The sequence below is a fragment of the Mauremys reevesii genome, linkage group 24 (genome assembly GCF_016161935.1).
Source record: "Mauremys reevesii isolate NIE-2019 linkage group 24, ASM1616193v1, whole genome shotgun sequence".
NCBI classification, from domain to species: Eukaryota; Metazoa; Chordata; order Testudines; family Geoemydidae; genus Mauremys; species Mauremys reevesii.
In genome coordinates this window covers 21,069,967-21,184,668 of record NC_052646.1, presented here as the reverse complement: position 1 = coordinate 21,184,668, position 114,702 = coordinate 21,069,967, and the positions used below count along the sequence as shown (strand labels likewise).

The following is a 114,702-nucleotide window of genomic DNA, read 5'->3' as shown; positions in this document are numbered from 1 at the left end:
ACACTTACAACCAGGCTCCCATAAGCAGAAAATTGGTCACTAGCTGGGGCACTGTTGGGGGGAAGCTCGCAGCATCGGGGTCCCTGGCTGGGGGCACTGCTGAGGGGAAGCTCACAGCACTGGGTGTCCTTCTTGGTCTGCAGAGAGAGGAGAGGTCTGGGTCAGTGATGGAAGGGCGGCTGGGGGGACTGGAGCCAGTGAAGGGGCAGGAGAGGGGAGGCGGGGGAAGGAGACCCAGAGAGGTTGGGGTTAGGGTTCCCCGTGGCACTCCTGGAAGTGGCCGCCATGTCCAGCTCCTAGGCGCAGGGGTGGTCAGGGAAGCTGCCCCCACCCCCAGCACCAGCTCTGCAATGCCATTGGCCAGGAACCGCGGTCAATGGGAGCTGTGGAGGTGGCACCTGCGGGCATGGTCAGCACACACCACGCAGAGCTGCCTGGCCACCCCTGCGCCTAGGAGCCGGACATGGCAGCCACTTCTGGGAGCAGCGCGGACCCAGGGCAGGCAGGGAGCCTGGCTTAGCCCGGCTGCGCCATCAGCTGGGAACTGCCTGGGGTAAGTTCCACCCGGAGCCTGCACCCTAAACTCCTTCCCCAGAGTCCGCACCCCCCACTTGCACCCCGAACTCCTGCCCCAGATTGGAACCCACACCCACACCCTAACTCCCTCCCAGAGCCTGCACCCCCCACTTGCACCCCAAACTCCTGCCCCAGATTGGAACCCCCTCCCGCACCCTAACTCCCTCCCAGAGCCCGCACCCCCCACTTGCACCCCGAACTCCTGCCCCAGATTGGAACCCCCTCCCGCACCCTAACTCCCTCCCAGAGCCCGCACCCCTCACCCCTTCCCACACCCCACCCTCCTGCCCCAGCCCCTTGCTCACCCCCCAGCCTGGAGCCTCCTCCTGCACCCTGAACCCCTAATTTCTGGCTCCACCCCAGAGCCACACCCCAACCCCTGCCCCAGCCCACTGAAAGTGAGTGAGGGTGGAGGAGAGCGAGCCATGAAGGGAGGGGGATGGAGTGAGCGGGGGCGGGGCTTCAGAGAAGAGGTGGTGTAGGGGCGGGGCCTCAGAGAAGGGGCGGGGTATGGGCGGAGCAAGGGTGTTCGGTTTTGTGTCATTAGAAAGTTGGCAACCCTAGTTGGGGTGGGGCGTGGGACCCCTCCCCTTGGAATGCGCTAGCCCCAGTGACAACTCACCCTCCCTCACCTGCGCTGAGAAGAGAGAGGAGAGGACAGGTTCTTAAAGGGCCAGCACAGTCGTGGCGCCCAGACCCCCATGGTAGCCGCCCCAGGGGGCAGAATGTGCGTTGCATGGCTTCCACTAACGGGGCCTGGGCGTGTGTGCAGAGCCAGGGTGTGAGGGGAGTAAGCTGCATTGCACACACGCGGCAGTGAGTTACCGTGGCTGTGGAATTGCCTTCACTCTGGGGTGGAGAGTGGCCTCACGCTCCTTGGTATCTGTGTGTGTGTGGGGGGGGGGCAGTGGTGAAATGTCTTGCAGCCCCCAATCAGATTACCCTGATGGTATGGAGCATCGCATTGCATGCAGCGTGTGTGGATTCAATTTCCTGCGGTGTCTGGGGCTGTACTGCATGCACCACTGCCTCTGTGAGGGGGCGGCTGCATTGCATGCAGTGTGTGTGGATTCAATTTCCTGCGGTGTGCGGGGCTGCACTGCATGCACCATTGCCTCTGTGAGGGGCGGTGCATTGCATGCAGTGTGTGTGGATTCAATTTCCTGCGGTGTGTGGGGGCTGCACTGCATGCACCACTGCCTCTGTGAGGGGGGCGGTGCATTGCATGCACTGCTGGGCTTTGCATTACATTCAGTGTGTGTGTGAGTAGGTGTGCACAGGATATAGAACAGTTTCTCTGTGGGTGGATGGGGAGTTTCATTGCACTGGAGCAGGAGGGAGTTGTACTCCATGCGCTGGTTTATCTGCATACGTGGAGTTGCATTTTGTGCACTGGTGTCTGTGTGTAGGAGACTTGCATTACATGTGCTGGTGGTCAAAGTTTTGTTGCATGTATAGACGCTGGTGGGGGCAGTTGCATTCCCAGCACTGGGCCCGGGCAGGCAGGGCCGGCTTTAACAAGCGCGGGGCCCCATTCGTACTCACCCGGTGGCGCTCCAGGTCTTCGGCGGCACTTCGGCAGTGGGTCCCTCACTTGCAGTTTCTGTGGCACTCAAGGACTCACTGCTGAAGACCCCTGGAGCGCCGCCGGGTGAGTAAAAATTAAAAAGGCGCCGGCACGGGACCCAATTCGGGGGAATCAGGCGAATCGGCCTAAAGCTGGCCCTGCAGGCAGGGGATATGTTGCAGGCATCTGTATCTGTGTAGTAGGGGGATGCATTCCATGCATCAGTGTTTCTGTATAGAGGGGGTTGCAGTGTATGAACAAGCGTACACTGCCACTAGTACCTGTGCGTGCAGGTTACATGCCATGGACTGATGAAAGGAGTTGTAGTCCATGAACCATTTCTGTGGAGTGGGGGAGGGTGGAGCAGCACTGCATGTGCGGATGTCTGTCCATGATGATAGGGGAATTACATTGCATTGCATGCGCCCGTCTGTGTGGGCGAGTCTCTGCAGTCCAGGCCGAGGGGAAGGGAGGGAGATTGCATTACCTACACCAGTTTCTGTGCACAGGAAGTTGAATTACATGCACCCGTGTCTGTGAGTGGGTAGGTTGTATTGCATCCCCAGGTATCTGTGTAAGGAAGGGGTTGCATTGCATGCAACAGTGTCTGCACAGTGTGATGGTGTTGCATTCCATGCAACGGTGTGTGCGGGGGTTGCATTGAGTGTGCCCATGCATGCAAGGGAGGGGGTATTGCATAGCATGCAGCAGTCTCTGTGTGGGAGAGTTTGCATTGCGTGCAGCAAATGTGCGCAGGAGACGCATTAAATGCAACCCCATACACACCATTGCATGCAATACATGGACCGGTGTGTGGGTTGCACAGCATGCACTAGTGTGTGCATGGGTGCTTTTAAAATGCAACCCTGTGTGTGCCCCAGTCCACGTGTGTGGGCTTGCAGTGGATGCATTGCTGCGCGCAGGGCGGTTGCACTGTATACGAAGGGGTGTGTGAAAGGCGCTGCATTGCATGCACTGGTGTGTGGGTGGGCTGCGTTGCATGCATCGGTGCGCGCGGGGCATGTATGTTGTATTGACTGCTCCGGTGCGCGGGGCGGTTGCATTGCATGCACTGCGGGCGCGCGCCGGGGGGATACCAGGCTCCAGCGTGTCACACACTCCACCCCGCCTTCCTCCCCGGCCTGCCGGAGGCGGCTCCTGATTGGACGAGCGCTCTGCCGCCCCTAGCCAATGGGAGCAGAGTGCGATGACTTCATCTCTCGGTCGCCCCGGGCGCGGATTGGCTGTGGCCAGCCCCGCCTCCGGCCCCCACGTGGGGCGTGTGTGTGTGTGCTGGGGGCGGGGGGGGGTTCCCGGTCCGGGCGCTGATTGGCCGCGGCGCGGGCCGCGGCGGCTCCGCTGTTGCTGAGAGGAAGCGCGAGGAGCCCGGACGAGGCGCGACGGGGCCGGGCCGGGAGAGACTGCCGGGTGAGCTCATGAATATGCCAATGAGATGCAAATGACATGCAAATAACCCGTCCCCAGGAGGGCGTCCGGAGGGGGCTCCTGCCCTTTCCCCTTGGAGTTTCGCTCCTAGGCCCTGCGGGGGGGTGTGGCGGAGCCGCCGCGGGGGGTGATGGGAGTTGCAGTCTTTCCTCGGGGGGAGAGCCCAGGTGCCTCCCTGGGGCGGGCCACGGCGAGGACTACATCTCCCAGCATGCACCATGCGGCACCAGGCCTGGCTTGGAGCGGGGTCGGTCGCGGGGGCTGCTGGGAGATGTAGTCTGGGGAGCCCGCCGGCGGGGACTACATCTCCCGGCAGGTCCCGCGCGGAGCGGGAAGCGGCCGCTCTGCATGCCGGGAGCCGTAGTGGTTCCGCGGGGAGGGGGCGCCGGGGCTCGTGCCGGGATGCGGACTACAACTCCCCTGACGCGCGGCGCAACCTCGCGCTTCCTCCTCTCCCAGCGCCAGGTAAACAAGTCTGGGCCTGGCCCCGCCCCGCCCCTTCTCTGCTATTGGCTACTGTACCTCCTGCCCCGGCCTCCTGTGCCCGCTATCGGCCTCTCATTGACTACTGTAAGTGTCACTCGAAGGGAAGGGGCGGGAGGAGCCTGGGATAGTACTCGCCTCTCCTCGCCTCTGATTGGCCACTGCCACTGCCATTTTTCGGGGGCGGGCCGTGTGCAGGTCATGCCTCGTGTCCGTTGGACCTCGCGGCTGCCAGTCAGAGGTTTGTGTGCGTTGATTGGCCGGCGGCTCCAGCTGGTCCGGATTCATTCACCATTTTGTCTGTTGGAGTAAAAGGGGCTCGGAGGGGCCGAGAGGGGCTCGGGCTGGACCATCCTGTGGTGCAGGGGGGACCGGGCTGTACCAACCCCCTGGATAGGGGTAGGGCTCTACTCGGCTCCCCCTCGGACGGGGGGGCAAACAGGTAAGGGGGCCCCGGGTCGATACCACCCCCCCCATCAGAAAATGGGGGGAGTCCCCCGGGCGGTACCAACCACCCCCCTCAAAATGGGGGGAGTCCCCCGGGCGGTACCAACCACCCCCCTCAAAATGGGGGGAGCCCCCCCGGCGGTACCAACCACCCCCCCCATCAGAAAATGGGGGGAGTCCCCCGGGCGGTACCAACCACCCCCCCGTCAGAAAATGGGGGGAGCCCCCCCGGCGGTACCAACCACCCCTCCTCAAAACGGGGGGTCCTGGGCGGTACCAACCCCCCCTCAAAATGGGGGAGCCCCCGCGGGCGGTACCAACCAACCCCCCCTGAGAATGTGGGAGCCCCGGGTGGTACCAACCAGCCCCGAGAATGTGGGAGCCCCGGGTGGTACCAACCAGCCCCGAGAATGTGGGAGCCCCAGGCGGTACCAACCAACCCCCGAGAATGTGGGGCCCCGGGCGGTACCAACCAACCCCCCCTGAGAATGTGGGGAGCCCCCGCGGGCGGTACCAACCAGCCCCCCCCGAGAATGTGGGGAGCCCCCGGGTGGTACCAACCAGCCCCCCCCGAGAATGTGGGGAGCCCCCGGGCGGTACCAACCAACCCCCTGCCCCCGAGAATGTGGGGAGCCCCCCGGGCGGTACCACCCCCCCATGAGAATGTGGGGAGCCCCCCGGTGGTACCAACCAGCCCCCCCCATGAGAATGTGGGGAGCCCCCCGGGCGGTACCAACCAACCCCCCCCATGATAATGTGGGGCCCCGGTGGTACCAACCAACCCCAGAACATGGGAGTCCCGGTGGTACCAACCAACCCCCGAGCGTGGGAGTCCCCGGCGGTACCAACCCCCCCTCTGAGAATGGGGGGAGCCCCCTGGGGTGGTACTGACTCCCGGGCAGTACTGACCCCCCCCCTGAAAATGAGAGGAGCCCCCCCCCCCCTCCCAGCGGTACCAACCTTCAGTAGTGTGGCAGGAAAGGGCTACACCATTTTTTGTGGGGTGGGCAAGGGGGTTGCGTTGCTATTATGAGATGGGGTTTCCCAGGTCAGAGGGACCCCCTGGGATCATATTATGGGGTGGAGAGTGGTGAGCCACTCAGGAGACCCCAGCGTGTGTGTCTGGGGGGAGATGGGGGTTCTCTGGGCCTGACAGACTCGGGGCCATGGGGCATGGGGGATATCAGGATGTCTTAGGGGGCGGGGGAGGCTGGAGCTGGGGGAGGTGAGTAGGCGAGGGGTTGTGGGGGCTGGCCCTGGAATTGGGGTTCCCTGGTACTGGGGGGGTTTGTGGTTCTGGCCCCGTTTCCTTCCAGAGGGGCCCTGCTAGGCCAGGCGGCCCAGGACTCCAGGGGAGCCAGGCAGGGCCCAGCCGATGTCCCTCCCTCCCTCCCTCCGTCTAAGGGGGAGGGGGTGACATTCCAGCCACTCTTGGGGCTCTGCCTGAGATTGGGGGGCAGGGATGGACGTCCCACCCACATTTACACACTCTGGGGGGGCTTTAAGATCTGCACATGGGCAGAGAGATTCCCCCCCCACCTCTACAACCTTGGTTAAGCTCTCCCTGCCGGGGGTAGGCTGGGCCGGGCCAGGATTTGGAGCAAACAGGTAAGTGGGAGGGCAGACTTAGCCCCATGCCATGAACAGGGTGTATAAGGGGATGTTCCTCTCCCACACAGGGGCTTACCGCCCCCCCTCCCCCCCCCCCATTCCCCATGTGTGGGTGGACACAAGGTCCCAGCACTGACTATACACACAAACTCCCTCCTGCCAGTCGGGATGTGGGGCGGGCCGGGGCTGGGCTAGCAGGGCTGTGCGTTGGGGTTCAGGGGCCCCAGGGTTGGGTTGTCCAGACCTCACCCCTTGACATGGTCTCCCCCTCCTGTCCTCCCAGGTGCTGTGTGTCCACCCGGCCTGGAGGCTGGAAGATGAAACCTGCGAGGAAGGCTGCCAGCTCCTCCTCTTCCTCCTCGTGCAGCAGCAGCAGCAGCAGCCGCTCTCCCCCGTCCACCCGGGCCAAGACCCAGAAGCGCAGGACGGCTGAGGGGGGGCCCAAGCCGGCAGGGGAGGAGGAGGGGGGCGGGGGAGGCGGAGAGGAAAGCCCTGCCCAGCCCCTGCCCTTGCCAGGCCCCCATCTCATGCCAGTGAAGATGGACCCCGGCTCGCGGGAGCTGCCTGGGCGGCAGAGTGACCCCTACGAGCCGCCCGACAGGGAGCCGGGCTGCGATGACCCCCCAGGGGAGCCCCCTCTGAGCCGCAAGACGGCCACCTTCAAATCCCGAGCCCCCCGCAAGAACCCGGCGGCCGGGGAGGAGTGGAGCGGGTCCGAGGGCTCCGGGGCGCCGGGCGAGGAGGGCGCTGGGCACTGCCCCTCCTCCAGCACCGACACGGCCAGCGAGCACTCGGCCGACGAGGATGCCAAGGGAGCCGGGGGGGAGTTGTGGGGCACGGCCCCTGGCCCCAGCGACTACGACCTGCGGCTGCTGCGCTCGCAGCGGGTCCTGGCCCGGCGCCAGGGCATCTTCCAGCCGGCCGTGGTCAAGCACGTCCGGCGTGGCCAGGACCTGGGAGTTCAGTTTGCCGGCGACCGGGCCGTCACCTACTACGAGGGGGCGCTGGGCTCGGGGGCCCTGGACGTGGTCCTGGACACCACACCCTCTGCGGGGGCTGTGGCAGTGGGGGCCCGCGTCTGCGTCTGCGTGGCCCCCGAGGAGACGGCCTACTACGAGGGCACCGTGCTGGAGGTGAGCCTGAAGCCGGCCTCCTACAAGGTGCGTTTCGCCGGCCCCGGCCCGGCCCCCCGCAAGGACACGGTGTGGGTGCCACGCTCTGGCCTGCGGCTGCTGCGCTCGCCCTGGGGCCCGGCTGTCGCCGCGCCCCCCAAGCCAGAGGAGGAGGAGGAGCCCCCCTGCCCTGAGCCCAAGCAGCCGGAGGACGCCGAGGTCTCGAAGATCAGCGCCGGCGTGCGGGGGGCTGGGGAGGAGAAGCCCCCGGCCGCCGCCCCGCAGCTGTTGTCACCCCCCAAGTCCCCGGCCTTTGCCCGCCGGCAGGAGCAGGCCTCCCCGCTGCTGAGCCCCGAGGCGGGCGGCAGCCGCAGCAGCAGCGTGGTGTCGGTGGAGAAGTGCAGCACGCCGGGCTCGGCGCGCTCCCGCACGCCCCTCACGGCCGCCCAGCAGAAGTACAAGAAGGGGGACGTGGTCTGCACCCCCAACGGCATCCGCAAGAAGTTCAACGGCAAACAGTGGCGCCGGCTCTGCTCCCGCGAGGGCTGCATGAAGGAGTCCCAGCGGCGCGGCTACTGCTCCCGCCACCTCTCCATGCGCACCAAGGAGCTGGAGAGCCTGTCGGAGGGCCGGGCCAGCGGGCTGCGGGAGGGCAGCGCTGAGTTCGACTGGGATGAGACGTCCCGCGACAGCGAGGCCAGCAGCGCCCGCGGCGACTCCCGCCCCCGCCTGGTGGCGCCGGCCGACCTGTCCCGCTTCGAGTTCGACGAGTGCGAGGCGGCCGTCATGCTGGTGTCGCTGGGCAGCTCGCGCTCGGGCACCCCGTCCTTCTCGCCCGTCTCCACCCAGTCGCCCTTCTCGCCCGCCCCCTCGCCGTCCCCCTCGCCCCTCTTCGGCTTCCGGCCCGCCAACTTCAGCCCCATCAACGCCTCGCCCGTCATCCAGCGGGCGGCTGCCCGCAGCCGCCACGTCAGCGCCAGCACGCCCAAGGGGGCGGGGGGCGGGGTGCTGAGCCCCGAGATGCTGCACCACGCCCCTCACCGGGAGCGGCACTCCTCGGGCATCGTGCCCACCTTCCAGACCAACCTGACCTTCACCGTACCCATGAGCCCCAGCAAGCGCAAGGCGGAGGCGCCCCATGGCGGGCCGGGCGGGGGCGCCGACTTCCAGAAGAGCGACAGCCTGGACTCGGGGGTGGAGTCGGTCTCCCACACCCCCACCCCCTCCACACCGGCCGGCTTCCGGGCCGTCTCGCCCCCTGGCCCCGGGCCCTTCTCCTCCCGCTCCCAGCAGGCCTCGCCGCTGCTGCTGCTCTCCCCGCCGGCAGGGCTGACCTCCGACCCCAGCCCCACGGTGCGCCGTGTGCCGGCCGTGCAGCGGGACTCGCCCGTCATTGTCCGCAACCCCGACGTGCCGCTGCCCTCCAAGTTCACCGAGAAGCCGCGGGAGGGGCGGGCCGGCAGCCCCCGGCTGGGCAAGGTGGGCACCAAAGAACAGCTGCAGGTGCCGGTGCCCATCAATATGGGGCGGGCGCTGCCCTGCAGCCAGCCTAGCGCCGTCCCGGCCCCGGATCAGGCGCCCCCCGTCTTCAGCGTCTCCTCCCCCTTCCAGCCGGTCGCCTTCCACCCCTCCCCGGCCGCCCTGCTGCCTGTCATTGTGCCCAACGACTACTCCGGCCCGCCGGCCCCCAAGAAAGAGATCATCATGGGCCGGCCTGGCACAGGTAAGGGACCTCCGGGGGGGCCTCAGGCTGCAGGGAGTGGGGTGGGGGCTCAGGAGGGGGCACTCTCCCCTCTCGTATACATTGCTCTTGAACCTGCTTATCTGTGCCGGGTGAAGGGTCCCTGTATGAACAGCCCCTGCGCCCCACCCCAGAGGTGGCTGCATCCCAGCGCTGGGTGAAGGGTCCCTGTATAACCAGCCCCTGCGCCCCACCCCAGAGGTGGCTGCATCCCAGCGCTGGGTGAAGGGTCCCTGTATAACCAGCCCCTGCGCCCCACCCCAGAGGTGGCTGCATCCCAGCGCTGGGTGAAGGGTCCCTGTATAACCAGCCCCTGCGCCCCACCCCAGAGGTGGCCACATCCCAGCGCCGGGAGAGGGGTGCTGGGTATGGAGTTGTGCCTTTGTTTGAATGCTAGTATGTGGGCTCAGCTCAGCTCTCGACATCGATCTCTAGCCTAGTTCAGCCTAAAAGTTAACTCCCCCCCTGCCACCCCATGCCCTCTGGCTGGGGAGGAGCCCTGGGGTCAGCGGGTGGGACGGGAGGAACATGGTTGTGTGTGATGCTGAGCGTGCACAGCCCTGGGTGTGTGTGCAAGAGACACCAGTGCCCTGCAGGGGATGGGGTGTGTGTGTGTGAGACGCTGCCTGGCCTGGGGGCCTGGCTCCCCACGTGGCTGTCACCACACCCTGCTGGCGCCCGCCCCACTGTCCGGTGCTAGCCACGCTTGCTCACCTAGGCTGGTGGGGGCGCCTCGGCGATTCTCCATCGGGCTTGTTCTTACCCAGGCCTGGATCTCTGGTGCAGGGCTTGCACGTGGGACTCGTGTGCTCAGTTTTGCACAGCCTGGGGCTCTTGGGGCAGCATTCGCACACTAGCCCTTTCATACACTCATTCTTGCACAGGTCTGGGGTTCCCAGTGCAGAGTTCACACACTCGCTGTCGCACTGAGCCGGGGCTCTGGTCAGAGGCCTCCATCCCGGGCCGGGTCTTGTGGAAGTGGGGGGGGGAATCCCTGGGGGGGTGGGGCCCAGCTCCCTGCCCCCGGGGTGTGAACGGGCAGCTCCCTTGCTCCCCTCCCATCACCATCCCTGCAGTAGTGGGGATGTAGTTTGCCGTCTCCTGGCAACTGGTAACCAGAGCGACCATCTCCCTGTGCTCCTAGCCCTGTCTCTATTTATATTGGAGCGAGAGGGGTGGGTGTGCAAGTGGGCGTGCGATGGGGTCGCACGAGTTCAGGGGACATGACGGAGCCGGCCTCTCCACCCCCCCGTGATGATGCGTGTACACAAGCCCTCCCCAGCACACGTGTGGCTGGCACAGATGTGCACAAAAGCAGTTGCACACAAGACATACTTACACGGAGCACAGTCATGAACACAAGTGTGTTACGCCCAGTTCACGTGTCATTTGCCTGGACAGCATGTTTCACAGACCCCCTCACCTTAGTCACAGCCCTGTGGGACACACGTGGCTCTGGCACACCTAACACACCCCAGACTCGGCACAACACTGTGCTCACACCTCGCCCGCTGCTCCTGCACACTTGTGCACACCTGTCCTGGCAGCTCCAGGCTGTCAAACGTGCACAGCATGTAAACCGATGCCTGCCCATTCCCACCGACACGAATGTGTTATCCAGACCGATGCTGGGTATGGGCACACCGCCCCCATGCTCCAGGGTCTCACAGCAGTGGGGCTGGGGTGGAGGGGGCGCAGGCTACACCAGCCCTAGCCACAGCGTCACGCTCGCAGGGCCGGAGCACCTGCTCACATGCACGGGGCCCAGTGGCGCTGGGTGTCTCTGGCGCAGCCGTGCTCGGGCAGCTTCACACGCATCGCACGTTCACTGGCCATCTCGCACTCTCTTGCACCCCTTTGCACTCCCTCCGTCCCTCCCCCATGTGCTGTCGTCTGCTTCTGCATGTTCGCCTGCCCACACTGGCATTGCTGGGGGGGTACTTGGGCTCTGGGTCGCCCTGGAGACCCATGGAGTCCTTGGCAACAGCTGCTGCTTTCTGGGGGTGGGTGTCTGGGGTTGCCAGGGAGACCACATCCTTCCTGTGTGGGGCAGGGTTGCCCCAGGGTGGGGGAGGGCGGACAGGTTGCCCCTTAGTTCCTTTTGTGCCCTCATGGTCGCCCCCCCCCAGTCCCCTGGCTGTGAGATGCGTCCCTGGTGGCCACTGGAATGTCCCACGGGCCATCCCCCCTCGCTGCCCCCCAGAACTGCATGGGGGGACGGGGACCCCAAGCCTCTGTGTCCCTGCCGCCCCCTGCTGGAGGGGCTGAGTCCTGCTGTGTGTGTGTGTGTGTGTCCCTTCTGCTGGAGGGGATGGGCCCTGTGCGCTCTGCGTGTGTGTGTGTGCGTGCGCAGTGCATCTCACTTGCTGTGTGTTACACTCTGTACATTGTGGGCGGTTGTGTGTGTGTTGTGGGCTGTCTCTTGCTGGCTGTGCGGTGTGTGGGGTTTTTTTCTGTACAGGGGGTGCATGTTCTTATTCTTCAGGTGTGCGGCCGCGTTGGTAACTGTCTTGCTCTCGTTGTGTCTCTGCTCTATGTGTCCGAGTGTGTTAAACTGCAGCTGTGCGTCGTGTGGTGTTCCAGTGCATTGGCGTGTGTGTGTCCCTCTCAGTGTATCTTGTCTCTTTTGTGGGGTGAAGGTGCATGTGTCGCCTACTGCACATTCGTGTCTCTCTCTGCGTGGGTGTGTCTCCGGTGTGTGTCTGTGGGTGCTTTGGGGGGGGCTGTGTGTCTCTTGCTTGCAGCGTGGGTGTATTTTGGGGTGGTGTGTTTGTGCCCGCCCCAGGAGCTCTCAGCCTAGGGCTGGGGGGCGGTGGCTGGGCTCTCTCTGCCCCCTACCCCATTGACCCAGGCTGGGGGAAACAGCCTGCCCGGGGTGTGGGCAGAGGCCGTGTTGACTCACACCGGGCCCAGCAGCCTATGTGGGGAGCGCGCACGGGCCCTGGGTTGGCAGGTCCCCAGGACGTGGGGGCCAGGGCCTCCCTGGCAGGGCCAGCTCCTCCCCCTGCCCCTGGGTGTGGGGGGAGGTTATCCCAAGAATGCAGCTGGGCCCCCAGCGAGCGGCCGGCGGGAAGCCAGCACGGAGCCAGCGCCCCTGGGAGCGTGTGTGTGTGTTAGCAGCTATGTGTGGGTCAGCCTGTGTGTGTCAGCAGAGCCAGATGCGTCAGTGTCTGGGTGTGAGTGTGCAGGGTGTGTGTGTCTCCAAGTCGGTGGGTGAGTGGGTCAGCATGTCCAGCTGTGTGGGTGAGAGAGAAAGCACATGTGTGTTAGTGTCAACATGTCCACGTGTGTGTGTGAGGAGTGTGCACAGGAGATGTGCATAGCTCTGTGAGAGTGAACATGCACAGCTGGGTGTGAAAACATGCTAGTGCACACTGCTCTGTATCCGTGCCTGTGTGTGCATGTAAACGCAGGTATTGGTGTGAGAACATGTGAGCATTTCATGCCCACCAGGGCATCAGTGGGAGGCCTGGGTGGGAGTGTGGCTGGAGAGCACACACTGCTACAAGCATGTCAGCTGCAGGAGTTTGGGGGGGTGTGAATGTTAGAAGTGCACATGAGTGTCTGTGTGGAGCGTGAGTGAGCATGTCAGACGTGCACACAAGCATGAGCGAGCGCATGAGTGGGGGGTGGAGCGTGAGTGAGTGTGTTAACTGTGCACAGGAGTGTGTGTGATGAGTGTCAGGCGTGCGCACGAGGGTGTGTGTGGAGTGTGAGTGTCAGGCGTGCGCACGAGGGTGTGTGTGGAGTGTGAGTGTCAGGCGTGCGCACGAGGGTGTGTGTGGAGTGTGAGTGTCAGGCGTGCGCACGAGGGTGTGTGTGGAGTGTGAGTGTCAGGCGTGCGCACGAGGGTGTGTGTGGAGTGTGAGTGGGTCAGGCGTGCGCATGAGGGTGTGTGTGTGTCAGGCGTGCACCCGAGGGTGTGTGGAGTGTGAGTGAGTCAGGCGTGCGCATGAGGGTGTGTGGAGTGTGTGTGTGTCAGGCGTGTGCCCGAGGGTGTGTGTGGAGTGTGCGTGTGTTAGACATGTGCACGAGTGGGGTGTGGAGCGTGAGTGAGCGTGTTAACTGGGCACAGGAGTGTGTGGTGAGTGTCAGGCGTGCGCACGAGGGTGTGTGTGGCGTGAGTGTGTCAGGCGTGCGCACGAGGGTGTGTGTGGCATGTGTGTGTGTCAGGCGTGCACTCGAGGGTGTGTGTGGCGTGTGAGTGTGTCAGGCGTGCGCACGAGGGTGTGTGTGGCGTGTGAGTGTGTCAGGCGTGCGCTCGAGGGTGTGTGTGGCGTGCGAGTGTGTCAGGCGTGCGCTCGAGGGTGTGTGTGGCGTGTGTGTGTGTCAGGCGTGTGCATGAGGGTGTGTGTGGTGTGTGAGTGTGTCAGGCGTGCGCTCGAGGGTGTGTGTGGCGTGCGAGTGTGTCAGGCGTGCGCTCGAGGGTGTGTGTGGCGTGCGAGTGTGTCAGGCGTGCGCTCGAGGGTGTGTGTGGCGTGTGAGTGTGTCAGGCGTGTGCACCAGGGTGTGTGGCGTGTGAGTGTGTCAGGCGTGTGCATGAGGGTGTGTGTGGCGTGTGAGTGTGTCAGGCGTGCGCTCGAGGGTGTGTGTGGCGTGCGAGTGTGTCAGGCGTGCGCTCGAGGGTGTGTGTGGCGTGTGTGTGTGTCAGGCGTGTGCATGAGGGTGTGTGTGGTGTGTGTGTGTGTCAGGCGTGCGCTCGAGGGTGTGTGTGGCGTGTGAGTGTGTCAGGCGTGCGCTCGAGGGTGTGTGTGGCGTGTGAGTGTGTCAGGCGTGTGCACCAGGGTGTGTGTGGCGTGTGAGTGTGTCAGGCGTGTGCACGAGCGGGTGTGGAGCGTGAGTGAGCGTGTTAAATGTGCACAGGAGTGTGAGTGTGTCAGGCGTGCGCACGAGGGTGTGTGTGGAGTGTGAGTGTCAGGCGTGCGCACGAGGGTGTGTGTGGAGTGTGAGTGGGTCAGGCGTGCGTCCGAGGGTGTGTGTGTGTCAGGCGTGCGCCCGAGGGTGTGTGGAGTGTGTGTGTGTCAGGCGTGTGCCCGACGGTGTGTGTGGAGTGTGCGTGTGTTAGACGTGCACGAGTGGGGTGTGGAGCGTGAGTGAGCGTGTTAAATGGGCACAGGAGTGTGTGGTGAGTGTCAGGCGTGCGCTCGAGGGTGTGTGTGGCGTGTGAGTGTGTCAGGCGTGCGCACGAGGGTGTGTGTGGTGTGTGAGTGTGTCAGGCGTGCGCACGAGGGTGTGTGTGGTGTGTCAGGCGTGCGCTCGAGGGTGTGTGTGGCGTGTGTGTGTGTCAGGCGTGCGCACGAGGGTGTGTGTGGAGTGTGAGTGTGTCAGGCGTGCGCACGAGGGTGTGTGTGGTGTGTGAGTGTGTCAGGCGTGCGCACGAGGGTGTGTGTGGAGTGTGAGTGTGTCAGGCGTGCGCACGAGCGGGTGTGGAGCGTGAGTGAGCGTGTTAAATGTGCACAGGAGTGTGAGTGTGTCAGGCGTGCGCATGAGTGCGTGCGCTGCCTGTGCAGGCGCGTGCCGGGCCGGCCCACGTGACCCCGTGTCCTGCCGTGCCCCGAGGCCCGGGTGAGGGGCGCGGCGCAGCAGGGCCCGGGCTGAGCGGGCTGCCGGGGAGCAGCCAATGGCTGGCGGCGCCGCCCCGCCAATGGGAGCCGAGCCTCTCATTTGCATAGCGGTGACGTCGGCGCGGCGGCCAATGGGCGGGCGGCGTGTGTGAGCGCCGCTCATTTGCATGTGAATGACCCGGGGCGGCGCAGCCAATGGGGCGGCGGGGGGCGATGGGCCTGCGTGACGCGGGGTGCGTGGGGGCCGCCCTTGTCCCCCGGCGGGGCCGGGCCGGGACACGCGGCGACAGGCGGCGGGTGCCCGGCAACGGCGACAGGCGGAGACCCCCCCCGCGCGCGCGCCCCCCGCTCGCGCCCGTCCGCGCCGCGCGCCCTCGCCGGGGTGAGGCGCCCCGGCCGGCAGGGGCGTGGGGCATGCGCGCCCCGCCCCGCGATGTTCTCCACCGAGCGGCCCCGGCAGCGCTGCCCCCGCCGCGGCGGGGCCTCGGCATGTTCGGTCAGTGGCGCGGGGGCCCCGGGGTCCTGCGTGGGGGGGGCAGGAGCGGGGCCCCTCCCCTCTGGGGTCCTGCGTGGGGGGCACTGGCCGGGGGGCAGGAGCAGGGCGCGGGGCCCCTCCCCTCTGGGGTCCTGCGTGGGGGGCACTGGCTGGGGGGCAGGAGCAGGTCACCGGGCGTGGGGCCCCTCCCCTTTGGGGGGCACCAGGTCCTGCATGGGAGGGGGACTGGCTGGGGGTCAGGAGTGGGGTGTGGGGCGCCAGGTCCCATCCAGATCCATGTTTGGGGGCTGGCTTGTGGGGGCCAGGAATGGGATGCGAGGCTCCTCCCCTCCCCTCCCCTCCCCTCCCCTCCCCTCTGGGGCACTGGCCCCGATCTGGCTCTAGGGTAGTGACCGAATGTTTGGGTCACAGCCCCAGCACAATGGCTGAGGACTGGACGGGCCACCGGGGCCCCCTGCTCCCCCCGTCGAGGCCGGGGCTCCCCCGGGGCAGTCGGGCTCTGGGGCCGGCTGAGCTGGTGCCATCCCCAGAGTCTGAATTAACTTCCCAGCACAGATCTGCCCCTCGCCTGCCAGGTGCAGCGCGCAGGACTCCTGGGTTCTCTCCCGCCCTCTGGAGAGGGGTCTGGTGGTTAAAGTGCGGGGAAGGGGGGCTGGGAGCCAGGACTCCTGGGTTCTCTCCTGGCTGTGGGGGGGGGAGTGGGAGTGGGGAGGGGGGCTGGGAGCCAGGACTCCTGGGTTCTCTCCTGCCTGTGGGGGGGAGTGGGTGGAGTGGGAGTGGGGAGGGCTGGGAGCCAGGACTCCTGGGTTCTCTCCTGCCTGTGGGAGTGGGAGTGGGAAGGGGGCTGGGAGCCGGGACTCCTGGGTTCTCTCCTGCCTGTGGGAGGGGAGTGGGTGTAGTGGGAGTGGGGAGGGGGACTGGGAGCCAGGACTCCTGGGTTCTCTCCCACCCTCTGGAGAGGGTCTGGTGGTTAAAGTGCGGGGATGGGGGGCTGGGAGCCAGGACTCCTGGGTTCTCCCCTGCCTGTGGGGGGGGAGTGGGAGTGGGGAGGGGCTGGGAGCCAGGACTCCTGGGTTCTTTCCGCCCTCTGGAGAGGGTCTGGTGGTTAGAGTTGGGGAAGGGGGCTGGGAGCCAGGACTCCTGGGTTCTCTCCTGGCTGTGGGAGGAGTGGGTGTAGTGGGAGTGGGGAGGGGGACTGGGAGCCAGGACTCCTGGGTTCTCTCCTGCCTGTGGGGGTGGGAGTGGGAAGGGGGGCTGGGAGCCAGGACTCCTGGGTTCTCTCCTGCCTGTGGGAGGGGAGTGGGTGTAGTGGGAGTGGGGAGGGGGGCTGGGAGCCAGGACTCCTGGGTTCTTTCCCGCCCTCTGGAGAGGGGTCTGGTGGTTAGAGTGCGGGGAAGGGGGGCTGGGAGCCAGGACTCCTGGGTTCTCTCCCGCCCTCTGGGGAGGGGTCTGGTGGTTATTGTTGGGGGACGGGGGGCTGGGAGCCAGGACTCCTGGGTTCTCTCCTGGCTGTGGGAGGGGAGTGGGTGTAGTGGGAGTGGGGAGGGGGGCTGGGAGCCAGGACTCCTGGGTTCTCTCCTGCCTGTGGGAGGGGAGTGGGTGTAGTGGGAGTGGGGAGGGGGGCTGGGAGCCAGGACTCCTGGGTTCTCTCCCGCCCTCTGGAGAGGGGTCTGGTGGTTAGAGTTGGGGGAAGGGGGGCTGGGAGCCAGGACTCCTGGGTTCTCTCCGGGCTGTGGGAGGGGAGTGGGTGTAGTGGGAGTGGGGAGGGGGGCTGGAAGCCAGGACTCCTGGGTTCTCTCCCTGGCTGTCTGTGTGACCTTGGCCAGTGCCCCAGGTTTCCTGCCTGACCCTGCTGCAGGGCGTTGTGCTCGTGTGGCCGTGACGCCTTTTGGGGTGGGTGGGTCTGTGCCCCCCCTCAGCCCTTCAAACCCATCCTTGGTTGGAATTTGGCACTATCGGGGGGGGCGGGGAGCAGTGATGTGAGCCCCCCAGGCTGGGGGGTGCAGCGACACCCCCCCCGCTGAAATCCTCTCCCATCCTGTCCCCACCCCCCCCCCGGGGGATGTGGTCACCGGCCGGAGAACAGGAAGGCAGCGCCGGCTTCCCGGCAGCGCCCCACCACCAGCCACTTAAGGGCTTTAATAATTGAGTTAGCCGCGCACGCGCCCTGCTCCTGGGCCGGGGCAGCGCCCGGGCGCCCTGCAGGCCAGGGGGCTGGGCAGGATCCACGGGCCGGGCAGCGGGGCTGGGGTGGGAGGTGGGTTGGTGCCCTGGCAGGTGCTGTGTTGTGGGGGGTGGCTGTGGGGAGCTCCCCACCGTGGCACAGGCAGCTGGGGGGTGGGCACCACGTAGCTGGGGCTGCAGCCGGGCGTGTCCGGCCTGCCCATGTGGGTGCTGGGGCCTAAGGGGGCTGTGCCCAGGCGGGGGTCAGGCTGAGGCCTGAACAGGCAGGTGTGGGGGGCAGCCTGGGGTCTCACTGGTGGGGCACGGAGGTTGTTGCGTTCGGGTGTCTGGCGGCGCTTTGTGTGATGCAGGTTGGGCAGGACTCGGGTTGCCGTGGGGTGTTAGAGGATGTCCTGGTGTATTTGTGTTTGCGGAGCTGCGTTGCGCTGCAGGATGGGGTGTGTTGTGTTATGTTGCATGGCTGAGTAGCGTTGCAGTGTGTGCGTGTTGCAGGATGTGGTACAGCTGTGTGTGTGTTGGATGGCCCAGCTGCATTGTGTTGGGGCATCTGTGTGTGTAAGGGCTGTGATGGGTTGTAGGACATTGTGTTGTGCTGCTGTGTGCGTGTGTGTGTGTTGCTGTGCGTGTTGCACTGTGCTGGGGTGTGTGGCAGGGCCGCAGGTGCTGTGTGTGGTTGTGTGCCCCCCCCCCCCCCCCGCCGGAAGTGCTGCTCAGCCTGAGAGGCCCCACGGGGAGGGAATCTGCTGGGGGGGACACGGTGCTGCGTATTTTCCCTGTCCTGCGCTCTGAGCTACCCCCTCCAGGGAGTGGCGTGGGGTGATGCCCTACTCTGGGGGGCTGCTGGCTCAGTGCTGGGCAGATCAGTGCTGGGGGGCTCCCCTCGCCACATACATCCCTGGGCTTGGCAGCCGTTGTGGGTCAAAGCAGAGTCCCCACGCCTGCCCTCCCCTCCTACAGCCTGCACCTCTGGGGCTCCTCCCCCCATTCACCCCCAGGTAGGGGGCAGGGTGCAAAGGAAAACTCCCGAGTCCTTCTCCATTGCTGGGAGTATGGGGGGCCACCTGAGCATGGGGGAAGGCCAGGGAGCCCCAATACTGGGGGTACGGTCCAAGGCAGAGTGACCCGGGGGGAGAGAACCCAGGCGTCCTAGCTCCCAGCCCCTCCTGCTCTAACCCACCAGACCCTACTCCCCTCCCAGAACTGGGGAGAGAACCCAGGCATCCTGGCTGTGTGTTTAACCCTTTGCCTGCTCTCTCCCTTCCAGTCTGGACCAACGTGGAGCCGCGCTCTGTGGCCGTGTTCCCGTGGCACTCCCTTGTGCCCTTCCTGGCCCCCAGCCAGCCGGACTCCTCCGTCCAGCCCAGCGAGGGGCAGCAGCCTGTCAATCACCCCCCGGTGTGCAATCAGAACAAAGGTGAGGGTGGGGCAGCCCCATGTGGGCCACTTGGGGAGGGCCGGGGGGGTTTTAAGCCAGACCAGCTCCTTGCCAGCACAGGGGAGCTGCTGGCTTTTGTGTGTGACCCACCAAAATGGTGCCCGTGCAGCAAGCAAGGAGTGAAGCCAGCAGGGGAGCGCGCGCTGTTGCATTTCAGTGTGACCCACAAAAACGGCCCCTCTCGGCCTGGTGCGTTCTCATGGGCTGTTGCTCTTGATCTTTGCCCCTACCAGAGCCTCCAGAATCAGCGGCCATTGCCCATGACCTCCCGGGGGCGGTGGCGGGGGCTGAGCTGGGGGCTTCCCGCCCCAACAGTCCAGCCTCAGCCCCTCAGGCCACGGCAGCGGCTGGAGGGGGAGAGGGCCCCTCCCAGCTCGAGGACGAGGCCCCGGGGCCCCCAAGGCTGGACAGCGAGACAGAGAGCGACCACGATGACCCGTGAGTGGGGGAGGGGTTGAGGGACATGGGGCTAGTGTGAGGGGATGGGGAAAGGGGCTGGCAGGGGCTGGGGCTGGTGTGGGGATTTGGGGATGGGGCTGGCGGGGGGTACGAGAGGGATGAGGGGACATGGGGCTGGTGCAAGGAGGATGGGGGACAGGGAGCTGGCACAGGGGACATGGGGCTGGTGCAGAGGTTTGAGGAGAATAGGGGCACATGGGGCTGGTGGGGGAGTGAGGAGGGTTGTTTGTGGGGGATTGGGGCTTGTGGGGTGGAGGCAGGGGTAGGGTTGGGGGTGCGATGTGGGGGGATCTGGGTCAGGGACCAGGCTGGGCGGAGGTTGGGGAGGGGTCAGGGACGTGGCGGGATCGAGGGGCAGCAGGGTTACGAGAGTGACGCCCACCCCGCACAGGTTCCTGTCGATCGTGTCCCCCGAGATCCAGCTCCCTCTGCAGCCTGGGAAGCGCCGGACGCAGTCGCTGAGCGCTCTGCCCAAGGACCGAGACTCCTCCTCCGAGAAGGATGGGCGCAGCCCCAACAAGGTGAGCGAGACTGTCCCCCCTCCCCGGCCGTGTGCATGGAACAGCCCAGAGAGACCCGTTCCCCCCCCATCCCTGTGCATGGAATGGTACAGAGACAAGTGTTCCCCCCCCTCCCCCCCGCAATACTGTGTGCATGGAACAGCCCAGAGAGACCCATTCCCCCCCCAGCCCTGTGCATGGAATGGTACAGAGACAAGTGTTCCCCCCCCCCGCAATACTGTGTGCATGGAACAGCCCAGAGAGACCCGTTCCCCCCCAGCCCTGTGCATGGAATGGTACAGAGACAAGTGTTCCCCCCCCCGCAATACTGTGTGCATGGAACAGCCCAGAGAGACCCGTTCCCCCCCCAGCCCTGTGCATGGAATGGTACAGAGACAAGTGCTCCTGCCCCCTCCCCCCTCCACAGTGTTGTGTGCATGGAACAGTCCAGAGAGACTTGCACCTCCCCAAGGCCAAGTGCATTTTCCCCTATGTGGAATGCAGCACAAGAATTCACCCCCCCTTTAATTCCCACATGGAACGCGCCACAAGACCTCATGCGCCCCTCCACCTGGAATGTTCCATTTTAATTCCCCCACCATCCCCCAAATGGAATGCTCCACAAGAACTCACCAGCCCCCTTCATCCCCCACATGGAATGTGCCATGGGAACTCACCGCTCCCTTTATTTAATACATGGAACACTCCATGAGGACCCCCCATAGCCCCCCTCCCTGCGGGAGGAATGTGATTGGCTGCGAGTGTGTTGCTTGTTTGCATACTGACCCCTCCTCTAGACCCCCCCAGCCTCCCAGGAGGAGGGATGTGATTGGCTGTGGGTGCTTTGCTCGTTTGCATACTGACCCCTCCCTGTCCTGCAGCGGGAGAAGGACCATATCCGGCGGCCCATGAACGCCTTCATGATCTTCAGCAAGCGGCACCGGGCGCTGGTGCACCAGCGGCACCCGAACCAGGACAACCGCACCGTCAGCAAGATCCTGGGCGAGTGGTGGTACGCGCTGGGGCCCAAGGAGAAGCAGAAGTACCATGACCTGGCCTTCCAGGTGCGGGCACCGGGCGGGGGTCAGCGGGAGGCGGGAGGCGGGATGGGGCGGTGCTGTGGGGACAGCAAGGCGGGTCGGGGCCCAGCATTGGGGTCAGCAGGGGCGGGAGGCGGGGATGGGGCGGTGCTGTGGGGAACAGCAAGGCGGGTTGGGGGCCCAGCATTGGGGTCAGCAGGGGCGGGGAGGTGGGGATGGGGACGGTGCTGCAGAGGGGACAGCGAGGGGTCGGGGCCCAGCTTTGGGGTCAGCAGGGGCGGGGAGGCGGGGATGGGGACACGGTGCTGTGGGGACAGCAAGGCGGGTCGGGGCCCAGCATTGGGGTCAGCAGGGGCGGGAGGCGGGGATGGGGACGGTGCTGCAGAGGGTACAGCAAGGTGGGTCAGGGCCCAGCTTTGGGGTCAGCAGGGGGACGGGGAGGCGGGGATGGGGGCGGTGCTGCTGCGGGGGTCGGGGCCCAGCATTGGGGTCAGCGGTGGGGAGGTGGGTATGGGGACGGTGCTGCAGAGGGGACAGCAAGGTGGGTCGGGGCCCAGCTTTGGGGTCAGCAGGGGGCCGGGGAGGTGGGGATGGGGACGGTGCTGCGGGGGGACACCGGGGGGGGTCGGGGGCCCAGCGTTGGGGTCAGCAGGGGGACGGGGAGGCGGGTATGGGGGCGGTGCTGCAGAGGGGACAGCAAGGTGGGTCGGGGGCCCAGCTTTGGGGTCAGCAGGGGGACGGGGAGGCGGGTATGGGGACGCTGCTGCAGAGGGTACAGCAAGGTGGGTCGGAGGCCCAGCTTTGGGGTCAGCGGTGGGGCGAGGCGGGCATGGCGACACCTTGCTGCAGGTGGGGGGCCAGTGACTCGGGGAGCGGGGGAGTCGGGGATCCGGCGGGCGCCCCCTAACCTGGTCCATGCGCAGGTGAAGGAGGCGCACTTCAAGGCGCACCCCGACTGGAAGTGGTGTAACAAGGACCGGAAGAAGTCGAGCTCGGACGCGAAGCCCTCGGCGCCGGGGCCGGGCGGGGGCCCGAAGGAGGCGCGGGAGCGCAGCATGTCGGAGACGGGCACGGCTGCTGTGCTGGGAGGTGAGACCCCCCCTCCCCCTCCCTCTCCCCCCCATGGGGCTCCCCCCACAGCCAGCTCAGCCCCTCTCTTCTCCCCCTGTAGCCTCCTCGGAGATGCCAGCGCTGGCGGGGCCAGAGGGCAAGGCAGGGGCCACAGGGCACGTGCCCGGGGAGCGGCTGATCCATGTGCCGGGGGCTGGGGCGCAGCGGCCCCGGGCCTTCTCCCACAGCGGGGTGCACGGGCTGGATGCTGGGGAGCGGGACAGCCAGGCGCTGCAGGAGCTCACGCAGGTACCGGGGGGCTGGGAGTTTGCGGGAGTGGGCGGGGGGCTCATGGTGGATTGGGGTCTGGGCGGGTGTGCGGAGACTGTGTCTGGGGTGGGGGGCCGTGCTGGGTGGGGGAATGGGATCCCTCATGGGGCAGAGGGTTGGGGGGCCCTGCTGGGAGGAGGTGCAGAGGTCCCAGTCCTCAATCGCTCCCCGCTCCATTGCAGATGTGTTCCGGCCCGTCGCCCTACCCCGGTGGGAAGGGGCAGTATGGGGGGCCGGGCCCCTCGGGGTCCCCATTCGCAGCACCAGGTGAGGGTCCCCGGCCCCCCCTGCTGCCGCCGGCCCCCCGCACCGCCCGCTCCCAGCGCGTGGCCAGCGAGGACATGACAAGCGACGAGGAGCGCATGGTCATCTGCGAGGAGGAGGGGGACGATGATGTCATCGGTGAGCCTCCCCGAAACCCCCAGACGTCCCGGCCCCCTCGGAGCCTGCCCCGAGCCCCTGGACTCCCCACTGCCCCCAGAACACCCCTTAGCCCCCGCCGTGGCCCCGCTGTATGGCCGCACACCCCACACCCGTGTCCTCCCTGGCACAGCTCTGCAGGGAGGGGGTGGATCCGGGCAGTGAGGGGGGCCTTGGGGCGTCACTGACTCTGCCCCCTCCTGCCCCCCAGCGGACGACGGGTTCAACCCACCCGACATCGACCTGAAGTGCAAAGAGCGGGTGACAGACAGTGAGAGCGAGACCTCCTCGGGCGAGGAGCCCGACGGCAAGGTGGGGGCTGGGGAGCAGAGGAAGCTGGGGGGATTGATGGGGGGGCAGGGAGAGGCAGTGGGGCTGTGTGGGGGTTGATGGGGGGCAGGGAGTGGCTGTGTGGGGGCAGTGGGGCTGTGGGGGGGTTGATGGGGGCAGTGGGGCTGTGGGGTTGATGGGGCAGTGGGGCTGTGCGGGTCAGTACCGAACCTCCCCCCGTGTCTCTCTCTGCCCCCAGGGCTTCGGGCGGAAGCTCTTCTCCCCGGTGATCCGCTCCCCGCCGCTGCCCCCCTCCTCGGGCGCCTTCGTTCCCTGCCGCCCACCAGCCCCCCCTGAGCTAGACCTGCCCCACGGCGCCGACCAGCCCCCCCTGGCCCAGCCCTACAGCCCCTTCCCGCTGGCGCTCGGCCCTTTCAAGGCCCAGGACTCACGGGGGCCCGGCCCCTGCCCCCACCCCTGCCAAGCTGGCCCCCGCCTACCGCCGGAAGCAGGCGGACAGTGCCGGGGGGGCCGAGCCGGGCGCTGCCGGGCCCTCGGTCATCTCCTCCCGGTGCTGCAGGCGCTGGTGCTGCCGGAGCCGGGGCGCCTGTCCGCCGGCACCGTGCTGGTGCCCGCCCCCTCGCTCAGCGGCTGCGGGGGGGTGCCGGGCCTGGCGCGCGCCGCCTCCACCGTGGTCACCAACGTGGTGAAGCCGGTCAGCAGCACCCCCGTGCTCATCGCCAGCAAGCCCTTCCCCCGGGGCGTGGGCGAGGGCGGGCCCCTGCTCAGCCCCCTGGCCCCGGAGCCGGCCCCGCCGCCCCTGGCCGTGCTGGGGGGGGCCAAGCCGGAGGCCGTGCCCGTGGGTCGCATCGGCCTGCTCTCCGCCGACAAGAAGCCCCCGCCCCCCGCCAGCCAGGCCCCCTCCCCCCACCTGGTGCTCGGGCCGATGGGCAAGGCCCCGGCGGCCCCCGGAAACGTGGTGACCAACCTGCTGGTGGGGCAGGCGGGGGGCGCGGCGGCCGGGCCGGCCCCCGTGACCGTGCTGCCGCCACAGCCCTCGGTGCAGTTCATTACCCAGAACCCCCCGGGGGCTGGCCCCAACGGGCCGGTGCCCCTGGGCATCCTGCAGCCCCAGGGCCTCCTGTCGGGGGCGCCAGGCAAGGCAGGGGGCATCACCCAGGTGCAGTACATCCTGCCCACCCTACCCCAGCAGCTGCAGGTGGCCGGGGGCAAGGGGGCAGGGGCCGGAGCCGCCAGCATCCACTTCACCCTGCCCCCCACCAGCAGCAAGGTCCTCGCCGCCGCGCCCCACGGCCTGCCCATCCTCCAGCCCGGGCCCGGCAGCGCCAGCACCGCCGTCACCGTCGTCTCCACCGCACCCAAAGGTGAGGGGGGCGCCCGGGGCAGGGGCCTGGCTGGCTCGGGGGTTGGGGATGGCTGGTGCGTGGGGTGGGGCAGGGACTCCCCCCCCCGCCCTGATGCGCCCGTTTCCCCCCAGCCCAGTCGGTGTCTCCGGTGCAGGCTCCGGGCCCCGGAGGCTCGGCCCACCTGGTGCAGGGGAAGGTGCTGGTGCCCGTGGCAGCCCCCCAGGTGACGGTGCGGCCCGGGGGTGGGGCCGGCCCGATGGCCCAGGTGGCGCCGCCCTTCCCGGTGCCCCTGCAGAACGGATCCCAGCCCGCCAGCAAGGTGAGTGTGTGTCTGTGCTGGGGGCGGCTGGGGGCGGCTGGGGGCTGGGGCGGCAGGGTCCCTCTAACCCCCCTGCTCTGCCCCCAGATCATCCAGCTGACGCCGCTGCCCTCCACTCCGAACAGCGCTGCCCTGGCGCCCCCCCTGAGCCCGGCCACGGCCCTCGTGGGACCCCCCAGCCAGGCCCAGAAGGTGCTGCTGCCCTCCTCCACCACCAGGTAGGGACCGGGGCAGTGGGGGGGCAGGGCTCCGTGTCCCCCCGCCTGCCAGTAACGCTCCCCCCTCTCTGCCCAGGATCACCTATGTGCAGTCCACAGGCGGGCACCAGCTGACCCTGGGCACCTCAGCCGCCCCCTCGCAGCCTGGCGCCGCCCCCGCCGCCACCTATGTGCAGGCCCCTGTGGGGCCGGCCCCCATGGCCCTGGGCTTCACGGCCATCGGGCCCAGCGGGCCGGCCATTGTGCAGCCGCTGCTCTCGGGTAAGGGTGGGGCTGTGAACGGGGGTGATACACTCAATCCAGACCCCTGCTCCCCCGGGTTTGGCGGGGCTGGCGCTGGTGTGTCGGTACCGGGGAGGGGCAGATAGTTGTGTGGGGTAAATGGTGGGGGGGTGGACAGGGGCTGGGACTGGGTTGGGTAACCTGTGTGGGGCTGGTGCCAGGTGGGGGGCTGGTTTGGGGGTACCAGGGGGCACAGGGGCTGGCAGCAGATGGTGGCAGGGGGCTGGGTCAGGGCTGCAGCCGGGGGGCTGGGGCCAGACGGGAGCAGGGTTTGGGGTGTGGGGCGGGGATGGTGCTGGATGGGGCGGGGGCTGGGTTTGGGGTGTGGGGAGATGGTGCTGGATGGGGCGGGGCTGGGTTGGGGTGTGGGGCGGGGATGGTGCTGGATGGGGCGGGGCTGGGTTGGGGCGGGATGGCGCTGGGCGGGGGCTGGGTTGGGGCGGGGATGGTGCTGGATGGGGCTGGGGCTGGGTTGGGGTGTGGGGCGGGGATGGTGCTGGATGGGGCGGGGTGGGTTGGGGGTGGGGCGGGGATGGCGCTGGACGGGGCGGGGCTGGGTTGGGGATGGCGCTGGGCGGGGGGCTGGGTTGGGGGGGATGGCGCTGGACGGGGTCCAGGGCGGGTCCGTCCCTCCATCTCACCCTTGGCGTTTCTCTCCCCAGGGCAGAGCCCCCTGCTGGCCCCGGGGCAGGTGGGGGTTTCCCCGCTGCCCAGCCCCCAGCTGCCCCCCTCCTGCAGCGGCCCGGTGATCACGGCCATCTACCCCGGCCCCCCGAGCGCCGGCCCCATCCCATCACCCGCCCACGGTGTCGTCTACAGCGTGGCCAGCCCCGTCCCTGCCCCCATCCTGCCCAAGGGGAGCAGTGCCGGCAGCCAGGGCACAATGGGGGCTGGACCCATGGGTATGAATGGGGCGGGGCTGGGCAGGGCCCCACTGCCACCACATGGCCACAGAATGGGGGTGGGACCATAGAACAGGGGGTGGGGTGGGGCTGGGCAGGGCCCCACCCACAGGGCCACTGAATGGGGGCGGGGCTATGGAACGGGGGGCGGGGCTGGGCAGGGCCCCACCCACGTGGCCACTGAATGGGGGTGGGGCTATGGAACGGGGGGCGGGGCTGGGCAGGGCCCCACCCACGTGGCCACTGAATGGGGGCAGGGCTGAGCAGGGCCAGATTCTTATGGGTATGGGCTGGGGGCAGAGTTATGGGGTGGGAGTGGGGTAGGCTCCACCTCATGGGTATGGAACTGGAGCTGGAGCTTTGGGGAGCGGGGGGTGAATGGGAGGTCCCCGGTCCCTGGTCCCCCATCACTCTCTCTCTCTCTCTCTCTCTCTCTCCCCCACCCCCCACCCCACAGGGCCCCTCGCCTTCCCAGCGCCTGCCCGGTCCCTGCGCCCCACCGGCCCCCAGAAGGTGAAGGCCGCCATCGCCAGCATCCCTGTGGGCTCCTACGAGTCGGCCCCGTCTCCTGGCCCCACCCGGCCTCTGGGGGGGCAGCAGATGGAGCCCGGGGGGCCCCCCCGCGTCCCCCGGGAGCTGGAGAGCCCCAGGGAGCCTCCCGAGCCGCCTGCCCCCGCCTCCCCGCCCCAGCCCCCCCAGCCCGGGCCAGCTCCAGAGCCGGAGAGCTGGGATGGGCGCCCCCCCTCGCCCGTGCCCCCCCAGCACCCAGCGCCTGAGGCTGAGAGCGGTGAGGGCTGGAGCCAGCGGGAGGCAGCGCCAGGGCCCAGTGAGGAACGAACACCCAGAGAGCCGGCGAGCGCCCCCGGAGCTGCCCTGGGGGACAAGGGGCCTGAGACGGTGAGCGACCCCCCCATCATCCCCCTGCCCCCACCCCCACCCACTGCCCCCTGGGGGGCAAGGGGCCCGAGACGGTGAGCGAACCCCCATCATCCCCCTGCCCCCACCCCCACCCCCACCCACTGCCCCCTGGGGGGCAAGGGCGTGAGACAGTGGCGACCCGCCCCCATCCCCTGCCCCCACCCCACCCACTGCCCCTGGGGGAAGGGCCCCGAGTTAGTGAGTGACCCGCCCCCCCACCCCACCAGTCCCCCATTACTCCCTGATCTCCCCCGAACCACCCCTCCCTCAAGGCCTTTCCTGCCCCTGGTGCTAACGCTTCTCTCCCCCGCAGACCCACCGGGGGCCCGTCTCTCCCGACTGGAGGGTCCCGGGTCCTGAGAGCCGCCCTGAAGCCCCAGCCCCTGCTGCCGGCCCCTCGTCGTCCTCTGCGCTCAGCCCCGCTCCCGCTGGCTCTGGGGAGGGGTCCCGGGGGGCAGGCCCCACCCCCGGTGCGGCCGAGGGCCCCGAGCGCAAGGAGGGGGCGGGCGGCAAGAAGGTGAAAGTCCGGCCTCCACCGCTGAAGAAAACCTTCGACTCGGTGGACAAGTGAGTGACGTGGGGTTCGGGGGTCACTTGGGGTCAGGGGTCACATGGCCTAGGAGTCAAGGCCGGGGTCAGGGGACTCTTGCTCCTGGGGTCAGGCTGGGGGGAGAGGAGGGAACCCCGGCGTCCGGGAGAGCCGGTGCATGACGCGCCCCGCCCCTCCCCCAGCAGGGTTCTGTCCGAGGTGGATTTCGAGGAGCGATTCGCCGAGCTGCCCGAGTTCAAGCCCGAGGAGGTTCTGCCCTCGCCCACGCTGCAGTCCCTGGCCACGTCGCCCCGCGCCATCCTGGGCAGCTACCGCAAGAAACGCAAGAACTCCACCGGTGCGGGGGGCTGGGGGCGGGAGTGAGGGGCCCCGGCGCGCGGGGGGCTGGGGCGGGTGTGAGGGCACTGGCGCGTGGGGGCAGGAGTGAGGGCACCGGTGCGGGGGCTGGGGCGGGTGTGAGGGCACCGGCGCGCGGGGCGGGAGTGAGGGGCACCGGCGCGGGGCTGGGGCGGGTGTGAGGGGCACCGGCGCGAGGGCAGCGGGGTGGGAGTGAGGCACCAGGGGCGGGGCGGGAGTGAGGCACCGGCGCGTGGGGGCAGCGGGCGGGAGTGAGGCGGCGGGGCGGAGTGAGGCCCAGCGCGCGGCGGGCGGGAGTGAGGCGGCGGGGCGGAGTGAGGGGCCCAGCGCGGGGCGGCGGGCGGGAGTGAGGCGGCGGGGCGGGAGTGAGGCCCGGCGCGTGGGGCGGCGGGGCGGGAGTGAGGGCACCGGCGCGCGGTGGGCTGGGGGTCGGGAGTGAGGGGCCCGGCGCGGGGCTGGGGTTGGGAGTGAGGGCCCGGGGATCGGGAGTGAGGGGCCCCAGCAGGCTCGGGGGGGCAGAGGCCCCAAGCAGGAGGGGCTGGGGGACTCGTTAACCCTTCGGCCTCCCCCAGACCTGGACTCCTCCACCGAGGACCCCATCTCGCCCAAGCGGAAGATGCGGCGCCGCTCGAGCTGCAGCTCGGAGCCCAACACGCCCAAGAGCGCCAAGTGCGAGGGCGACATCTTCACCTTCGACAAGACAGGTGAGGCCTGGGGGCGGGGCCCAGCCAGGGGGGCAGAGCTGGAATGATGGGGCGGGATGGGGTGTGGCCTGGAGGAAGGGGCAGGGCAGCAGGAAGGGGCGGGGCTCCCTGGGGTGGGGCTGGCGGGAAGGGGCGGGGCGTTGCCAGCAGGAAGGGGTGGGGGTGCCAGGAAGGGGCGGGGACAGTGGAAAGAGGCGGGGCTCCCTGGGGCAGGGCTAGTGGGAAGGGGCGGGGCAGCAGGAAGGGGGGGCTGGTGGGTAGGGGCGGGGCTCACCCTGGGGTGGGGCTGCCGGGAAGGGGCGGGGCGTTGCCAGCAGGAAGGGGCGGGGCAGAGGCTCATGGCCCCTCCCCCCCAGGCGCGGAGGCGGAGGATGTGCTGGGGGAGCTGGAGTACGAGAAGGTCCCGTATTCGTCGCTGCGCCGGACCCTGGACCAGAGGCGGGCGCTGGTCATGCAGCTCTTCCAGGACCACGGCTTCTTCCCCTCAGGTCAGTGCTGCCGGGGCCACTGCCAGGGGGCGCTGTGCTGTGGGAGTGGGGCGACGGGGCTCCGTAGGGGGCCCCGTGGGGCAGGGAGTGGGGTCAGGGGCTCCCTAGGGGGCACTGTGGGGCAGGGAGCGGGGCCGGGGGCTCCGTAGGGGGCACTGTGGGGCAGGGAGCGGGGCCCGGGGCTCCGTAGGGGGCACTGTGGGGCAGGGAGCGGGGCCAGGGGCTCCGTAGGGGGCCCCGTGGGGCAGGGAGTGGGGTCGGGGGCTCCCTAGGGGGCACTGTGGGGCAGGGAGCAGGGCCGGGGGCTCCCTAGGGGGCACTGTGGGGCAGGGAGCGGGGCCGGGGGCTCCGTAGGGGGCACTGTGGGGCAGGGAGCGGGGCCTGGGGCTCTGTAGGGGGCACCGTGGGGCAGGGAGCGGGGCGAGGGGCTCCGTAGGGAGTGCCATAGTGTATCTCCTGGTGTAATGTAGGGACAATTGTGGGCTCCAGGAGTGGGGCAGGACCCCGTGTCCTGGCTACTTCCAGCCCCGGCAATTCTGTAGCCCAGAGTTGTGGGATGCAGGCATCTCCTTCGTGTCCTGTACCAAACTGCTGTGTGGCCCCACCTTGGCCACCCCCCCAGCGCTGGCGAGGGGTCCCCGCAGAACTGGCCCCCGCCCCACAGGGGCCACATCTCTGCGCCGGCGAGGGGTCCCCCTGGAACCGGCCTCCGCCCCACAGGGGCTGCATCCCGGCGCCGGCGAGGGGTCCCCCTGGAACCGGCCTCTGCCCTACAGGGGCCATGTCCCAGTGCTGGCGAGGGGTCCCCCTGGAACCTGGCCCCACGTCACTGACGTGATGTCTTGTCTCCCGCAGCCCAGGCCACGGCCGCGTTCCAGGCCCGCTACTCCGACATCTTCCCCACCAAGGTCTGCCTGCAGCTGAAGATCCGTGAGGTGCGGCAGAAAATCATGCAGGCGGCCACCCCCACAGAGCAGGCGCCCAGCACACCCGAGCCGGGGGGCCCGGGCAGTGGAGGTGCCGCGGAGGGGCAGCCCCCGGAGCCTGCGCCCCCCCAGGACTCGGACCCAGGGGCGGAGGCTGGTGGCAGCACCAGCTGGGACAATAGCCAGACGTCTCCCCCGGGGGGCGCCACAGGCAGCAGCAGATGAAGGGCCTTGAGCGGCACGGCTGGAAGCAAAGCATTCTGGGAGCTTCGCCCGCCTTCCTGCTACACCCCGGCCTGACTGGCTCCCCCGGGATGGTCCACTCCGCCATGGACTGCAGCGCCCCCCTGCAAGGATGGTCTGCTCCGCCACGGGCACCAGCGCCTGCCCCCCGCAGCCAGGATGGTCTGCTCCGCCATGGGCACCAGCGCCTGCCCCCCGCAGCCAGGATGGTCTGCTCCGCCACGGGCACCAGCGCTGCCCGCCCCTCAGCTGGGATGGTCTGCTCCGCCATGGGCACCAGCGCCTGCCCCCCCCGCCAGGATGGTCTGCTCCGCCATGGGCACCAGCGCCTGTCCCCCCCCCCCACCAGGATGGTTTGCTCTGCCACGGGCACCAGCGCCTCCGCCCCCCGCCAGGGTGGTCTGCTCTGCCACGGGCACCAGCGCCTCCCCGCCCGCCAGGATGGTCTGCTCCGCCATGGGCATCAGCGTCTGCCTCCCCCAGCCAGGATGGTCTGCTCCGCCACGGGTACCAGCACCTGCACCCCACCACCCCCTCAGCCAGGATGGTCTGCTCCACCATGGGCACCAGCGCCTGCCCCCCACAGGCGGGATGGTCTGCTCCACCACGGATGCCAGCGCCTCCCCCCCCAAGCCGGGATGGTCTGCTCCACCACAGGTGCTCCTGCCTCCCCCCCTGCCCCCAGCTAGGATGGTCTGCTCTGCTCTGCCAGTGGCTCCTCCCATCCCCATGGTGGCACCCAGACCCACCCATTGCAGGCTACTGGCCCCGCCTCTGTAACCATGGGAACTGCGGGGGGGACATGGACACCTGGAAAGTGACGACTTTTAATAATGTTAAATATTTTGAGACCTGATGTGCTCCTGGCTTGTGTCAGCCTCTGCCTGCCAGGCTCCGCCCCCTGCCATGCTGGGGGTGGGGACTGTCCCGGGCTCCGCCCCCTGCCATGCTGGGGGCGGGGACAGGGCTGGGCTCCGCCCCCTGCCATGCTGGGGGCGGGGACTGTGCCGGGCTCCGCCCCCTGCCATGCTGGGGGTGGGCACAGGGCTGGGCTCCGCCCCCTGCTGTGCTGAGGGTGGGGACTGTGCTGGGCTCCGCCCCCTGACCTCCAGCTGCCTAGGGGACCAGCCATAAATTCAGGCTCTGTCCCCCACCCGCTGGCAGGGCTGCCCGGTGGGGGGGGGGGGGGGCAAGCGGGGCAATAGCCCCACGAGAGTTTTTGGCGGGTCCTTCAGTGCCGGCGAACGCACCCGGAGCAACCGCTGAAGAGCCCAGGCCCCCCGAATCCTCTGGGCGGCCCTGCCCACAGGCCCCCTTGGGGGCTCTGGCTTGGCCCAGCTGGTTGTCCCGCCCCACACCCCCAAGGCTCTGTCCCCCACCAGCAAACCTGTGTCTGTCACCCCCTCCCGGGGGCCCTGATAACGGGAGCCTGCCCCCCCCAGCCCTGCGTGTGGGACCTCTTGACCCCACATCTCGGGTCCATGTCACCCCCCCCCCCCCCCAGCCTCACCCCATCCCACGGGGCACAAACCTCCCCCGGACCCGGGGGCCAGGCAAAGAATCGGCCTCCAGCCGGCAGATGGCAAATCAGTGTTTAATGCCCACGCGGGTGCAAGGGGCCCTGGGCAGGCGCTGGGGTGGTGGGGGGAGGTGTGGTGGGGGGGGTGGGGGATGGCGGCTCAGGGCTCGGCCCCCTGGCGCTCCCCGGCGGCGGCTCAGGGCCCGGCCCCCTGGCGCTCCCCAGCAGCGGCAGCGGCTCAGGGCCCGGCCCCCTGGCGCTCCCCGGCGGCGGCGGCGGCGGCTCAGGGCCCGGCCCCCTGGCGCTCCCCCAGCAGGCGCAGCAGCAGCGCGTGCAGCCGCGGGCACAGGCGGGCGTAGCCGTGCCGGCTCAGGTGCAGGTAGTCGTACATGTCGTGGTGGCTGATGGCGCCGTCCGAGTGCACGAAGCCGGGGTCAGCGTCCAGGAAGCAGGCGTTGGGCAGCTGAGGCAGCCGGGCCTGCAGCAGCTCGTTCACCCGCCGGTTCCTCTCCCGCAGTGGGTTGGGGCCCTGGCCGCGGGGCAGCAGGCCCTGGGGGGAGACGTGGCGCCGTCAGGCCCGGTGGAGCGGCCCCATCCCCCCCACACACACACACTGTGCCCCCTACTCACCAGCACCACCACGCGCGCCTGCGGCTGCTGCTGCTGCAGGAGCCGGACAATGGCCTCGATGCCGCCCGCCACCTGCTCGGCCGTGTGCCCGTGGTTATTGGTGCCCACCCAGACGACCACGATCTGCAGGGGGGCCAGGCGTGAGTGGGGACGGTGCCTGCCCCCCAGGGAGGCCCCAGGACCAGCCCCCTATGCCCGGGGCCTCATCCCCTCAGCTCCCCCCCGCCATCCCATTCCCCGGCCCACTGTCAGTGCCCCCGCCCCCCACCTCCCATTCGCCTGCCGCCGGCCCCCCGGCAGCGCCCCCACCCCCACATCCCATTCGCCTGCCAACTGCCCCTGTCAGCACCCCACCCCCACATCGCATTCACCTGCCCCTGTCAGCGCCCCGCCCCACATCCCAGTCGCCTGCCACCTGCCCCTGTCAGCGTCCTGCCCCACATCCCATTGACCTGCCACCTGCCCCTGTCAGCGTCCCTGCCCCCACATCCCATTGACCTGCCACCTGCCCCTATCAGCGCCCCGCCCCACATCCCATTCACCTGCCCCTGTCAGCGCCCCTGCCCCACATCCCATTCACCTGCCAACTGCCCCGTCAGCACCCCGCCCCACATCGCATTTACCTGCCCCTGTCAGCGCCCCACCCCACATCCCAGTCGCCTGCCACCTGCCCTGTCAGCGCCCCGCCCCACATCCCATTCGCCTGCCGCCTGCCCCTGTCAGCGCCCCCGCCCCACATCCCATTCACCTGCCCCTATCAGCGCCCCTGCCCCCACATCCCATTCACCTACCCCTGTCAGCGCCCCTGCCCCCACATCCCATTCACCTGCCAACTGCCCCTGTCAGCACCCCGCCCCACATCGCATTCACCTGCCACCTGCCCGTCAGCGCCCCACCCCCATCCCATTCACCTGCCCCTGTCAGCGCCCCGCCCCACATCCCATTTGCCTGCCACCTGCCCCTGTCAGCATCCCCCCACATCCCATTGACCTGCCACCTGCCCCTATCAGTGCCCTGCCCCATCCCATTCGCCTGCCACCTGCCCCTATCAGCGCCCCCGCCCCCCACATCCCATTCACCTGCCCCCTGTCAGGGCCCCTGCCCCCCACATCCCATTCACCTGCCACCTGCCCCCTATCAGCGCCCCCTGCCCCCCACATCCCATTCACCTGCCACCTGCCCCTGTCAGCCCCTGCCCCCACATCCCATTGACCTGCCACCTGCCCCTATCAGTGCCCTGCCCCCATCCCATTCACCTGCCACCTGCCCCTATCAGCGCCCCACCCCCATCCCATTCACCTGCCACCTGCCCCCTGTCAGCGCCCCCGCCCCCCACATCCCATTCACCTGCCCCATCAGTGCCCCATTCCCCTGACACCTTGTCAGCGCCCCCTACCCCCCGATTCACCTCGGCCCCAGTGCCCGGCCCCCCCCGGCACCGGTCCCGCACCTTGGGCCGGATGTGCTGCATCTCGCCCTGCTGCAGCCGCCAGAGCACGTGCTGGGTCCCGTCGCCCCCCAGGCCGAAGTTGAGTGCGTGCAGCGGGGAGAAGAGCTCGCGCCAGATCTGGGGGGAGAGAGAGTCAGAGCTGGGGCCCTGGGGGGGCCGTGGTCCCTGTGTGGCCCCCCCAGCCTGCAGGGCCAGGGCGAGTGGGGGGCTCACCTCAAACTGCTGGAGCAGCTGCACCAGGGCGTCCCCGATGAACACGACCTCGGGCTCCTTGTCCTTGCTGTCCGCGATGAAGCGATGGTGCTGGGGGGGGCAGATGGGGTCAGGCAGGGCTGGGGGGCAGAGGGGCCCCAGAGCCTGTGTTAGGCAGAGACTCTCCCTCACAGGCTGACAGGCCCAGTGCTGGGATGTGGCCCCTGTGGGGTGGGGCGTGGGGCCAGCTGCACGGGGACCCCTCACCCGCCACCAATGCAGCCCCTGTGGGGTGGGGCAGGGCATGGCCGTGTGGCGCTCCCCATGGGGCGGGGCGGGGGTGTCTGTGCAGGGTCCCCATGGGGCAGGGTGGGGGTGTCCGTGTGGCACTCCCTGTGGGGTGGGGTAGGGGGGGTCTGTGCAGGGTCCCTGTGGGGCAGGGCGGGGGTGTCTGTTCAGGGTCCCCATGGGGCAGAGCAGGGGTGTCCGTGTGGCACTCCCTGTGGGGCAGGGCCGGGGGTGTCTGGGCAGGGTCACGGGGGGGTGGGGTGGGGCTGGGGGTGTCTGTGCAGGGTCCCTGTGGGGCAGGGCAGGGGGTGTCTGTGCAGGGTCCCCATGGGGTGGGGCAGGGGGTGTCTGTGCAGGGTCATAGAATCACAGAATCTCAGGGTTGGAAGGGACCTCAGGAGGTATCTAGTCCAACCCCCTGCTCAAAGCAGGACCAAACCCAACTAAATCATCCCAGCCAGGGCTTTGTCAAGCCTGACCTTAAAAACCTCTAAGGAAGGAGGTTCCACCACCTCCCTAGGGAACCCATTCCAGTGCTTCACCACCCTCCTAGTGAAATAGTGTTTCCTAATATCCAACCTAGACCTCCCCCTCTGCAACTTGAGACCATTACTCCTTGTTCTGTCATCTGGTACCACTGAGAACAGCCGAGCTCCATCCTCCTTGGAACCCCCTTTCAGGTAGCTGAAAGCAGCTATCAAATCCCCCCTCATTCTTCTCTTCTGCAGGCTAAACAATCCCAGTTCCCTCAGCCTCTCCTCAGAAGTCATGTGCTCCAGCCCCCTAAGCATTTTTGTTGCCCTCTGCTGGACTCTCTCCAATTTCTCCACATCCTTCTTGTAGTGTGGGGCCCAAAACTGGACCCAGGACTCCAGATGAGGCCTCACCAGTGCTCAATAGAGGGGAATGATCACATCCCTCGATCTGCTGGAAATGCCCCTACTTATACAACCCAAAATGCCATTAGCCTTCTTGGCAACAAGGGCAACTGCTGACTCATATTCAGCTTTTCGTCCACCATAACCCCTAGGTCCTTTTCTGCAGAATTGCTGCCCAGCCATTCGGTCCCTAGTCTGTAGCAGTGCATGGGATTCTTCCATCCTAAGTGCAGGACTCTGCACTTGTCCTTGTTGAACCTCATCAGATTTCTTTTGGCCCAATCCTCTGATTTGTCTAGGTCCCTCTGTATCCTGTCCCTACCCTCCAGCGTATCTACCACTCCTCCCAGTTTAGTGTCATCTGCAAACTTGCTGAGGGTGCAGCCCACGCCCTCCTCCAGATCATTAATGTCGCCGTGGGGTGGGGCAAGGGGTGTCCGTGCAGCACCCCCCATGGGGCACGGGGTCCCCGTAGGGCAGGAGGGCTCTGTGCAGGGTCCTTGTGGAGCAGGGCGGGAGTGTCCATGTGGCGGGGCAGGGGGTCCCCGTGGGGCAGAGGGGTCTGTGCAACACCCACTGTGGGGCAGGGCAGGGGAGTTCCTGGGGGGATGTCTGAGCAGGGTCCCCATGGGGCAGGGTGGGGGGTGTCTGTGCAGCACCCCCCGCGGGGCAGGGCAGCGGGGTTCCTGGGGGCAGGGGATGTCCGTACAGGGTCCCCGTGGGGTGGGGCAGGAGGGTTCCTGAGGGGCAGGGGGTGTCCGTGCAGGGTCCCTGTGGGGCGAGGCGGAGCAGGGGTGTCTGTGCAGCACCTTCCGTGGGGCAGGGGTCCTCATGGGGGCAGGGAATGTCTGGGCAGGGTCCCGTGGGTGGGACGGGGCAGGGGTCCCCATGGGGAGGCAGGGGTGTCTGTGGGGTGGGGTGGGGTGGGGCAGGGGTCCCCGTGGGGCAGGACAGAGGGTCCCCGTGGGGGCAGGGGATGTCTGTGCAGGGTCCCCTTGGGGGCAGGACAGAGGGTCCCCATGGGGAGGCAGGGGTGTCGGTGGGGTGGGGCAGGGGTCCTTGTGGGCGGGCAGGACAGAGGGTCCCTGTGGGCGGGACGGGGCAGGGGTCCCCATAGGGAGGCAGGGGTGTCTGTAGGGTGGGGTGGGGCAGGGGTCCCCGTGGGGGCAGGACAGAGGGTCCCCGTGGGGGCAGGGGTGTCGATGGGGTGGGGCAGGGGTTCCCCATGGGGGCAGGACAGAGGGTCCCCATGGGGGGCAGGACAGGGGTCCCCGTGGGGGCAGGGGTGTCGGTGGGGTGGGGTGGGGTGGGGCAGGGGTCCCCGTGGGGGCAGGACAGGGGTCCCCGTGGGGGCAGGGGATGTTGGTGGGGTGGGGTGGGGCAGGGGTCCCCATGGGGAGGCAGGGGGTGTCTGTGGGGTGGGGTGGGGCAGGGGTCCCGTGGGGGCAGGACAGGGGTCCCCGTGGGGGGCAGGACAGGGGTCCCCGTGGGGGGGCAGGGGGGGTCGGTGGGGTGGGGTGGGGCAGGGGGGTCCCCGTGGGGGGGGGGCAGGGGGTCCGCGCGGCGCCGACCCACCAGCGCCAGCCAGCGCCCGTCCCCCTGCACGTCGGCCAGCGGCGTGGGGGTGCTGGCCGGGTTCTTGTCCCCGTCACTCATGGTTCTGGAAGCTCCTAGGAGGCAAAGCCAGCAGGTCAGGGCAGCAAACCCCCCCCCCACTCTGATAATGGTTCTGCCCAGACCCCCATGGACCTCGGGGGACGCAGTACCATTGCCAGAGGATCGGGGGGGGGGGGTTGGTCCCCTTATAGCCTCCCGCCATGTGGGACAATGGTAGAGTCTACACCCTCAAGTCCTATGCAGGGTGGACAATACCATTCCCTGGGATAGGGGGATGGGTCCATTCTACCCATGCCCGAGGATAATGGTTGAATCCACTCAGCCCGCCCACGGACGGTACCATTTTCAAGGAGGCTGTAAGTTTCTCAGCTAGACCATACCCCCTTACATGGGATAATGGTTGGGTCCATCCCCCCCAGATCCCATGCAGCGTGGGAGATACCATTCCTTTTAGAGGGGAGCTGATCCTTCCCCCCCCCGTGTATATTGACTGATCCGTATTCCTCAGGTTCATGCGGGGCGGCGTCAAACTCAGTTCCCAGGCTAGCGTATGGGGAAGGGGGCTGAGCCCCCCCCATAAAGGATAATGGTTTGGTCCGCCCCGGAGGGTCCCCCCCCGCAGGTAGAATGGGTAAGACCATGGGGGGGGAGAAAGGGGGCTGGTTCCCCTTCTCCTACCCTCCTGTGGGTATAATGGTTAGATCCACGCTGAGCCCCCCATTGCATGCGGGCGGTACCATTCCCCTGGGCCGGGGGGAGGCTCACCTAAGAGGCTGGCGGGGGAGGGGAGCGAATGGTTCCGGAGCCGCCGCAGCCGCCCGCACGTTCACTCTGCGTCGGGGAGCAGCGGGCAGCCTGGGCGGAACCATGTGACAGGGGAGGGCTGGGAGGACATGCACCCCCCCACCGCCGCGCGGAGATGGTATGAGCCAGTCCGGCTGTTCCCAGCATCCCCCTCCCCTGCTTCCGGCTCTTCCCTTTACCCTCCCCACCAGAGCCCGGCTGTTCCCAGCACCCCCCTACCCCTGAATGCAGCCTTGGTGTGACTCTGGCTGTTCTCATCACCCCCCCCCCAGCTGCACTGCGCGCCCCGCTCGGGACTCGGCCCGGACTGGGTGTGCTCGGGGGGCTGTTACTCGACGCTCCCAGTCGCCCTTAGACCGGCTGCAGGGGAGCGGCCAGGCCCGGACCGACCCCTACGGGCGGGGAGCTGCCGAAAAGCGGGTACAGCTCAGGGGACACAGTGGCCTGTGCAGAAAGCGCTGGGATCTGCCGGCTCCTCCCCCCGGCGCTGTCAGGCCCACGTATCTCTGCGATGGGTTCCCTGGGCAGAGCCACAGCAGCAGACGTACAAGGTCCGTCCGTCACTGCAGCGCTGGGCCCCGTAGAAATACATCGGCAGTGGCACGTGCAGCAATAGGAGCCACGCCGGGGCTCCTAAATGCTGGCAGATGAACCGACGCCGACGCCGCAGGAGCGAGTGGCAAGGAGACTTTCTGATGGGGACTGGTTCGGGGAGATGCCGTCTCTTTAACTTGCAGCCCAGATGAGCCCCAGGAGGGGCTTAAGCCTCACAAACCTGCTGCAGAGAAAAGCGCCTTCAGCAGCCGCCCTGGGCCATGCTCGTTCTCATCCCAAAGCAGCTCAGCTCAGGGCCTCTGCCACGTGTGGAAAGCAGATGCGGGGAATGGCCAGTCTGCACTGCCAGGCTGGCTTAGGATTTCTCACTCCTGGAGCCCGCAGGTTGCATGCGCAGCCTGGAGTGGGGGATTCACTCAGGGTAACCCCTGCAGGCAGTTATGCAGCAGCACGGATGGGATTTTAGGAGGGGAAGTGCTGGCAAGCGATGGGGGTCCTCAGAGCTCTGCGAGGCTCATAGAAAACACAGGAGCTGTGAGGCTCGACAACAGTGATAAACAGGCAGTGCAATTCCCGTCGGGTGTGAAAGGAGCCCTGCAGCGCCGAGCGTAGTACCACAGTAACCCCAGAGGCAGGGACGCTGGGCCTGGGCCCTCACTAGCTGGAAGGTGCTGCAGACACTCCGGGGTCTCCGGGAGAGGAGCAGCAGCAGGGACGGACCTACCCGCCTCACCAGTTTCTCAGAGTCACTCAGATTGCAGGGACCTCCGTGTTTGGTGATGGTGGTGCAGCCCAGTGGCCGGGCCGGCACTGCTCCCTGTCTGCCGTGGGAATCACTGACCTCCCCGGACTGCTGTGTCGACTGCAACAAAACGTTGCCACTTCAGCCTGTTCAAATTCAAAAGCACTTTTTAGAGCCGGGGCTGCAGCTCAGGGACGGCCAGGTGAGCGCAAGGGGCTTAGGGCAGAGGCATTTACAGGCTCCCAGATCATATTGAATCAAGCACCAGGCCAAGACAGGAAATACTTGGGTGGGAGGGAAGAGGGTCCCTTACACCCTTGGCCTCTATTGAAACCCTTCACCTCAGGTCCTCAGCACAAGCTGGTCCCTGGAGGTGGGTGTCCCTGCGTCCCAAGGGCTGCAAATCTCCCTCACTCTCACAGTGGCCTGGCCTCGCAGAGGGCAGGCTGGGTTAGACGCCTCGCCCAGCTGATGTTACTGTCACGGTGCCGCAGGCAGCAATGCAAAACCTGGGCCTCCCTGATCCCCGCTGCAGCTGCGACTGGCGACGGAGCACCAAGAAACCGCCACACCCCAGCAGCAGGTGCTGGCGATGAGAACAGCCTGCTGAGATCTCGCTCTGGCAGCCAGGAGGAGACGGCTGAGCGGCTCGCCCGCCCTCCCACGTCACACAGGCCAGGACTGCCCTGCATGGATCCCTGGTGGGGTAGCGCCAGGCCTGTCAAAACCACCCATGCAAAGTGTAAAATCGCCCCATTGTCTCCATTCTGCCCCCCGAGGAGCCAGCTGCCCTGGCCCTGCTGCTGTGGTCCCCGAGCCCTGCCCTGCTCCTGCCCCCTAGGTTCAGCTTGGCCTGGCGGGGGGGGGGGGGTCTTGCCCTCCCCTGCCCACGGGGCTCACTCCTGCCCCTAGTGCAGAAGGCTGGAGTCTCCTGCACACCCTGTGCCCGGGGCTCAGCCTGGCACAGGGCTCTTGCTTGGGACGCTCGCGCTGCAGGGCTGGCCCCGCTCAGGGGTCATGCGCCCCCGAGGGTCAGCCCTGCTTTGGGGGGGTCACGTTCCCCTCTGTGGGTCTGTCGTGTTCTCCCCACGCGGGTCAGTCCTGCGCAGCGGGGTCACAGTGCCCATGGGGTGAGTCATGCTTGGGGGTTGTGCTGCCCCATGGGGTGGGCGGGGCTTGCTCGGGGGGGTCACACTGCCCCATGGGGTGAGTCATGCTTGGGGGTCGTGCTGCCCCATGGGGTGGGTGGGGCTTGCTCAGGGGGTCACAGTGCCCCATGGGGTGAGTAATGCTTGGGGGTCGTGCTGCCCCATGGGGTGGGCGGGCTTGCTCGGGGTCACACTGCCCCATGGGGTGAGTCATGCTTGGGGGTCGCGCTGCCCCATGGGGTGGGCGGGGCTTGCTTGGGGGGGTCACACTGCCCCATGGGGTGGGCGGGGCTTGCTCGGGGGGGGGGTCACGCTGCCCCATGGGGTGGGCGGGGCATGCATCGGTGTCACACTCTGCCCAGTCCAGACCAGCCTAATCTGGATCCAACCTGTCCAGCCCACCCCTTCCCTAAGGGCTCGCCCCAGCAACTGGACAGCCAATCAGGGTGTGGCTTCCAGAGCCGCGTGACCAATCACCGCGCGGCGCGGGGGTGGGGCCAGAGCGAGCCTGGAGCGGCCGTTTCCCCTTCAGTAGGGGAGTGGGAGGGGGCGGGAGCAGCGCGAGGCACCGTTGGCGGTTGTTACGCTGCACGTGCGGCCGGCTCTATGCGCGGCCCCGCCCCCGCCACACACGGAGGGACTGGCCGCTTCTAGAATCTTCCAATGGGCCCCGCTGTGGGGGAGGGGCAGACAATGTCCCCCCAACCACTGCTGCCCCCCATGTCACATGGCACAGAGACTCCCCAGTGTAACCCCCCTTCCATGTACCCTGCTCCCCCCTTGCACAGAGACTCCCCAGTGTAACCCCCCGGCACAGAGACCTGCCCCCCACCCCGGCTGCCCCCCAGTGGTAACCCCCCTCCATGTATCCTGCTCCCCCCTTGCACAGAGATGGCCCCCATTACCTCCCAGTGTACCCTGCTCCCTTGGCACAGAGACGTCCCCCAGCCACCCCTGACTTCCCCCAGTGTAACCTCCCCATGTACCCCGCTACCCCGGCACAGAGACATCCCTCCTGACTGCCCCTAGTGTAACCCCCAACATACCCTGCTCCCCAGCACAGAGACGTTCCTCCCATCCTCCCCTGACTGCTCCCCCAGTGTAACCCCGCTCACCCACCCCTGACTGCCCCCAGTGTAACCCCCAACATACCCTGCTCCCCCCAGCACAGAGACGTTCCTCCCATCTTCCCCTGACTGCTCCCCCCCCCAGTGTAACTTCCCCTGCACAGAGACATCTCCCCTCACAGCCCCCATCCTAATGTCCCCCTGGGCTGTTCCCTCTTCCTATAAAGCAGGCTGCAAATCCACAATGTCTGCAGTCACAATGCCTCCCACTGCCCCCCAAATCACCGTGGGGCATGGAGAGGCCAAGTCACCCCACGGGCAGCACTCCTTGCTTCCTAAGCCTAAACGACCGTTCATAGGTACAGGAGCCCTCCGAAAGGAAGCACCTGGGATTAAGGCTGGCACCCAGTATCCCCCACTCCTGGCAGCATGATGCCTCCCAGCACCACGCTGGGGCAGTGGGGTTGGTGGCGGGGGTGCACCTCCCACGGTCCAGCTGTCCCTTGGCAGTTAGCGATCAAATCCGGCTTAGCCGCTGACGTCACGGCCAGGCAGCCGTGGCTGGGCTTCGGTCAGACAGAACACCCAGAGAGGAACCCAAACCCTGCACCCACCCAGTGATGCCGAAATATCCAACCCTGCCCTATCCCGGTGGGGGGAAGGAAGGCCAGAGGCAGCCACCTAAGGCCAGATATTTACAGGTATTTCAGTGCCTAAAGATACTGGTAGGAGCCTGATGGGATTTTCAAAAGCGCCATATGTGTTTAAAAATCTGGCCTAATCCCTCCATCTGTGGACAGTAACGCTCACGACTAGTGACGTTTCAGACTGGCTCACAATGTTTTATTGGCAACAAATAGCGGGACCCACTCATGGTGTGATACTCACGTCCGCTCATTCCCAAAAGAATAAACCCCACAAATTCCCTGGCAACTTGGACATGCCAGAAGGGGGATAAATCCTTCAATGCAGCTCGAAAGTGGCTTTTAAATAAACACGCCGGTCTTTAAAACCAGCAGGAATTCATTTCAATGCCTGTTAATTTCAGGAGGAACTCAAACTACTCAATACGATACTGTTAAAAACCCATGGCCCTAACGCCATTAAAAACGCACTGCTTTAACATTCCCCTGACAAACACAGCTGTGTGCCGTGTCTTCACTAGGACCAAGCTTTGTTCCTGACTCACGTTAGCTACCACACGGTAATGAACATGAGGTGAAATCCTAGGCAAGACAAGAGAGACCCTAGGTTCCCCCATCTTCTTACCTCAACCCACCACAGTGTGAAAACTCCAAGCTGCAGTGCCTTGTCTTGACTGGGATTTTACCTTGTGCTAGCTGACCTCTCCTCCCAGGGAAGATGCACACGGAGAGTCCCCGCACACCACACTGCAGCATGGTGCTGGCCTGGCTTTTTACACTTCTACAAGGAAAGCAGGACAGGCAGTGTAAAACCAACAAGTGGCCCTTCCTCCACTTAAAAAGAAACACCAGTGGGGAGGTGGGGTGAAATTCCCTCCCGCTCCCCATGATTATCCATCTTGGTCCCCATGGCCTTCCTCCCAGTGCCGTTCTCCTAAAGGCAGGGCCTGCTCCAGCTCCGGTCCCCAAGGAGCCGGGAGCCAGATGGAGCTCAGCTGGCCGATGCTCAGTGTGGCGGATGGAGAGGCGCTGGGCTGGAGGAGCAGGTGAGGCTGGGCGAGGCCCCCTGGATGGAGACGCTGCGTGTCTGCTTGGGGACGAGGAAGCCAGTCCTTGCTGTGGCGGGATCTAAACAAAACACACGAGTCAGCGTTACGTTCCAGGACCCGATCCCTGCACTCCCTCCCCCTTCCACCCTTCAAATCCCAGGCTGGCCAAGCTCTCCCCCAAGACAGGCCGATGACTCTCCTCTGGTGCTGCCCAGAGACGAGGTATGGCCTATGCTGTTGGCATTTCAGTGGCTGCAGCTCCCAGCACAGGAGACAAGCTGATACTGAGCAGGCCACAGAGCGTCCCCCTGACTTGGGGCATGAATATGGCCACTCACTCCCTGGCCCGTCACATGGGCAGGTCTGTTTGGTACCGCAGGACTGAGGGTGTGTCTACACTGCGCACTAAGCTGATTTGGGTTTGAGCCCAAGCCCCCATTCCGTCCACACACATCAGTCTGACCTGGGTCAGTGGGTACTCAGGACGCAGGTCCTAGGACCCTGCTGGGGGGTGTATCAGAGCCTGAGTCCCACTGGGACTCAGCTCATTTTGTAATATGGGCAGCTCAAGCCGCAGGCCCGCGTCAGAAGGCCTGTGTAGCGTAGTATAGACGCATTAGCATGGCTGTGAGGGAACCCAGCTCCAGCCAGTGCAATGTGGTGGCTAGAACGTGGCTTGGAAACACCAATTCCACTAGCCGGGGTCCCACAGACTCAGGTTTACAGTGCAGGGTGGTCGCTAGAGCACAACTTCGAATCACCGAGTCCACTAGCCGGGGTCCCACTGACCCAGGGTGACACTCCACACTCCGCATTCATCACAGTGGTATGATTATATGATTATGACATAGTTATGCTGCATCTTGGACAAAATATGGCCTGTGAGGTCTCTATGGAAAAGTGATGGTTTGCTGACTGGATTATCCTCGTTGTATAAATGTATCATTTTTGTATCTGGGGTTATGAATATTGACTTTGTAGGTGCTTGCACCTGCGTAACACCCGAACGCTCGTTGCATTCAGGCTAGCCAGCACACCAGGCATGGTCATGGAAAAGGCTTATCCTCACCTGGGGAGGCTTCAGTCAGCCCATGGATAATGGCTGCCATGACTCAGCGAAGTATGCAAGGCCATGTGACTAGATCACATGATACTGAACTCCATTTTGGTACCTGTATTTTTCCACAAACGAGGCTGGGACTTGGCTTGGAACAAAGGGGTTCCTGCCATATGGAAGAAGCTATGAAAGAGGGACGTGACATCACCAATCGGCCTCATTCCCCACGCAAGAGAATGCCTGGAAACACCTGAGGACGGGTTGCCAACTTTCTAGTCACACAAAACCGAACACCTTAGCCCTGCCCCTTCCCTGAGGCCCCTCCCTCTGCTCACGACATTCCCCCGCCCTCGGTGGCTTGCTCTCCCCCACCCTCACTCACTGTCACTCGGCTGAGGCAGGGAGTCGGGGTTCAGGAGGGGGTGAGGGCTCCGGCTGGGGGTGCAGGCTATGGGATGGGGCTGGGGATGAGGGGGGTTGGGGTGCAGGAAGGTGCTCTGGATTTGGGGGGGGGCTCAGGGCTGGGGCAGGGGGTTGGGGCTTGGGATTGGGGCATGGGCTTTCCTTGGGCGGCTGTGGGGAGGCTAAGGCAGGCTGCCTGTCTGTCCTGGCACCACGCTGTGCGCGCCCCGGAAGCAGCCAGCAGGTCCAGGTCCTAGGTGGTGGGGGGGCCAGGAGGCTCCATGCACCACTCTCGCCCACAGGCAGTGCTCCCCTGAGCTCCCATAGGCTGGGAACCGGCCAATGGGAGTGCGGAGCCGGTGCTTGGGGCAGGGACAGCGTGTGAAGCCCTGTGGCCCCCCTGCCTAGGAGCCAGACCTGGTGGCCAATTCCAGGGTGCAGCGCAGTGCCAGCCAGGGACTAGCCTGCCTTAGCACCACGGTACCACCCACTGGACTTTCAATTTAACAGCCTGGTTGGCGGTGCTGACCGGAGCCGCCAGGGTCCCTTCTCAACTGGGTGTTCGGTCGAAAACCAGACACCTGGTCACCCTACCCGAGGACAAAGACTGAACTGGGGAAGTGCTGGTCCCAGGCAGGAAAGAAGGAAGCCTGGCTGTGTAGGAAACCTTGGTGGACTTTTATCCTATTTGACAGGGTGAGATGCTGCTTAATTCAAATCCTATCTAGTACATTAGGCTTATATTGCGTTTTTGTTCATTTGCTCGGTAATCGACTTTGATCTGTTTGCTATCACCTCTAATCACTTAAAATCTACCTTTCTGAAGTTACTCAAGCTGTTTTATATTTTACCTAAAACAGTGGTTCGAGTGAAGTGCTTGGGGTGAAATCTCAGCTCAGGAACAAGAGCGGGTGCACGTCCACTTGCCTTTGTAGAAGTGGCGGACGGGGTAATAAGTTCACACTGGTCAGGCTTTGGACTGGGGCAGGACAGGACAGCTCCGGGATCTAGGCTGGGGAGCTGGGGGTGTTTTGGCTGGAGCAGTGGCTGGCCAGAGCGTTGATGATCACGGCTGGGGGAGGCCCCGCCTGTGGATGTCTGGGTGAGGGTCAGCTTGGAGGGCTTTGCTGCTTGTCACAAGGTCAGTGTGAGAGGGAACCCAGCCTGGTAAAACAGAGAGCTCAGCAATCCCCCACTTCCAGGTTGCACCCTGGGGGGGGGTGTGTCACACTGGGTTTACAGTGCAGTGTGGTGGCTAGAACATGGCTTGGAAACACCAAGTCCACTAGCCGGGGTCCCACAGACCCGGGTTTACGAGGCCGTGTGGACATACCCTGAGTGGTTCATGGAAATGGGATACAGGCACCGGTCCCCACCAGTCCCAGGGGAGAAGGCTGGCTGGTTGCAGGGGGCAGGAAATGGGGTGTGCAGCTTGTCCCTTCCAGGGGCTGCTGGCTCTAATCCAGACTCCGGTCTAGGGTTGCCAACTTTCTAATCGCACAAAACCAAACAATTTAGCCCCACCCCTTCCCCAAGGCCACTCCCCCTGTCCCACCCCTTTCCCGAGGCCCTGCCCCCCACTCACTACATTCCCCCTCCCTCAGTGGCTCGCTCTCCCCCACCCTCACTCACTTTCACTGGGCTGGGGCAGGGGTTGGGGTGTGGGAGGGGGTGAGGGGCGTGGGGCTGGGGATGAGGGGTTTGTGGTGCAGGAGGGGGCTCCAGGCTGGTGGGTGGGGCAGAGGAGTTCAGGCTGTGGGAGGGGGCTCTGGGCTGGGGCAGTGGGTTGGGGGGGTGAGGGCTCCAGCTGGGGGGAGAGGCTCTGGGGTGGGACCAAGGATGAGGGATTTGGGGTGCAGAAGGGGGCTCCAGGCTTGGGGGTAGGGCAGAGGTGTTCAGGGAGGGGGCTCTGGGCTGGGGCAGGGGGTTGGGGTGCAGGGGGTGAGGGCTCTATCTGGGGGTGCAGGATCTGGTGTGGGGCCAGGGATGAGGAGCTTGGGGTGCAGGAGGGGGCTCTGGGTTTGAGGGGGGCTCAAGGCTGGGGCAGGGGGTTGGGGCACAGGCTTACCCCTGGCAGCTTCTGATCAGCGGCGCAGGGCGGGTAAGGCAGGCTTCCTGCCTGTGCTGATTCTGCACTGCGCCCCAGAAGCGTCCAGCAGGTCCGAATCCTAGGCAGAGGCATGGCAGGTGGCTCTGTGCGCTGCTCTCATCTGCAGGCACCGCCCCCACAGCTCCCATTGGCCGCGGTTCCTAGCCAATGGGAGTGCGGAGCCGGTGCTTGGGATGGGGGCAGTGCATGGAGCCCCGTGGGCCCTCCGCCTAGGAGCCGGACCTGCTGGCCTCTTCCAGGGTGCAGCGCAGAGTCAGGACTGGTAGGGACTAGCCTGCCTCGGCTCCGCAGCGCCGCTGACCGGACTTTTAACGGCCCGGTTGGCGGTGCTGACTGGAGCCACCAGGGTCCCTTTTTTAAGTGGGTGTTCCCGTTGAAAACTGGACGCTCCAGGCAGGGGGACTGGCTAGCTCAGGGGGTGGGCAATGGGACAGCACCAGTTTCAGTGCTGTCCTGATCGTACAGCCGTTCAGTGGCCTGAGTGGGAGCTGCGTGTGCTGGGTCTCTGTGCCTGAGCAGGAAGGGTCAGGAATCGGACATGTGCCCTCAGTGATGGGAGCAGCCGAGTGGCTCACACTGTACCTGCCAGGCCCCAGGTCCCAGGTGCCCTGCTTCTGCTGCTCTCCTCTGCCACCTGCCCCTTGCTGCCACGGCCGCTCCCCTGGCTCGCAGGGCCCTGCTGGGCCTTGAACCCTGGGGCAAGCACAGTGTCTGGGAGGGGCTGGTGGGTAATGAGGCATGGGCTGGGAGTCAGTAAGGACAGGCTGGGGAGCGTGTGCACTTCCACCATGACAGGGGGGCTTTGCGTGGGCAGCGGGGAGATGGGCATTTCTGTGGGAGGGGCGCACAAGGGCAGGGACCGAGGGCTGCTGAGAGCAGAGGCAGCGCGAGCTGGATCCGGGGCGGACGCAGCTGTCTCTGGAATCCCACCGGGATCCGCAGCCTGTGCCATGCAGAGGGTCTGTGCAGTGGAGCCCAGGGAGTCAGAAGGGGCGGGATGGGGGGCATCCTGGTTGGGAACCCCCCGGGGGCTGGAACCAGGTTTGAAGACCTGGATGTTGGAAACCATCAGGGTTGTGGCTGCCTGGGGCCCCCAGGGTGGCGCTGTCGAGACCAGGCGGAAGTTCTTGCGTGACTGAGGAAGAGTCCTGCAGCGCAGCAAACCGGGGAGCACACGTCCCGAGCCCTGCTGCCCACCAGCGCCAGCCAGCTCAGCTGGCAAAGCCTTGTCCCCAGGGGCCTTCAGGGCCTGCTGCTGGGTGGGATCAGACGCCCCCATGTTCCCGGGGTCTCCAGGAGGAGGGGTGAAAGCAGGAAAGGCCGGCATGGGGGGTGCAGTGCCAGTGAGGGGCAGGAAGTCTGGCATGGCAGCAGAGGGGGCCAGCTGGGGGGAATTTCTCAGCACCATCAAGGCCTCGGCAGCCTCCTTCTGCAGCTGCTCTTCGGAGACGGGAGAGAAGACAAGCCCCCTGGTACACCTGAGCGGGAGGTGAGCCGCGGAGAAAGGAGGCTGAAAGAGAGCGAAGAGACGATTCCCAACTCAGGGGAAGGCCAGACCCGCGGATCCAGCTGAGATCAGCACAGAACCACAGGCTGAGGCCAGGACATACGCACCCCAGCCCAATATAGCCCCCCATTACACAGCTGCTGAGGCTGGTTCTTGGGAAAGGAGCCACGGGGCCTTTCCCCAGAGGAGGCTGCAGTTCCAATCCAGCCCCAGGTTGGCGCTGAATGAAAGATGCCCAGTCGTCTCTCTCTGTTCTGATCACTGGGCTGGGGCTGGCGCACACAAGCCGTTCCTGTGCAGCGCACTCCCGCTCCCCAGGGACCGGCTGGGGAGCCCGGGACACATACTGGAAAGGAAGCAGAGAGACAGCCGAGGCCGGGATGGATGCCTGAGCTTTACAACCATCCCCGACACCTGGAGCAGCACGGGAGCATGTGTCAGCATCACGGGGGACACAAAGGGGAGTCTCTCGGCTGCCATATCTCAGCCCTCTGAGGAGGACAGGTCTCAGCGCTACGCACCTGGGCTCCTGGCAGTGTCGACTCCAGGTGGCTGCTCAAATCCATGTTCCCATCCAAGGGACTCAGCGCCAGGCGGCTGGAACAGGCAAGAGACAGTGCATCAGAAAACGCTGTGCTTGGCAGCTCCTCTCTCACTCTGAGTCTGCTGAACCCAAAGCCACTGGCTGGGGAGAGTCATTTCAGTGTCTGTTTATGGCCCATCTCCCATGCCGGGTCCCTGGCTTTCCCATGACATTTACAAATAAACTGTCATGGTGGGAGACACCAGACGGCTCGGGCTGGGAAGCGTATACACAGAGTCTTACAGGTTATTTTTTTCTTAACGTGTGAGCAAGTTTTCAGCCTTTGGAGAAATACTGTGGGGTTAGTTTTGTCTGGGCAGATGTCAGTGACACGCTCTGTTCCAGGACTGGGTGCACACCATGCAAATAAAAGATGCTACCCATAGAGAATACCCAGACTCCATGTCACTAATTTCTCCTCCACGAGGAAGGTGACCTGCGAAGCCCCAGGATTTCGCTCCTGCTAGTCCGAGGGGTAATGCTGATGTTGGCAATGAGACACTAGTGCTGAAAGAAGGGGCAACAGCACTCTCTGGAAATCTTTCCAGACAGAGCCACATCACCCTCTGGCCCTTTAAGAGATGGTTCCAGGCAGGGTGACCAGATGTCCCGATTTTATAGGGACAGTCCCGATTTTTGGGTCTTTTTCTTATATAGTCTCCTACTACCGCCCACCCCCGTCCTGATTTTTCACTCTTGCTGTCTGGTCACCCTAGTTCCAGGCATGTGTGACACCCTTAGCTCACCTCCCCAGGTGGAGAAAATTAGCAAAGTCACATGATGATGGGCAGGTCATGTGGCTAGATCAGGCCTCTGGCAGAAGCCTGTGGAGAAAGAGAAGGGAGGCTCCAGAGCAGCAGTTTTCAAACTTTTTTTCTGGTGACCCAGTTGAAGAAAATTGTTGATGCCTGTGACCCAACGGAGCTGCTCTCGGTCAATGGGAGTGCCGAGCCGGTGCTCGGGGCGAGGGCAGCGTGCAGAGCCTGTGGCCCCCCTGCCTAGGAGCAGGACCCGTTGCTGGCCGCTTGGGGGGCACAGCACAGTGTTAGAACAAGTAGGGACTAGCCTGCCTTGGCCGGGCAGCACCGCCGATGGGACTTTTAACGGCCCGGTCGGCAGTGCTGACCAGAGCTGCCGCGACTCAGTGCCTGACATTCCGCGACCCAGTACTGGGCCGCGACCCACCATTTGAACCCCACTGCTGTGGAGAGCCTTGGGGTGGGAGCCCAGGGGAGAGAGGACAGACGCTCAGGAAGGAGTGCTGTGCCCAGCTTGAGACTGGGCGGGGACGACTTTTAGAGTTTGTCTACACTGGCAAGTTTTGTCGCCAAAAATGGCCTTTTGGCGACAAAACAGCGATAGTGTATACACTGCAATGGGACTTTTGTAAAAAAAACAGCCCAGTTTTGGCGACAAAAAACTTCCATCCCTGCAAGAGACTTTTGTCTTTTCCCCTCCCTTTATTGTCGACAAACAGCCAGTGTAGACACCACGCCTCTTTTTTCTGATTTTATTGGCCTCCGGAAAGTGTCCCACAATTCCCACGCTGCCGCTCTGGTCAGCAGTGTGAACTCCACTGCCCTGCAGCCAACCTGCTCCTCCCCCTTGCAAGCCCCAGGAATTTTAGATCTCATTTCCTGCTTGCTGGCTTCCCAGGTGAGCATGGCTGGCTACCGCACCAAACGGGCGCCTGCTTGGGCCAATGCTGAGCTGTTGGATCTGATCAGTATATAGGGAGAGGAGTCTGTTCAGTCGCAGCTGTGAGTGACCCGTAGGAATCGGGACACATATGGGCAAATGTCTCGAGGCTTGTGTGAAAAGGGCTCTGATCGGGACACGCAGCAGTGCAGGATGAAGATAAAGGAGTTGAGGCAGGCGTACCATAAGGCGTGGGAGGCAAACCATCGACCTGCAGCTTCTATAAGGAGCTGGATGCTATCCTCGGTGGTGACCCCACCTCCATCGCCGATTGCCCCGTGGATACTTCGGAGGCAGCAGAAAGAGGGGGTAACCCGGAGGCTGAAATTCTGGATGAAGAAGTCGAGCTAGAAAAGGATGTGGAGCTCCCAGCAGGGTCGCCGACTGGGGCAGGCAGCCAGGAACTTTTCTCCATTCCAGAAGTGCTCCATGGGGAGCAGGAAGCAGATGAGAAGCCGGGTAAGTTGCTGTGGCTTGTGTAGGGAATCGAAAAGTGGGAGGCAGGTAGTGTTTTCTGTGAGCTGAACATCGCCCTGTGTAGCTAATCTGCATGGCTAAGCAGGGTGTCGATGGACATCGAGAGCTGCAGGGAATCCTCCAGAGAGAGGCTCTGGAAAGTTTCCAAGAGGAACTTGTTAATCCTCTGCCGCAGACTCCCAGGGACTGCAGCCTTGTTAGTTCCCCCACTGTAGGAAACTGTACCATGACATTTAACCATCACTGGAGCTGGGACCAAAGCGGCACATAGCTGAGCTGCACAGCCAAAAGCATTCAGCAGCTGTGCCCTGGTTTCTCTGGTCACCCGCAGCAGCGCGATGTCAGCCAGCAGGTTGGCCGCATGTGAAAGAGTGTGGGATAATTTTAGAATGAGTTCCCTGCAAAGCTGCCCTGCAAGCCATGACCGTTTTGTCCATACACACAACTGCCTTCCCCCAACTCCCAACACTCACCATGATTGGGGTGCTCGCGGAGCTGCGTGCCTGCCTAGAGTCAGTGAGAAGGTGATAACTACTAGTTGCAAAAGGCCCTTGTTACTGAAAGGCTTAAATCGTTTGCTGGAATGTAACAGTCCCTCTTCTGTGAATTGTCCACAGCAGCCGAGGCCTTGAGGAACGCACCACGCACTGCTGCCGACTGGCTTCGGCAGATAAGGAAGAAGCCGAGACGCAGCAAAGAAGACATGTTCAGGGAGGTGCTGCAGCGCCATGAGAGACAGACCAGGGACAGAATAAAGAATGCAGTATTTGCTAGGCACATGGCAGAGCGGATGATAAAAGTTATGGTGGATCAGACCGAGATTCTCAAGTCTTTGATACAGCTGCAGACTGAGCAGATCCATGGTCAACCTCCAGTGCAGCACATGCACGTGTACAATTCTTTGCCAACCACACCCACCTCTATGCTCACACATTCCTTTTCACTTCACAGCACTCCACCCCCTCTCACAGCTTGGACAATGATAGCTGGAGCTACACATAGTTGTGAGGTTTTACCCTTCTTAACAATCAATAAAGGCCAAGGCATTTAATGGTACAGCGTTTTTATTCTGTGTTCTACAAAAGCGTATAGCAATCAATTCACTCTCGGGAACAGGATTCGAAATCATTGTGTTGCATAGATCTTGGGCCCCAAAATTGTCCATGGATGCACCAGGGAAGCAACTTCAAAGCAGACGTGTTAGCGCCCCTCGTTGTCCAAGTGGTTCCTCAAAGCCGCTCTGATGTTATTAGCAGCCCTCTGGGCTCCTCTGACAGCCCTAGCATCTGGCTGTTCAAACTGTGCAGCCAAGCGCTCGGCCTCAGTACTCCACACCTGAGCAAACATTTCACCCTTAGATTCACACAGACTATGCAAAGTGCAGCACGCCGCTATGACCACGGGAATATTATGCTTGGTAAGGTCTAGCCTGCCATTGAGACACCTCCAGTGAACTTTCAAATGGCCAAAGGCACATTCCACTACCATGCGGCACCTGCTCAGCCTGTTATTAAAACGCTCCTTGCTGCTGTCCAGGTGCCCTGTGTAAGGTTTCATGAGCCAGGGCTGTAAGGGGTAAGCCGGGTCTCCCAGGATTACTATGGGCATTTCCACATCCCGCACTGTGATCTTGTGGTCTGGAAAGAAATTCCCCGCCTGCAGCTTTCTGTACAGGCCACTGTTCCTGAAGATGCGTGCGTCATGCACCTTTCCAGACCAGCCTGCACTGATGTCCGGGAAACACCCCCGGTGATCCACAAGTGCCTGCAACACCATGGAGAAGTATCCCTTCCTATTGATGTACTCAGAGGCAAGGTGGTCTGTGCTTCTCCGCCACAGTTAGGGAAACCCATCTCTGCAAAGCCAGCCACTACTTCATGCACATTTTCCAGAGTCACGGTCCTCCTCAGCAGGATGCGATTTATTGCCCTGCACACTTGGAGTAATACAGCCCCAACAGTGGACTTCCCCACTCCAAATTGATTTGCAGCTGACCGGTAGCAGTCTGGGTTCGCCAGCTTCCACACAGTGATTGCAACACGCTTCTCTACCAAAAGGGCAGCTCTCAATCTGGTGTCCTTGTGCCGCAGGTCAGGGGCCAGATCAGCACATAGCTCCAGGAAGGTTATTTTACGTATTTGAAAGTTCTGTACCCACTGGTCTTCATCCCACGCCTGCATGACAGTGCGATCCCACCAATCAGTGCTTGTTTTCCTAGCCCAAAAGCGACCGTCTACCATATGCAGCTGCTCTGTGAATGCCAAAAGCATTGATAAGTTGTTGCCGTCCATATCACACTCGGGTGCCTAGGATTCAGCCTCTGTCAGTAACTTTGCGAGTAACTCTACTGCCACGCACAGTGTCTTCACGACAGTTAATAGCACATAGGAAAGAAGTGCGGGATCCATCCTCTCTCACTGCAGATGCTGGCGCGCACTACAAAGACTGACAGTTGGAAAAACGGTGCAAAAGGAAGCCAGAAGCCACTGGAGGGCTGGGACACAAAGCAGTGCATGACGGGACATTTTGCACGTCCCAGGATGTGCCGTGCTCCGTTTCCGCCTTCCCACAACACCTAGTGACAGATGGTGTTGCCAGGCACTGTGGGATACATACCCACAGTGCATTGCTCACACTGTCAGTAATGGTGCCTCTAATGTGGACATGATCTGTCGACAGAGGGAGCAAATGTAGACTTGCTTTGGCGACTTTGCTTTTGTCGATTTTTTCATGTCGATATTAATTTCATCGACAAAACTTGCCAGTGTAGACAAGTCCTTATTTTGAATCCCCGGAAGGGGTGGACTTGTTTCTTTTATGTCTTAGCTGCAGAATGAAGAGGCCGCAGCAGCAGCCAAAGCAGGCTGGATGGTTGGGAGATCCAACCTGCATGAGGGGAAACTGAGGCAGCAGCTAGCCTGAAACTAGATCAGGCTGGTGGCACTGCTACACCTACACTGAGGGTTTAAAGTTGATGGAGGCCCCCTGTCTTCACCATGGGGACCAATAGGTTGATTGCCTTAGCCTCTGGCTAGCCCCCAAGCCCTCCCCATGGGTGATTAACCAGACGTGTGGCTATTGGTATGTGTAAACATGGCAGCTCTCTCACCACACAGCTCTGTTCCAGGGGCCAGGTGTTGGGTTTGCTGCTTACAGAGTAGGACTGGTCTAGGCTGGCGTTTAGTGGGACCAGGCGGGAAAGGGGATGGCTCTGGAGTATCTTAGGCTGCCTCCAGCCCACAGATATTGAAATACTCCAGTGCAGAAGTTGCTTCCCATGCGATTTCAGGTTGCTTCTTTTACACGCTGTGAGCGTGCTCCAGCCAGGGTGCTGGCCCTGCAGAAATACACACCCAAGCAGTTCAGTGGATGCAGAGGCTGCTGGTGGGAACCAGGGGGGGCTTGGTGCCTGCTGGAACAGCCGTCCTGGGACTGCCACGAGACCCCCTGGGGCATGTGTCACCTTGCCGCCATCACAACCTGCCAGACAAATACGAGTTGATGTCAGTCAGAGCCGAGCAGTGGAGGCAACTGGGGCTACGGGGCGCTGTTGACAAGGTGATGCATTCTCCTCCCGGCTAAGGGAGACTTGCACAGCCGCAGCCTCGCTGTGCCCAGCTTTAAAGGGGAGCTGTCGCACTGATGGAACCCACTAGGGTGACCAGATGAGAGGAAGAAAATATTGGGACACATGTGGGGGTCATCGCTGGTGGAGAAAAAAAAAAAAAAAGCCGAGTGCTGCCAGCGGAGCAAAAAAAGCCGCTAAAAAAGGAGTACCGCGAAATAGCGGGACAAATTGCGTCCTGACCGGGATGCAGGACAAACGCCTAAATATCAGGACGGGCACGATTTTATCGGGACATCTGGTCACCCTAGAGCCCGCAGGGTCATCTAGTGCGGTAGCCCTGCGCCAGAGCAGGCCAGTGGCCTCGGCTAGCCAGGTATCACTCCCTTTTCTTGCTGCGACTGGTCAGACCCACGGCCTGGTATCCTCCCACCGTCCCTGCCACCTCAGTATCCGTGCCCCCCAGATCAGACCAGTGAGCCCCTCTGAGTCCAGCCCCATCCTCCCTGCCCTGTCTGTAACCTTTCATCCTGCATCGTAAAGAGAGAAGGAAACACCAGAGGGCACTTAGGCCCTGGGGCTTATATTCGTGTCATCCTGGAGAGGGGGCTACCCACCTGGGTGAGCTGTGAAGCAAAGGGGAGGCTCCTGGGGCAACACCTGGCAGAGGACGGGTGGGGGCAGGGGAAGAGCTGGCAGGAACCAAGGTGCGTAGGGTGGCTGGCATTCTCCAAGGGGCCAGGGCAGCTGAGTCACCTCAGGCTGGTGGGGAAGAGGCAGCCAAGGGCTTTCCTAGAAAGCAATGCAGAGGACACGTGCATATGACTCAGGGAACAGGCAGCTGCTTGGAAACAGCAAACACTGGGATGCAGCAGCCTGATCACACGGAGGAGCTCAAACCCCTCGCTAAGGGGATTCCCCACGTCGGGGGACTGGCAGCGTCAAGGGGAATTGAGAAATGGGATATGGGCTCTTTCCCTTCCTGGAGGCACCTCGGTTAGCAGGACTAGATGGTTCTGGGGGCATGTGGAATGGATTAAGGGGCCTTTCGCCTCTAGGGGGTGCAGGTTCCAATCCAGGCCAAGGTTAGTGGGACTGGATGGGCTTGGAGGATGATGGAATGGGTTATGGGGCCTTCCCCTCTCTCCAATCCGTACTGGGGTTAGAAGGACTGGGTGAGTGGGCGGGGCTGGGTTATGGGGCCTTCCCCTCTCTCCAATCCGTACTGGGGTTAGAAGGACTGGGTGAGTGGGCGGGGCTGGGTTATGGGGCCTTCCCCTCTCTCCAATCCATACTGGGGTTAGAAGGACTGGGTGAGTGGGCGGGGTTGGGTTATGGGGCCTTCCCCTCTCTCCAATCCGTACTGGGGTTAGAAGGACTGGGTGGGTGGGCGGGGTTGGGTTATGGGGCCTTCCCCTCTCTCCAATCCATACTGGGGTTAGAAGGACTGGGTGAGTGGGCGGGGCTGGGTTATGGGGCCTTCCCCTCTCTCCAATCCATACTGGGGTTAGAAGGACTGGGTGAGTGGGCGGGGTTGGGTTATGGGGCCTTCCCCTCTCTCCAATCCATACTGGGGTTCGAAGGACTGGGTGAGTGGGCGGGGTTGGGTTATGGGGCCTTCCCCTCTCAGAGACGCCAGTTCCAATCCTATCGGGCCCAGCACCTCAGGGCCACATGCAATACTCTTCCCCATCATCACCCTTCTGGCAGGTTGGTGACTCCGGTGGCCGGTGGGCCCTGCAGTCCCCTGATGGGTAGGTCCAGCCGTGGAGCCCGGCTCTGCATTTTCCTTTGCGGCTGTGGAAGGAGGAGAGCGTGTGAAGAGAAGCTGGATGTGAGCTCTGATGTCGCCCTGAAGTGAGCAGGGGGCCATTAGCCAGTCTGAGGTGGTGGGGGTAGATACACACCTGCGGCTGCTCGCTCCTTTGGCTTGGCCCCTTCGTGGGGATTGGCCAAGCCCAGAGAGGCCACGGCAGAGCCATCCCTGAGCCGCAGCAAACCTCTGGCCAGCTGCTTCCTCAGCTCCGTCTCCTGCTGCCTGCGCAGGGCCACCTGGGCAGCCATGACACGCCGGCGCTGCCTGTGGGGAGCAGAGAGAGACGGCAGTGCAAACCCAGACCTCCCCCGACGGGTGTCCCCTACAATTGGGCATTGGGGCCAGACTGAGTGCTGCGAAGAGCCCCCCCACCCCACTCCCTGCAGCACCTGCCCCCCAGCCCTATGCTGGGGCATTGGGGCCACCCTGACTGCCAGGGGAGAGCCCCCAACCCGCTCCCTGCAGCACCTGCCCCCCAGCCCTATGCTGGGGCATTGGGCCAGCCCTGACTGCCAGGGGAGAGCCCCCCAACCTGCTCCCTGCAGCACCTGCCCCCCAGCCCTATGCTGGGGCATTGGGGCCAGCCCTGACTGCCAGGGGAGAGCCCCCCAACCTGCAGCACCTGCCCCCCAGCCCTATGCTGGAGCATTGGGGCCAGCCCTGACTGCCAGGGGAGAGCCCCCCAACCCGCTCCCTGCAGCACCTGCCCCCCAGCCCTATGCTGGAGCATTGGGCCAACCCTGACTGCCAGGAGAGCCTGCAGCACCTGCCCCCAGCCCTATGCTGGGGCATTGGGCCAGCCCTGACTGCCGGGGCATTCCTGACTGCCAGGGGAGAGCCCCCAACCCGCTCCCTGCAGCACCTGCCCCCCAGCATCATGCTGGGGCATTGGGCCAGCCCTGACTGCCAGGGGAGAGCCCCCCAACCCGCTCCCTGCAGCACCTGCCCCCCAGCCCTATGCTGGGGCATTGGGCCAGCCCTGACTGCCAGGGGAGAGCCCCCCAACCCGCTCCCTGCAGCACCTGCCCCCCCCCCCCAGCATCATGCTGGGGCATTGGGGCTAGGGGCGGCTCCAGACCCCAGCACGCCGAGCGTGTGCTTGGGGCGGCATGCCTCGGGGGGCGCTCTGCCGGTCGCCGGGAGGGCGGCTGGCAGCTCCGGTGGACCTCCCGCAGGCGTACCTGCGGAGGGTCCGATGGAGCCGCGGGATCAGCGGACCCTCCGCAGGCACGCCTGCGGGAGGACCACCGGAGCCACGGGACTGGCGACTGGCAGAGCGCCTCCCGCGGCATGCCGCCCTGCTTGGGGCGGCGAAATGTCTAGAGACGCCCCTGATTGGGGCCAACCCTGACTGCCAGGGGAGAGCCCCCCAACCTGCTCCCTGCAGCACCGCCCCCCCCCCAGCATCACGCTGGGGCATTGGGCCAGCCCTGACTGCCAGGGTAGGGTGCCCCCTACTGAGCCCCCACCCTGCTCGCTGCAACACAGTGGTATTGGGCTCAGCACTGACTCCGTGGGGAGAACGCCCCGGCACGTACAGAATGAGGATGCACTTGTCACACTGGCAGCCCTGGAACTGGCAGCCCTTCTTGTGGCCCTTGAGCAGGACCCGGATGCCGTGGTTGCGGCAGCGGGCACAGGTCGGGGAGCGGGCAGGGGCAGGCGGGGCACAGTTGTCCTGGGCACTGCCGTCATCTGTGGTGGAGTCCGAGGGGCAGCACTGAATGCGCGGCCTTGCCGTGCTGGAGGGGTCGCCGCTCTCCTCCATGGTCCGTGAGCCTGAGGGGGGAGCAGTGAGTGAACACAAGGGCCATTCCTGACCCCAGGGACAGAGCCCAGGCCCTAGGCATGTCCATAGCTGCTCAGCTCAGACAAAGCAGGGGGCTGGGGCCCTGCCTCAGGATCTGCCCCCGACCCTCCTCATCTTGTGCACCAAGGTTATGGCTTGCGTCAGGGTCAAGGTCACATATGGGCCATGCATCCTGCACCCCTAGCCACCCCGCTGTCACTCTGGCTCCGAACACGCTACCCCCCATCTCCCACACAATTCTGCGGCAAAGGGGTGGGACTGTCAGGAGAGTGGGGGGCATGGGGTGATAATTGTTACAGGCTGGCACTGTTGGCTGCGCGGGAGCTGACGTCCCCGTGTGGTGGCCAGGGTTGCCTTGACGTCACAGCGGGGCATCTGTTGAGGAGGCACACGTGGGGCTGGGGAAGGTGCCACTTATGGCTAGGTGGGTGAGGGTTCTTCTGTGGGGCGGCAGACAGGGTAAGTCACCATAGAGTGGATGTGTAGGAGGGGTTGCAGTCGCCATGAGGCCTAGCATGGCCCGGCATCACTATGAGGGAAGAATCTTTTGTAAGGCAGCTGTTGAGGAGTTGATGTCAGGATGGGGTGACTGCTGGGGTGGGGGTCTTCTGTGGGGTGGCTGTAATGGGGTTGGTGTCAGGAAGGGGTGACTGTTGGGGTAGGGGGCTCCTGTGGAGTAGCCGTGGGGTTGGTGTCAGGAAGGGGTGACTGTTGGGGTAGGGGGCTCCTGTGGAGTAGCCGTGGGGGGCTGTTGTCAGAATGGGGCAACTGTTGGGGCGGGGGTCTCCTGTGGAGTAGCTGTGGGTGAGTTGATGTCAGGATGGGATGACTGTTGGGGCAGGGGTCTCTGATGGAGTAGCTGTGGGTGAGTTGATGTCAGGATGGGATGACTGTTGGGGCAGGGGTCTCCTGTGGAGTAGCCGTGGGGGGTTATTGTCAGGATGGGGCAACTGTTGGGGCGGGGGGTCTCCTGTGGAGTAGCTGTGGGGGGTTGTTGTCAGGATGGGGTGACTGTTGGGGCGGGGGTCTCCTGTGGAGTAGCTGTGGGTGAGTTGATGTCAGGATGGGATGACTGTTGGGGCAGGGGTCTCCTGTGGAGTAGCTGTGGGTGAATTGATGTCAGGATGGGATGACTGTTGGGGCAGGGGTCTCCTGTGGAGTAGCTGTGGGGGGTTGTTGTCAGGATGGGGTGACTGTTGGGGTGACAGTCTCCTGTGGAGTAGCTGTGAGGGGGCGGGTTGACATCACCACAGGGCGGATCTTGGAGGGCTGTTTCTTGTGAGGGCTGACATCCCCTCCGTGTGAGGCGGCTGTGGAAGGTTTAGCACCACTGGCACTGGGTGGGTGTCAGGGGGGGTGTCTTCTGTGGGATAGCGGTGGGGGTTTGACATCCCCTTGGGATAAGGCAGCTGTGGCAGAGTTCATGTCACTACAGGAGGTTGCTGGGGGGCATCTTCTGTAGGATAGTGGTTTGTAGGTGGAGGGGGAGTTAAGGTCACCATGAGGAAGGTGTTTGGGTGTCTTCTGTGGCCAGGTTGACATGCTGAGGTGGGTGACGTTGGATGTGTTGGCGTCACCCCAGGGAGGTTGTCAGTGGGGGCATGTCTCCTGTAGCCGTGTCCCCATGTCCCCATAGGGAGGCTTTTGGAGAGGGTAGACATCTCCTGTAAGGTGACTCGGGGGGTGGGGGATTGACATCACTTCTCCCAGGGACATCGCCATGGGAGGTTGATATCCTCTCAGGGGGGATGGCTGTGGAGGGGTTGATGTCACAATCAGAGGTTGATATCCCTGGTGGTGGTGGTTGTGGAGGGGTTGACATTGTGCGTGCCGTTGTGTGTGCGGATGTCTCCCAGGGACATCGCCATTGGAGGTTGACGGAGGGGTTGACATTGCCGGGGGTGGCTGTGTGGGGATGTCTCCCAGGGAACGGCGTTGCCGTTGCCGTGGGGGGTTGGTATCCCTGGAGCGATGGCTATTGCCAGCCAAGTGCTGGCTGTGCGCTGGGATTGATGTGACCGCAGGGAGAACGGCCTGTCTCTATGGGGGACAGCCCTTGGTACCTCAGGGCTCATTACTTTGCAGAGGGCTCTATATGCCAGTCTCTTCCCCCTACACTGACTGAACCTAACCAACCCTGCCTTCCCCGAGAGCCAAGGAGCCAATCACAGCGCCTCTTTCAACCGCCTTTCACCAGTGGACCAATCGCCCTTCTCCTTTCGTCTCATTTTCTAGCGGATGTCCAATCAGAGGCGATGACCCTTTTCCCGCCTTTGGGCAGCTAATCAGGCTCGTGCTCCCCTCAGAGTCAAGAGTAGTTCGAGCGGCCTCTCTGTTCCCGCGCTCCCTGGGAGCCAGCCAATCAGCGGCGGATGTGCCTCAGATGGGATAACAGGGGAGGAGGGCCCCTCCTGCGGTCGGGACCGAACCATTTGGGAGAAGGAAAGGGGGAGCCACTGAGCTGAACCATTGTAAACGTAGGAAGAAGAGCTGCTTCCTTGTGTACATGGGAGTTAATGAGGAATGAACCATTGTGCAAATAGGGACAGAACCATTTTTTTTGGGGGGGGGGATAAAAGGGTAGAGATGGGGACTGAAACACTGGGTAAATAGGGGGCTGAAACACTGCCCCATAGAGGTGCCATCCCCCAGGATGCACATGTCTCTGGAGGGGCCCCACCAAGATAATAATTCCCAGCATGCAATGCACCAGTGCAGCCAATGGAGGCGGAGTAGTTCCCAGCATGCAGTTCACCAGTGCAGCCAATGGAGGCGGAGTAGTTCCCAGCATGCAGTGCACCAGTGCAGCCCATGGAGGTGAGGGCCGCCAGCAATCACTGCTCCCAGAGCCAATAGCTCCCATCATGCAATGCTGCAATGTAGCCTGTGGGGATGGCAGCTCCCAGAATGCACTGCTTCATCTGAGGTTTGGCCTTTGAAAGGGTCATACTCTGCTGGAACCCATGGAGGTAAAGCGTTCCCAGAATGCACTGCTCCCACATGACCTAGGGAGGGGACAGTTCCCAGCAGGCATTGCTTGTGTGGGGCCCATGGAGGCAACTGCTCCCAGCATGCACCACCGCAGAGCAGCCCATGGAGGCGGCAGCTCCCAGCATGCACCACCGCAGAGCAGCCCATGGAGGCGGCAGCTCCCAGCATGCACCACCGCAGAGCAGCCCATGGAGGCGGCAGCTCCCAGCATGCACCACTGCAGAGCAGCCCATGGAGGTGGCAGCTCCCAGCATGCACCACCGCAGAGCAGCCCATGGAGGCGGCAGCTCCCAGCATGCACCACCGCAGAGCAGCCCATGGAGGCGGCAGCTCCCAGCATGCAGTGGTGCATGCTGGGGGCTGCAGCCTGGCCCAGCAGAAATGGCAGAGTGGTCTTAGCCCTAAGGCCAGGACTGTTTTCCCCAGGTTGGGGCGCTGGTCTCAGTTCTCCACTAAATCCCCGCTGAGGGACTCAGCTCGGCCTTTGCACAGTCAGCGGGTAAGACATTGCCCTTAACTTCCTGTCCCAAAGTGCTACTGGTCATGGTGGTAAGTTGCTGCCGTGCCCTATTGCAGAGGGGCCATGTCCCAATGCCGGGCGAGGGGTCCCCTATAACCACCCCCCACCCGGTCCCCCTATAACCAGCCCCTGCCCCACCCCAGAGGGGCCGCGTCCTGCGCCGGGTGAGGGGTCCTCATATAACCAGTCCCCACCCCGTCCCCGTATAACCAGCCCCTACCCCACCCCAGCGGGGCCGCGTCCTGCGCCGGGCGAGGGGTCCCCGTATAACCAACCCTGCCCCACCCCAGCGGGGCCGCGTCCTGCGCCGGGCGAGGGGGTGTCTGCACGGGGGGCTGCCAGTCTAGCGTTTGTTCAGCAGCGGGGGCGGGGGAATCGTTTCTCGTTCTCATTTAGTTCCTGATGGTGGCAGCAGCGACATGAGCAATAACAGATCAGTGCTGAACAGAGCTTCAAACTCCCCTCCCCGAGCCAGGGAGAGAACCCAGGAGTCCTGGACCCCACCCCTGTCCCCGAGCCAGGGAGAGAACCCAGGAGTCCTGGCCCCACCCCCGCCCCCGAGCCAGGGAGAGAACCCAGGAGTCCTGGACCCCGCCCCCGAGCTGGGGAGAGAACCCAGGAGTCCTGGACCCCACCCCTGCCCCCGAGCCAGGAGAGAACCCAGGAGTCCTGGACCCCACCCCTGCCCCCGAACCAGGAGAGAACCCAGGAGTCCTGGACCAGGCTAGAACCCAGGGGTCCTGGACCCCGCCCCCGAGCCGGGGAGAGAACCCAGGAGTCCAGGACCCCACCCCTGCCCCCGAGCCAGGAGAGAACAGGGTCCTGGACCCCGCCCCGCCAGGCTAGAACCCAGGGTCCTGGACCCGCCCCGAGCCAGGGAGAGAACCCAGGAGTCCTGGACCCCACCCCTGTCCCCGAGCCAGGGAGAACCCAGGGGTCCTGGACCCCGCCCCCGCGCCAGGCTAGAACCCAGGGGTCCGGGACCCCGCCCCCGAGCCAGGGAGAGAACCCAGGAGTCCTGGGCCCCACCCCGCCCCGAGCCAGGAGAGAACCCAGGAGTCCTGGACCCCACCCCCGCCCCCGAGCCAGGGAGAGAACCCAGGAGTCCCGGCTCCCCGGTAGGGTCACTGATGTAACGCCCAGTCTCGGGGTAGCCGTGTTAGTCTGTATGCACAGAACCGCCGAGGAGGCCGCTGGCACCGTACAGACGAGCCCAGTGATTTGCAGCCGCTTCCTAGCCAAATCCATCGGTTAGTCTCTAAGGTGCCGCCGGAGCCCGCACTGACTTAACGCAGCTTCACTGCGGCGGGGCGGGGGGGGGAAGTGTCGTCGGCCACGAAAGAGAAAGTGAAAGTCCCGCTGCCCACAGCCCGGGGCACTTCACAGCTTGCGGCAGCTCGGCTCCAGCCTGGGGTTCCTCGCACGGCCCCAGCCAGGTTTGAGCCAGGACGCCTGGGTTCTCTCCCCGGCTCTGGGAGGGGGCTGGTGGTTAGAGCGGGGGGGGGGCTGGGAGCTAGGACTCCTGGGTTCTCTCCCCGGCTCGGGGAGGGGGGGCTGGTGGTTAGAGCAGGGGGGGCTGGGAGCCAGGACTCCTGGGTTCTCTCCCCGGCTCTGGGAGGGGAGAGGGGGCTGGTGGTTAGAGCAGGGGGGTCTGGAGCCAGGACTCCTGGGTTCTCTCCCTGGCTCTGGGAGGGGAGGCTGGTGGTTAGAGCAAGGGGGTCTCCTGGGTTCTCTCCCCGGCTCTGGGAGGGGAATGGGGGCTGGTGGTTAGAGCAGGGGGGGCTGGGAGCCAGGACTCCTGGGTTCTCCCTGCGGTTCTGGGAGGGGAGCGGGAGCTGGTGGTTAGAGCAGGGGGGGCTGGGAGCCAGGACTCCTGAGTTCTCTCCCCGGCTCTGGGAGGGGAGCAGGGTCTAGTGGGTTAGAGCAGCGGGGGCTGGGATCTGTCATCAGCCTTGCCCCTACTCCGTGCCTCAGTTTCCCCTTCTTTGAAACAGGGTCAGTCAGCTTCCTGCGGAGGGGCCGTGTGGCTGGAGAGCGGGTCCCTTCTGCCCCCTCCCTGTGCAGAGGGGGTGCCCTGGGGTGGGCCTGGAACTGGTGGTACTAGCTGGCCGAACACCCACAAATCCCTCCTTCCGCAGCACAGGTCTGGGGCCGGGGCCCTGGGTTGGTCCTGCTCCCAGAGAGCAGAGGGGCCCGAGCGATTGGCCAGACCCCTGGCGCTGTGGCTCCCAGATATGGGCCAGGCTCTGTGGGCGACGGGCATCCCCGCTGCACAGCCTGTGGTGTAACACTGTCCCTCTCCCCCAGCCCCTGCGCCCGGCCCCCCCATGGACGCCATGGAGCCCGTCTGCCTGGTAGAGCCGGTGCCCAGCTCTGGAGCCCTGCGGGTGAACCCGGCTGCCCTGGGCCTGCTCCGGGTCCTCGCCCGGCCCCTCCACGTCCTCGCCGTCTTCGGGCCCCGCAGCACCGGGAAATCCTTCCTCCTGGACCGGCTGGTGGGGCAGGGCGAAGGTGAAGGGTCCCCATTGCTCCCCCTTCCCTCTGCCTGCGCCTCCATCACCTCACCCCACCCCTCTGCCTGCGCCTCCCCCATCTCACCCCTTCCCTCTGCCTGCGCCTCCCGCATCTCACCCCTTCCCCCTGCCTGCGCCTCCCCCATCTCACCCCTTCCCTCTGCCTGGGCGTCCATCACCTCACCTCACCCCTCTGCCTGCGCCTCCATCACCTCACCCCACCCCTCTGCCTGGGCCTCCCCCATCTCACCCCTTCCCTCTGCCTGCGCCTCCATCACCTCACCCCCTCTGCCTCGCCTCCCCATCCCCTGGGCCCCCTCCCGGCCCCCGGGCCTCCCGATCCCCTGCCGGGGCCTCCACCAACCCTCTGCCTGCGCCTCCATCACCTCACCCCACCCCGCGGCCTGCGCCTCCCCATCTCACCCCTTCCCTCTGCCTGCGCCTCCATCACCTCACCCCTTCCCTCTGCCTGGGCCTCCCCCATCTCACCCCACCCCTCTGCCTGGGCCTCCCCCATCTCACCCCACCCCTCAGCCTGGGCCTCCATCACCTCACCCCACCCCACTGCCGGGGCCTCCCCATCTCACCCCGTCCCTCTGCCTGCGCCTCCATCACCTCACCCCACCCCTCTGCCTGGGCCTCCCGCCTCTCACCCCTACCCTCTGCCTGCGCCTCCCGCATCTCACCCCTTCCCTCTGCCTGCGCCTCCATCACCTCACCCCACCCCTCTGCCTGCGCCGCCCCCATCCCCCTGGGCCCCCCTCCCGGCCCCCCCCGGGCCTCCCCCGATCCCCCTGCCGGGGCCTCCACCAACCCTCTGCCTGCGCCTCCATCACCTCACCCCACCCCTCTGCCTGCGCCTCCATCACCTCACCCCACCCCTCTGCCTGCGCCTCCCCCATCCCCCTGGGCCCCCCTCCCGGCCCCCAGGCCTCCCGATCCCCTGCCGGGGCCTCCACCAACCCTCTGCCTGCGCCTCCCCCATCTCACCCCTTCCCTCTGCCTGCGCCTCCATCACCTCACCCCACCCCTCTGCCTGCGCCTCCCCATCCCCTGGGCCCCCTCCCGGCCCCCGGACCTCCCCGATCCCCTGCCGGGCCTCCACCAACCCTCTGCCTGCGCCTCCCTCACCTCACCCCAACCCCCTGCCAGGGCCTCCCCATCTCACCTTCCCTCTGCCTGCGCCTCCATCACCTCACCCCTTCCCCCTGCCTGGGCCTCCCCATCTCACCCCTTCCCCCTGCCTGGGCCTCCCACATCTCACCCCTTCCCTCTGCCTGGGCCTCCCCCATCTCACCCCTTCCCCCTGCCTGGGCCTCCATCACCTCACCCCACCCCGCTGCCTGGGCCTGCCCCCTCTCACCCCTTCTCCTGCCTGGGCCTCCATCACCTCACCCCACCCCTCTGCCTGGGCCTCCCCCATCTCACCCCTTCCCTCTGCCTGCGCCTCCATCACCTCACCCCACCCCGCTGCCTGCGCCTCCCCCATCTCACCCCACCCCACAGCCTGGGCCTCCCTCACCTCACCCCACCCCTCTGCCTGGGCCTCCCCATCTCACCCCACCCCTCTGCCTCGCCTCCCCATCTCACCCCACCCCTCTGCCTGGGCCTCCCCATCTCACCCCACCCCTCTGCCTGGGCCTCCCTCATCTCACCCCACCCCTCTGCCTGGGCCTCCCCCATCTCACCCCATCCCTCAGCCTGGGCCTCCCCATCTCACCCCACCCCTCTGCCTGCGCCTCCCCATCTCACCTTCCCCTGCCTGCGCCTCCCGCATCTCACCCCTTCCCCTGCCTGTGCCTCCATCACCTCACCCCACCCCTCTGCCTGCGCCTCCCCATCCCCTGGGCCCCCTCCCGGCCCCCGGGCCTCCCGATCCCCCTGCCGGGGCCTCCACCAACCCTCTGCCTGCGCCTCCCTCACCTCACCCCACCCCTCTGCCTGGGCCTCCCCCATCTCACCCCTTCCCGCTGCCTGCGCCTCCCCGACCCCCTCCTGGGCTTCCCCGATCCCCTGGGCCTCCCCGACCCCCAGATCCCCCGCCGGGCCTCCTCCACCCTCTGCCTGCGCCTCCCCATCTCACCCCACCCCTCTGCCTCGCCTCCCCATCCCCTGGACCTCCCCCGACCCCCTCCTGGGCCTCCCCCGATCCCCCTGCCGGGGCCTCCACCAACCCTCTGCCTCCCCCCACGCCCTGCCTGCGCTTCCCCCAGCCCTGGACAGAGCTGAAGCTGCACTTGGGGGGGACCAGTCCACCCAGTGTCTCCGATGTCTGAGCCCTGGAGCGAGGAGCGTGGGGAACACGGAGTGGGGAGTCCTGGCTGCACTGGCTGCCCGGAGCCGCGGCAGGATCCCTGGCACAGCTGGGGCGTCGGCCAGAGGGGGCCGGGCTGCTCCGGAGGGCCAGGCCGGGGAAGCGAGTGAGGGGCAGCGCGCAGCGTGTCGCTGGGTGGGGAGAAAAAGGGGGATATTGCGCAGCGCCAGGGCGGGCGCCTACATTGGCCCTCCCAGCTCCGCAGAGGCCCGAGGATGAGACCTCGGAAGTGGGGGATGTGACCCATGGCAGGACGGGGGGGAGGGGAGCCCCGGCGGGACGGGGGGCCGTGACCCATGGGGGACGGGGGGAGGGGAGCCCCGGCGGGACGGGGAGGAGCCCAGCGGAAGCGGGAGGAGCCCCAGCGGGAAGGGGAGGGGAGCCCCGGCGGGACGCGGGGAGAGGAGCCCCAGCAGGAAGGGGGGCCGTGACCCATGGGGGGACGGGGGAGGGAGCCCAGCGGACGGGGAGGAGCCCGGCAGGAAGCGGGGAGGGGAGCCCCGGCGGGAAGGGTTGTCTGGATACGCTCAGGCTGGAATAAGGCGTCAGCTGGGGCCGGTGAGGGGAATTGACCAGGAGAGCCGCGTGCTGAGCATCTCCGTCGCAGACGGGGCAGGTCTCCCGGCGACCGGCTCTGGGCTGGTTTGGGGGCCGGTCCCTGGGCTGGGCTGTCAGGGATCAGGCCGGATGGTCACAGGGAATCGCAGCGTCGGGGCTCAGACAGACCCTGTCGGGGCTGGTCTCACTTTGCTGGTCCTGCCCCAGCGCCGGGGGCTGCTGGCGTCGCGTCGGCCTCGCCGGGCCCTGCCAGGCTGTATTGCCGCGTTTCTATCCCACCGCTGGCCTCGCTGAGCCTCCATTGGCGCCTGGGCGACCCCCCTCCCTGACCCCTCTGCCTGGGCCTCCCCTATCCCTCCGCCTGCCTGGGGCCTCCCCCGTCCCCCTCTGCCTGGGCCTCCCCATCCCTCCACGTGCGCCTCCGTGACCCCTCTGCCTGGGCCTCCCCTGACCCCCTCTCCCCCGTGCCCCTCTCTCTCCCCACAGGTTTCCCCCGCTCCCCGGGGATCTGGGTGTGGTGCCTGCCCCACCCGACTCAGCCCGACCAGGCCCTGGTGCTGCTGGACACGGAAGGATTCTCCGAGCAAGAGGTAGTGGTGTCTAGTGGTTAGAGTGTGTGTGCGGCAGGGGGCTGGGAGCCAGGACTCCTGGGTTCTTTCCCCAGCTCTGGGAGGGGAGTGGGGTGCCATGGTTAGAGGAAGGGGGCTGGGAGCCAGGACTCCTGGGTTCTGTCCCGGCTCTGGGAGGGCAATGGGGTGCCATGGTCAGAGGAGGGGGGCTGGGAGCCAGGACTCCTGGGTTCTCTCCCGGCTCTGGGAGGGCAGTGGGGTGCCGTGGTCAGAGGAGGGGGGCTGGGAGGTAGGGTTCCTGGGTTCTGTCCCGGCTCTGGGAGGGCAGTGGGGTGCCGTGGTCAGAGGAGGGGGGCTGGGAGGCAGGGCTCCTGGGTTCTGTCCCGGCTCTGGGAGGGCAGTGGGGTGCCGTGGTCAGAGGAGGGGGGCTGGGAGGCAGGGCTCCTGGGTTCTCTCCCGGCTCTGGGAGGGCAGTGGGGTGCCGTGCTCAGAGGAGGGGGGCTGGGAGGCAGGACTCCTGGGTTCTCTCCCGGCTCTGGGAGGGCAGTGGGGTGCCGTGGTCAGAGGAGGGGGGCAGGGAGGCAGGACTCCTGGGTTCTCTGCCGTCTCTGGGAGGGCAGTGGGGTGCTCTGGGAGGGCAGTGGGGTGCCGTGGTCAGAGGAGGGGGGCTGGGAGGCAGGTTTCCTGGGTTCTCTCCCGGCTCTGGGAGGGCAGTGGGGTGCCATGGGTAGTGGAGGGGGGAGGGGAGGCCGGACTCCTGGGTTCTCTCCCGGCGCTGGGAGGGCAGTGGGGTGCCATGGTTAGAGGAGGGGGGCTGGGAGGCAGGGTTCCTGGGTTCTCTCCTGGCTCTGGGAGGGCAGTGGGGTGCCATGGTTAGAGGAGGGGGGCTGGGAGGCAGGATTCCTGGGTTCTCTCCCGGCTCTGGGAGGGCAGTGGGGTGCCATGGTCAGAGGGTGGGGGCTGGGCGCCAGGACTCCTGGGTTCTCTCCCGGCCCTGGGAGGGCAGTGGGGTGCCATGGTTAGAGGCGGGGGGATGGGAGGCAGGACTCCTGGGTTCTCTCCCGGCTCTGGGAGGGCAGTGGGGTGCCATGGTCAGAGGGTGGGGGCTGGGCACCAGGACTCCTGGGTTCTCTCCCGGCTCTGGGAGGGCAGTGGGGGTGCCATGGTCAGAGGGTGGGGGCTGGGCGCCAGGACTCCTGGGTTCTGTCCCGGCTCTGGGAGGGCAGTGGGTGCCGTGCTCAGAGGAGGGGGGCTGGGAGGCAGGACTCCTGGGTTCTCTGCCGGCTCTGGGAGGGCAGTGGGGTGCTCTGGGAGGGCAGTGGGGTGCCATGGTGTGACGGAGCGATTCTGGCGGGACCCAACTGAGAGTGCCAAATCAGGACCAACTGCTTAAACAGGGCAGTCACAGCCCTAGGCTGGGGTTTTTCCACCTCTAAGGCAAACCAAACCAGCCAGACAAAAAGGACTTTGGTCTCACCCCACTGGCTAACCACAAGTCACACAAGCAATTTCCTTAGACACTCCAGTCTCCCAGTATCACCACCAGTGCACTCGTCCTGGGGATAAATGGTTATGAAAACCAACACCCCAATAAAAGAAAAAGGTTCCCTCGATCCCAAAGGACCAAGCCCCAGACCCAGGTCAATATACACATCAGATCTTACCCACAAATCACGCTGTTGCCAATCCTTTAGAATCTAAAATCTAAAGGTTTATTTACAAAGGGAAAAAGGTAGAGAAGAGAGGTAGAATTGGTTAAATGGAATCAATTACATACAGTGATGGCAAAGTTCTTAGTTCAGGCTTGCAGCAGTGATGGCATAAACTGCAGGTTCAAATTGAGTCTCTGGAAAACATCCCCCACTGGGATGGGTCCTTCAGTCCTTTGTGCAGAGCTTCAGTTTGTAGCAAAGTCCCTCCAGAGGTCAGAAGCAGGATTGAAGACAAGATGGAGACGAAGCATCAGGCTTATATAGACTTTTCCAGGTGTAAGAATCCCTTTGTCTTCACTGTGGAATTTTACAGCAAAATGGAGCCTTGAGTCACATGAGCCAGTCCCTGCATACTTTGCTGAGTCACAAGGCGGGTCTGCCTTCTCTCCATGGGTCCATTGTGTCCTTAATGGTCCTTAATGGGCCATCAAACAGGCTAGGCAGAGCTAACACCAGCTTGTCTGGGAGGCTTCCCCCAGAAGCACAGCACAAACTTGAAATATTGACAGCATAGAGCCAACATTCATAACTTCAACTAAAAATGATAGAGACATACAGACAGCATAATTATAACCAGCAACCCGGAACCTGGTCTTAGACACCTTATATGACCCCCTTTACTTAGGATTTGGTGCCACTACAGGACCTTGGTTGCAACCCATGTTCTATATGGTCCCCATTTATATCAATAACGTCACACATGGTCAGAGGAGGGGGGCTGGGAGGCAGGACTCCTGGGTTCTCTCCCGGCTCTGGGAGGGCAGTGGGTGCCGTGCTCAGGCCCCGCTGCTCATGGCCTCTCGATGCCGTTGCAGGGCGAGGAGACGAAGCTCTCCCGACTCTTCCTCCTGAACGTGCTGCTCAGCAGCGTCTTTGTCTATAACAGCAGGAGTGAGGGCGACCCCCAGAGGCAGCTCGACCGCCTGACGTATCCTTCCCAGCACGACCCCCCCCCGCTCTGGGGCCGGCGCCCCTGGAGGGGAAAGGCCTCGTGTCCCGTTCCCTGCCCCCCTGTGCCAGCTGGTCCCCCCAGCTTGGGGCTGGAGCAGGACCGGCGCCCCTGGAGGGGAAAGGCCCCTTCTCCCGTTCCCTACCCCCCTGAGCCAGCCCGTCCCTGCCCTGGGGCCGGATGGGAGCTGGTGACCCAGAGGGGACAGGCCCCATGTCCCATTCCACCCCCCCTTCACCCTCCGCCTGGTTCGGTTCCCGTCGCTCGGCCCTGTCTTTCCCTTCACGGCGCCCCCCGCAGGTGCGTGAGGGATCTGCCCCGGGTGGTGCGCGTGCTGGACGAGTGCCCCTGGGAGAACAGCTTCCTGCTGAGCAGCGTGCTGCCCGACTTCGTGTGGTGCCTGCGGGACGTGGCGCCCGACCCCTGCCTGGACGAGGTGCTGGAAGCCACGGACCACGAGCTGGACTCGGCTCTCAGCTCCCCGCAAGGTGCATGGCCATCGGGGCCCTTCCCCAGCGGAGGGGAACCCTGGCGTCCGGGCGGGTCCCCAGCCCGGCTCAGGTTCCATCCTGCCTCCCCTACTCACCCCTGCCGTCTCAGAGGGGTACAGGAGCCCGCTTCACTTCCTGTCCTAAATGAGCGCTGGTGTGAAACAGCCCCCACCCCCTGCCCCAGAGCGGCCACATCTCCGCGCTGGGCAAGGGGTCTCTGTATAAACAGCCCCCACCCCCCATCCCAGAGGTGGCTGCATCTCCATGCTGCAGGAGGGGTCCATGTGTCAACAGCCGTCGTGTCCTGCCCCAGAGCGGCCACATCTCTGCCCTCAGCATCCCCTGCCTCTCGGTGTGACCCCAGGGTTCACCGCCGCCCCCTTTCTCTCGCAGATTCGGAGGACTCCCCGTCCAGCTGCGTACAGAGGTTCTTCCCCTGCCGGAAGCTGTTCCGTTTCTGCTCCCCCCGAGGGGATGGAGGGCAGGGCGAGCCGCCGTCTCCCGCAGGCCAGCTGCACCCCATGTTCCAGGAGCAGATGGGGCGTTTTAAGGACTACGCCCTGAGCCGGAGCCCTAAGACTGTGGTGGGGAACAGAGCGGTTGATGGGGCCTGTAAGTGTCTGGCTGGGGGTGGGTGAGCAGCCTGTGGGATGTCTGTACCGCACCTAGCGCAATGAGGTCATGGGCCCAGACCGGGAGGCCTCAGTGCTACCGTAAAACACCTAATAAATAGCAATCCTAGTGTACAGCGCCTAGCGCAACCGGGTCGTGTGCCAGGACCAGGGCGCCTGGGCACTACCGTAATACACCTAATAAATAGCAGTGATAATTCTAGGTGAAAACTCAGGAACCTGGGTACTGCTGGACAAATTTTTTTGATGAAAAATGCAGATTTGGCAGCAGAGACGTTTCCCCTGAATTCCCGTTGCTTTCTCCATATTGTTGGTGTAGGGGAAAAAAACCCCAAACTTCCCAAAATGGCAGAAATCTGTTTTTTGGTTCAAAACAACTTTCCATTTTCAGATTTCCTATTTTATTTAAACTGAAAAACTGTCCCCAAAGCCTGGGGCTCTCGGGGTGTCGGTGGAACGTTCCCTTTGACCCGAAGTGTCAGGTTTTTGGCTTTTCAGTTGGCTGGAAGTTCTGAGCAGTTTTATTCTTTCGTTCGATCGGAAACAATTTGGTTTTTTTGGAATTGCCAGGACCCGAAAGCCCATCAGTCGCCCAGTTCTGGCCTCATCCTCGGGCTGGAAAATCACCAGCCTCGATGGCTGGGAACGAGGGACTCAGCTGCCTGTAACGATAACGATCCCTGGCTCTTCTCTAGTGCTTCCCAGCCATCCATTTCCAAGGGGTCAGCACCATTGTCCCCCTTGTACAGCAGGGGAAACTGAGGCACAAAGCAGGGCTGTGACTTGCCCAAGCTCCTCCAGCGCAGAGCCTGGGCCAGAACCCAGGAGTCCTATCCCACCCTTCAGCAGCTGCACAAACCTCAGTACCTGAGCCAGACCAGGGTGGACAGGAGCCCCCAGCCCACCGAATCCTGGTCTGTCCTCTCTCTCCAGTCCTGGCTGATTTCCTGGAGCGCATCGTGGACCTGCTGTGCCGGGATGAGCCCGTTTTCTTGAGTGAGATCTGCAATGGCCTGCAGGTGAGGGAGAGTCTGGGCGGAAGCGGGCTGGGCGCTGGGAGAGGCAGAGGGGCTCATGGGGGGTGGGGTCCCATGGGATCTGTGTGGTGGGTGGGGGCTGGGCGCTGGGAGAGGCAGGGGCGGGGGCCCATGGGATCTGTGCGGTGGGGCTGGGCTCTGGGAGAGGCAGAAGGGCTCATGGGGCGGGGTCCCATGGGATCTGTGCGGTGGGTGGGGCTGGGCGCTGGGAGAGGCGGAGGGGCTCATGGGGTGGAGGCATGGGATCTGTGTGGGGGGTGGGGGCTGGGCGCTGGGAGAGGCAGCGGGGCTCATGGGGGGCGGGGGTCCCATGGGATCTGTGCAGTGGGTGGGGGCTGGGCATTGGGAGAGGCAGAGGGGCTCATGGGGCGGGGTTCCATGGGATCTGTGCGGTGGGTGGGGCTGGGCGCTGGGAGAGGCAGAGGGGCTCATGGGGGGTGGGGTCCCATGGGATCTGTGCGGTGGGTGGGGGCTGGGCGCTGGGAGAGGCAGAGGGGCTCATGGGGGGCGGGGGTCCCTTGGGATCTGTGCGGTGGGGGGGGGCTGGGCGCTGGGAGAGGCAGAGGCTCATGGGGGGTCCCAGGGGATCTGTGCCGGGGGTGGGGGCTGGGCATTGGGAGAGGCAGAGGGGCTCATGGGGCGGGGTCCCATGGGATCTGTGTGGTGGGTGGGGCTGGGCACTGGGAGAGGCAGAGGGGCTCATGGGGTCCCATGGGATCTGTGCGGTGGGTGGGGCTGAGCGCTGGGAGAGGCAGAGGGGCTCATGGGGCGGGGTCCCATGGGATCTGTGCGGTGGGGGCTGGGCGCTGGGAGAGGCAGAGGGCTCATGGGGGTCCCATGGGATCTGTGCGGTGGGGCTGGGCGCTGGGAGAGGCAGAGGGGCTCGGGGTCCCATGGGATCTGTGCGGTGGGTGGGGCTGGGCGCTGGGAGAGGCAGAGGGGCTCATGGTGGGGTCCCATGGGATCTGTGCGGTGGGTGGGGCTGGGCGCTGGGAGGCAGAGGGGCTCATGGGGGTCCCATGGGGTCTGTGCGGTGGGTGGGGCTGGGCGCTGGGAGAGGCAGAGGGGCTCATGGGGTCCCATGGGATCTGTGTGGTGGGTGGGGGCTGGGCGCTGGGAGGCAGAGGGGCTCATGGGGGTCCCGTGGGATCTGTGCGGTGGGTGGGGCTGGGCGCTGGGAGAGGCAGAGGGGCTCATGGGGGTCCCATGGGATCTGTGCGGTGGGGGCTGGGCGCTGGGAGAGGCAGAGGGCTCATGGGGTCCCATGGGATCTGTGCAGTGGGGGCTGGGCGCTGGGAGAGGCAGAGGGGCTCATGGGGGTCCCATGGGATCTGTGCGGTGGGTGGGGCTGGGCGCTGGGAGAGGCAGAGAGGGCTCATGGGGCGGGGTCCCATGGGATCTGTGCGGTGGGGGCTGGGCGCTGGGAGAGGCAGAGGGGCTCATGGGGTCCCATGGGGTCTGTGCGGTGGGTGGGGCCTGGGCGCTGGGAGAGGCAGAGGGCTCATGGGGGTCCCATGGGATCTGTGGGGTGGGTGGGGCTGGGCGCTGGGAGAGGCAGAGGGGCTCATGGGGCGGGGTCCCATGGGATCTGTGCGGTGGGGGCTGGGCGCTGGGAGAGGCAGAGGGCTCATGGGGCGGGGTCCCATGGGATCTGTGCGGTGGGGGGGCTGGGCGCTGGGAGAGGCAGAGGGGCTCGGGGGTTCCATGGGATCTGTGCGGTGGGGGCTGGGCGCTGGGAGAGGCAGAGGGGCTCATGGGGTCCCATGGGATCTGTGCGGTGGGGCTGGGCGCTGGGAGAGGCAGAGGGCTCGGGGTCCCATGGGATCTGTGCGGTGGGGGCTGGGCGCTGGGAGAGGCAGAGGGGCTCATGGGGGTCCCATGGGATCTGTGCGGTGGGTGGGGCTGGGCGCTGGGAGAGGCAGAGGGGCTCATGGGGGTCCCATGGGATCTGTGCGGTGGGTGGGGCTGGGCACTGGGAGAGGCAGAGGGGCTCATGGGGGTCCCATGGGATCTGTGCGGTGGGGGGGCTGGGCGCTGGGAGAGGCAGAGGGGCTCATGGGGTCCCATGGGATCTGTGCGGTGGGTGGGGCTGGGCGCTGGGAGAGGCAGAGGGGCTCATGGGGGGGGGGTCCCATGGGGTCTGTGCGGTGGGTGAGGGCTGGGCGCTGGGAGAGGCAGAGGGGCTCATGGGGGGGGGTCCCAAGGGAACGGGGTGGTGGGTGGGGGCAGGGCGCGGGGAGAGGCAGAGGGGCTCATGGGGGGCGGGGGTCCCATGGGATCTGTGCGGTGGGGGCTGGGCGCTGGGAGAGGCAGAGGGGCTCATGGGGGTCCCATGGGATCTGTGCGGTGGGTGGGGCTGGGCGCTGGGAGAGGCAGAGGGGCTCATGGGGGTCCCATGGGATCTGTGCGGTGGGTGGGGCTGGGCGCTGGGAGAGGCAGAGGGGCTCATGGGGGTCCCATGGATCTGTGGGGTGGGTGGGGCTGGGCGCTGGGAGAGGCAGTGGGGCTCATGGGGGGCGGGGGTCCCATGGGATCTGTGCGGTGGGTGGGGGCTGGGCGCTGGGAGAGGCAGAGGGGCTCATGGGGGGCGGGGGTCCCATGGGATCTGTGCGGTGGGTGGGGGCTGGGCGCTGGGAGGCAGAGGGGCTCATGGGGGTCCCATGGGATCTGTGTGGTGGGTGGGGCTGGGCGCTGGGAGAGGCAGAGGGGCTCATGGGGGTCCCGTGGGATCTGTGCGGTGGGGGCTGGGCGCTGGAGAGGCAGAGGGGCTCATGGGGGTCCCATGGGATCTGTGCGATGGGTGGGGCTGGGCGCTGGGAGAGGCAGAGGGGCTCATGGGGTCCCATGGGATCTGTGCGGTGGGGGCTGGGCGCTGGGAATGGCAGAGGGGCTCATGGGGCGGGGTCCCATGGGATCTGTGCGGTGGGGGCTGGGCGCTGGGAAGGGCAGAGGGGCTCATGGGGCGGGGTCCCATGGGATCTGTGCGGTGGGTGGGGCCTGGGCGCTGGGAGAGGCAGAGGGGCTCATGGGGCAGGGTCCCATGGGATCTGTGCGGTGGGGGCTGGGCGCTGGGAAGGGCAGAGGGGCTCATGGGGCGGGGTCCCATGGGATCTGTGCGGTGGGTGGGGCCTGGGCGCTGGGAGAGGCAGAGGGGCTCATGGGGCGGGGTCCCATGGGATCTGTGCGGTGGGTGGGGCTGGGCGCTGGGAGAGGCAGAGGGCACATGGGGTCCCATGGGATCTGTGGGGTGGGTGGGGCTGGGCGCTGGGAGAGGCAGAGGGGCTCATGGGGCGGGGTCCCATGGGATCTGTGCGGTGGGTGGGGCTGGGCGCTGGGAGCGGCAGAGGGGCTCATGGGGGTCCCATGGGATCTGTGTGGTGGGTGGGGCTGGGCGCTGGGAGAGGCAGAGGGCTCATGGGGGTCCCATGGGATCTGTGCGGTGGGGGCTGGGCATTGGGAGAGGCAGAGGGGCTCATGGGGGGCGGGGGTCCCTTGGGATCTGTGCGGTGGGTGGGGGCTGGGCGCTGGGAGAGGCAGAGGGGCTCAGGGGGGGCGGGGGTCCCGTGGGGTCTGTGCGGTGGGGCTGGGCGCTGGGAGAGGCAGAGGGGCTCATGGGGGGGGGTCCCATGGGATCTGTGCGGTGGGGGGCTGGGCGCTGGGAGAGGCAGAGGGGCTCGGGGTCCCATGGGATCTGTGCGGTGGGGGCTGGGCGCTGGGAGAGGCAGAGGGGCTCATGGGGGGGGTCCCATGGGATCTGTGCGGTGGGGGCTGGGCGCTGGGAGGCAGAGGGGCTCGGGGTCCCATGGGATCTGTGCGGTGGGGGCTGGGCGCTGGGAGGCAGAGGGGCTCATGGGGGTCCCATGGGATCTGTGCGGTGGGTGGGGCTGGGCGCTGGGAGAGGCAGAGGGCTCATGGGGGTCCCATGGGATCTGTGCGGTGGGTGGGGCTGGGCGCTGGGAGAGGCAGAGGGGCTCATGGGGGTCCCTTGGGATCTGTGCGGTGGGGGGCTGGGCGCTGGGAGGCAGAGGCTCATGGGGTCCCATGGGATCTGTGCGGTGGGTGGGGCTGGGCGCTGGGAGAGGCAGAGGGGCTCATGGGGGTCCCATGGGGTCTGTGCGGTGGGTGGGGCTGGGCGCTGGGAGAGGCAGAGGGGCTCATGGGGTCCCATGGGATCTGTGTGGTGGGTGGGGCTGGGCGCTGGGAGAGGCAGAGGGGCTCATGGGGGTCCCATGGGATCTGTGCGGTGGGGGGGCTGGGCGCGGGGAGAGGCAGAGGGCTCATGGGGGTCCCATGGGATCTGTGCGGTGGGTGGGGGCTGGGCGCTGGGAGAGGCAGAGGGGCTCATGGGGTCCCATGGGATCTGTGCGGTGGGTGGGGCTGGGCGCTGGGAGAGGCAGAGGGGGCTCATGGGGGTCCCATGGATCTGTGGGGTGGGTGGGGCTGGGCGCTGGGAGAGGCAGAGGGGCTCATGGGGCGGGGTCCCATGGGATCTGTGCGGGGGGGGGGCTGGGCGCTGGGAGCGGCAGAGGGCTCATGGGGGTCCCATGGGATCTGTGTGGTGGGTGGGGCTGGGCGCTGGGAGAGGCAGAGGGGCTCATGGGGTCCCGTGGGATCTGTGCGGTGGGGGCTGGGCGCTGGGAGAGGCAGAGGGGCTCATGGGGTCCCATGGGATCTGTGCGATGGGTGGGGCTGGGCGCTGGGAGAGGCAGAGGGGCTCACGGGGGTCCCATGGGATCTGTGCGGTGGGGGCTGGGCGCTGGGAATGGCAGAGGGGCTCATGGGGCGGGGTCCCATGGGATCTGTGCGGTGGGGGCTGGGCGCTGGGAAGGGCAGAGGGGCTCATGGGGCAGGGTCCCATGGGATCTGTGCGGTGGGGGCTGGGCGCTGGGAATGGCAGAGGGGCTCATGGGGGGCGGGGTCCCATGGGATCTGTGCGGTGGGTGGGGCCTGGGCCGTGGGAGAGGCAGAGGGGCTCATGGGGGGGGTCCCATGGGATCTGTGCGGTGGGTGGGGGCTGGGCGCTGGGAGAGGCAGAGGGGCACATGGGGGTCCCATGGGATCTGTGCAGTGGGTGGGGCTGGGCGCTGGGAGAGGCAGAGGGGCTCATGGGGGGTCCCATGGGATCTGTGGGGTGGGTGGGGCTGGGCGCTGGGAGTGGCAGTGGGGCTCTTGGGGGGGGTCCCATGGGTTCTGTGCGGTGGGTGGGGGCTGGGCGCTGGGAGCGGCAGAGGGCTCATGGGGGTCCCATGGGATCTGTGTGGTGGGTGGGGCTGGGCGCTGGGAGAGGCAGAGGGGCTCATGGGGGGTCCGTGGGATCTGTGCGGTGGGGGCTGGGCGCTGGGAGAGGCAGAGGGGCTCATGGGGGTCCCATGGGATATGTGCGATGGGTGGGGCTGGGCGCTGGGAGAGGCAGAGGGGCTCATGGGGTCCCATGGGATCTGTGCGGTGTGGGGGCTGGGCGCTGGGAATGGCAGAGAGGGGCTCATGGGGCGGGGTCCCATGGGATCTGTGCGGTGGGGGGGGCTGGGCGCTGGTAAGGGCAGAGGGGCTCATGGGGGCAGGGTCCCATGGGATCTGTGTGGTGGGTGGGGGCTGGGTGCTGGGAAGGGCAGAGGGCTCATGGGGGTCCCTTGGGCTCTGTGGGTGGGGGCTGGGCATTGGGAGAGGCAGAGGGGCTCAGGGGGGGCGGGGGTCCCTTGGGATCTGTGCGGGGGGTGGGGGCTGGGCGCTGGGAAGGGCAGAGGGGCACATGGGGGGGGTCCCATGGGATCTGTGCGGTGGGTGGGGGCTGGGCGCTGGGAGAGGCAGAGGGGCTCATGGGGGGGGGCTCCATGGGGTCTGTGCGGTGGGTGGGGGCAGAGAAGGCTCCAGTTAATGGGGGGTTTCTGCTCCCAGCAGGAAGGCAGCAATGACTCCGTGGGGTACCCAGTGGACCCCATGGGGGGCGCCCCACCCAGCAGAGCAGCAGCCAGCACTGCCCAGCCCCCGGTGCCGGAGCCCAAGGTCAGTCGGGGGCAGCCCCAGGGACTGGGGGGAAGGGGCTGCAGGGGTGTGGGGGGACCGTTCCTGGTTGCAGCTCGGCTTAGAGAGAGCCGGGGGTTGGCCCGCATGGGGGCAGGTGCAGGGAATTGGGCTGAGACCCAGGAACTCCTGTCACACACGGAACCAGTTATAGCCATGGAGCATCGTAGCTAGGTGGGAGCTGGCGCCCCCTAGTGGGGCAGGGCTCCGTGTCCCATTCCCCGCCCCCCTGAGCCAGCCCGGCCCTGCCCTGGGGTGCGTCGGGGCCGGCGCCCCCTAGTGGGGCAGGGCCCCGTGTCCCATTCCCGCCCCCCTGAGCCAGCCCGGCCCTGCCCTGGGGCGCGTCGGGGCTGGCGCCCCCTAGTGGGGCAGGGCCCCGTGTCCCATTCCCCGCCCCCCTGAGCCAGCCCGGCCCTGCCCTGGGGTGCGTCGGGGTCGGCGCCCCCTAGTGGGGCAGGGCCCCGTGTCCCATTACCCACCCCCCTGAGCCCGGCCCTGCCCTGGGGCGCGTCGGGGTCGGCACCCCCTAGTGGGGACAGGCCCCGTGTCCCATTCCCCGCCCCCCTGAGCCAGCCCGGCCCTGCCCTGGGGCGCGTCGGGGTCGGCGCCCCCTAGTGGGGACAGGCTCCGTGTCCCATTCCCGGCCCCCCTAAGCCAGCCCGTCCCTGCCCTGGGGCGCGTCGGGGTCGGCGCCCCCTAGTGGGGACAGGCCCCGTGTCCCATTCCCGCCCCCCGGAGCACGCCCCGCCCTGCCCTGGGGCGCGTCGGGGTCGGTGCCCCCTAGTGGGGCAGGGCCCCGTGTCCCATTCCCCACCCCCCTGAGCCCGGCCCTGCCCTGGGGTGTGTCGGGGTCGGCGCCCCCTAGTGGGGCAGGGCCCCGTGTCCCATTCCCCGCCCCCCTGAGCCAGCCCAGCCCTGCCCTGGGGTGTGTCGGGGCTGGCGCCCCCTAGAGGTCGGCGCTGAGCAGCTCTGTGGCAGGTGACGGGGTGCGTCAGCCCTTTGCCGGGCGGTGGATCCGGCCGTGCTCTCTGGCTCTCCATGACGTATCTGCCCCCCGTTGTCTCTCCCGCAGAGGGAACACGTGGTCCCGCTTCAGGCGTCTCGACCCGCCCTGCCGGTCCTGGCCAAGGTGAGTGGCCCCCGTCGGCCCGGCCCCAGCCCCCTCCTGGCTGCCTTTGGGGGGGAGGCGGAAACAGCCCCTCCATGCCCCCTGCTCCCAGCCTCACTCCGCCCTGCCGCCCCCAGGGTGCCCCCGGCACGGCACAGCCAGGCGCCATGGAGGAGCCGATGTGCCTGATCGAGAACAGCCGGGACGGGGAGCTGCAGCTGAACCAGGCAGCCCTGGCCCTGCTCCAGAGCGTCCGCCAGCCCGTGGTGGTGGTGGCCATCGCCGGGCTGTACCGCACCGGCAAGTCCTACCTCCTGAACCGACTGGCCGGCAAGGACCGGGGAGGTGAGCGCTGGGGAGGTGCTCGGCCGTGGGGCTGATCCAGGGGGCAGGGAGGAGGGAGGATACCAGGCTAGACGGGCCCGTGGGGCTGATCCAGGGGGCAGGGAGGGGGAGGATACCAGGCTAGACGGGCCCGTGGGGCTGATCCAGGGGGCAGGGAGGGGGAGGATACCAGGCTAGACGGGCCCGTGGGGCTGATCCAGGGGGCAGGGAGGGGGAGGATACCAGGCTAGCCGGGCCTGTTCCCTGCACAACATTCTCCGTTACACCCACGCTCTAGGGGTGCCCAGCCGTACCCCGTTCCTAGGGCTCGGCGTGCGCTTTGTGGGTCAGCAGGGCCTTACCCAGCAATACCCTTCTCCTCTGTTTATCAGCAGTCACCAAGCAGAACACACCTGCTAATCCTTAGGGGGTTTCTACGCACCATAACTGTAACCGTGCTGCCCACCCCGTGTGGGGCACGTTGAGGTACGACCCTGGGCCCGTTGAACCCAGAGAGGCTCCGCTCGGTTTGCTGTAGGGAGCGTATTGGGGATATAACAACTTGTTCCGTACGTGACGGGATCCCCGGGGTGCAGCCTGGGACTGTGGGACTGCTGGGCCCCCCTAACTCTCCGGCCCGGGCTGTCCCCACAAGGCTTTGCTAGTGACCAGCAGCAACCCCCTCCCGGCGCTGTGATCACTCAGCACACCCGTGTGTGGATCCCCACACGCAGCCAGACCCCCAGGGCTGGTCATGGATCACACAGGGACAGGCTCCAGCTCCCAGCGCTGTGCTCCAGCAATGTACCGTCGTGCCCTGCTCAGGACGAGCAGAGCAAATGTATCCATTGGTTCCCCACTTCATCAGTGGCAAGTGGATCTACACCAGCCTCTGTAACCGGCGCAGATTTACCAACCGCGTCAGGCAAACTCCCTGGTGACGATAAACAGTTACACAAAGGGACTGACTACAAACGAGATTGTAAGTGGTTGTAAGTGAAAGGGGAAAAGTCAGTTAGTTACCAAAATAAAGCAAAATATTAGCCCCCAGTCTAAACTCCCAAGCCCCTTAGACTGCGCAGCATCCAGACTAAGCAGCTTTTCTCCCCCGCTGGCTGCTGCCGTTCCCAGGACACGGCTTTTCCCCTAGACACCCGGGCCAGTCCCCGCTGTTGGAGGCGTCGGTCTTCCCAGGGTCCCTGTGCTTGCACTGTAGGTGGGGGAGGAGAAGGCCCAGCACGGGGCCCCTGTGCTCTGGTTGTACCCCTAGGCCAGGTGCTTGGGGAGCACCAGTCCAGGCACGTCCCCCTGGTGTGGCCTCCTGCCGCTGAGTCATGGCGTTGCTGGGCAATGGTTGTTTGGCTCCCGCCCGGGCGTGGTTACTTTCCTGGACACTGTCTCTGGATCTGGGTGCATCTCTCGGTGGCAGCCGTACTGCACCCGCTCCTCACTTGGTACGCGCGGATGAGACACACGTTTAGATGGGACAGCGGTTTCCAGCAGATCGTAACCGTTGCCATGACACCTCGTCTCGCGGACTCACAGGACTCGTGCTCGCTCTCAGCTCCGTACGGTCCCTGTGGGGAGCCCCCTTCAGTGACACGGCCCTTCTCGGGGGTCCGCTCCCTGCCGGGGGTTAATCCCCTCCACCTCCCGGAGCCTCAGCACGTCTGTCTGCCGTGGGCCCCCCAGGGAGTCCCCTCGCTCTGGGCCCCCAGGGCCTCCACTCCCAGAGGGAATAATGCACTACAAAGCCCCATGGTGCAGGGGACGGCACCTTTCCCTCCATTGACAAGGGCCGAGGCCGTCGTGCCAGCCTAGGGTTAGATACCTGCCCCGGCGCCTGCCCTGGTATTGTGTCATTCAGTGGGGAATGTACTGTCTGTGCTATGAGTTCAGATCCCCCAGTGACATACCCCCAGCGCGGCGAGGCGCACCCCGAGGCCCGGCACGCCTTCTCCTTCTCGCAGGGGGGGACGTTTTGCTCAGGGGAACTCCGTGTTTTGGACCCATAGGCCAGGAGTGGTAAGTTTCCGGTGCTTTGCTGCTCCTAGCGCCTCAGCAGGGCTGGGCAGGGCAGGGTGGATGGTTCTCCCACCTTTGGGTGCGTGGGGCCGGGACCGAATCCTGGTTCAGGGTCAGTGATGCCTTTGCCTGCTCAGGCCCCACTCCCTCTGCCCCCTTTCTTGGGGAGGAAACCCAGTGGGCGACATTTCAGTGCCATCTCGCCAGAGGTTCAGGTTCCCAGAAGGGCTCTTAAGGATGCCACGTGAGTGGGGGCAGGACATTTTCCAGTCAGTTCCACCTGCTGTGCATCTGGGGTTTGTGCCTCCTTTCCTGATATGACCCCTAAGTGTTTTACCTCTGCTGGACCAGCTGGGCCTTGGCTCTGGTAGCCTGGAGTGGGGTATCTCGGATGATCTGTAACGTCTGCTCAGTGATCCACCAACCTGCTCCCTTGGTCCCCAGGCACCCGTGTACCATCAGCATGGGGAATTGCCCTCTCTGGGGCTTCAGGTGTCCATTTCCCCCACATCTTAACCACGTGGGAGTGACAAATTGTTATGAAAACCCTGGGGACTCCGGTGAAACTCAACTGGTGTGCCCTGGAAGTGAACCCAAATTTGTCCCAGGACTCGGTGCAAGGGAATGGCAGAGAAGGGATTTGCTAAATCTGTTACTGAGAACCACTGTGCCCCTGCTGCTACTGCAGCAGCTACTTCTTGGTACTCGGCCATGACCGGGGCAGGGGAAGGGGCAGGGTTACTGCTACTGCGTTTAATGCCCTAAAATCTACTGTCATTCACCAGGTCTTCCCATCCCCTTTCAGGCCAGGCCAGTCGGGGCGGGATTAGCACTCGCCATGTGCCCAATAACCCCCTGTTCTAACAGACGTTCAATGTAGATTTTATTCCTTCACTTGTACTGACGCCGTGGAGGGGGGTCAGGGCCTCGAATTAAAACCTCAGCATCAATTTCCCCCACACTCCAGTTCCTTTTCAGCCGATACCCCAGGAAACTTGTCCACTCCTGGGTCCCCTCCTCCCGGGGCCTTGACACCCACACCTCGGTACAGCGTTGGGGGGGGGGTGGATGTGTCTGCTGGCGCGTCACTGTTTGCCCATAGGAGCCTGTTGGCTAAATCCATGATGCGTCTCCCCTCATTAAGGTTAAGACGTTCCCAATATTCCATCCTCCTCACCCCCGTTCCCAGTTTGATCCTGCTTCCGAACACATGGCTCCCGAGTCCCTGTGTGGGTCAGAACTGGTCTCGTGAGAAATGCTTTCACTGTCTCCCCTGTATGGGATACTAGCTGTGTTTTCCACAGCGTCCCCGGGAAGCCACGGCTCTCCACGCCCAGATACTGATGCCCGGGTGTCAGTGAGCATAGTGGGGTGTGTTTGTTCCCCTGATCTCCCCTTATTGCCCCTGCAATGGGACACCCCCACTTGTCGTACTGTAGTTGGGCCACTACCTCAGGGGGACTCTGGGGAGGGGGCCACCCCTATTGGGGTCTGTTCTGGGAGCTCCAGGAACCCCAGCAATCAATTCCTCTCGCCTGTCTGACTGGGCAGCCCTCTGCAGTAACTCACTTGTGAGCTTCCCGTCCCATTTCTCTGCTGGGCTCCCTGCCACCGTGAGCTGCCTCCATGCCGCCCCTCCCACCTTCAGCCAGACGTTGTCTGGGCTGCATCTGATACCCACGTCCAGATCCATTTCTTCCTCTGGCTCCTCCGCTGCCCGTTGCATCTCCCCCGAACGTGCCATTGGACATCGGGCCCTTTTCCCCCCAGCTCCCCTTGGAGATCTAGGGGCCCGGTCTTGGCAAAAGCGACCGCCTGGACAGGCTGCAGTCTCCCGTCCCTGTTTCCTTTTCCCGCTTCTCCCGGCGGGTCTCAAAAAACTCCAGCTGCTCGAAAAATCTCTTGTTTCAACTCCAAGTATCCCCCAGCTGGATCTGTGGGGCCTACAATCACTTTCATTCTTCAATTCAAGCCATCTAGCGCTGCTGTCTGAACACCTGAAGTGGTGATCCGGGGGCGTTCCAGCTCCTGCCGGCACAGCCCCGGCAGCCGTGGCCAGGATCTCCGGTTTAATAACATACAATTCCGGGGGGTCACGGGGCCCTGTTCTGTGACATGGGACAGTCTCCCCGGTGGTCGGGCGGCCATCCCTTCCTTCATTACTTCCTTGGCCCAGCCCCATCCAGTTCGCACCTAGCCGCCCCCCCCCCCCCCACCGCCTCTTGCCGCCCAGGCAGAAGCGCTAGAACAGGCCTGGCCTAGAACCTCGTAGTCTGCCGGCCTCCACCCAGTTCATGCCAACACCTTCCCCATCCCGTCCAGACACGTGTCCTTTCTAGGGGGCCCAGTAACTGTGCAGCTGCCTGGAAAACCAGGCATCTCTGTAATATTTTGCCTTGTTTCCCTTCGTCGTCGTCCATCATTTGGGTCAAGGTCTGTTCTTGTTACCGCCCTTGTGGTAACTGGAACCACAGGATTGAGTTGTGCTTTTAATTTCAAACCCTGCCAGTCCCTTTCTGCAGGGGCCTGGGGCCCTCAGGGGATCCAGGATCCTTCTCTTCAGAATCCACCCAACTGTCCCCATTCCAAGTGCCCTCCCAGGTGTCTGTATCCCCCGGGCCCCTCTGGGCTCCCCCCACGATTTCCAGGTTCTCTGTTGGCTGCCTGCAGACTGTGTGGTCACTGCCTGTCCAGCCGGATCCGTATTTCCCTGTAACACCGTTCTGACGGCCCAGCTCCCGCTGCAGTGCAGATCCTTCCCCATTCAGGGTTTCTACTTTCAGTTTCAGTTGCTCACACTCTCCTGTTTTGAGCCGTTACATTGTGTAATGTGGAAGCTGCACGGGCCCACTCAGATGCCTTATACTGAGGCCAATTCTCCTTAACTACGTCGAAATCGAGTCTGTAACGAGCGCTCCCAGGCTGGAGACATTCCTGCCAGCTTTGCACAGTGCCCACCCAGCTGTGCTTTGGGTTTCGTGCACTCCCAGAATGCTTCAAGCCCCTTCCAGGCAGACTCAAGGGCATCCCTCCCCTGGGAGGAATCTTGTCCCCATGGGCATGGACCCCATTCCTCAGCTAACCCCCACCCCTCCTGGTCCCTTTGCTTCGTTTCCTTGCCCTCCTGTTGCTTCAGGGTGACCGATCTGCCAAGAAAGAGCCTTGCACAGTAAAATCCTTAACCTCTCTTCATGAGCCATTACCAAGCAGACACACGCTGAGCACACAGTGCTCTGCTCACCAGTCCCGTCCCTGGTGGCCAGGCAAGGTCGGTGTCGTAGGGATTCTGGGCGGGCAGAGAATTCTTGGCAGCTTTGATCTTAGGCTGTGTCTGTGGGGTGAGTTCTTCTCCTTTCTGGTCGTTCCTTCATGAATTCACACCCAGCCGAATTAATTCTACAGCAGAGAGAACCAAGCAAAGAACCGGGCCGAGATAGGGAAGTGGGGAGGATACAGATAAAACAATGCAGAAAGGAGGATTTCACACCCCAGCTACTGAGACGTGGTTTCTTGCCAATCAGGAGCTACCAAACGACGTTTTCTGTAAGCAGCTTAAGCTCAGTTTCTGTGTCTGGCGATAGTGGGGGGCATTGGGACGGGGTCTCCTCACCAGCCGGATGGAATGGGAGGACGTGACTTCCTGCTTCTCAGCGACTGGCTGCAGACAAGGGCCGTATCCGTGGGGTGATTCAGGGTGGCGGGGAAGGGTTGGCAGAGGTGATAGGTCTGCGCTAGCCAGTCGTTCCACTGGCCCCTCTCTGCCACCAGCCCTGGGAGGGGAGTGGGGTGGTCAGAGCAGGGAGGGTAGGAGCCAGGACTCCTGGGTTCTCTCTCTGGTGCTGGGAGGGGAGTGGGGCCTAGTGGTTAGAGCGGGGGGGCGGTGCTGGGAGCCAGGACTCCTGGGTCCCCTCGCTCTGCGTCTGTGCCAGCTCCACCCCTCTCTCCCCAGGGTTCTCGCTGGGCTCCACCATCCAGTCGCACACCAAGGGCATCTGGATGTGGTGCCTGCCCCACCCCTGCCGGGCCGGCCACACCCTGGTGCTGCTGGACACGGAGGGGCTGGGCGACGTGGAGAAGGTGAGTGGGGGGTGATGGGAGGGGGGCGGCTGGGCTTCGGCTCTGGGGATGCAGGGAGACCTAGGGGGATCAAGAACCCTCTGGATGTGGGAAGGGGCTGGGCCTGGAGGTGGGTGGCCCAGGGTCAGCATAGGGCAGTCTCTCCTGCCCCATATGCCCCCACCCTGCAGTGGGGCCTGGTGGGCCATGCTCCCCACCCCCGACCTGCAGGGTTGGGTCCAGCTCTCTGCCCCAGATCCCCCTGTCACAGACGCCCAGCCCCCGGGCTCTGGCTCTGTACGCCCCTGGCAGGAACCCCCCAGGCTGGCAGCCCTTCTCGGGGGCTAGGCCCTCGGCACCGCACCCCTGAGCCCCCAGCAGCCTGGGGCCCCTCGGGGAGTCCCCTCGATCTGGGCCCCTGGGACCCCCACCCCCAGAGGAGCAACACCCCCGATCTCTAGCTGCAGTGACTCTGCCAGCGTCACACAGGAGGTTTATTGAGCGTCTGGACCAGCCCAGGCAGGTCTCAGGGCCCTCGGCCCGGCCAGTCTGAGCCCTGGGCAGCTGGGTCTGTCCCGGCCCCATGGCTCCGGCTGCTCCTTGTCCCCATCCAGCCGAGCCCCCTAAATCCCCTCCCCCACCAGCCCCTCCTCTGCCCTTTGTCTTCAGTCCCAGGTTGACTGGCTGCTGGGCCCCTCTCTCCCGTCCATCCATTGTTCCCCCCGGCTGGATCCAGGCCTCCCTGTCCCCAGTCGCTGGGTCCCCAATCTCCAGACCAGTGTCTGGGGTCCCGGCTGCTGGGCGAGGTCACACCTGCCCCCCTGCAATAACAACCCCCCTCCCACCCCTCGTTACACATGCAGCACCCAGGGAAACTGAGGCACACACAGTGTTCATGCAAAACACTAAGAAAATTCCCCACTTTGTCACACCCCACAACCCTGCTTCTCTGCAGTGGGGTCTGATGGGCCGTGCTTCCCCCTGTGGCCTGCAGGGGGAGCACCAGCTCCCTGCCCCATATCCACCCTGCCCCGCCCCTCTGCAGTGGGGTCCAACACTGCGATTCCCCCCCTCTCCCCTCCCCGCAGGGCGACACCAAGAACGACACGTGGATCTTCGCGCTGGCCGTGCTGCTCAGCGGCACCCTGGTCTACAACAGCCTGGGCACCATCGACCAGCGCGCCCTGGAGCAGCTGCAGTATCCTGCCCCTGCTGGGAGGGACCCAGGAGTCCGGGAGGGATTCCCCTCCCATAACTGGATAGCACCTGTCGCCCCCTCTTGGGAGCAGGGCTCTGGGGTGGGTGCCAGTAGCAGTGCCACATGGTGTCAACATGGTTTCTGTAAAGGGAAATTGTGTCTTACTAATCTATTAGAGTTCTTTGAAGGGGTCAACAAACATGTGGACAAGGGGGATCCGGTGGACATAGTGTACTTAGATTTCCAGAAAGCCTTTGACAAGGTCCCTCACCAAAGGCTCTTACGTAAATTAAGCTGTCATGGGATAAAAGGGAAGGTCCTTTCATGGATTGAGAACTGGTTAAAGGACAGGGAACAAAGGGTAGGAATTAATGGTAAATTCTCAGAATGGAGAGGGGTAACTAGTGGTGTTCCCCAAGGGTCAGTCCTAGGACCAATCCTATTCAATTTATTCATAAATGATCTGGAGAAAGGGGTAAACAGTGAGGTGGCAAAGTTTGCAGATGATACTACACTGCTCAAGATAGTTAAGACCAAAGCAGATTGTGAAGAACTTCAGAAAGATCTCACAAAACTAAGTGATTGGGCAACAAAATGGCAAATGAAATTTAATGTGGATAAATGTAAAGTAATGCACATTGGAAAAAATAACCCCAACTATACATACATGATGGGGGCTAATTTAGCTACAACGAGTCAGGAAAAAGATCTTGGAGTTATCATGGATAGTTCTCTGAAGATGTCCACGCAGTGTGCAGAGGCGGTCAAAAAAGCAAACAGGATGTTAGGAATCATTAAAAAGGGGATAGAGAATAAGACTGAGAATATATTATTGCCCTTATATAAATCCATGGTGCGCCCACATCTCGAATACTGTGTACAGATGTGGTCTCCTCACCTCAAAAAAGATATTCTAGCACTAGAAAAGGTTCAGAAAAGGGCAACTAAAATGATTAGGGGTTTAGAGAGGGTCCCATATGAGGAAAGATGAGAGGCTAGGACTCTTCAGTTTGGAAAAGAGAAGACTAAGGGGGGACATGATAGAGGTCTATAAAATCATGAGTGATGTTGAGAAAGTGGATAAGGAAAAGTTATTTACTTGTTCCCGTAATACAAGAACTAGGGGTCACCAAATGAAATTAATAGGCAGCAGGTTTAAAACAAATAAAAGGAAGTTCTTCTTCACGCAGCGCACAGTCAACTTGTGGAACTCCTTACCTGAGGAGGTTGTGAAGGCTGGACTATAACAATGTTTAAAAGGGGACTGGATAAATTCATGGTGGCTAAGTCCATAAATGGCTATTAGCCAGGATGGGTAAGAATGGTGTCCCTAGCCTCTGTTCGTCAGAGGATGGAGATGGATGGCAGGAGAGAGATCACTTGATCATTGCCTGTTAGGTTCACTCCCTCTGGGGCACCTGGCATTGGCCACTGTCGGTAGACAGATACTGGGCTAGATGGACCTTTGGTCTGACCCGGTACGGCCGTTCTTATGTTCACCGTTGGGTGCCGTTCCTGGGGCAGCGGGCGCTGGGCTCAGGGACACCCTGGCAGAGGGGGCTGCATCTCCGGTTCCTTAGCCGGCCCCCAGCTACGTGACGGAGCTGACGGAGCGCATCAAGGTGAAGGCGGCAGGCGAGGGCGGCCGGCAGGAGGGGGAGGATTCGGCCGAGTTCATGCGGTTCTTCCCGGCCTTCGTGTGGGCCGTGCGGGATTTCACGCTGCAGCTGGTGCTGGACGGGCGGGAGATCACCGAGGACGAGTACCTGGAGAATGCCCTGAAACGCAGACAAGGTGCCAACCGTGGGTGGGGACCGGGCTAGGTGGGCCGGGGGGCTGATCTGGGAGGCAGGGAGGGGGCGAGATACCAGGGTAGATGGGCTGTGGGTCTGAGGGGGGGCTGGGGGTACCAGGCTGGCTGTGACCCTGGGGGTCTCTCCCAGGCCAGCCCGAGAAGCTGGATCTGCCCAAGAAGTACCTGCGCCAGTACTTCCCCTCCCGCAAGTGCTTCGTGTTCGACCGCCCGGCCCCGCGCCGCGACCTGGCCCGGCTGGACCAGCTCCCCGAGGCAGCGCTGAGCCCCGACTTCCTGCAGCAGGCGCAGCGCTTCTGCAGCCACGTCCACCAGCATGCGGGCACCAAAACCCTCCCGGGCGGCCACGTGGTGACGGGCACCTGTGAGTGGGGAGCGGGGCGCGGCCCGTGGGGGGGGATCGGGGCGCAGCCCTCAGGGGGGGGTGTCCTGGGGGCGGGGGACGGGGATTGGGGTGCATCCTGGGAGGCTGGGGGGACAGGGATTGGGGGGCGTCGCGGAGGGGTGGGGGTGGGGATTGGGGTGTGTCACAGGGGCAGGGGATAGGCAATGGGGCACGTTCTGAGCGGGGCTGGGGACAGGGGATCCCAGTGCAGGAGGAGGGATGGGGGCACGTCCCAGGCTCCGTGCATGTGCTGCGGGGTCAGGTCAGGCCGGGGCTGCTGGCCAGGGCGGGGGGGTCCAGGGCCAGAATGGGCAGGCTGGGGGAGGGGCTGGGTGGAGGGAGGCTGCCCCTGCCCCCCGCAGGCCGCGCTGGGCCCCCCGGCGCTGACCCTGCCCCCCACCCCTGCCCCCCCTCCACTGCGCTGGGCCCCCTGGCACTGACTCTGCCCCCCTCTGGCCGCGCTGGCCCCTTTGGCGCTGACCCTGCCCCTCCGGCAGTGCTGGGCCCCCTGGCGCTGCCCCTGCCCCCAGGCGCTGCCCCTGCCCCTCCGGCCGCGCTGGGGAACCTGGCGCTGCCCCTGCCCCTCAGGCCGTGCTGGGGAACCTGGCGCTGACCCTGCCCCTCCGGCCGTGTTGGGCCCCCTGGCGCTGACCCTGCCCCCCCTCCGGCTGTGCTGGGCCCCCTGGCGCTGACCCTGCCCCTCCGGCCGCGCTGGGGAACCTGGCGCTGACCCTGCCCCACCGCCCGTGTTGGGCCCCCTGGCGCTGACCCTGCCCCTCCCGGCGCTGGGCCGGCAGTGCTGGGGAACCTGGCGCTGACCCTGCCCCCCTCCGGCCGCGCCGGGCCCCCTGGCGCTGACCCTGCCCCCCTCCGGCCGCGCTGGGCCCCCTGGCGCTGACCCTGCCCCTCCGGCAGTGCTGGGGAACCTGGCGCTGACCCTGCCCCTCCGGCAGTGCTGGGGAACCTGGCGGTGACCTACGTGGACGCCATCCGCAGCGGGGCGGTGCCCTGCATGGAGAGCGCGGTGCTGGCCCTGGCACAGATCGAGAACTCGGCGGCGGTGGGGGAGGCCGTGGCTGCCTACGAGGAGCAGCTGGGGCGGCGGGCGGCGCTGCCCACGCAGAGCGTGCAGGAGCTGCTGGAGCTGCACGCCCAGTGCGAGCAGGAGGCGCTGCGGGCGTTCATGGCGCGTGCCTTCAAGGACGAGGAGCAGCAATACCAGCGCCAGCTGAAGGTACCAGGGAATGGGGCACGAGGCCTTTCCCGTGTTGAGGGCGCTGGCCCCAGGGCAGGGAACTGGCTGGCTCTGGGGCAGGGAATGGGGCACAGGGACTTTCTCCTCCGATGTCCCGTCTCTCCGCAGGACGAGCTGGACTCCAAGCGCGCTGAGCTCTGCCGCCGGAACGAGCAGGCATCGTCGGACCGGTGCACGGCCGCGCTCTTGGAGCTGTCGCAGGAGCTGGAGGAGCGGCTCTGCGAGGGGAGCTACTCGGAGCCCGGGGGCTACCAGCGCCTCCTGGACGACCAGCGGGAGATGGTGGAGAATTACCAGCTGGTGCCAGAGAAAGGGATCATGGTGAATTGGCTGAATAGCATTAATTGGGGCTGGGAGCCAGGACTCCTGGGTTTTCTCCCTGGCTCTGGGAGGGGAGTGGGGGCTGCTGGTTAGAGCGGGGGCTGGGAGCCAGGACTCCTGGGTTCTGTCTCTGGCTGTGGCTCTGAGCTGCACACACAGCCCGCGGGTGTCCTGGGTGGGGAGGTACCAATGGCATCGCTGGATCCCACTGTGGGTTTGTGGTCCAGGTTCGTCCTGTGGGGGGGCAGGTGCAGGGGGGAGGGTCTGTGGTCCCCTCAATGTGTGGGAAGGCAGGTGCAGGGGGGCAGTCGGGAGGGGCTGTGCAGGGGATGGGGGCAGGTGGGGGGGATGAGGGCCCCAGCTCACCCCCTTTCTCCCCTGTGCCCCCAGGCGGCCGAGGTGCTGCAGCAGTTTCTGAAGTCCAAGGAGACGGTGGCCCAGGCCGTCCTGCAGACGGACCTGAGCCTCACGGACAAACAGAGGGAGATTGAAGGTGACTCCAGAGCTGGGGCTTATAGTTCTGTGACCCCCACGGCCCCATGGATCTGGGGATCTCTTGGCCACAGACTCACCCCCCTGAACACCGTGGCCCCATAGACCCAGCGACCCCTGGCCCTCCCAGCCCCATAGATCCTGGGACTCCTGGACCCCACAGATACCAGGGCTCTGCAGTCCCATAGATCCGGTGCCTCAGGGTACAGGCTCTGTGACCTCCCAGGCCCAGTGACCCATAGATCCGGTGATCCCAGCGCCCCATACATCCAGTGCCCCATGGACGCGGTGACCCCAGGGCCAGGGCTCTGGCTCCATAGATCTGGTGACTCCTGGGCACCGATGCCCCAGTGACCCAGGCCAGGGCTCTGCACCCTGAGCCCCTGGGCCTGACCATGTGCCCCCCCACACACCCCAGTGGAGCGGGCGCGGGCCGAGGCGGCCGAGCAGGAGGCCCAGCTGAGCCAGGAGATGCAGGCCAGGACGGAGCAGCTGCTGCAGGACCAGGAGCGCAGCCACCAGGAGCACGTCCAGCAGCTGACGGCCAAGATGGAGCAGGACAGGAGGCAGCTGCTGGCCGAGCAGGAGACAGCGCTGGCCCTGAAACTGCAGGTACCTGCCCCGGGACCCCGGGGAGCTGGGCTGCCTGGAGCAGGGGCGTGGGAGCCCCCTGGTTCTATCCCCAGCTCTGGGAGCTGAATGGGGTCTAGTGGTTAGAGAAATACCAGCTGGTGCCAGAGAAAGGGATCATGGTGAATTGGCAGAATAGTATTAACTGGGGCTGGGAGCCAGGACTCCTGGGTTCTCTCACTGGCTTGGGCAGGAGTCAGCGGAGTCTGGTGGGTTAGAGCGGAGGGGCTGGGAGCCCAGGACTCCTGGGTTCTCTCACTGGCTTGGGCAGGAGTCAGCGGAGTCTGGTGGGTTAGAGCCGGGGGGGCTGGGAGCCAGGACTCCTGGGTTCTCTCCTGGCTCTGGGAGGGGGGTGGGGTGGGGTCTGGTGGTTAGAGCGGGGAGGGGAGGTGGGAGCCAGGACCCCTGGCCCCCCGCTCCAGAGCCCACAGCTCTGTGTCGGTGGCACTAACCCTCGGCTCTGTCCCCCAGGAGCAGGAGCGGCTGCTGCGCGAGGGGCTCCATGGGGAGGTGGCGCAGTTGCAGCAGCAGATGCAGAACCTGAGGAAGGAGATGAGCCGGCCCCCGCGCTCCCGCTGCGTCGTCTGCTGAGAACAGAGAGCCAGAGGCCTCGGGGAGCAGGGCTGGGCTGGCTCCCCTCCCACCAGCCTGTCTGAGATGTGGGGGTGCTGGCCAGAGCCAACCACTAGGGTCCTGGTCCGTTTGCGGGTGACTTCGCACTGAGTGATGCTTGTTGTTTACTGAGATTTGATACTGGAAAGCTGTACACACTGGTGTATTATTGTAGGGTCTCTCATAAACACTGCACCTGCTGCTTGCCCTGGAGTGCTACTGTGGGGTCTCTTAGGTATTGGGCCCTACCAAATTCACAGGCCGTTTTGATCACAGCCAGAGGCTTTTAAAATTGGTCAGTTTCACGTTTTTAGCTGTTTACATCTGAAATTTGCTGGCAGTGCTGTGAGCCTGGGGGTCCCGAGCCGGGGCACCTGGAGGTGGGTCTGATCTTCCCGAGAGTGGCCACGCAGGGGAAGAAGTCCTGTCCCACCCCAGCCAATGCGGGAATTCCAGCGGGAGCCCCCCAGCTGGGCGTGCCCAGTAGCACGGGGGAGATCAGGGCTATTGCACGGTCCGGGACTTGTGTTTCAGGGCTGTGAAGTTGGTAGGGCCCTGCTTATGTAATCTGCTGCTGCTGCTGCTGGTGCATGCCCTGGTGTGTTATTGTAGGGTCTCTTGTAACCCTGCTGGTGCTACATGCAGTGCTGTGTTATTGTAGGGTCTCTTGTAAACCCTGGCCCTGGCGTGTGCCCAGACGTGTTATTGTAGGGTCTCTGCTATGTTACCAGATTGGCTTGTTACTTTGGGGTAGGCTCATTTATTCGAGTTACTCTTCTGGGGGGGGTTCTGTCATTCTGCCAATGTGCTGCTTGTGTCACGGGTGTTCTCGTACGGAGCTGGGCTGCTCCCTGCTGCAAGGGCCCTCCCCATGGAGCTGTTCCCAGGGCTGCGTCCCTCCAGCCCCAGAACCAGACAGAGCAGGGCTGCCCAGAGGATTCGGGGGCCTGGGGCACAGCAATTTGGGGGGCCCCTTCCATAAGAAAAAGTTGCAATGCTATAGAAAACTGTATTCTCCTGGGGGCCTGGGGAAATTGCCCCATTTGCCCCCCCCCCCTCTGGGCGGCTGTGACACACACCCACACACCCACCCCCCTCTGAGAGGACCGGGTTCATCAGCACTCCCAAGCTGACCCCTTCTATGCCCCAGGTTCAGCACGTCCCTGGCCCCACGTTCCCGTTCCCAGTTCTGGCAATAACCCCCTTGAGGAGCAAACCCCACAGGAGTTTGGGGCGCTGCAGGGAGCTTTAGCTTAGGTCTGAGGAGGAAACCAAAAAACACCCGCAAGGAGGGGAGAGCGCGAGAGAAGCAACCAGCTGAATCATGACAATAATGTATTGCCAGGTAATGAGGGAGCCAAGCAAAGCGAACGGTGCTGATATTAACTCTAACTTAGAGTTGCTGATAAAAGTCAGGTCTGGAAACCTGTCCCTGCTCCCACGAGTCAGGGCCCGAAGCTGCACCGAGCGACGAGCGAGAGCTGGGTTCTCACCGCTCCGTGAAGCTGGAATCGGTCGGGGGTCCCGGTGATCGTGGTAGCTGAGCCAGGCCGAGCCGCCAGCACGATCGGTCAGGAGAAGGTGCAGTCCCCCTGGCACTGATGCAGAGTTTGGGTCCACGCATCAGAGCCCTTCCCGGAGCCCGGCTCGGGGGTTTGGAGGGAAAGGACACAGGCTGAAGGGAGACACTCGCTTTGTTTATGGGTAGACAGTGGAGATACCAGAGTTGTTTTGTTCAGGCTGCAGGTGGCAGCTGCTCATTCCTGGCCATGGGCCATGTGCCTGCCAGGGAGCTCACAGTGCAATTAAGCAGCCTCACTAGTTTGGATCCCAATAAAGGATTTATAACTAGACCTGGTCTGATAACTGCTGAGCTGGGGGGTGCAGGCGGGTTCATTGACGTCTGGCGCAGAGATCCCCCATCATGCACTGCTTCCCTGCCTCTCTGCTCCCAGAGTTCAGTGCGGCTCCTGCCTGGGAGTCTCTGTTCTCCAGTCTGTAGCTAAGGGAGATGCCTCCTTGTCCCATCTTTGATGTAGATCAGGCTGGGGAGGTCCCTTAATCCCGTCCCCTTGTCCCCGGGGTCCAGGTGTGTCTCCCCCCCCGTCACTGCTCTCTGCAAGGCCTTTCGCTGGTGGGGTTTGGTTCAAGCAGAGGCTGGGGGGGGGGTCCTTCATGAGTCAGACGGGCTGGGTACAGCGCCCCGGTTCCCCAAGGACACAGAGCTGATGGGACCTCCTGGCTCCGGGGAAGGCGGAGGATGGGCTGGGGAGGCAGCTTGGCAGAGTCACACACCCCCCCCCGCCTCCGACTCCTGAGGCCTGGGGGGTGGCAGGCTGGGATGGGGGGTGGCGACCTCAGGTGATTTCTCCCTTCAGTGACTTCCTGGACAACAAGGCCCCCCTCCCCCCATCAGCCCAGCACAGAGTGGGCTCGGGGAGGGGAGTGGGGTCTGGTGGTTAGAGCGGGGGGGGGGCTCCAGGATGCCTGGGCTCTATCCCCATCTCCTGTACTGTCGTCCTGTGTGACTTGGGGCTAGTCACGTCACAGTCCAGTGCCTCAGTTTCCCCCGCCGCTCGGGGCTGCGAGGACGAAACCCTTGTTTAGCCGGTGCGGAGCGGCTGGTGCTATCGCCGCACGTGGTGTTCACACGGGATCTGCAGCAAACGGCTCCGACTCCCCTTTGTGCCCCTGTGACCGTGTAAATGCGCCCAGCTCCCAGGGCTCCACCCTGCCGGGGCGGTACAAGGGCCTCCGGGTGCCCGAGAGCTCAGGGAGTGGGGGGAGCGGCGAGCTGACTCCTGGGTACAGCTGGGGTCTGCTCCCATAGCTGGTGGTCGAGCTGGAGCAGGGCTTTTAGAGGCTCGAGTGAGAGAGCCCCAGTCCCGTCCCCAGCAGAGCCTCTCCCGGGGCGAGGCCGCCGCCCGTCAGACTGCAGGGATGGGGGTCCCCCCCCCGGTGATCTGCATTCACCTCCTGTGCCAGCTGCCCCAGAGGCATCGGGGGGTGGGGGCAGCGCGACTCTCTCATTCCTCTCGTCCTTGAACCAAACCTACCGGGGATGGAGCTGAGCCGCCGGGAGCTCCTGGCGGAAGGCGGCCGGCAGCCGGAGCCCCGGGGAGAAAGGGGAAGGGTCGGGTTCGGCCCGTTTTCCAGCTGGTAAATTCACGTGGGTCCCAGCATCAGGCGCGGTGCGTGGGAGGCCGCGGATCAGGACTGGAGCAGTCGCACGTCTCAACACCCGGGCACGGGGCCCCGCGAGCCCTAGCGCAGCCGGCGGAGCGAGCTCGGCTGTTCCCTCCCGCTCAGGCGCTCTGGAGCGCGGCGGGCGGGTTCCCCTGGCTCGGCTCCGGGGCTGGGTTGCCCTGCCCAGAGCCGGCAGGACCTGGGGACCCGGAGACCCGGCTCAGGAGTCGCAGCCGGTTCTGGCCAGTGGGAGGACAATGGGCTGTGGGGAGAGGACCCCGGTGACCTGACCAGCCAGCTCTAGCCAGAGGGGCCAGAGGGGGGCTGAGAGCAGAGGAGACCCAGGCCTGCCTGTTTACAACCCAGTTTCCCAGGAGAGAAGCCAATGGACAGAGGGGCCTGGGGCCGGGGATATTGGAGGCCCAGCTGGGAGCAGGGGGGCTCGGGGCTGGAGGGGGGAGCAGGCAGAGCCCCCCTGGCTGCAGGGGGACTGGGATGTGCTGGGCTGAGGGAGGCCAGGCCTGAGGCCGGAGAGTTTCCTGTGCTGGGTTCAACTCTCAATAAACCTCCTGTGTTACGCTGGGGGAGAGTCGCTCCGGGCTAGAGAACAGGGTGGGGGGGGGGGATCGTCCCCTTGGGGGTGAGGAGGCCCCAGGGGGCCCAGAGCGAGGGGACTCCCTGGGGGGCCCACAGCAGAGACAGACGTGCTGAGGCTCCGGGAGGTGGAGGGGCCTGACCCCAGGAGAGAGTGGCCCCCCCGAGAGGGGCTGTCGCCCTGAAAGGGGCACCCCCCCCACGGACCGCACGGGGCCTCGCGTGGGCCCGACCTGTGAGTCTGTGACAATTGTAGAGACCTCAGTCACCCCCCCAGGTATCTCTTTGCCAAGCTGACCAGCCCCCGTCTTTTCAAGCTCTCCCCGGGGGGAGCCGGCTCCCACCTCCGAATAGTGTTATGGCACCTCTCGGCCCCTCCTCCAGTTCTCACGGATCTTTTTGGAGCTGGGCGCCCACAGCTGCCCGCAGTGCTCAGGGGTGGCCTGGGTGGCCCCCGGCCAGCAGCATGTGAGTGAGTCCGATTATCGCCCCCGCGCCGCCGGCCCCTCCCGGCCGGTTCCTGTTCAGGCTGCGGCTGCACGTGGAACGGATGTTTTCAGAGACTGTCCAGGCCAATGAGCCGCGTGTGGCAGAGTCAGGTGGAAACCGAAAGCAGCCGGAGCCTTTCCTAGCAGGAGGCTGATTCCGGGAAACCCGGGGGTGGGGGTGGGAGAGAGGGTTGAGTCTCGCCGAGCTGGTGACCCCGGCTGACTCTGCAGCCACCCAGCTGGTGGGGACGACCGGAGCCCATGGGGCCTGCGTCTCCGTCCTGGGGGGTGTAACCCCGGGTTTGCCACACCGGTTCTCCAGGCGCAGAGGCAGATGCTGGTAGTACAGGGGCCATGACACACAGCACAGTGGTCTGAAGTGCATCTAGCAGGCGGCCTTGCTGCAAAGCCTCCTGCTGCCCCCTTGCTTAGAGGGCAGAGTGTGCTGGGCATGGGTGCTGGGTCCAAGCTCAGCTACAGGCACTGCCTCATCCCCCCGTGCCTCAGTTTCCCTCCTCGCAGCTCACTCCCTGCCGCCCGGCGCCCCCTACTGACTCCCACCCCTCTCCCTGCCCCCCAGCGCCCCCTACTGACCCTCTGCCCTGCTCCCTGCTGCCCAGCACCCCTGAGGACTGCATTGAGGCCAGCCCTTACTGTGAGCCTTGTGGAGGTGGGCTGGGAGCCAGGACTCCTGGGTTCTCTCCCGGCTCTGGGAGGGGAGTGGGGGCTGGTGGTTAGAGCAGGGGGGGCTGGGAGCCAGGACTCCTGGGTTCTCTCCCGGCTTTGGGAGGAGTGGGGCTGGTGGTTAGAGCAGGGGGGGGGGGCTGGGAGCCAGGACTCCTGGGTTCTCTCCCGGGGGAGTGGGGGCTGGTGGTTAGAGCAGGGGGGGCTGGGAGCCAGGACTCCTGGGTTCTCTCCCGGCTTTGGGAGGGGAGTGGGGGCTGGTGGTTAGAGCGGGGGGGGGGGGCTGGGAGCCAGGACTCCTGGGTTCTCTCCCCGCCTCTGGGAAGGGAGGGGACCCAGAGCAGGGGGTTTCCCCGGGTCAGATTGGCTGAGATGGGGGTTCGCCCCCCCGCAGTGCGGGGCGGGGGGCACCTGGAGGCTGTAGCCGGTGCTGTGGGGCCGGTCCCGGGGTGGGCGAGGGGCGGCGCCGCCAGGGGGTCGGGCTGGATCCCGGGTCCCTGAATCAAAGCGGTGAAACCGGCCCCACCCGCTGCTTTCGGTTTCCATCGGACTCGCTCCGTTTCGTGGCTCGGCTCGGAGCCGCCCAGCGCCGCGGGAGGGAGACCGCGGACCCCGAGCGGACCCCGCGGCCCGGGCAGGTGGGTCCCGTCCCGGCTGCTCCCCTGGGCGGCCCCCGGGGGCTCGGATCCAGGGGGTCAGGGCAGGGGCAGCCGGGCCGGGCGGGGCAGCCCTGGGCAGCGGGCGCCTGGGGCCTCGCCGGGGCGCGGGAGCTGCCCACGGGGGGCTGGTCCCAGTCGAGCCGGGCTGGCCTGGGTGGAGTTTGGGGGGGGGGGATAGCGGGCTCCCCCCCAGCCTCGGGGAGCCGGAGCGAGGGGCCGGGAGCTGCTCCCGGCTGCGCCCCTGGGCCGGGTCTGGGCGCGCCGGGGGCGCCGGGCGTTACGCGGAGCCAGGGGCCGGTTCACGCGGAGTGTGGCCGGTTCACGCGTGGGCTGCAGGGGGCGGAGCAGGCCCAGTGTCTGTCCGGGAGGGGACCCACAGGACACGCGGTGGCTCGAGTTTCCCCGGGGCCAGGAGGCGTTTGGCCCAGGCCCCCCAGACTGTCCCTCACCTGGGAGGAGACGGGGGTTACTAGGAGACCGGGAAGGGGGACAAGGAAGTGATTGAAGGGGGGACAACAGCGGGTCACCCCGACCGGGGAACTGCCAGGCTGGGGAGTCGCTAGTTGAGCCCCTCACGGCTCCGTCTGGGACCAGCCGGATTTACCGGGTTCATTACAGCCCTTGTGGGGGGGGGGGTTGCGGCTGGCCCAGGGGGGAGGCATTGGCAGGGCGGGGGAGGACCGGAATATCCCACCCGGTGACCTGGGCGACCCTGTAAACTGGAGTCACAGAAACGGGACGAGATTTCACCGGGCGAAGCGCCAGGTCCTGCGTCCAGGGACTAACGAGCGGAGGTGAAAGTGGGTCGATGCGGCCAGGACGCAAACCCAACCCATCGTGGGCGAGGAAAAGGGGCAGCTGCCCCTGGGCCCGGCGATTTTAAAGGGCCCGGGGCTCCCGCCTGCTGCTGCAGTGGCCAGGAGCCTTCGGCCCTTCAAATCACCGCCAGAGCCCCGGGGGCACCGGCTGGGGGTCTGCAGCGATGCCCAGGAGCGCCAGGGCTTGTCTGCCCCGGGGTGAGCTGCAGCGGGCGACGCTGGGGTCCGTACGCTGCACTGGGCGGGGGAAGGGTCTCCCGCAGTTTGGGGGGCCCGGCTCTGTGTCTCATTCGCCCCCCCGCGCTGACCCTCCCCGCTCCGTGTCCTGCAGGCCGCCCCCCCAGCGTGATGGAGATCCCCATGCCGGCCCCCATCTGCCTGATGGAGAACAGCCCGGCGGGGGAGCTGCGGGTGCAGCAGGAGGCGCTGCAGGTGCTGGCGGACATCTCCCAGCCCGTGGTGGTGGTGGCCATTGCCGGGCTGTACCGCACCGGCAAGTCCTACCTCATGAACCAACTGGCCAGCAAGAGAACGGGTGAGAGACGTGAGCCCGGCCCCCGGGCGCCAGGACTCCTGGGTTCTCTCCCTGGTGCTGGCAGGGGAGTGGGGTCTAGTGGTCCGGGGGGGGGGCAGGACTCCTGGGTTCGCTCCCTGGTGCTGGCAGGAGAGTGGGGCCTAGTGGTCGGGGGGCAGGACTCCTGGGTCTCCTCGCTCTGCGTCTGTCCCAGCTCCGTCCCTCTCTCCCCAGGGTTCTCGCTGGGCTCCACCATCCAGTCGCACACCAAGGGCATCTGGATGTGGTGCCTGCCCCACCCCCGCCGGGCCGGCCACACCCTGGTGCTGCTGGACACCGAGGGGCTGGGCGACGTGGAGAAGGTGAGTGGGGGGGGGGGGGGCAGTGTGTGAGAATCAGCCAATTTGCAGAGCAGGAGGGAACGCCCCTCGCAGTTCCCAGGGGCTTCTGGGAGTTGTAGTTCAGGGCAAGGCATGCTGGGAAAGGGGATGGGGTATTTAAGGAGCTCCCGCTGCTAAGGGCCAGACTCAGCGAGCCCCATGTAGGGGAAGGAGGGGCTGTCTGATGTGGGGTGACGCCCTCTGAAGGGGGCAGTGCCAACGCCGGGAGGGCTGGGGATGCGGTGGCAGGGCTGGGATGGGAGGCCCAGGGGCGTGGCTGGAAACACTTGTGCCCGGGGAGACCTGTTGAAATATTGAAAATGTTCCTTGTCCCGCATCATGATGAAAAGTCAAACTGGGGAGTAAATGTCAGGGCTTGAAAATCGGAAACGTGTCCTGGGTCCAGGTCACACAGAAAACTTGAATAATTTTCAGACGTTTCATTTTGATTGTCCACTTTTTTCCTCTTTCTTAACTTGGTACAAATTTACCAAAACATTGGCAACGAGACGTCATTTTACCTTGACAAATGCAAAGTTTCTGTTTAGACAAACAGCCAGTCGGGCCGTTTCTACAATTCTGAAACTTTTTTCCCACTAATTTTTCAAGTTGGGAAATTTGCCTTAAGTGACCCTGTTTCGCTAGTGATTTTGGTATCAACAATTCAACGTTCTCCTGTGACAATTTCCCGACTCGCTGTAGGGATGGAGGGCAGGGCTGGCATTCCGGAAAGCCGGGTTCGAATCCCTGCTTCACAGACCCCCGGTGTGAGCTTGGACTCAGTTTCCCCACCCGCCTGCCAGAGGGAGTGTGATGGTAAATACATTCACTCTGGAGGGGGGCTCAGACACGGCTGATAAGATGGAAGGGCCGGTAACGCCAGCCAGCAAAAGGCAAAGTAAAGTTGGGACCCGAAAAATGTACGAGAGCAGCTGCAAACGCCGCGCCCTGCAGTGGGGGCTGCTGCAGCTGAACCCATGGGGCAGGGAGGTGTCGCCTTCCCAAAGCTTTAATGCAGCCACGTGGGTTGGAAACTTACTTCAGTAAGAGGGGAGCAATGAGAGCTCCCGCCCCCTCCCGTGCCTCCGGGAGCTGGGGATTTCACAGGGAAATACCCCAGCCCCAAAGAGTGACTCTCGGTGACGATGGTGCCTGTGGGAGCCAGCTGAGGTCACTCAATCAGGGTGAACGGCAAACAGACCGGGGCAGACAAACCCCAACGCTGGTGGATATTCCAGTATTTAGAGTTACCGAAACAGCTTCTGTGTTACCGCCCTGGTCACTCAAAATTCCTAACAACGCAGTTCCCTTGAAGTGCCCAGCCTCAGGCCCCCATCCCGGTCCCCACGTCAGAACAGGATGATTTCTGACACTCTTATTGCGTCAAATAGAAGAAAAGTTTCTTCTGATCCCAAAGGACCAGCCACGCACCCAGGTCAATATACAACTTAGATCTTACCCCAAAATCCTCCTTGTGAACTAAACTAAAACGTATTAGAAAGAAAAGGGAGCGAGTGTTGGTTCAAAGAGCCATGTCCAGACCGACGGGAGTTCAGTTCCTGAGGTTCAGACACAGCAGAGAGGAGCCTGCAGTTGCCAAAAGTCCTTTTAGAAACAGTCCAGAGGTTACAGTCCAATGTCCGTCCTCAGGGGGACTCCAGCCGGTGCCTGGGGATCTCAGTCCTTGTGGCTCAGGCTTCCCCCGCGTGAAACCTTCAGCAGCTCGGCGACAAACAGGGTCAGGTCCCAAGGCTCTTTGTACGTCTCCAGCAGCCTCCTGACCAGGGGGAAGAACAGACTTTTGATCTAGCTCCTTGTTTTCCCGACATCCTGGTCGTTAACTCGAGGGCATTTGCCCAGTAAGCAGCTCAGAGACCGTTTACCACGGACTTTAAAGAGACCTAAACAAAGCTGCTGCTTCAGGGTTCTCCTCAAGGCGCCTTCCCCTTTGATCTCTGCAGCAGGAGCGCCGGGGACGGCCAGGAACTGTCTGGTTCCACGGTTGGCAGCTAACAGAGAGCAGGAAACGTGTCGAGCTCATAATTACCTCCAGTTTCTAACAATCCACGTTTGCACGTGGAAGTTCCATCCTCGCTGGCATTGAATGGGCCTCGTGATCATTTGCACACGGGCCTCACCTGCCTCTCCAGGTTGCTCTGGCCTGCGGGATGCTTAACCCGCTCCGGCTGTGGGCCAGACGTCAATGAGAGGTTATATTATAGTCAGATAACGTCACACTCGCCGAGCTCTGGGAACGGGAATTCACTGTGGCCTGGGCTGGGACTCTGGAGAGCTGGGGGCTGATCCCCTGGCCAACCCTCCCCCGTGCCTCAGTTTCCCCATCTGTGCCATGGGGCTGGCGATCCCGCCGTGCTCTGTGACGGGCTGTGAGCTCTGCGGCTGGGACGCACTCAGGATGGTGATGGTGGGTGTCGTTCCAGGGTGACGGGAAGAACGACACGTGGATCTTCGCGCTGGCCGTGCTGCTCAGCAGCACCCTGGTCTGTAACAGCATGGGCACCATCAACCAGCAGGCCATGGACCAGCTGCAGTATCCTTGCCTGGGGGCTGGGGCTGGGAGGCCGGGTCTGGGGGTTTGGGGGGCCCCATGTCCCCAGGGAAGGGCCCCATGGTTCCCTCCAAATGCTTCACCCCCAGTGAAATTGTGACCCTCAGTGCAGGGTATGTGCCACGGCCCCCTCTAATGGCTGCTCCGCATGGTGGGTAACAACCCACTACTACCACCAGCTGGCAGAGTCACAGCTTCAGCTCCAGTGCTGCAGGGGGCTGCTCTGGACCCTGGGAGTGGTGGGTTCGATCCCTGCTTCTTAGGGTTGTGATGGAATATCCTTCCCTTCCCCTGGTCCATTCTGAGCCCCCGTCGCAGGTGGGTGCGGGGGCTCTGAGGGATCAGGACCCCCCTTGCAGGGGGCACCACATCTCCGGTTCCTTAGCCGGCCCCCAGCTACGTGACGGAGCTGACGGAGCGCATCAAGGTGAAGGCGGCAGGCGAGGGCGGCCGGCAGGAGGGGGAGGATTCGGCCGAGTTTGTGCGGTTCTTCCCGGCCTTCGTGTGGGCCGTGCGGGATTTCACGCTGCAGCTGGAGCTGGACGGGCGGGAGATCACCGAGGACGAGTACCTGGAGAACGCCCTGAAACTAAAGCCAGGTAGGGGAGCGGTGCCGGCCCGGTGCAGCTCTAAGGGGCACTGGGATGCAGGGGGTGTCGGGGGTGGCTCTCCCCTGGCTGTCAGGGCTGGCCCCAGGGTGGCACTAGGGGGCGCTGTGCTGCTGCGGGGGTGGGGGCTCTCCCCTGGCTGTCAGGGCTGGCCCCTGGGTGGCACTAGGGGGCGCTGTGCTGCTGGGGGTGGGGGTGGGGCTCTCCCCTGGCTGTCAGGGCTGGCCCCAGGGTGGCACTAGGGGGTGCTGTGCTTGCAGAGGGGGTGACTTTTGCTCGAGACACAGACCCCAGCCGTTGACACCTCGCGGGGGTTACTGGTCCCTGGGTGTTGGGGTGTTTGCTGTCCCGGTCACGTTTCATCTTGGATGGTTCCCTGGCTCCCCTCAATCCCCTGTGGATATCGGGGTCTCTTCCCCCAGGGGAATCTGTCCAACAGCCGCCGTGCTGCCCCCCAGAAGCAGCCGCATGTCGGCACAGGGCTGCTGCCCAGCTCCCGTCTCCTCCCCAGGCAGCAGCCAGCGAGCCCAGCTCTACAACCTGCCCCGCGAGTGCATCCGCCAGTTCTTCCCGGCCCGGAAATGCTTCGTCTTCGTCCAGCCGGCCAGCAGGAGGGACCTGCCCCGGCTGGAGGAGCTGCGGGAGGCCGAGCTGGAGCCCGAGTTCCGGGAGCAGGTGGCCCGGTTCTGCCACCACGTCTGGGAGACGTCGAAGCCCAAGACCGTCCCAGGCGGCCACGTGGTGACTGGGGCCAGTGAGTGTCGGGAGCCCTTGGGCCGGGGGACACTGGGGCAAATGGGGCTCGTGGGGTGCTGGGCGGGTGAACCGAGCTGGGAGGGGTCCCCTGTGGCCAGCGCTGCAGCCTGCGCCCAGCTCTGGGGTGCGCGGTTAGAAGGGCCGCTGGAAAATTGTCGAGGGGTGGAACAAAGCCGCAGAAACGGGCCAGGTTGGGGGAGCCCAACAGAGCAGATCTGGTCAGTGGATCCCAGGGGAGATGGGGAGCAGGGTGGGTGTGTCTCCCCGGGGAGGGACGCCTGGGTCCCAAGGGGGCAATGGTAGGGCCCTATCAATTGCCCAACCGTGAAAAATGTGTCCCGGACGGTGAAATCTGCCCTTCCCCGTGAAATCTGCTGTCCCCTTGTGCCCAGGAGCACCCAGCAAAGGGGCCCCGAGCTCCGGCTGGGCAGGGGGGACAGGACTTGTGCATCTGCACAGCTGCTCGCAGGGGGGAGGAGGGGGAGATCAGACCCACGTCCACCTCCAGGAACCCCCTGCGGCTGCTGCCTTCAGAGTCCAGCTCTGAGCCCCGCACTGGCCTGGTTTGGGTCAGGACCCCCCGGTTACAATGAAATTCCAGATTTAATCATCTGAAAAGGGGCAATTTGCCAATTTTCAAATCCTGTGGCTGGGAAATTGCCCATAACGGGCTGTGAATTCGGTAGGGCCCTGAGCCATTTCTCTGCAGGGCCCCGCGCCTGGGGGTGCAGACGGACGCGTCCCACGAGAAACGAGGCACCAACGGCTCATGCAGAGGGGGGATTAGGCTGCGTCCAGGGCGGGGGGGGGCACATCCCAGGCTCCGTCTGTCATGCAGGGAGGGGCAGGGAGCAGGTGGAGTCGTGGAGAGTGTGGGAGGGACTGGGTCAGGACCCTACTCCTGCTCCCCTTTGGCCACCCCGGCGCTGCCCCTGCCCCCTCCGGCCGCGCCGGGCCCCCGGGCGCTGCCCCGGCCCCCCCGGCCGCGCCGGGCCCCCCGGCGCTGCCCCGACCCCCTCCGGCCGCGCCGGGCCCCCTGGCGCTGCCCCTGCCCCTCCGGCCGTGCCGGGCCCCCTGGCGCTGACCCTGCCCCTCCGGCAGTGCTGGGGAACCTGGCGCTGACCCTGCCCCTCCGGCCGCGCCGGGCCCCCTGGCGCTGACCCTGCCCCTCCGGCCGTGCCGGGCCCCCTGGCGCTGACCCTGCCCCTCCGGCAGTGCTGGGCCCCCTGGCGCTGACCCTGCCCCTCCGGCCGCGCTGGGCCCCCTGGCGCTGACCCTGCCCCTCCGGCAGTGCTGGGGAACCTGGCGGTGACCTACGTGGACGCCATCCGCAGCGGGGCGGTGCCCTGCATGGAGAGCGCGGTGCTGGCCCTGGCGCAGATCGAGAACTCGGCGGCGGTGGGGGAGGCCGTGGCTGCCTACGAGGAGCAGCTGGGGCGGCGGGCGGCGCTGCCCACGGAGAGCGTGCAGGAGCTGCTGGAGCTGCACGCCCAGTGCGAGCGGGAGGCGCTGCGGGCGTTCATGGCGCGCGCCTTCAAGGACGACGAGCGCCGCTTCCAAGGGGAGCTCATGGTACGGCCCCTCGCACGGCCCCGGGGTTATGGGATCGCTGCCCCCCTGCGGGATGGGCGGGACTGGGGCTCCCCTGCACCCTGACCCCCTTCCCTGGGGGATCTCCCAGCCCTGGTGTGATGGGTTCCCCCCCGGGGAGCCACCCAGAACTGGGGTACCCCAGAGCCCCCTGACCCACCAGCCTGGGCTCCCTCTCACCCTGTGCTGCTGCGACCAGCTGCAAAACCCTCCAGCTGCACTTCCACCAGCATCACCCGGGTCGGGGCACAGCCAGCTGCAGTTACCCGCAGGCTCCTGACCAGCCCCTGCACGGGCAGGCGACTCCCAGCTCCTCAGGCCACACCCCCCCCCCGAGTATAAACCCAATTTTTTCCCATCTTGCACTGTACAATGAAAGTGCCTCAAATTCGCCCCCTCCGTCAATGTGGAGAGGAAAAGGCAGCAGCCCTTTGCCCCGAGCGCTGGTTCCCGCACACTCCACTCCAGCTCGCTGGGTTAGATAAAGCAAAAAGGTTTTAACTACAAAAGATCAATTGTAAGTGATTGGACGGGCCAGCAAAGCGACTGCCCAGCAAATGCACCAAACCGCAAACTCCGTTAATGCCCTGACTGGACTGGGTGTGAACTCGCAGATTCTCACCCTAAGGGACGGTACGAGGCGGCTGCAGATCCTTACGGGACGAGCGGCACCTGCTCAGCTTGGAACCCGCGGCTGTTCCGTGCCCAGGCCAGGAACCCCTCAGCTGGGGCCAGCACCTCCCCCGCCAGGCTTTGTTCCTCGGCTGTTTCCAGGCGTCTCTTTGGGTGGGGAGTGAAGGACCCCGGATGGCGTCACTCCCCGGCCTTACCCAGCACTAGCGCCTGGCGGGAACCTTTGTTCCCAAGCTTGGGTCCCAGCCCGGGCTGTGGGGAAATACTGACACCCCAAGCTGGGGGCTGGAGTCCTGTGGGCTCATCACATGTCCCTGTAGAGCCATGGCAGCGTCACTCGCAGGCCGGGGGGGGTGGTTCCCAGGAAGGCCCCCCAGGTAGGAGATAAGCTTCTCCTGAGGCCCAGTGTCGTTTCCTAATGGCCCTGAATAGGCCCGTCCCCACCCGCTCTCTCGCCTGAAAGCGTCTTGCCCAGGGGCGTTCCCCAGGCGGGAGCACACCTGGTCGGGATTCGTCACCTCACCTACAGAAACGCTCCAGGCACACGCCTGGGATCTCGGTGTGCAGCAAATCCTCTCCTGTCCCGGGACCCTGCAGGTGCCTGACCTTGCAGAAAATGCACCACAGTGACGCCAGACTCGTGTCACCATCACCCCACTGAACACTCTGGGGGCCGTGTCCCACGCGGCCCTGCTCAGCTGGGGACCCGAGATGCCAGGCCAAGGGGACCCGGCCCAATCTCCCGCCCTGGGCGCATGTGGATCGGCTCACAGGCCTGCCCCATTCAGGCCCTGTCGTGGCTTGTACCCCCACCCCGTCTGCACCCTCCCGGCTCACGCCTGCCCCGTCTGCACCCCCCCGGCTCACGCCCGCCCCGTCTGCACCCCCCGGCTCACGCCCGCCCCGTTTGCACCCCCCCAGATCATGCCCACCCCGTCTGCACCCCCCCCAGCTCATGCCTGCCCCATCTGCACCCCCCTTCCGGCTCACACCCGCCCCATCTGCACTCCCGGCTCACACCTGCCCCATCTGCACCCCCGTCCGGCTCACACCCACCCGTCTGCACCCTCCCCGGCTCACGCCCGCCCTGTCTGCACCCCCCCAGTTCACGCCCACCCTGTCTGCACCCCCCCTGGCTCACGCCCACCCTGTCTGCACCCCGACCCTGGCTCACGTCTGCCTTATCTGAACCCAACCTGGCAGCACCGCCTGGAGGAGCAGAAGCAGGAGCTCTTCCGCCGGAACGATCAGGCGTCCTCGGACCGCTGCTGGGCCGCCCTGCTGGAGCTGTCGGACGAGCTGGAGGACCGGATCTGCCAGGGGGTCTATTCGGTGCCCGGGGGCTACCAGCGCTTCCTGGACGACCGGCAGCGCATGGTGGAGAGATACCGGCAGGTGCCGGGGAAGGGAGTAAAGGTAGGAGAGGGCTGGTGCCCGGCTCTGTGGGTCTTTGTGCCCCCTCGTGCAACCCGGGAAGCCCTGCTGGGAACCAGGCATCAGCTTCCCCATGGGCAGTTCCTGGCTCCTCCCCAGAGCGGGGCAGCCTACCCCACCCTCAGCCCTCCCGCCTGCCAGCCTGCCGGGGGGACCTGCTTCCCGCGGCCCCTCCACCCTCGGCCGCGCTGCTGGGGGGGTGCGGATAGTGCCTGGGTGATGAGGCCGTTTGTCCTGTTACAAACTGGGTTCAGCCCCCAGCTCATGCGGAGCCGGTGTCGAGTGGGAACCAAATGCTGAGTCTGGAGCTGGCGCCCCCTGGAGGGGAAAGGCCCCGTGTCCCAGACCCCGTCCCGCTGAGCCAGCCCGTCCCATTACTCTCCGGTGCCGCGATCCAGACTCCCGACCCGGATCCGGCCCCGCGTGACAAACCCCCCTGACCCTGTGGATCCCACTCTCCACCCCCAGGCCGAGGAGGTGCTGCAGGAGTTCCTCCAGGCCAAGGAGGCCGTGGCCCAGTCCATCCTGCAGACGGACGAGGCCCTGACGGAGAAGGAGAAGGAGATGGCAGGTACCACCCGGGGGACGTCGCATCGCTGGGGCAGGGGAGAGGGTGCCTGGGCTGCAGCCTGGCGGGCAGAGTCACTCCCCGTGCTGACCCAGCTCTCTCCCCGTGCCAGCCCAGCGAGCCCGGGCCGAGGCGGCCGAGCGGGAGCAGCAGGTCCTGAAGCAGAAGGAGGCTGAGCTGCAGCAGAAGCTGGAGGACCAGGAACGCAGCTACCAGGAGAACCTGCGGCAGCTGGAGACGAAGCTGGAGGACGAGAGGAAGAAGCTGCTGGAGGAGCAGGGCAAGATGCTGGATCAGAAACTGAAGGTACCGGGGGGGCCGCGGGCGCTTGGTGCTGCGGGGGATGGATGGGCAGACCCGTCGCGGTCGACCCTGGCCCCGTGCTTTGGGGGGGCCCCACGCTCCAGGGGGCTGTGGGGCCTGGGTGGCGCAGGGGCTGGTAGCAGCTCAGCTCTGCCCCATTTTGACGGCTCCCGGCAGTGATTGGGAGAGGAGGGGGCAGGGAGGGGGCAGGAAGATGTGGGGTGGGGCTGGGGTGGGAGGTGTGTTCGGACCCTGCACCCATCTAGGGACGGTCCTTCGGATGGGCACAGCCTGGGGAAGGGTGCCCCTGCCACTGGCCTCTGCCCGCCCAGGGGTGGGACTCCCGTCCGTGGGGCAGCCGGGATGCTGGCAAATGGCAGGCAGGGGCGGGATACCAGGCTAGATGGGCTCATGGGGTGGATCCCCCCGAGATGGGATTACTGGGGGGCGCAGTGTGGGGAGCGGCGTGTGCACACACACTGCAGGGCTCATCCCTTCCAGCAGGGGGCGGCAGGGACACACACACTGGCCCCCCATCCCCCCAGGCCAGCCCCACGCTGTTCCCGTGTCCTCTCCCTGCCTGTGGGGCAGGCTGGGGATCCCCCTCACGCTCTCGCTACCCCCCAGGAGCAGGAGGCCCTGCTGAGGGAGGGGTTCCGGGAGGAGGCCAGACGCCTGGAGAGCCAGATCCGGCACCTGCAGCAGCAGAACGAGGAGATCCGGAAGCCGTCGTGGATCCAAACGGCGTTGGGGGTGCTGACTGACGTGGCCACCCTCATGCTCCCCGGCTTCGTCGGCAAGGCCGCTGGGGTCGTCACCAACTTCTTCCGGCGCCTGTTCTGATGGGGTCCCCGGCCGCCCACTCGCCTCTGCACCCCAGCGCCCGTTCACCTGTGGAACCCCCTGCCACAGGACGCTCTGCCGGCGAGCAGCTTAGGAATGTCCAGCAAAGACTCCCAACCTCCTTGCTTCCTGGCCAGGGCTGGCCCCCCACTGGATTCAAACATGGCCTCATTCCAGACCCACCAGCCTGCTGGGGCTCAGCTCTGCCCCCTAAGCAGAGGGCAGCAGGATTCTTTGCAGTGAGGCCTTCCTGTGGGTGCACTCGGAACTGCTGTGCTGTGTGTCATGGCCCCTGTACTGCCAACAGCTGCCTCCATGTCTGGAAACCCGGCATGGCAAACACAGGGTTAAACATCCCCTGTATCAGGATAGAGACACAGGCCGCAAGGGCTCTGACCTGCTCCCCCTGCACCTGCGGGATCATCCCCACCAGCTGGGCGGCTGCAGGCTCAGCCGGGGTCACCAGCTCGGAGAGATTTGCAGTGATGCCGACTCTCATGAGTCTGTCGTGAGTCTCATGATAATTATCCTTTCCCTTAAAGCCCCAGCTCCTGGAGTCAGGTGGCTCTGGGATGGTTTCAGCCTTAAAGAAAAAGGACATTTCTAGCCCTCATGTCTGTGGAGAAAGCTTCAAAATGCTGGTTACAGATCCCAGCCTCTGCTGCTCTGACCTGCTAGACCCCACTCCCCTCCCAGACCTGGGGAAAGAACTCAGGAGTCCTGCCTCCCAGCCCCCCCCGCTCTAACCACTAGACCCCCCACCCCACCCAGAGCCGGGGAGAGAACCCAGGAGTCCTGGCTCCCAGCCCCCCCGGCTCTAACCACTAGACCCCACTCCCCTCCCAGAGCCAGAGAGAGAACCCAGGAGTTTTAGCTCCCAGCTCCCCTGCTCTAACCACTAGACCCCACTCCCCTCCCAGAGCCAGAGAGAGAACCCAGGAGTTGTGGCTCCCAGCTCCCCTGCTCTAACCACTAGGCCCCGCTCCCCTCCCAGAACTGGGGAGAGAACCCAGGCGTCCTGGGTCCCTGCCCCCCCCCCCCGCTTTAACCGCTAGACCTCACTCCCCTCCCAGAGCCGGGGAGAGAACCCAGGCGTCACACTGGGAAGGGCCTTACAGCCACAGGACGTGGGTTCGAAATAGCAGAGGGAAAATGCCGTTATGCTGTTCCCCCCTTTGCACATGACTCTAGGGCTGTGTAATGGGCAGTAAGTGTGTGTGTTTGAATAGCCGGTGCCCGGTGCTCATCATTGTCTGCACAAAACACCTCATCAGTGAGATGAAAACAAGCGTTTTTACACATTGTAACAACTGAAGGACGTGATTTCCAATGTCCAGCGCCTACATTCAGACATGACCAGGCAGGTAACATACACTTTGTTCTCCCATGTAAAGCCTCTACCTATTGGAGTGAATGTGACTGTTTTAAAACGACGGCTTACGCACCCCTATTATTGACACGCTGTGTGACACGGTCAGGCCAGAGAGTTACAAGGCAGATGTGTTAGTCCCACATTAAGCAGATCCCTCTTCCCTGGGTAAGGGAACAGCGGCAGTTCCAGAACAAGCAGGAACTTGCTGGAACCAATCAAGGCAGGCAGGCTAATTAGGACACCCTGGAGCCAATTAGGAAGCACCTGCTAGAATCAATTAGGACAGGCTGACTAATCAGGGCACCTGGGTTTAAAAAGGACCTCACCTCAGTTCGTGGTGTGCGTGTGAGGAGCTGGGAGCAAGGCACCTGGAGGACTGAGGAGTACAAGCGTTATCAGACACCAGGGGGAAGGACCTGTGATGAGGATACAGAAGGTGTTGGAAGGAGGCCACAGGGAAGCACCCAGGGAGGTGTAGCTGTCGTGCAGCTGTTCCAGGAGGCACTATAGACAGCTGTGATCCACAGGGCCCTGGGCTGGAGCCCGGAGTAGAGGGTGGGCCCGGGTTTCCCCCAAACCTCCCCACTCCTGATCAGACACAGGCGGAATTGACCTGGACTGTGGGTTCTACCAGAGGGGAAGGTCTCTGGGCGCTTCCCCGACCCACATGGTGAATCTCTGAGGTGAGCAAATCCGCCAATAACCGCAGGACCCACCAAAATAGAGGAGGAGCTTTGTCACAGCTGCTAAGGAAGAAGCATGCGGAATCGAGGTCCATTACTCCACCCATAAGATCAAACACGTGTCTAAGAGGGTTAGTAAAGATTTGAAACACAAATTGTGGGAATCTTTGTTGGGTTGGTCTCCCATGGGGCCTTACATCCAGTTGTGGGGCGGGTTCAGCTGGTTTTACGGGGAAGCATGGTGGCTGTGGCTTGCCGGGGACGGAGAACTGTGCACAAGGCACGAAACGTTGGGATACGAAGTCCACAAATTTCGTTCTTGGCCTTCCCCAGGAGGCAAGCCCGAGCTCGGCAGGTCTGAGCACTGCACTCCTGTGGTGGTGACGATGGCTTTGGTAAAGTGCTATCAAGGTGGGGAGTGTAACGAGAGGCCTGGCCTTGACATGACCCACAACCACCTTGTGTCTGGACTTAGCATCACCTGCAGCCATCTTGTGTGCTCAGCCGCCACGCGTGGAAACAAAACTAGAGTCAGGAGAATTCGGCCTTGATGTAGCAGAAGAGAGAAAACGCTGAGCTGCAGCTGCAGCGTTACTCACAGGGCTCGATAGTCACACAGTCACTGGAACGGGGAGAGGCTGCACAAGCTGACCTTGAGTTCCTGCAGCAGCTTCTTGGTAATAAAAAGTCGGAGGTTGTGCTGTTGCAAGTGAATCCCACTAACGAAGCATGAAGATAAGTGACCTTGAGAACTTTTTACTAACTCCGAAAAATACCAAAGCTAATGAGTGGGGAGTCGTAGCCACGGGAACCTCGTGTCGAGAGAACGACTGGTCAGTGGCTTTGCGTAGCGATACGGCGGGTAACAGACTTGTTGAAGACAGAGATAGGAGACATCCTTATTTGTACCTTATAATGAGGGTCAGAAAACAGGTTTGTTGGAACGTAAAACCAGGCTACAGTTCAAGACCGAAGCTGCTCTGGCCAGCGGGAGACGTCTCTCTGCCTTTGGTGGGAGTGAAAAGCACAAAGACGCTTGGCATGTGTCTTCTTTTGCTTTGTTGCTAATTGTTCATAAATACTTGCACATGTTTAAGGACATTCACTGGAGGAAACAAGTCCCTGCAGATCCATCCCCGGGGAATGGGTGTTGCTCTGAGCTCACAGGAGATGGGGGTTAGCCCTGAGCACATGGAGGGTGAAGCCGGGTCCCTTATGCCCCGAGTACCGATGAGGATGGGTGGGGGTGGGAGCCCTATATTATACCCTGAGTACCCACGAGGGGGGTTGGGGTGAAGTCGTGTTAGGCGGGTAACAGATGTGGTGAGGAATGTGGGCACGCTAATGTCATTTGGCCCGAATTGATCGAGTCTCACACAATGAATAATAGAAGAACACCCAGGCCATTCCGCGAGCCAAGATTTGCCGCCTAGTGGCAGAATGCCCACTCCAGACACCACGGAAGGGGACCCGAGGGGTGGGGCTAGCCGAGGAGCCCATCCTCCTTGGTAAATGGGTAGCAAAATGAGGTTCAGGCACATGTGGACAGGAGCCTTCCAGGCAAAGGAGGCACTTCGGTCTGCTTGTAAAGGATTTGAAGTATATTGTAAAGGTATGAAGCCAAAACCAGAGAAAGAGACGATACCGGCAGTGACAGGTTCGGTGACAGAGACCCCTTGGGACTGTCACCTGATGTGTCGAAACTACCTCTGAGCCCGTTTTCCTTGCCAGCTTGGGACTCCAGAACCCTGCCTTGTTGAGCCAGACGGGCCGGCCTGCTGCAGCACAGGTCCTGTGAGACCTCGAGGCTTCATTCTTCCTGGCCCGACTCACCGGAAGGTTTGCAAGTAAACAGAGCCATTTACACCCAATTGTCCTGGCTGATGGGAGCCATCAAGATTCTAAACCACCATGAATGGGCCCCACTTTGCATAATTATAACAGGAGTTCAGAGTTATACTTCTAGTTTTAGATCCAAGAATGGTACATTCATACAAACAGGATGATCACACGCCGTAGATTATAAGCTTTGTAATGATACCTTACAAGGGACCTTTTGCATGAAGCATCTTCCAGTTACAAATGTATTTTTATAAAGCATGAGAAGTGCAGCGTCACGGGCAGCATTATAGAAAGCTGCCAGGAATCTTTCAAGCTTGGTGTTGCTCCAGGAAAGGCAGCTGGGGCTTGTAAATTGAAGTTGGGGATGGTTACAGATAATTTTGCGCTACAGGGTGTGGAGTTAGAAGCAGCCGCCTTAAAAGACAGGAGCTGTGACTTGGTAGCCAGGGCGTGGAGAAAAGAGTTTTGAAGTGGAAACCGGAGAGTGAGCAGCGTAAAGTCTAGAACTGCTGTATTAACACAGGGAGTTGCCCAGAGACCGTTAACTGCAGCAGAGAAAAGCAGTCCTGCTCTAACTCCTGTGAATGCACCAGTCAGATGGAAACCGAACCAGCCGGAGCCTTTCCTGGCACAGGGCTGATTCTGGGAAAGCGGGATGCGGGGGGGGGGGGGGAAGAGTCTTTCCAAGCTGGTGAGCCCGGCTGACCCTCCCCGGGGAATGAAATTCCTGATGAAACAGGAACTCCCCATCCTTGGCCTCCTGGGATCCCAGCGCTCCCCCCACCCCGAGCCCCCACCCCTGCGGCTCGGTGCCCCCTGCTGAGCCCCCACCCTGCTCCCTGCAGCACAGCGCCCCCTAGCACCGCACTGGGCCAGCACCGACCCTGAGGGGTGGGGCTGGGGGCTGGGGCCCAGGGGGTTTTCGCCTCCCCCTGCAGTGTGGGGCACGGGGCACTCGCCGGTTGAACGAGGGGATTTGCTGTCCCTGGAGTCTGTCGCCGGCGCTGTGGGGCTGGCAGGGACTCGGCCCAACGTCGGGGCTGGTACAGGGGCTGGGCGAGGGGCTGCGCCACGCAGGGGGTCCGACTGGATCCTGGGGTCCCTGCAGGCGTCCCCGTCCCTGAGTCTCAAGCAGTTAAACCGGCCCCAGCCCCTCCTGCTCTTTCCGTTTCCATCGGACTTGTCCCGTTTCCAAAGCAGCTGCGGGGAAAGCCCGGCTCTGAGCCGCACCGACGGCTGGACAGACGGGCGCGTGGCTGGGCACCCTCCCCCCGGGCAGGCAGGGCCCCGGCTGCCCCCTGCCCCCCGGGGCTCGGAACCACAGGGGCAGCTGTGCCAGGTCAGAGGGCACCGGGGGGCCGTAACCCGGGCGTGCGGCGAAGGGAGCGGCTGCTAACGTGGGGGTTGGGTTGAACCGGGCTGGGGGAGCCGGCGGGGTCACCCCAGGTTGGCACCGGGGGAGGGGGTGGAGAGCAGGGTCCGACCCGGCTGCCTAACACCTCCCCGCTGTGCTGCAGGGGTGTGGGCAGCGCTGGGATCCCAGGACCCCAAGGACGGTGGGTTCCTGTTTCATTACCCGAGGGAGGATTTGCACTTTGGAGGGGGGGAGATGGGGAAACTGAGGCAAGGGGGGTCCGAGGCAGCAGCTGCATCTGGGGCTCAGCTCTGCCCCCTAAGCAGGGAGGCAGCAGGGGGCTTTGCAGGGAGGCTTTCCCCTGGGTGCACTCTGGCCGCTGTGCTGTGTGTCATGGCCCCCGTACTGCCAACACCTGCCTCTGCCCCTGGAAACCCAGCATGGCAAACCTGGGGTTAAATACCCTCAGGATGGAGACGCAGCCCGACAGGATCGCCCCCCCCGAGCTGGGCGGCTGCAGGCTCAGCCGGGGCCCCCAGTTCGGACAGACTCCCCCCGCCCCGGGTTTCCCGGAATCAGCCCGGTGCTAGGAAAGGCTCCGGTCGCTTTCGGTTTCCATCTGAGTCTGACGCGTTCAGGAACTGGAGCTGCCAGACCCGGCTCGTCCCCGCCCCAGGATGTCATG

At 64.7% G+C, this 114,702-nt stretch overlaps 5 protein-coding genes across 28 annotated transcripts; 3 read left to right on the top strand and 2 right to left on the bottom strand.

Moving 5' to 3' along the window:
• Positions 1-3,466: 3,466 nt before the first annotated feature.
• On the top strand, positions 3,467-30,854 carry CIC (capicua transcriptional repressor). Of its 5 annotated transcripts, none has more exons than XM_039512904.1 (21): positions 3,467-3,571; positions 6,414-8,965; positions 18,492-18,641; positions 18,896-19,100; positions 19,513-19,642; positions 20,503-20,685; positions 21,585-21,750; positions 21,833-22,020; positions 22,224-22,443; positions 22,673-22,773; positions 22,991-24,116; positions 24,230-24,417; positions 24,505-24,635; positions 24,712-24,896; positions 25,580-25,819; positions 26,277-26,716; positions 27,051-27,304; positions 27,470-27,624; positions 28,217-28,348; positions 28,705-28,836; positions 29,692-30,854. In XM_039512904.1, exons 2-21 carry the CDS (start codon positions 6,448-6,450, stop codon positions 29,985-29,987), a joined length of 7,140 nt encoding a protein of 2,379 aa, XP_039368838.1. In that variant the 5' UTR covers positions 3,467-3,571; positions 6,414-6,447; the 3' UTR covers positions 29,988-30,854. The 5 variants fall into 5 exon arrangements, with proteins under 5 accessions (XP_039368838.1, XP_039368837.1, XP_039368839.1 ...); XM_039512903.1 differs by lacking the exon at positions 3,467-3,571 and adding an exon at positions 3,740-4,054; XM_039512905.1 differs by lacking the exon at positions 3,467-3,571 and adding an exon at positions 4,209-4,514.
• Positions 30,855-31,736: 882 nt separating this feature from the next.
• On the bottom strand, positions 31,737-41,470 carry PAFAH1B3 (platelet activating factor acetylhydrolase 1b catalytic subunit 3). 8 transcript variants are annotated; one of them, XM_039512530.1, is made up of 8 exons: positions 39,620-39,773; positions 38,663-38,826; positions 37,932-38,158; positions 36,538-36,632; positions 33,818-33,907; positions 33,605-33,721; positions 32,155-32,277; positions 31,741-32,074 (listed from the first exon to the last, which is right to left on the bottom strand). In XM_039512530.1, exons 4-8 carry the CDS (start codon positions 36,616-36,618, stop codon positions 31,808-31,810), a joined length of 678 nt encoding a protein of 225 aa, XP_039368464.1. In that variant the 5' UTR covers positions 36,619-36,632; positions 37,932-38,158; positions 38,663-38,826; positions 39,620-39,773; the 3' UTR covers positions 31,741-31,807. The 8 variants fall into 8 exon arrangements, with proteins under 8 accessions (XP_039368459.1, XP_039368464.1, XP_039368462.1 ...); XM_039512528.1 differs by lacking the exons at positions 37,932-38,158; positions 39,620-39,773 and adding an exon at positions 41,282-41,470; XM_039512529.1 differs by lacking the exons at positions 37,932-38,158; positions 39,620-39,773 and adding an exon at positions 40,218-40,265.
• A 934-nt stretch (positions 41,471-42,404) lies between these two features.
• Positions 42,405-60,100, bottom strand: DMRTC2 (DMRT like family C2). 6 transcript variants are annotated; one of them, XR_005591024.1, is made up of 10 exons: positions 59,113-59,652; positions 57,342-57,582; positions 55,895-56,067; positions 55,687-55,784; positions 54,605-54,779; positions 53,776-53,902; positions 48,186-48,261; positions 46,740-47,667; positions 45,381-45,538; positions 42,530-42,667 (listed from the first exon to the last, which is right to left on the bottom strand). XR_005591024.1 is itself a non-coding variant. In XM_039512522.1 (9 exons), the coding sequence occupies exons 2-9, from the start codon at positions 57,569-57,571 to the stop codon at positions 42,546-42,548; spliced, it is 1,929 nt and encodes a 642-aa protein (XP_039368456.1). In that variant the 5' UTR covers positions 57,572-57,582; positions 59,746-60,100; the 3' UTR covers positions 42,405-42,545. The 6 variants fall into 6 exon arrangements, 5 of the variants coding, with proteins under 5 accessions (XP_039368456.1, XP_039368455.1, XP_039368454.1 ...); XM_039512522.1 differs by lacking the exons at positions 45,381-45,538; positions 59,113-59,652 and adding an exon at positions 59,746-60,100 and having other exon boundaries at positions 42,405-42,667; XM_039512521.1 differs by lacking the exons at positions 45,381-45,538; positions 59,113-59,652 and adding an exon at positions 59,750-60,100 and having other exon boundaries at positions 42,405-42,667.
• LOC120390158 (guanylate-binding protein 1-like) lies at positions 60,076-93,145 on the top strand. 8 transcript variants are annotated; one of them, XM_039512511.1, is made up of 19 exons: positions 60,447-60,582; positions 63,432-63,635; positions 66,996-67,099; positions 69,606-69,718; positions 70,040-70,227; positions 70,624-70,842; positions 71,796-71,881; positions 77,798-77,902; positions 78,993-79,049; positions 79,166-79,373; positions 85,327-85,454; positions 86,522-86,631; positions 88,223-88,425; positions 88,575-88,808; positions 89,783-90,063; positions 90,193-90,405; positions 90,796-90,898; positions 91,316-91,509; positions 91,999-93,145. In XM_039512511.1, the coding sequence occupies exons 1-19, from the start codon at positions 60,483-60,485 to the stop codon at positions 92,116-92,118; spliced, it is 2,970 nt and encodes a 989-aa protein (XP_039368445.1). In that variant the 5' UTR covers positions 60,447-60,482; the 3' UTR covers positions 92,119-93,145. The 8 variants fall into 8 exon arrangements, with proteins under 8 accessions (XP_039368451.1, XP_039368449.1, XP_039368445.1 ...); XM_039512510.1 differs by having other exon boundaries at positions 77,795-77,902; XM_039512513.1 differs by lacking the exon at positions 60,447-60,582 and adding an exon at positions 61,062-61,103 and having other exon boundaries at positions 77,795-77,902.
• Positions 93,146-97,460: 4,315 nt separating this feature from the next.
• Positions 97,461-109,485, top strand: LOC120390460 (guanylate-binding protein 1-like). Its single transcript, XM_039513156.1, has 11 exons — positions 97,461-97,729; positions 98,900-99,103; positions 99,317-99,444; positions 101,904-102,013; positions 102,428-102,630; positions 103,151-103,393; positions 104,687-104,967; positions 106,822-107,034; positions 107,521-107,623; positions 107,733-107,926; positions 108,551-109,485. The coding sequence occupies exons 2-11, from the start codon at positions 98,917-98,919 to the stop codon at positions 108,764-108,766; spliced, it is 1,878 nt and encodes a 625-aa protein (XP_039369090.1). The 5' UTR covers positions 97,461-97,729; positions 98,900-98,916; the 3' UTR covers positions 108,767-109,485.
• Positions 109,486-114,702: the final 5,217 nt, after the last annotated feature.

Excerpts from the sequence above, each read along its gene's own strand:
- LOC120390460 (XM_039513156.1), top strand. The coding sequence starts at position 98,917 with ATGGAGATCCCCATGCCGGCCCCCATCTGCCTGATGGAGAACAGCCCG. Across the intron at positions 99,445-101,903 it reads GGCTGGGCGACGTGGAGAAG|GGTGACGGGAAGAACGACAC; the intron begins GTGAGTGGGGGG and ends GTGTCGTTCCAG. Across the intron at positions 102,631-103,150 it reads CGCCCTGAAACTAAAGCCAG|GCAGCAGCCAGCGAGCCCAG; the intron begins GTAGGGGAGCGG and ends TCTCCTCCCCAG.
- DMRTC2 (XM_039512519.1), bottom strand. The coding sequence starts at position 59,155 with ATGTCAACCTGGCCACAGAAGACACCCAAACACCTTCCTCATG. Across the intron at positions 55,785-55,894 it reads AAAGGAGCGAGCAGCCGCAG|CCGCAAAGGAAAATGCAGAG; the intron begins GTGTGTATCTAC and ends CTCCTTCCACAG. Across the intron at positions 47,668-48,185 it reads CGACACTGCCAGGAGCCCAG|CCTCCTTTCTCCGCGGCTCA; the intron begins GTGCGTAGCGCT and ends GCTCTCTTTCAG.
- CIC (XM_039512901.1), top strand. The coding sequence starts at position 5,982 with ATGGACGTCCCACCCACATTTACACACTCTGGGGGGGCTTTAAGATCT. Across the intron at positions 22,021-22,223 it reads CGCTGCAGGAGCTCACGCAG|ATGTGTTCCGGCCCGTCGCC; the intron begins GTACCGGGGGGC and ends GCTCCATTGCAG. Across the intron at positions 24,418-24,504 it reads GATCCCAGCCCGCCAGCAAG|ATCATCCAGCTGACGCCGCT; the intron begins GTGAGTGTGTGT and ends CTCTGCCCCCAG.
- LOC120390158 (XM_039512510.1), top strand. The coding sequence starts at position 60,483 with ATGCTGCAATGTAGCCTGTGGGGATGGCAGCTCCCAGAATGCACTGCT. Across the intron at positions 71,882-77,794 it reads AGATCTGCAATGGCCTGCAG|CAGGAAGGCAGCAATGACTC; the intron begins GTGAGGGAGAGT and ends TTCTGCTCCCAG. Across the intron at positions 86,632-88,222 it reads CGCGCCCTGGAGCAGCTGCA|CTACGTGACGGAGCTGACGG; the intron begins GTATCCTGCCCC and ends GCCGGCCCCCAG.
- PAFAH1B3 (XM_039512525.1), bottom strand. The coding sequence starts at position 37,220 with ATGGTCTTACCCATTCTACCTGCGGGGGGGGACCCTCCGGGGCGGACC. Across the intron at positions 36,633-37,021 it reads GCTCCCCTCTAAAAGGAATG|GAGCTTCCAGAACCATGAGT; the intron begins GTATCTCCCACG and ends TTTGCCTCCTAG. Across the intron at positions 32,075-32,154 it reads AGGCGCGCGTGGTGGTGCTG|GGCCTGCTGCCCCGCGGCCA; the intron begins GTGAGTAGGGGG and ends GTCTCCCCCCAG.